General features: G+C 48.3%; 6 protein-coding genes and 1 long non-coding RNA gene across 9 annotated transcripts; 2 read left to right on the top strand and 5 right to left on the bottom strand.

The window, feature by feature from the left end:
- The first annotated feature begins 12,178 nt into the window (after positions 1 to 12,178).
- ZBTB46 (zinc finger and BTB domain containing 46) lies at positions 12,179 to 60,542 on the top strand. Of its 3 annotated transcripts, none has more exons than XM_066561581.1 (11): positions 12,179 to 12,257; positions 12,705 to 12,885; positions 19,201 to 19,328; positions 21,051 to 21,189; positions 27,757 to 28,726; positions 43,923 to 44,204; positions 50,054 to 50,226; positions 51,382 to 51,433; positions 51,525 to 51,815; positions 56,536 to 56,711; positions 60,149 to 60,542. In XM_066561581.1, the coding sequence occupies exons 4-11, from the start codon at positions 21,136 to 21,138 to the stop codon at positions 60,533 to 60,535; spliced, it is 2,385 nt and encodes a 794-aa protein (XP_066417678.1). In that variant the 5' UTR covers positions 12,179 to 12,257; positions 12,705 to 12,885; positions 19,201 to 19,328; positions 21,051 to 21,135; the 3' UTR covers positions 60,536 to 60,542. The 3 variants fall into 3 exon arrangements, with proteins under 3 accessions (XP_066417678.1, XP_066417677.1, XP_066417679.1); XM_066561580.1 differs by lacking the exon at positions 12,179 to 12,257 and adding an exon at positions 12,333 to 12,573 and having other exon boundaries at positions 12,676 to 12,885; XM_066561582.1 differs by lacking the exons at positions 12,179 to 12,257; positions 50,054 to 50,226; positions 51,382 to 51,433; positions 51,525 to 51,815 and adding an exon at positions 12,333 to 12,573 and having other exon boundaries at positions 12,676 to 12,885.
- A 5,810-nt stretch (positions 60,543 to 66,352) lies between these two features.
- SLC2A4RG (SLC2A4 regulator) lies at positions 66,353 to 70,546 on the bottom strand. Its single transcript, XM_066561870.1, has 9 exons — positions 70,189 to 70,546; positions 69,637 to 69,866; positions 69,124 to 69,266; positions 68,202 to 68,311; positions 67,875 to 68,119; positions 67,414 to 67,514; positions 67,048 to 67,306; positions 66,656 to 66,735; positions 66,353 to 66,574 (listed from the first exon to the last, which is right to left on the bottom strand). Exons 1-9 carry the CDS (start codon positions 70,544 to 70,546, stop codon positions 66,463 to 66,465), a joined length of 1,638 nt encoding a protein of 545 aa, XP_066417967.1. The 3' UTR covers positions 66,353 to 66,462.
- A 4,891-nt stretch (positions 70,547 to 75,437) lies between these two features.
- On the bottom strand, positions 75,438 to 77,446 carry LIME1 (Lck interacting transmembrane adaptor 1). Its single transcript, XM_066561888.1, has 5 exons — positions 77,331 to 77,446; positions 76,800 to 76,848; positions 76,627 to 76,711; positions 76,056 to 76,468; positions 75,438 to 75,824 (listed from the first exon to the last, which is right to left on the bottom strand). The coding sequence occupies exons 1-5, from the start codon at positions 77,444 to 77,446 to the stop codon at positions 75,438 to 75,440; spliced, it is 1,050 nt and encodes a 349-aa protein (XP_066417985.1).
- A 4,328-nt stretch (positions 77,447 to 81,774) lies between these two features.
- On the bottom strand, positions 81,775 to 89,421 carry ZGPAT (zinc finger CCCH-type and G-patch domain containing). Its single transcript, XM_066561349.1, has 6 exons — positions 88,401 to 89,421; positions 87,568 to 87,701; positions 86,701 to 86,859; positions 85,564 to 85,695; positions 84,392 to 84,803; positions 81,775 to 83,950 (listed from the first exon to the last, which is right to left on the bottom strand). The coding sequence occupies exons 1-6, from the start codon at positions 89,039 to 89,041 to the stop codon at positions 83,812 to 83,814; spliced, it is 1,617 nt and encodes a 538-aa protein (XP_066417446.1). The 5' UTR covers positions 89,042 to 89,421; the 3' UTR covers positions 81,775 to 83,811.
- A 195-nt stretch (positions 89,422 to 89,616) lies between these two features.
- ARFRP1 (ADP ribosylation factor related protein 1) lies at positions 89,617 to 101,570 on the top strand. Its single transcript, XM_066561762.1, has 8 exons — positions 89,617 to 89,692; positions 90,658 to 90,757; positions 91,139 to 91,226; positions 91,698 to 91,780; positions 92,462 to 92,543; positions 92,706 to 92,776; positions 99,145 to 99,245; positions 100,641 to 101,570. Exons 2-8 carry the CDS (start codon positions 90,665 to 90,667, stop codon positions 100,726 to 100,728), a joined length of 606 nt encoding a protein of 201 aa, XP_066417859.1. The 5' UTR covers positions 89,617 to 89,692; positions 90,658 to 90,664; the 3' UTR covers positions 100,729 to 101,570.
- Positions 101,571 to 108,103: 6,533 nt separating this feature from the next.
- On the bottom strand, positions 108,104 to 110,772 carry LOC136563968 (uncharacterized). The gene is made up of 3 exons (XR_010784669.1): positions 109,284 to 110,772; positions 108,705 to 108,811; positions 108,104 to 108,295 (listed from the first exon to the last, which is right to left on the bottom strand). It is a non-coding gene; the product is annotated as an uncharacterized lncRNA (long non-coding RNA).
- Positions 110,773 to 113,476: 2,704 nt separating this feature from the next.
- TNFRSF6B (TNF receptor superfamily member 6b) lies at positions 113,477 to 119,882 on the bottom strand. Its single transcript, XM_066561703.1, has 5 exons — positions 119,772 to 119,882; positions 118,940 to 119,016; positions 118,067 to 118,445; positions 115,759 to 115,953; positions 113,477 to 113,851 (listed from the first exon to the last, which is right to left on the bottom strand). The coding sequence occupies exons 2-5, from the start codon at positions 118,979 to 118,981 to the stop codon at positions 113,574 to 113,576; spliced, it is 894 nt and encodes a 297-aa protein (XP_066417800.1). The 5' UTR covers positions 118,982 to 119,016; positions 119,772 to 119,882; the 3' UTR covers positions 113,477 to 113,573.
- Positions 119,883 to 122,060: the final 2,178 nt, after the last annotated feature.

The raw sequence follows: 122,060 nt of genomic DNA, 5'->3' as shown, positions 1-122,060 counted from the left end.
TCAGTGCGGCAGGGGCTTGGTCCCTCCAGGGACGGGATGGGGAGGGAACCGACTGCAGGGAGGAGGGATAGGGAAGTGGAGAGGTACAGGACATCCCTCCCCTCCCCGTTCCCAGCACAGCCATCCCCTGGGCATGGGTGTGTATGACCTATTCCAAAGACAGGACCTCAAGGACCTCGGGGACCAGGTCAGGGTGTTCCCGTCCTCCCTCCTGCAGCACCTCCCCGGGAGAAAACCAGAAATAGAATCTGTGGTTCCCCACCCTGCCCTGGGCAAGAGGCCATGGCCACGGGTGGGAGCGTGCCCCGAGTCCCACGGGATGCCCTGGATGGAGTCTCTCCCCACACACCTCCTGTCAGGGTGGGATGGGCTGAGCAGGCAGAGCAGTGGGTGCAGGGGTCCCTGGGGGTCCCAACCCAAGGAGGTGGGGTGGGGTGAGAGACATGTGGGTACTGTCCCAGCAGGGACATGCTGGCCAGACTGGGAGCCTGCCTGGGCTGCCAGTGACTCAAAAAAAGCCACTTTGGAAGTATTCCAGGGGGTCACTCTGGCCCTCCAACCCCTGCTGTGCCCCAGGCCAGTACAGCAGCTCTGAGTCATTCAGCACAGACAGACACTGAAACCCCCCCTCACCTCCCCACCTTCCCCCTGCCCAACCCATCCCTGCAGTCCAACCAGGATGAACATCCCCAGTTTTCCATTAATCCTGGCTTGGCTTGTGTTAAACAAGTCTTTCAGGGTAGGCAGCCAGGGCTGGAGGAGACTGGGATGCTCCACCAGGAATGGCACAAAGGGGCTCAGCAGGGGTGGGATGCTCCCAAAGGGAGCAGAGATGAGGCCAGACTCATTTCCCCTTGCATTGGGAAGCCCGGGGGGGGCTGTGGGGAGCACAGGACACCCACTCCCTGAGCCTGGCCCACTGGCTGTGTGAGGAGGGGAAGCAGCTCCTCTGCCAGGATGCTGCCAGCCCGCCCTGGGCACTGTTTCCATCTCAGCCCTCCCTTCTCCATCTGCTCCTGCCGGCTCCTCAGGGCCTCCTACACGGGGCCACCGACAGCAGCGATTTCTTATTACAAATATGTTCCGGTCCATCGCCCCCCGGATCTGCATCCCTGGGACCTGTGTGAGGAGGAATTCGATTCCTCGCCGTTAATGAGTTTATGCCAGCAAAGGGCTTTGAAGACGTAATGCTCTGTACAGGAGCTGAGCATCATTTTTATTATTGATTTCACTTCCAGCCCCTGAGATCCTGCTGGAGGACACGGACCTCTGGGTGAAGCCTCTCGAATCCTTGGGGAGGTAGTGGGGAAGGATATGCAGAGAAGGAGAAATCCCTCCCCTGTGGGCAAACATCTCTGCAATGCTTCCAGGTTTGTGCCCTTCCAAGAACAAACCTCCCACACACAGCAGGACAGCAAACCTCTCCTTGGGATGGAGAAGGGGTTGTATGGCAAAGCCCCACTTCAGGGCTGGGGCAAGTGATCTGGGTCAGCCACTAACAAAATGTCATCCTGCCACCCTGCCCCAGCCTCAGCCGAGCTCCGGGGCCCTGGCGCCACAGGGGACCCTGAGTCATGAAGGACCTGGAGCAGCAGAGGTCAGGGTCAGGGTGGGGCCATGGGTTTGGAGGCAGCAGGAAGAATGTCCAGAGCCTTTTATCAGCCTTGGATGGTGGCAGCCACACAAAGGTCCTTGACAGGCTCTACACGGCCCTGTCCCCACATGCCCTCCCCAGGGACCGGCTGTGCTGGCAGCTGCCCTCCTTTCAGAGCAAACGTGGGGTGGGTGTGCAGCCTCCCCCGACTGCTGATCCCACTGGAGCAGGATGTGGCAGAGGATTCCCTGCCTGCACCACCCTTGCTGCCCTGGGCTGAGCCTGGAGCTGCTGAGATGCTCCACAGACCCCTTGGGCTTTAAACACTGGGGAGGATTTCCTGCCAGCAAAGGGCACCGCTGTCCCTTGGCCTGGACTGTTCCTGGCCATGGGATTTTCGGGAAACGCCTCCCTAGTTCCCCACTCCTGGGGCCACCCATGGTCATTTCCCGTGGTGGGAACCAGAGTGGGTGTGGGGCTCATATCTCCCTCCCAGCACCCAAATGGGGAAACGCCACGCTGGGAGAAATCACCGGGAACCGCAAAGCTGAGGGCTAATTATCGGCAGGGGAAGGAAGTGGGGAGGGAGATGCTGTGCTGGGGCCGAGGGTGGGGAGAGGAACCGGGCTGCTCCCGGCTCCGCCACTGACTCACCGGCAGCCCTGGGAAAGGCACCTCGCTCCATGGTTACCAAACACTGACATTGATAATGCCCTTTGGCCATCACACCCGAACAATGTGATCCCGGGATCAGCATCCCTCCCTCCTGGGTACCACTTCAGGGATGCTCTGCTGGCCTCAGGGCTGCCAAATGGGACTGGCAGAGATGTCACCATGGTGGTGAGCGTGGTGAGGCGACAGCTGTGATCTGGCATCAGGAAACGTCTAAAAAACTCAGGTTAAGAAAAAGTACAGAAACCAAGCAGAGCCCCACTTTTGCTTCCTGTTTTGGGGTCTCCATCTCTGCCACCAGGCACTGCCCTGGGGCTCCAGTTTGGTGCAAGAGGCTGATGTCACCTCAGTGCTGGGGACACGGCTCTGGGCATGCACCGTTCTCAGAAGGGGGGTGCCCAGAGCTCACTTGCTGTTTGGGGGATTTTCGGTGGAGTTCCCGTGGGTCCTTTCTCACGGGTTGCTCCTGCTGTGGGCCGAGCCAGCACTGCAGGCAGCACAGGCATCCTGCCCATAGCAGGAGCACCCTTGGGCACATCAAAGCTGAGTTTTGGGGTCTGAGGAGGGAGCCCAACCTCCCCCCATGCAGCAAACACCCCCCAGGCATGCAGAGGGGGTCGGGCACTGACCCATTTATCAAGGTCACGGCTGTGGGCAGCGCAAAGCAGAGGCGATGTGACTATTTCGGTGAGCTGAGGGAACTTCACTGGCCTGATTCCCATAAATAAAACATGCAGGGAACAGCCCCTGCTCTGTCCTATTAATTCTGGACCCCAGGGGCCTGGCTCTGTGTGCATTCAGCAGCTCAGCATTGCCTGCTCCGCTCCCCTCTCCGGAGCCTGGCTGCGCTCAGGAAGGCTCAAAACCCCCGGTTTCCACAAAATGCCGAGTGTGACGGCTCTGAGGGCACTTCATGGAAAATCCATTTGTTTTCTCAGGCACAGAGGCAGCTGGGAAGGATGCTGGTGTGTGGGTGGGTCGGGGAGCAGAGCACAGCTCCGGCTTGCTGCAGGCCCCAGCCCAGCTCCCCGGTTTTAAGGAGCTGGAGCTGTTTCCACCCACTCTGCTCCCCCATCTCCCAGCACTTCCCCAGCACACCTTTGCCTCCCAGCTCTCCAGCAGCAGCCACGGCTCTCCCATGGCTGATTCCTCCAGCCCCTCACAGAAGGCATTAACAGAACAAGGGAGTTTAATTATCTGGGTTTTCTTCCAGGAGGGCATGAACCTGTCTCTCCCTTGAATTTATCAATTGCTGCCAGATTTTATCTCTTGCTTTCAATTTGCTTGTGATGGTGTTTTCTGCACCAGGGGCACCATGTCAGCAGCTCCCTCCTCTCTCACCACAGACACAGTAAATGATCTCGCTCTTTCCTCGGTGGCATTGGGTCCTGGGTGCTTTCTCTGACACCCATGGCTGCTCACACTGGATTTACACCCATTACTGACCATGGCATTGCCCACCCAGCAGAGCCACAGAGCAAACCTGGAGCAACGCCAGCACTGGGAGCACATCTTGCCCTGGGGCTCTGCTGAGATCCACGGCCCCACCAGTCATACCCAGAGATGAAGGGCCCCCATTTTCAAGTGACTCAGACTCACCCTTCCTTCCTCAGGAAAACCTGTGATCAGATAAAGCCATCAAACTATCTGGTGAGAATAAACACGCTGCATCTGCACGGATGCAGGCTGTACCCCTGCTAACCCCGCAGAGCCCAGGCAGCTGCCCCAACCCCGTCCTTTGGAGGGACACCTCCAGCCCCAGGCAGCACAGCAGGGGTTGCACATGCCTGTGCAAGGCTGGGACCTGCTCTTGCTGTGACCTGCACTCACTGCAGGTCAGGAGGGGTCAATTCCCAGCTGGCACCGGGCACAGCATCTCCCCATCCTCCCTCATCCCACTGAGCTGTATCCATGCTGCACCAGCAAGAAACACATGGAGAAAGCAAAGGGTGAGAAGAGGAGGAGCAGAGGATGGAGGAAGGAGAGGGAGGGAGGGAAAACATTTAAAAAACCTGCAGTTGCCAGCAGATGGGCACTGCCCCCGCCAAGGTGCTGCACTGGCAGGCGGAGGGGCTGGCGAGGAAAAGAGCAAAGGAAGGTGTGAAGATCTCCCTGCAGATTAAACCAAACCCACACTGCTCCGGTGCTCACTGAGCCAAGCCTGGGCTAGGAAAAGAGCAGAGTTGGGGTTTGGGGTTCCAGTGTGACACAGAAAGGACCCCTTTAGGTGCCCCAGCTCCCCACAGCCCTCAGCCCTGTCTGTGAGGTGTCAGGGGCTTTCAGGATCACACTGTTCCCACACTACCTGGGGTTTGTGTGATACTGATGGGGCCAAGAACCCATCTCTGGGGGCAGCTCTGCTCCCCTCACCCCTTGGAGGTTGGAAGTGAAGGAGTGTGGTGCTAAGATGTGGCTACAAGTGCTAGGGGAGGTTACACAGGCAGCTCCAGCACTGCTTTCTCTGGGAAAAGCAAGGATGGAGTGGGATGTGAGCACGGCAGAGGGGAAGCACAACAGGGCTGCTCAAAGTGATGCTGGGTCCAGCAGGATGTGGAGCTCAGGGCTGGTGTGACAATGAGGGAGCAGATAATGTATTACAGGGAAAAAACTCCTGGAGGGATAATAAAAATGAGTGGGTTGGGTTTAGAAAAGAGCTGAGAAGAGAGCACAGACATTTTTTGGAGGGGGTTGGAACTACTAAATCCAGGGGGAGAGAAAATAAAGAAAGCATCTGTCTTCTTTCTCCTTGCCCACATCCCCGTGCTACTTCCCAGAGATCAGGGGCTCTCCTGGGCTTTGGGGCCAGCAGTGGTTCTGCCTCTGCTTGGGAGCACCCCTGAACCTTCTGTGCTTCTGAACAGCTCCAGCTGTGGGCTCCAGGGCTCACCAGACACTGGATGCCAGGGGGCCCTGCCTGCCCCGGACCCCCACACCCTCCGGGCCGATCCCCCCGGGCGATGCTGAGCTCTGCCCTGCCTGACCGGAGAAGAGGAAACATCTTCCCGAGGGCAGCTGGCTCCGGGAGGGATTTTCCGCTGCCTGTTGGCCACGTGCTGCTGGAGCCAGCTCAGGTGCTGGATCTCCCTGGCTGTAATTCCATCCCTGGGCTCCTGTAACAGCTCTGCCTGGGCGGCACGAGGGAAGTGACCGGGGCGCAGGTCCGAGCCCCAGCCCGGAGCTGCATCCGCCCAGCGTTTCCAGCCCAGCCTTATCTGGCGGCTCCCCCTGTGACTCCCCATTTTCCTCCTCTCCCCTCCTTTCCCCCACTCCACCCCGTGCTCCCGGCAGAGTTTCCTGCAGCAGGGCGAGGGCTGGGGGCTGCGGGGTGCTTGGCCGGACCCCTCCCTGCTGACCCCGGCTCTGCCCAGATAGGAAATCCTGCGGGAACTGGAGCCTGGGAACAGCGGCCGAGCTCTCCCCAGGGTTTGGCAGCACTGGGATTTCGCCTACGGGTCACAGCAGCCAGCCAGGCTTCTCTGGGAAAAGCTGGGATGAGCCAGGAGAAACCCAGGGAAGGGCATGGAGACAGTCATCAAGTGCCCAGGGTGGACACCCATCATGGAAATGTGCCATTTACAACAGGAGGGTTTAGGCACTTAAATGAGCCACTGTCCCATTGGGAACGGTGGGAGGAGAGGGCATCACAGCAGGGAGATGATGACCAGTGTGATGCATGGCCACTGGCATGACTCAGGTGAGCAGGAACCAGGTGGGTGTTCACAGAAGGGTGCAAAATGCCATGGACAGCCTTTGAACAGCTCCAAATATAAACTAATTATTGACAGCCTCATTGCTCCTCCTGACAGGCAATTTAATATAAATTCAAATATCTTGCAAAACCCTTCTTATTTACTTAAGAGCATTTTGTGAATGCTTTGCCAGAGTCCTCCTGATTTTTCTTATTATTATTTTAGAATGGGAAGCAAGCAGAGATGTGCTGCTCCCCACACCCTGCAGTTCAGCTCCAGCACAGCCCTGCAGGGAACCCTGAAATTGGAGCTGTCTGAGCAAATTCAGGACACTGGAGGTAAAACCAAATGGAAGCATCAGGGCAGGAGCAAAAGGAAAACAAGCTCTCCACACCCTCTCAGCTGAGGAGGCTGGGAATGGAGGTGGGTTAATGCTCCCAGAGTAGAGTGTCATCCCAAGCTCCACATTAACAGGAGCAAAACTTGACTCAGTGTTTAACCCAGCTAAACCCTGGCTGTGGCCTGAGTCGATAGGAGAACCAGCAATTGCCTGCTGAAACCCCAAACCACACTTCCCAAACTCCAGGAGTTATGTATATTTATATATATATGTATTTTTTAACTGTTGCCTCTGCCTGTTGCCAGCACAGCTCCATGGCACGCACGGCTTTCATGGATCACACTGAGCCAAGGACTTACATGCAGCCCTGCAATTTCCTTGGGTTCTGAGTAAAATGAAATCTTTGCAAACAGAGGGATCTATTTCAGTGAAATCTCTCTTATACACTGGGTTTGTAGGTGTTGTGGTAAAGAGGATTGCGCTTGACTGAGAGACAAATCAGACTTTGAAGGATCTGGGACTATGGGGATGTCCCTGCTTCTGTCTCCTGAAAACGGGTTTGTCTGTTTCTAAATGAATGCTGTGAGCTCCTGATAATGACCAGGAGAGGCTGCAGGAGCAAGGGAGGGTGATAGTGGAGGAGGAAGAATCAAAATTTATTCTGAATGTACTGACATTTTGCTGTTGGCATCAGGACAAAGCCTGGCCCAAGCACCGACATTTCCCAGATGTGCAGAGGTGACAGTCTGCAAAAAGCTGCAGAAGGAGAAGATCTGGTTAAAGAGCACTGTCCAAAGTGCACAGCAGTGAGCTGCTCCTCATCCATACCTGGGACAGGAGGAAACCTGGGAAGGGGTGAAGTACCAGAGCACTGTGATGCAAAATACAGGAGGAAACAACTCTGAGGAGAACCCAGGCTGAGAGAAAGGAAAGTGGAGATCCTTTATTGCAGGAGGAGGGTGGTGTCAGCAGGGCACAGAGATCTCTTGAGCTCCAACCAACACACAAATGGCCTGTGGCTTCTGGGTGGGACTTTGAGGGGCCCAGGTTGGTTCCAGGCTCCCAGTGAGGACCACAAGAATCAGTGTTTGGCTGCTGCTGGGCCACTCCAGGGAGGGGAACAGAGAAGGATGATACAGAGCCAGAGCACAGTGGAGATGGAGCAGGAGAAGGTGGTGACAGAGCTTGTTGCACCCCCCTGCCATGGCCCCAGCATCCTTCATCCTTATGGTCACCTGCAGCCTTGGGGGAACCTAGATGGACACCCCAGAGCTGAGCTCACCCAGGCCACAAGAAGTTGGGAGTGAGGGACTGAATTTGACAGCCTGGATGTTTCTCCACTTGAGAAGCTTTGAAAGGGAATGTATTTTTGGAGCATTAAAGATCAACTGTTTGACTCTGGCCAATCCTTTTCAAGAGCAGCACCAAAGGAGGTCAGTGGGATGTGTTTGGTCAAATATTTTGTACATGACCATCATCTCTCACCCCCTCAAGTATTTACAGACCTGAGAGCATTTCCTGCTGTTCCCCCCTGTTGAGTATCTGGTGTCTCTGCTCCAGCAGGACGGTCCTGTGTGTCTCAGTGCATGGTGAAGCCATGAAGGACCACCCCAGCGCTGCCCTCGGGTGCAGAAATCAAAACTAAATCAGCACAATGTGTTTAGTCCCACAAATGGCAGCAGGTTTACCCAGCCAGCAGTGAGACACAGCACAGGATAATGAGAACAAATCTGCGGGGGTGGTGGTGGTGGGGAGATGGGGTGGAAAGAGGGAGGTTTACTCTCCAGGGTTTTTTGTAATCTTCACTCACCATATTTAGTAGGCTTGTGACTTGCCCTTGCTAGCTCATGGAGAATTCCCCCAAGTGTTTACTCCCACAACCTAGCAAATGCCTCAATACACATCATGGAAAAAATACAATCAACATCTTCACTCCCACTAGAGAAGGAATTCCGACTTGCCCGGCACAGACCGGGAGTATGAGCCTGTGAGAGAGACAAATGCTGCTTCATTAGCTCCCCTCAGATGTGGTTTACTCCTCAAGTGACCTGGTCAGGGCTGCACCACCTCCCTCCTTTCCTTCACCTAAGGAACCCCTGACCTTTGGTCAGGGCAGTGGGGACAGGAATGTGGGTCCTTTAACCCTTTCCTCTGACATCTGCCAGCTGCTCTCCATGCCGTGCACAAAGCTGATGGTCCTGGGATTTCCAGGGATTCAGAGATACTGTGAAGGGCAGAAGAGGAGCTCTGCAAAATTGTTTTCTTCCTGCTATACCTAGGGAAGAGCAGGGTTTGGTGATGGAGAGCCAAGTCTACCTTGTACAGAACATGGAAACAAAATGGGGATCACTGAGAGCAGAGACCACAGATTGCCCAGGATTGCTTTGGACTTTGGAACATCTATTTCTACAATACTTTAGTAGAGGAAAAAACAGTAGTTAGGCCATTTAGATTTTGTCAACCTGTTCCCAAACTGCCTGCATGACAAGGACACTCAGGAAATCATTTCAGTTTATCAAATGTAGAATCTCCTACAACTGCAATGAACATAAACTAGAATAGAGCTGGAAAGAGGAGCTGAAATGAGAATGTTCAGTGCTTCTGATGATTTGGAATTTCTGGCCAGGAATTTCTTTGCCCATATTGGCAAATTTGGGGAATTTCTGCCCAGGGAAGTGGTGGAATCACCATCCCTGGAAGTGTTCAAAAATTTGCAGATGTGGCACTTGGGGACATAGTTTAGTGCTGGGTTTGGTAGTGCTGCTTTAGCATTTGGGCTTGATGATCTTGGAGATCTTTTCCAACCTCACCAATCCCATGGGTTTTGCAAATGGGACATGGTATGAATGCAGCACCCAGCCAGCTCTCCTCTGCTGCTGTCCCCTGATCTGGTCCTACCATACCCCAGCACAGGAGACAGTGGGAGGATGGTGCTGACTTATTTGCACTGGAGAGGTCCTGGAGATTGTGCAGGGAGCAATCACAGGGGTGATTGTGCAGGGAGCAATCACAGAGGTGAATTTCACTGCCTTTTCACTGAAAAGGCAGTGAAATTCAGCAGCACACAGGCCATGGTGCTTAATTTGCCCACTCAGGGGGGGAGCACTGGCACGTGGAGGCCTGTGGCTGTGCTGGGGGTCCAAGTGCTTTGGCAGAGCAAAAGGAACATATCAGGGCAACCCCAAGCACTCTTGTACTACAGGAATATGGTCTTTACCTGTTGTGCCAGTGGCTAAAACCCATCAGTAGTGTGATACCACCAGTCTCTGGCAGGGTAGAACTCTGTGGTATAGTGGGTACCAAGGGATGTGGACTCGGGCTAGAAACACGTGGTCTCTAACCTCTGGCATGATATTACACTCCTAATCACGCCTTTGCACGCCAAAAATCACAGGAACTGCCCCAATTACTCCAATTTTTCCTCCAAGCTCTTATTTTTTCCATGCACATCCTTTCCTTTTTCATGAGGAGAAAACACCTCTCAGGGCATGCTGAGCTATTGCAGTATTTACCTAAAATACAATACAAACTTCTAATTGAAGGAGAGGGGGTTTGGCAAAAGAATATTAAAGCTTTTCAAGTCTCCTGAAATCCTTTGTGTGGAACAGCTTTGGGAAACGGGGCCTGCTGCCACCCTCCCCCTCTTGGGAACATTCCCCAGGGCAGTGCCCGGGCAGCAGCTGCTGCTGCTCCGGGGGAGTCAGCCCAGCCTGACACACAAACAAATACCACAGGAAGAAATGCTTTCTTCCAACAAAGACCTGGGGAAGAAACCCTGGGCAGGAGGAGAGGAGGGGAGAGTACATCCTGCACCTGAGGAGCTTTGGGGTAGCAGGGGAAGCTTGGCCTCAAACGGAGGAGTGAGGAAAGGCAGGGATGGTTACAGCCACAACCAGGTATGATGCAGATGTCATGCAAAACGAGGCATAATGGCATAAAGACAAAGCTCTGCTTTCAACAGCCCCTTGAACCTTCGTGTTTCAGCTTAAAAAAAGCACTGACTCAAAGCACAGAAGGATTTAATACCTGCAGGTGTAGGGGGGACAGATACATGTGAAAACCAGTGCAAGCATTTAGGGTGGAAAAGGAATTTTGCTTGTTTAGCTCTGGTGCTCCTCACCCACAGATGACAGAGGCTGGAAAACATGTTCTACACAGAACTGTGTGTGCAGAAAGAGCAGGTGGCAGCAGGAACCCCTGCCCAGCATCAATTCTGTGTTGCTCAAGTCTAAGAAATTGTGTCCTTGGTCACATTAACAACTTCTGCAAAGTCTTCATTTGCATTTTAATGAAACTCTTTCTAGGAAGGTGGTGCTTGGTCTCTGTTGCAATATAAAATGAAGAGGTAATTAAAAACATGCTGGAGTGAAAAGGCATTTTGTTTTCATTAATCAGGTTTATTCAGAGTCTTTTTAAAATTAAAGGTATTTAGGGTATGTGGGAGGAAACGGGGGCAGGAAAACACACTATGGAACATCCGTTTATTTAAATTACAGATTTAAAAGTGGAAAGTACACTTTTTGTAAGGGAACATCCTATGGATTAAAAGCACCTTATAGACATGGATTTGAATGAAGAGCAGGCATAAAAGTCAAATCTAAGATTTCGACAGCAGGTCTGCCTACTTGAAAGCCAGAGATGAAGGAAATACATAGGATGAGGGAAAGGAAACCACGGAGGAAATTTTTAAACCTTCGGCACGCGATTAGCCAGGCAATTACTGTGATTACACACCTAAGTCAGTTAACTGTGCAAACGGCCATCCCCGTTGGTCAGACATGTATTTCCCCAATTTCGGGCGCAATCACAGCACGCAGATGTTGATTAAACAGTTTGCAAGCGTTTTATCTGCTGGACCAGCTCCTGCTTTCACAATCCAGGGACCGCACACAGCCCCGAGAGCGATCCCCGCTCGCCGCAGCCATCGTGCGACCGCGCCGATTCCCCCACGCTCCAGACCTATCCTGCCCTGTTAAGCTCCGTCCTTTGAAATATAGGGCAGTTTCTGTCAGATCCTTCAGCGCGACAGTCAAAAGGGCAAAGCCCTGCCCTTTGTTGCAGCGGGAGGTTTTCCATTGCGGAGCTGGCTCTGATCTCCATCGCTCTGATCTCCATCCGTCCCCGACCACCGGCCTCGCTCTCTGGCCATTACGGGTCAGGGGGCTCGAACTGCGCTTATTTTACATTATTTCGTTTCAGGGCATTGTGCGAAATACAGCTCAGTGTGTACAACAGGGGGAAAGTGATTTTTGTTTCTCTCTGAAAGGTCCGGACGAGGCTGCGGCGCTGCCCCCCGCTCCAGCACCCGCCGCCCTCCATCCCGCGGCAGGGCTTAAGGGACGCGGCACAGCCGCCCCTCCCGGGGCCAGGCGCACCTGCCGGGGGCAGGAGACAGCCGGGGACGCCCGGGGAGGTCCAGAGCAGGACCGGGGTTAGGATCGGGACCAGGACCGGCACCGGGAGCGATCCGCAGCTCCCTCCGCCGCCCCCGCCTCAGCGCAGCCCCCGCGCTGTCCCGGCGTGCCCCGCGCGCCGCGCGCCCCCGCCCTCCCTCACTTCCGGTGTCCGGCAGTGGCAGCGCCGCCGGCGGCGCCCCCGCTCCCCCGGCGCAAGGGGAGGGGGGCGTGCCGAGGGGGCGTGGCGGACGGAGGGGCCGACGCCCAATCACCGCCCGCCGCTGGGGGAGAGTGGGCGGGGATAGCGCCGGCACGCGCCGCGCAGCCCCGCCCCCCCGCGGCCCCCCCACCCGCCGCGGGCTCGCGCCCCGCGCGCCCGAGGGAGCGTCGGGAGCGCGCCCGGGCGCCCCCCCTTCCCCCCCCTCCGCCGGGTTCTCCCCCCCCCCTCCTCCGCCCTCCGCCCCCCCTTCCCCTTCCCCTCCCCACCCGGGAGGAGAGGCACGGAGTGACCGACGGAGCCACCGCTCCGGCCGCTCCGACACCCCGCTCTCCTCCATGGGGCACAGGTAAGCGCGCCGCCCCCCGCCCCCCGGGGCGAGCGGGGGTCGCCATGGCCGCCCCCCCACCCCTCGAGGGGCGGCGGGGAGCCCCCCCCGCCGCTCCCGCACCGCCGCCCCGGTGTTATCCCCGTTATTATCTCCCTTATTATGCCCGTTTTGATCCCTATGCCCGCTTTTATCCCCGTTTTTATCCCCGTTATTCCCCCCACTGGCCGCCCGCCGCGGGGGGAGCGCGGCCGGTCGCGCCCTGCCCGCCGAGGGGGGCACGGAGCCTTCTTTGGGACGCGATGTCCTATTTGGTGTGGGTGGATGGCTTAACTTGGTAAGTGCCGGGTTTAACCCCCCTCCCCCGGCCCTCCCCTCCCCTCGCTCCTCCGCCCGCCCCCCCCTCCTCCCCGTAACCTCCAAAAGGGGAATTTTCCAGCTGGTAATTTCTGCTGCGTCAACACCCAGCTCAAGGGAGAGGAGAAGAGACAAGGGGGCATTTTAACAGCAGCTCCACTTGCGGATAGCCAGCCTCAATCCCGGCTCCAGCATTAAAGCCCTTTCCGCCCCCTAAAAACCAGCATCCGTGCAAGTTGGACCAAGAGTTTGTCAGGAGTGTGGTTCAAAACTGCTTGGAAAAAGGGATGAGGTAATAATACTGGTGAAGCATGTTGTATTTCTCTCTTTCTGCGTGTCTCTCTTTCTCTTTCTCCCTCTCCTCTCTCCTTTTTTTTTTTTTTTTTTTTTTTTTTTTTTTTTTTTTTTTTAAAGCCAGGCCTGTTTTGGGTTATTGTCTCCCCCTAAAGCCAGACATAGATCGCCTGGCCTTGCCTCCATTTTAATTGCAGGCTGAAATGGGGGAAGTGACCCTCTTTTAAAAAAAGAAATACAAAAAACCCCAACAAGCAAACAAACAAAAAAAGCCTTGAAAGAATAATGCTGTTCCTTTGGGGGCGATATAGGTGATTTTTCATAAGGCTGTAACAAGTGCAAAAGTGGCTGGAAATGTTCTCTGTCATGCTGGGAAACTAGTGAGGTGTCCTCCCCCCTCCCCAGAAAAAAGTGCTGGTAGAATTTGGCGGAGGGGAGAAGGAGAGGTGCTGGGAGAAGCAGGGGTTGTGCTGCTGGATTGCCTTTGTGTCTCTGTAAATAGACATGTCAGTTCCCAAAGTAATACAAGTAGTGTCTGATAACTCAATCCCAGATGACAAATAGAGAATGGAGCAGATTTTCAGGACTGTAATAGTGGGAGGATTTCTCTTTTGAAACGGAGAGGAAAAAAAAAATGTTGGTACCTCCTGAGGAGGTTCTTCCCCGGCACGTTATTGTGGAGCGGAGCGTTCGGACGGAATCCGGAGACATAAACCCATATTTATTTATTTTTACACCTGACCGGGGAAAGATAAACAAAGGAGAGTTTAACAGCTCTTTAATGAATTCCTCATGCTTTTTATTTTGCAATCCCAATGATTCATTTGGCAAGCCTTACAGAACGGGATTATTATCAGCATTGTTTAAAGCCATGCTAATTAGGAGATGTGTTTAGCAAACAGTGGCGTTGTAGACACCTGGACCAAAGTTCGTGCATGCATTTTAATTGCATCACTGGTATCATTTTTAGCATTTAGTTGCTGTCATTGAGATGTAGGTCTCAGTTTGTGGACTCAATCAAGTATTTATTGAGTGTGGGTTCCCTGTATGCACAGATCAGCCCTGCTACTAATGCATTAAATGTGTTTTCTCAAAAAAGACAGGGAGTATTTTTTCTCTTTTTATTTCCCTGTGGGGATTATAAGAAAAGACAGTGATACCCAAGAATAGTGAGAAAAACATAATATTTGAAGAAGAAGCTTTCTGTGACTGGATAGCTCTTTTCACTTTAATCAATACCTCACTTTTATGCTTTTATAGCCTCTTTTAATTGGAAATAAAATTTGACTTTCCCCTTCTAAACTCTCTCACTGTTTGTCAAGTTTTATATTTTGAAATCCTTAGTGATGGAAAAAAATGGGTGGAGTGTATTATTAGTCACAATATTTTCAACATGTGGTGAGGAATTACAGCTTTGAGGTATTTTTTGGGAGCTGACAGGGAGCAAGCAGAGGAGAATGAGCTACAGGACAGAATTCAGGGGGCTCCCAAATTGCTGGAAAAATATCCCGTGGTTTGGTGCGTTCATGGGATAACTGAAATAGAAAACGAATCTTTTGGTTTTGATGCAGCGTGTCCAGGAGGGGGAAACTCACTCACAGTGAAACTTCTCTCGTGGTTGTTTTCATAGGCTGTGTGCTCGCCTGGGTGCAATTGAGTCAATTTCAGGCTGGTACAAAAAACGGGGCATTCTAGTAACTCTCACCTGAGGTGTTTATTTCTGTGTTTTAAATGCTGCTCTGATCTGGGGTGTGTAGGACTGAGCCTTTGAAAACATGACCTGTACTTGGGGTTCTTGGAGGCTGGAGAAAATGGGCCACTTTCTCCCCGTGGTCTTTGTTTTCTGGGACAGTTGTACAACAGTGGATATGTTCTTTGCGAGAGGATTTTTTTCATTTTTTAATATCTGGTTGTGCTTAGGGGAAAACCAGTTTAGCAGCTCCCCCCTCCCCAGCACCCCTCTGTCAAAAGGAAAAATGCCTCATGTTTGGAAGATCTGTTAATTGCCTGCTTTTCCTCTGGTGGTGATGTGCTGTGTTTCTGTGAGGTTCAGCATATTCTTTTTGTGTTTGCTATCCACTTGGGTGGATTTTTTTTTTTTTTTTTTTTTTTTTTTTTTTTAGATCCGTGTTTTTGAAGTTTCTAAGCAAAGTTTCCTCTCCTCCCAGCAGCAGCAGCGCAGAGCAGGCTGACACCCAATCCAAACTGCCACTGCCTGCTTTCAGGGCAGAATTATTTCATAAACAGCTCAACCTTTCCCAGGACATTTTTCCCTTCGTGTTGCTGGTTTTACTGGCTGCTCCAGAGCGCTCTGTAACGCTTTCCAGGCTCCCCCTGAATTGGTAAAAAGCATTCACAGGGGTTTTCCATGCTCCTATGTGCTTAGTTTAATGGGCAAACAGAAGGGCAGGGAGAGAGGGTTTAGTTGAAGTCTTTGAAGAGCTACCTGCAGTTGTAATGGTTATCCCACATGTCTGTTATAATTCCCAGGAGGCAGCAATCTGTGTCCATTCCTGCTGGGAGCACTACCCTGGAAAATTCAGACACTTTACACAGAGAGATTAATTCCATTTTTCTATTTCGCTCCTGGCTTGTGCTAGGCTGGAACATTTTGAAGTGTGGAGCTCACCTGTGTTTTCTGTGTGTGATATTTGAAACTGGGAGTGTGTTCATAGTGAAAGCAAGCAGGCTGTGTGCACAGAGCAGGGGTCATGTTAGGACCTGGCTGTGAGGCAGAGGCAGGAATTTGGTCTGTAGGAAATCCTGCCATCCTACTGCATCCCCAAAGCATCTCCGTGGGAGTTTTGATGATATTTGGGCAAGCACAATAATAGTCAGGGCTCCAGTGTTAAAATTTGTTGCTTCAAAACTTCACTTTATTCTCTTCCCGAGGACTTTTTGTATATTTGTGTTTGCAGCCCCCTTAAACACATCCTTCAGTTGGGTTTCTCAGTTCCCTCTGGATCTGCACTCCTTTAGGCAGGATGAGAAAAAAGCCTGTATCACTTCATGTGGGGCTTCTTTCCTTGAGATGCAAGAGGGAAGAATCTCAACTTCCCTAAACAGATCAACAGTTTTCTGGTTTGTGCTGCCTTGGTGTGTTTGGATGCACAAGGGTGTCCATCCCTTTTAGAGGGAAAGCTGCTCTTTGGGACTCACTTCCCATCCTCCAGCTGTTGATTGAATGTGCTGCTGTGTAACTTCTTGTTACCCATCTCCCCTTCTGTGAAACAGGGGTTTACTCAGCTCTCCCAAACATTTTCATTTATACTGATGAAAAATTGTACTAAAAGTGCTTATTCTTCATAAAGGCAAACCAGTGTGAAGTCCTGGGTGAATTCCCTCTGGGATGTGGTGGAGTCCAGAGGCTGTGGGTGGGGTTTGCTGTCCCTTACCAAGTCAGCTGTGGTGCAGTTATTTTCTGAACAGTTGCTTTAACTTTCTTTCATACCCATGTATTTAAGAAACATCAGGCTGCTGCTGAGATGCTGGTTTGGAATAGTTTCTGAGCACAGGGTGAGATCCTTGACAGCCATTCTAATGAGATGGAAATTTGTTCCCACTTGGCAGACTTCAGTTGTGCATAGGTAAGGATGTCCCTGGCACAGGAGGGGAGAGGTGGCTTTGCTGAAATGTGACAGATAGATACTGAATTAGAGCTGAAATTCACCTTTTTGCCTTGATTTTTGGGAATGTGGCTGGCTTTTATTCCAGCCCAGACAGTGATGATCTTGTCCTGTTGCTCACTTGACTCATGTGTGCCCTTGGGAAGAAAAACACCCTGCAAATGTTGGAAGTTGTCCTGTGTTTGCTTTATAGTAGCTCTGAGTTGGCATCTCCTGTACTGGAAAGAGGCACCAAGGTGTCAAAAAAATTCTACAAACACATCTATGAGCTTGTGTGTGGACTAAAATACACTTGTTAAGGAGAATGTCAGTGTGTACCAGGACCTTACCTGCCCAAGAACCCTACTTAGGAAATGAGCAAGTTTTTGTATATTAAAGAATATATTTATACCTCTGTATATTGAAATACCTAGTTATCTTTCCAAATTATTTCCTTGCCATGTATTGAACAAAGTGCTTATTCCATCCATGTGAGTTTGCTTCCTGGTATTTCTCACCTCATGGAGAAGGGCTCTGCAGAAAGCTGATATTTCAGGGCTTTGGCTCGCTCTCTTAGAGGAAAGGGTTAAACAAAATTTGCACCTTTTGCACTGATACAGCATCAGAGGAAATGCCTTCCTGACTGGTGCTCAGATCATGCCATGAAACAGAAGAATCAATGGTCTGTATAGGACATTAGGTGCTTAAAATATCCAAACCCAGCTAATTTAAGTGCCAATAAATGAAGTAGTCAGGGCCCAGTTGCTCTTAACAGTCCTGCTACTATAAGGTTGGAGAATGAGGTGGTGGCTAAATATAAAATGAGCTTTTTGACTTACTTCTTGTTACCAATGTCTCCTTCTTGGCTTCACTCCCCCCCCCCTTTTTTTTTTTTTTAGTAGTAGTAGTTGATCAAATCTGGATTATGAGATTTGTGCTAAAAAATGAACCAGAATCCTTACCCAAGGCACAGAGGGCTTGTCCCATGAATTACACAAACAGAATTAGGTTGTTCTCAGAGCCCTTCATGTGTTATCTTTAGTTTTGCATTGATTGATTCTTTTACTCTTAGATTATTCATGACTCCTTGTGTTTCTTTTCTGTGTTTTAGGTGATCTTTCTCTTGGTTTTTACCCCTGATTTTCTTCTTTTTAAAAATCACCTCATGATTCTTCCTCCTTTGGCTCCCTCCTTTTTTATGTATTGAGTTTGGGAACTTCGGCAAAGATCCCCTAATTGAAAAGCCAAAAACCAATGAGAAATTTTGGGGGAAACCATTCTTCAGGGCAATTCCCAGTGTGATAAGTTTACAGTTCTCTAATCCTCTTTTTTTTTTTTAAGGTACTTTTTATGTTGTTTTTTTGACTAATAGATGCACAGGGGCAGAGGTTTTTTGCTTAGATTTCTGTTGTGACTTTTTAAAGTAAAAGCTTAAGATCTTGTAGGAGATCTTAAGGAGATCTAATGGCACTTGGACAGGTAAGTGTCATATGAGCCACAGGCATTTGAATTTTTCAGGTTGTTTTTTAATCTTTGCTGCTAGATTAGCAGATATATCTGTAGCTAAATTCTTATATTTTTTTGATGTCACCAGACTTCTCAAGCCTGGTACCCTGTGCCAGTTCTGCCAAGTTCTTGCTGTGTTCTACAGGGTCCATGACATGAGTAGGGTTGGGTCTGTTCTTCTCCTGGTGCAACCAGATGAGAGAGGGAGCAGAGATCAAAAATAGGGGAATGATTTGAGCAACTGTTCCTGTACCAGGATGGGAGACAGGCAGATGGACAGAGTTGGAAGTTCTGGGGAAATGAATAATGGAAATGCAGAGGAAATCCAAGTGCAGTGGAAATATTTCTGCAGGCGAGCAGCTGGAACTGGGTGCACACACCTGTGCCCTGGTGCAAAGGTGCATCCTGTGGGATTAGCAACTTGTTACCCACTGGAATATTGTATTTCAGGTGCATAGCTTTTACAGAATGGAAAGTAAAGCTTCTGTTAGTTATTTACATATTTACATCTTCGTTTTTGTGTTTGGGTTGTTTGTTTTTTGTTTTATTTTTTAAGTTTTTATAATGTTTGCAAGAGAAGCAAAGTGCTTTCCTCAGTACCTTTGTGGGTGCTGCTTGGTGGTTAAAATCTGGGGATCATGCTGGCTTTTGAAGGCTGTGATGCACTTGAGGTGGATGGGAATAAAATTCAAATCTGTTCCTTTCACACAACATGGACACATGATTTTTCTGTAACCTTAGGCAAATATTTTGGTTTGGAGGGGAATCACTATAACCGTGAGGTGAGATTAATTCCAGCCCCATTTAAAGCGTGTGGCTGGCAGAGGTCACAGAAACATTAACTGAAACTTACATGTCAACTGAAACAATGTTGTTAATTTTTTCTTAAAATCCTTTTATAAACTGCTGGTTTTTTAGAGTGACATTTTCAAAGCACTTCTGGAAGCATAGTCAGGAGTTGTTAACAGTCTTAATACCAGTATGTAAAACTCCTTTACATTAACACAAGGGCTAAATCATTTTTCCTGCGTGATTAATTATAGGAATATATCAGAATGTTTCTTGTTAAAATGGCAAACAGTGTTGTAAACGTGCAGTTATTTTAAACATTGCTTGTAATTCTGTGGCACTGAAGGGCTTTGTAGTGAGTTAAAATTTGGATTTTAATTTTTGCTTCCTATTCTTTCCATTCCCAAACACAGGACATCTTATGAACCTTCTGGAGCTTCTCAGCAGAGACCATTCTCCTCTCTTCATTGAAACATGCACTGTCCAGCTGTGAAACATTGCAAGGTTTATTTTTGCTGACAGGAAACACTTTCAAGTATCGGTAAGCTCTCAGCATTTCAAAGATATTTTTGTCATGTGGTATAGGAAAGAGAAAGGGGACCTGGAGAGAACATGGTTATGAGAGCTGAAACTTCCTCATAAAACCTGACTTAACAATTATAACAAAGGCTCACTTAGAAATCTTGGTTATCTGCAAAAGTTGGAGAAATACCTGTGGCTGTTCTGCTCCCTCCTTGTGGCAGAGGTGCCTCCATCCATCACGGTCCCTCAGTTCTCATCTCTTTGATCACAAGAGGGAAACAGGTGCAGAGCTCCAAGCAAAGAAGAAAAAGTGCAGGGCTCAGCTTTGCCGTTTTTACCAATCGGTTCTGGCTCTTTTTGTGCTCTGGGACCGGTGTAAATGAGAGTTTTAACAGTAATGGCCCCATGTCTAAGTAGAAATACATACACCTTGTTAACTTTGCTAAGAAAGTAGTTTCCCTTTTGTCTGGCTTGGTCTGGCTCCCTCACTTCACCACTTTATTTTTTCTTAACTGTCCAAATAACAGCACTAAAAGGAGCTGGCCAAAACAATTGCTGTGGAGAAGCAATCAGAAATAGAGAAAGGCAAGACTTGGCAGTCCAGAATAGAAACAGAGAACAAAGTCACTGGTGTTCGCTTCAATTGGGTCATATTTGTTTTCAAGATTTTCAGTTCTGCTGTTTGCCATAAGACTGCTTGGATTTTCCTAATTACCTTGTTTGTTTATTAGATATTTTATTTCACCTTCTATAATGGCATTAATTTGTGTTGGAAAAGCTTTCTTAACTTTTATCTTCTGATGTTTTCTTTCACAATCTGTTACTACAAAAGGTCAGTCTTGAAGTCACCAGTATTGATTTATAGCTTATTTTCATTAAGAGAGCTAATCTGTATATTGAAAGGGTTTGAAATGCAGAGACTAAAAAGGACTTTATTATGGCTAACAATATGAAGTTTTGAATAAAGTAGACTCAGAAGTGTTAGATTTTAAGTTAAATGTTGCCAGTGTGATGTATATGCTATTCTTAAAAAAAAAATAAAGTCTGTTTTATATAAGAAAAGTAGGTGTCTAAGATGATAGTTGTAGTGAATGTATCCTCACAGACAAAAGCCTTGGTGTAGTTGAACTATTCTTACTCCTTGTGCCTTGTAACCATAAATACTCAGGTTTTCTCTGAGAAGCCTGTCTGTAAATGTGTCTTACTATACCTAAATATCTGTATTTTACACAAAACTTTACAAATCTTGAGATTGTTTGGTCTCTTAACCCAGAATGATATCAGCCACTAGAAATTGGCAGCTAAACATTTTGAGAGCAAATTCTCCTGAGTGTTCCACTGCAAATTTCTTTCAGGAGCTGTACTGGTAGCTTTTAAAACTCAGTATTTTATAGGTCAGATAAGGTGAGTCTCTTCAAAGAGTCATTAAAGTGAGAATGTTTTGAAAAGCTCCCAAACAGGAAACCCTGTTGTTCAAGGGTCTGATTGAAGTTTTAGTAGCTAAAATTAGACCTTTTTGTTCCCATACCTTTAAGAAGTAAGTCTTGTTTACATTATTACAAAGTGGTAGCCAGGCTTTTATTAATTTCAATGTATCGATATGCTTGGAGTTGACTTTTTTGGAATTCAGTAAGTCACAAGTAAAGATGTCGTAAATGTGAGTTTGGAGGGAAAGGACTTTAAAACATTTCACTGTTAGTTTATTGCTAATAATTTGTTCTGGTTTTGTTTTTTGTCATAGTTCTGTCTTTCTCCTACAAGAGTTCACACCAGCGCTGTCAGAAGGTCACAAACAGGGCACTACCTGTGCTGCCCTGGGGCTGTTGATGTCCTCAGCTGTTGTAGGAGAAACACTAGACCTGGAACCCAGTTTGTTACTGGTAAGAAGTAATTGTCTTGGATTTCATTTGTTTATTTATTCAATATTGCAGTTTACATGTGTTTATTAACTAAATCTGCAAAAATTGCTTGTTACTTACAATATAGCAAAATATGCATATCTGGTATTTTCTTTTTTTTCCCCCTAAAATTTTTAAATTTAGTTTCTAAATTTTGAATTCTAATTACCCCCTTCCTGAAATGTGGAGCACAGCAGTTTTCACTTACCTATCATTTTCAGTCCTGGTTTTCTCTTGAAATTCTTCATGTGCTGTCAGAGCTAATGAAGGTTAATAAATGGATTTTTCTATGAAATCCTGTGTTTTGATTGCCCTTTTTTGCTGTCCAGCTCCTGCACATTGGCTGACCCATAATTTCAGGTGGATAGTTTGACAAGTGAAAGGCCACAGCCAAGTCTCTGGTTTAAAGTTTTGGAGTAGAGTGAAATGCTTAATAATGACTCCCTGCTATTTTAAGTTGTGCTGCTGGAGTTAGATTTTCCTTGTTCTTGTCTGGACTTTGGAAACAAAGCTTTAATGGATGGTGAAATGCTGGAAGTGTGCAGTGTTCTACTCTGCTGTTTGAACTTTACTCATGGACTTTTCTGGATTGTGTCTGCTACAGATTCTAAACAGATGTTGTTTTAATGTTCTCTATGATGGGGCAATGTTGGCTTGAAGTTGGAGAAATTTTGGAGAATCAGACCAATGTTAATAAATTTTTGTAGGGACTTGGGGCTCTTTTTGCCCTGCAATCACAGACAATTCAGTGGGGCTATCAAATTTGGTCATGAAAATGGAATTAGTATTTCTCTTTAAGTTTACTAAAAATCATGTGCCTCCCAAATCCCCGCCCTTTCTGTAGTTCTATAGTTTTTCCCAAGGTGAATGGTGAAACTTTTATTTTCTTCCTGTGAGTCCCAGCCCATGAGCCCCTGCACTGCTGGGCTGCAGTTAAATGTTCCCATCCCTGCTCATCAGGGAGAGGTGCTGCTCCTTGTTTGCATGAAACCCTGAGCCCTGAGTGACCCCTCTGGCCCAAGGGTCTGGTTTGAGCTATTTACAAACATCTGCCTCTTTCTCCTCCAGTTCAGAGTTGTGGTTGGGATGACCAGCTTAAAGCAAGGGATGATTGGTTTCAGGAATCAGAATGGGGTAAAGGAGTTTCTTTTTTGGCAGCTGTTCATTTTTGTAAGCTGTTACTTATATTTATTTTGGACAAAGATGATCATATGAATATAATTTGGTGTTATATAGTATCAAGAAATTGAAACTCTTTCAGAATTGTGTGCTGCTGTTCCTCAAACACAGGTGTGAGACAACACTGCTGTTGTGGAAATTTGTGCTTGTGAAGCTCCTGAGCAGTGCCTTTGCAGAGAGTTACCATCCATGAAGATTCTGAGTCTTCTTTTTCTCTCCTTTTCTGTTCTTTTCAGTTCCGAAGGGGTTTTGTTCTCCATTCTTTTCAGCACAGGGCAGATGGGGAGTAGGAATCCTGTGCATTTCTGTTGTCTTTAACTGGATAAGAGTGAAACTTGCATGCACACAGTGTCTTGTTGTGCAAGGAAGCATTTCAAACCCAATCTCACCTTACAGAGCTCCTTTGCAGAGGAATTTTAAAAATGTTGGAATGTCTTGGGAGTGGAAACATGGACAGGACACAGGGGAAGCAGAGAAGTGGGGTGTGTTTGTTGGATTTTTGTGTAATAAAGCATTGGAGTGAATTGGAGTTCTTCCTTAATCTGTTTTTACTTTTCTCTGAAGGGAGAGGGGGGAGGAAACAACACATTTTTGGTTAAATTCCAGTTGGCATGTTTTCTCTAGGGAGCAGAGTGGTGGAGGAGTGCACTAGTGAGCATTTTGGTGCTCTTTACCTTTGGTCCTTGGTTTTAAGTGTAGAAACCTGCTGAGAAAGTTGATGTAGATGAAATGCCATGCAATTTAAATCTACAGTTCACTTACAGTCTCAGAAAAGAAAAAGTAACTAACCAAACAAATCCTAACAGCAATCCCCCCCCCAAAAAAAAAAAACAACCAAAAAAACAAACCTCCAGGCCTTTTTTTCCCCTGTTTTCTTTCTGAGGGAAGGAAGTTTATTTTTGTCCCCACTATTTCCCAGGGGACTGCTCTGTAGAGGATTTTGTGTGCAATTCATTTGTCATCTGTGACTTTTTGTCAAAATGTAAGTAATGTACTGAGATTTAGCTGCAACAAATTTGTGCTCCCTAATTTTAGTGATGTTAAGTTAGGAGACTCATTCGTGGGCTGAGAAATTTGCCGATAAATAAATATTTACTCTTCTTAAAACCTTTCCAATGGGAAGTGAAGTGTGATTTAGAATCCTACTGTGCCATCAGGTGCTATTTTCATGTTTAAATAACTGTACTGGCAGTGCAAAATAAACCACTTTCATAGGTTCACTCTAGCTAGGGTTAAAGATTGTATAAATTATTTATGCTTACTTCAAGACCGGGGTTTTCTGATACGAGAAATAAAAGCAATCCTGTATCTTTACAGAAGTTTGCATGAAAGTGACTCTTAAATCTGCTCACTTTGTGTTCTTGCTGTTAAGTGCCATGGTTTAGTTTGGGACATTTTTTTTAGTTCTTTTTGGAGGAGTAATAGACTTGAATTACTGCCTGTGAACTGGCTTATGAAGAAAGCCTGATCTGCTACAGTTTTATTTTGTGGAAAATCTTCAACTGAGCTTTTCTAGTTCATTGGCTTCCTGGAAAGTTTTCTTGTGGCCATGTGGCCTAAAGAATTCTGGTGGATGCTCAAATTTTAAAGCCTTCATGTACTAAAAAGACCTGAGATAAACAAAAAAATACATCATTAATCTTTGAGGTCTGTTTCTAAGAAATCTCCAATTTATTCCATCTTCACTGTGCTTCTACAGAAGTTTGAAGGGTACAGCTTTTCTGAAGAAATCTTTCCACAACATTTTTAAGTGGAAATAAATATCCTTACCAGGGAAAGGGAAAAAAAAAAAGAAAAACAAACCATCAACAAGCCACAAAACAGCATGTGAAATTGGAACACAAGAACAGGGTTTTAAAGCTTCCTGAATTTTTAACTACTAGCAAATTGCCTTAAATTTAACTTGGATTAATTCCCTGGTGATCCTTGACATTAAACGGATGTTCTGGTTTGACATGGGTAGACAGAAAACTAATTAATTCCTCTGAATTTGAGGCATATTTAATTTTCTTCCCTAAAGACCTCTTGTTTAAAAGGTACAATGCTGTGACAGATGTTGGGTGTGAGGGAGCAGACCTTGTGACAGAGGAAGATCAAGACATCTACAGTAATAATTCCTGATTTGGAAACTGTTACATTTTATTGATTACACTGAACATGGGAGTGTCCACCTCACTGCTTGCTTGGAGGAGTTGTAATGTGCCCACCTCAGTGGTCAGAAAGGAGTCTTGCAGAGATTTTTGTGTCCTTATGTTTAGTAAAAATTCCCTGGTATCTTTTCTCTGACCTTATCTTCTATTTCCTAAAGAGATGAGCAAGACATCCATCCATCCATCCATCCATCCATCCATCCATCCATCCATCCATCCATCCATCCATCCATCCATCCATCCATCCATGTCAATGCCTGAACCTCAAACTGCTCCAGTCTAAACCAAAAGTAGCAAGAGACATATTTGAAATTCTGTATTTCTGCCACAGGCAGCTTAAAAAAGGACAAGATGTATCTGAAGTGGATTGTTATCAGTGGGGGGGAGACCTGACCCAATGAACTAAACTGAATAAATGTATGAGATAGCAAAGAAATAAAATCTCAAGGAATTGATACAATTTCCAGTTGAAGACTATTTCCAGTTGAAGAAGGAAAAATGTGCAATAAATTCACAAGAGCAAGTGGACACATTGACAAATACTGTGATGCTAATCTGTATGAAATTGAGGAAGAGAAAATTATCCTTGCAGGAGATTTCCTGCCCCTCCTCCTCATAGTTCCAGGGAGTTTGTGTTTTGGAATATGGATTTTAATATCCATGAAGGAACAGTGAAAGGAAATGCCATATCCAGAACATTCTGACCCTTTCCTCACTGTGGGCTCTGAGGTTTTCTTCCATCTTCCCCTGAATTGTGTGGATATGGCAGCTGTTGGAGACACGACTGGTGATGGACAGCTCACTTTATCCTATGTGGCAATTCTTATTTCCTGAGGGGACTAAGCTGACTCTTCAGCTCCTAAAAGTAGATGCAGTAGTGGTTTCTGGAATAAAGACAAAACTGAGCTGTCACTCTGCCTTAAGAGGTGGTTCTTTCCAACGTGGAGATGTTGGGAAGTGCTGGCAGCCACCTCCAGAGCCTGGCTTAGAGAGATGCTGTCCTGGCTGGTGCCAGCACAACCTTTTGAGGCCAAACACCTGAAAATTAATTTATTTTTCTTTCCATACTCCCCAACCTTGATTCTTGGTTTGATTCTTACCGATTTATTTTGTTTATTTGAGACAGAGATGGTGTCTGGGTGAGGATTTGGTTTGAGGTCTCTGGGCAGATTTCTGTGGTAAATAGGTGTGTGCAGCTGCACTGGTATTGACCTCTTTCAATTCAATAAAAAAAAAAAAAAGAAAATATTGGCTTCTCTGTGCATTCTGTGCTTAATTCTGCAGAAAAGCTGCATGGTTTGAAGTGGATGAACACAGTTCAGCCTGCCTGTGTTGCAGGAAGAAGGTCCTTCCTCTCTAGAGGGAAGCAAACATTTCTCAATGATCAAGGACCAGCTGGCCTTGCAAATTAGGATCTTTGGGGCTGCAGAGAGGCAGCTCCATCCTTGCAGAACTGGAGGAGCTTGGAGCAGTCTTGCATAACTTGAACTTTTGAATCATCAGGTGTCTCTCTAGGAGAAGGTCCCACCTCACGGATGTTCTGTGGGCTGGGAGGTTCTTTTCCAGCCCACAGTGACTAAACTGCAGCTATTTTGCTCCTGCCAATGATAATAATAGCACAGGGTAGGGGAAGGGGGCAGGGTACTTGTGGATCTGTGTTCCACAGCCCAGGAAACACACTTGAATGTGCCAAGGAAACTTCCTGAATCACGGCTGCGCTGCCCACTGCTGCGAGCCAGTGGGAGCAGATGGTGCTGAGTTTGTGTGTGAGCTCTGTGCATGTTGGAAAGGGGCTCCAGGCTGGAAACATCCTCCTTAAAGTCAATGCTAACCCTGAAGCATGTGTGCTTTAAGGCTGTACAACCTCAGAGGTTTTGTTTTTATAAGTAACAACCAGCAGCCTAAACCCAGGCTTCTGATGAGCGTGCCTGCGCATAACAACATTTGGAACTGGGTCCAGTTTTACAGTTGTGTGTGGACATGTGGACACTCATATCAGTTCTACAGTTGGGACTTTTTATGTTGGAACAAATTTTAAGCTTCTGAGAGAAAGAAGCTTCACCTTGTTTCTCTTAAATAGTTGGACTACTAAACCACTGTTCCGTGGTAGATAAATCTGGATAGTAAGTTCCAAAAAAAGTGGTATAAGTTAGAGAAAATGGCAGAATTGAATGTCAAAGGATTTGTAAAGCTGTGGAATTAAAGGCAAGTATGGAGTTGCAAAGATTGTAACTGGAAAAAATTCAATCTGAAAATCCTCACACTGCTGACTGCTGTCAACATTTAGGACCTTTTTTCTGTTTAGGGGTGTAACAGGAGGATAATCTGGAGCATAACTTAGAAGATACCTTGCTGCTGGCACCAGCTAGTCTGTTATTTTGGATAATACTGCCAAATTTTATGAAAGGTGATCAAATGCGCTGTGAATTTTTCTCAGCTTCATGTTGGTCATAAGGATCCTTTCTTTAGGTGATCATGAGAAGTTCTCTACTCAGCATCTGGGGGTGGCTGCAGGGTAAACTTGGAGATGTAAAGCAAGGAAATAACAGATTTATTGCAAAGTATTGCTTGTAAGTAGTTCAGCTTCAAATAACATTAATTTCATAGTTGTGATCTATTGCCAGTTTAGTTTGGGTGGGGACTTAAAACTTTTCTTGGATTTGCTTGTTGCTCTTGTGACTTTTAAACTATTTTTATAGCCCCTCCACGGGAGTATAACAAGGGAAATGCTGGGTTCAATTGGCTCTTGCTGTTTGAGGATTTCAGCTCCTCTGTGTGCTGCACACAATGCTTGTTCCCTCGAGGAAAATGTGTTACAGTGTGCCCCTCAGTAGGCTATGGGCATCTGAGCATGGTTTCAAGTGCAATATCTCTTTCAAAACCAGATTTCCACAAATTCACAGTAAAAACTGACAGCTGTTCTTCTCTGCTTACTTCAGATGGTTTTTTTTACAAGTTTGTAGTAATTTAAAGAAACATTTGCTCTGGGATATTACGAGCCACTGGAGGATTGGCTTCAAATCTAGTCCTTTTTAATGTAAATTATTTGAAGTCTGGCCAAAGTAAGGTGCATTTTGTAATGAATGTGGAGGCATTGCAGGCAGTAGCTGTATTTGTGGCACTCTTCCCAGATGAACCCGTTGCTTCTTTTGGTACAACCCGGGGTTTGTCTCAGCCTTGTCTTGGATTTTGTAATCCTATCATTTCCTTCCCTCTGCAGGACTTGTGGAAGAGGAAACATAAAGATCTCCAAATGAATAACCGAAAGGAAGATATGGAAATTGCTTCCCACTACCGTCACCTGCTGCGGGAGCTGAACGAGCAGAGGCAGCATGGGATCCTCTGCGACGTCTGCATCATCGTGGAGGGCAAGATCTTCAAGGCTCACAAAAACGTCCTCCTGGGCAGCAGCCGCTACTTCAAAACCCTCTACTGCCAGGTCCAGAAAACCTCAGATCAAGCCACAGTCACCCACCTGGACATTGTCACCGCCCAGGGCTTTAAGGCAATCATTGACTTCATGTACTCGGCGCACCTGGCGCTGACCAGCAGGAACGTCATCGAGGTGATGTCGGCCGCCAGCTACCTGCAGATGACAGACATCGTGCAGGCCTGTCACAACTTCATCAAAGCAGCTCTGGACATAAGCATCAAGTCTGATGCCTCGGAGGACCTCGTTGATTATGAGCTGGGAGCCCCTTCCAGCAGCAGCACGGACGCTCTGATCTCAGCGGTGGTGGCTGGCAGGAGTATATCCCCCTGGCTGGCTCGGAGAACCAGCCCAGCAAACTCCTCTGGGGACTCAGCCATTGCCAGCTGCCACGAGGGAGGGAGCAGTTATGGGAAAGAGGATCAAGAACCAAAACCAGACAGCCACGAAGACATTTCATCCCAGTCTCTCTGGGCTAGTGACATGGGCTATGGGTCTTTGCGTATCAAAGAGGAGCAGGTGTCCCCGTCCCACTACGGAGGGGGTGAGCTGCACTCTGCCAAGGATAGTGCAATACAGAGTGGGTTCTCAGAGCAAGGAGGGGGGGATGGCTGGCAGCCCACGGGCCGCAGGAAGAACAGGAAAAACAAAGAAACTGTCAGACATATAACACAGCAAGTGGAGGATGACAGCAGGGCAAATTCTCCTGTGCTGCCCCTTTTACCTGCCTCAGGATGGCCGTACAGCAGTCGAGACCCAAGTAAGTAATTCTTCCAGTTTTTGGGGATGAAAACGTTGAGTTAATTAGATCTGTTTATGGGATTATCTTATCAGCCTCTGAAATAGGAGCTTGCCAGAAATACAAAATGTAGAAACTTGTGTTGCCAGCAATTTAGAAGCACCAAGCACTGTGTGGTTCAGTCAGAAGCCTCAATGGAGGTTGGTTCTCCTGTAAAAATGGTGGTTATGTTTTGGCTTTGAACGACATGAATCACCCCAAAACCACCACTAAGTGTTGGAATTAATGAGAGAAAAGGTTAAAAGAATTTATTTTAGCAGGTGTGGACATTGATGTCAAGGTTGAAGAATTTTCCTTTCACTGTATATTGATGAGGTAATTACACCACACACGCAGGTGTAATTTAGTCTTACCGATAGCATCTTCAGAATTTCCTGGTATTCAGGTGTCACTTTCTCTTGGGTAAGAAAACCACCATAGCTTCTTGCTGGTAATGGCAGGATAAGTGTTTAGTAACTCTCAAGAACAACATGTTTTTCTGAGGCATCACTATGGCTTCAAGTGTATTTTGATGTGTGACTGCTTGTGGTCTGAGACGAGTGGCTGTGTTTAAAGTGTGTAGCCAGCAAGAAAATTGTTTTCTTGACTTCCTTTGAATCTTCAGTAGTTATTTTTTTTGACTCAAGATAGCTGGCCCGTTTGATTCATTAATCTGTGGCAGTAAATAGATTCAGGAATGCTTCTGGACTAGGAGTTTGGTGGGTTTTTCTAAGGACTTATGGGAGTGTGTTAGTAAACTCTCTCAAGCTGACTTCAAGAACTTAGTCTGTGCTGTGAGTTAGCCTGTGTTTCATTGCATACCAAGTCAACCAGGAGAAGGGTGTGTGAGATTATAGACTTTTATGTTGCCAAATTTGGATTAAAAAAACAATACAAAGAGTACTGAAAGTCTTAAAAGTCTTTATGGGTTGAAAAAGGAGGTTGAAGTTGCTCACATATTGGAGTTTAAATGTGGTTTTCATTGAACAGTAATTCTGCAAATGTCTTTAAATTTATTATGTTTTATGGTTATCTGCTGCAGCAAGATAATTGCATGTAATTATTCTAATTAGCTGATGATAAAATCTAAACAACGTCAGAAGAAAAATACAAGATAATTTAAGGCAACAGTGATTTATGAAGAATCTCAATTTTTGCAATGCATGTATTTTATCCTTGTTTTGAGTGAAGACTCAGCATGGATTGCTTGGTCTCTGTTCTCATGCAACTAGTTTTCATTTTCCACGGCATCCCATAAAAACAGCTCCATCACTTGTGCTGTCTGAGGGATGTGGGTTTGGACAGGTACCTGCAGTGAACCAGACATGTTGGAGTGGCTGCAGAAACAGAGCTGTAGCTCTGATCCTCTTGGAAAGCTGGGTGCAGACAGAATATCTTTATGGAAAATAGTGCACAACAGCAGAGGTTGTATCACTGGAAGCTGAATGAAACTTAGATTATTTAATTCCTAATTGTCAAGGAATTAAATTGGAGTGGCTGCTCTCAGATGAGAGGAAGATGGCTCAGGGGGTTGACTCAGCACAGTGCTGAGACAGCATGTCAGCAGGCACATCAAATTATTTGTTCCAAATCCTGCCTTAAGTGCAGTTTCCAATAAAGGAGGTGGTTTCAGTGGTGGGAAAAGGGCAACTGGATGGTGGTGGTTGGGGGAAGAGTTTCAATATTCCAGCAATAGTGCTGGTAAAAGACAAGAAAAAAATGAGTGGCAAGACTTCTTGCTGTCCAAAATGAAAAATGAACAGGTGTGGGGGCTGCCTGTGCTGGCAGTGGCAACTGGCAGAGAGCAGTGTGTCCATGAGGAACAAGGGGGGGTGTGGAGACTGAGCTGCTCCTGGGCTCCCCAGATTGGCCATCTGGAGAGGTGAATGCAGGTGAAATTCTCCTTTCTGCCCTGCTGGACTGGGAGGTTCCTCTGCATTGTGGGGCCTGAAATTGTGGAATGGGTGCATGTGGGCTTAGCAGCAGGGAGTGTCTCTGCAAGCCCTGCCTGTGTTGTAGGTCAGGTTGTGGTGTCTTTGGGGATTTTTTCAGTATGATTTCAAAGAATTTGAGATCCATACATGTTCAGTTTTGATTAACCTTGGCCACCTTGTCCACAGGCAGCCTCTTGTGTGGTAAAACTTGGTTTGGGGAAAATCAAATGAGCACTCAGGTGAGGCTGCTGCTCTTTCACTGTGAGGTAGAAGCAACCCTGCTACCCCAAAAACATCCCTGTCTGGGGACCTGCAAGCAATAGGGTCTTCTGGTCTTGCATGAGTATTTCCCATATCCAGCAGATGGGAGATTTTTTCCAGCAAACTTCATATCCTGAGCTACAGGGTAGTGTTTGAGCTGGATTTTGGTACCCCAGATTCTTCCCTCTCCTGTTAGAATTCAGCTGTGCTATAGGGATGTTGCAGACTTGAATCCTAAGTGTGAAGAATAATTGATTTTTTTGGTGTGCAAATGGGTAATGACAGTGCAGACACTTGTAACAAGTATTTGGGCTGTGCTTAAATTTCAGCTTGAAGTTGTCTTTGATTTAGTCATGTCAGGTTTCATTTTTTAAAACAGACTTCATAGTCTGGGGCTCTCTTTTACCTCATTTATTTAAAAGTATCCCTATCAGCAATGTTCACAGCTAAGATGGAAAGCTACTCACTCACTGAGGAAATGGGTGTTGAATGTTCTTTCAGAAGTAACTGGGAGGAAAGAAAGTTACCTAGAACTCTCTGTTCTTTGAGGCTCGTTCACTTTTCTGATCCTATCAGTTATTTTAAGATGCTGCTTGCTAAGGCTGAAAGTTCTTGCTGGGTTCACTGGGGTGGTTTGCAAATGCCTCTCTGCTGCTGGGCTGACACAGACATTGCATTCTGGAAATGCAAAAGCTGATTAAGGAGAATATTTCTTCAAAGCTCAGTCTTCCTCCTAAAATGGTGTCAGGTACTCTTTTGGTCTTGTTGCAGACAGCACTGCATTTCAGCAGCATTTTGGAAGGGGAAACTTACAAGTAACCGTTGCATCACCCTTTAAATTCAGTGATTATTTGGGGCAGGATATTCACAGATGAAAAATTTGTGAATTACTTCCTACTTTTCTATTATATATAGGATTATTTAATTCCTGTTACATTACAAAGAAGAACATTGCAGTCACTGAAACTTTGGTTTTGAAACAACTCAGCTCATTCACACTCAGCAATGGTGCTGCTATCAGTGGGAAAAACATTCTTATCAGTACAGGCAGGTGCAAATCAATGATATCTCAAAAAAAGACACAGATTTTATTTAAATTGAAAGGCTAAGAAAATTCTGTGTGAATCCATTGATTTCCCTTATGCTGGTGGGGTGCTGTTGAGAGTTTTGGAATCTGACAACTTTTGAGATTAAAATAAAAAGGAGTGTCTGGAGTAATCTTATTAATGTTAATCTAACATAATGGAAATAGCAAGAGATTGCTAATGTCTGCCATGAAGATTGTCTTTTTCATCCAAGAAGGAATGATCAAATGGGATTTGCAGAAGAATGCAAATGGAAAACTGAGGTGCAGGACTGGGGCTGTGATTCAGCTCTCAGTTTCTCAGGGTGGCGTCAGTCAAGCACAAAGCTTGATGAGCACCATCTTTTCATGCTAGTCTCTATTTATTAATTTGGACTGTCTGTTTAGCATCAAACACATTAGATTTTGTCTTTCTCATCCTGTTTGGGCTGTTCAGGATGTCAGTCTTTCATTCCTTGTAGGAAACATTCATATATATGTTTTCCTCATCAAGACACATTAACTTGAAGCAGCAGTTCTCCAAAGTAAACTGAAGGATGGGCTTTTATAAATAATAATTTTCTTCATATTTGAGCCAAGAAGAATTTCCTCCATGGACTTGCCAGAAGAACAGGTCTGCCTTTTATTTTATGCCTTTTTCTTAAATTTTAGAGATTTTCTAAAGAAACATATGTTTTAGTTTTTGTTAGTTTTCATATCAAAGATTCTTATGAAATTCAGAAGTAGTCTTGTGCCTTCAGCATCTTTATTTGCCTTAGGTTCCTGTTCCTTTAACCTTGCTGGTTAAAAGTTTTTCAGGATTACACATCTTGAGGACTACAGGATCAGATGGTGTTTGGAAAAGAGACTGGGTATCTTCACTGTTAAGCCAGCAAAGTGTTGCTGGTTTTGTCTCTTCATGTAATGGAAAACTGTCACTTGAAGGGTGTCTTCTGAAGAATTTATTGACGACTTTATTAATGTGTTAGTTCAAGCATGGTAGTTATGATTCAGGAATTTATTTCCAAGGAAATACTCCCACACATCTTCTGAGTGTTTGCACCCAAAAGCTGCAAGTGAATTTCTGTGTGCCAATTGACTGTGAAATGAAGCTAATTATTTTAAAAACAGAGCAGCCCTTTCTAAAGGCACCACGGTTTGGGAACTCTTTTCTTTCCTTTAACACATGCATTGGAATTGCTGTGCTCTGTTCAGAAGAGCTTCAGGACTTGGGTAAGCCCAGACTGGTGACCTCCATGGGAAGGACAAGCAGGACTTTACTGTATCCTCCTGACTTTGCAGAGCTCACAGTTTCTTTAACGTTTTCCCCATCAAAATCTTTAATTATGCACAAGTTTCCTCCCTCCTGGTGAGGAGCTGTTGGAGTTGCTGCTTTTCCAATGCCACACGTGTGGCTGCAGTGCTGCTGCAGGAGCTCTGCTCCCCAGGAAACCTGGAGACAGCTGCTCTCCTCAACATTCCCCATCCCTTTTTCTGTCCTGGTTTCCAGAGAGCAAATTATGATTACAGGAGCTGTTGGGGAGCACAGATGCTGAACAGTTGGATCACATAGGGAGCTTACATTGCAAAAGGCTTCAGAGGCAGGCAAGGAAGAGCTTGTTCCAGATGAGCTCAATGAAGTTTCTGCAGGTGACGTCTCTGGACCTGAGTACAGGAAGGTGAATGTGTGGATTGCCTTAGCACAGGATGATTTTATTCTTGAAACAAAATCATTGTTGTTTTTTTCTCAGCAAGCTGCTGGGCTTCCTGTGACTCTGTCCCTTTGTCAGTGCAAATCTTCAGATCTTCCCTTGATTCATATTTGCAAGTCATTATTAAATAAGTAATTCCCCTGAAAATTCCCCTGTTCCTGTTGTGGTATTTGGCAAACATATTGGTCCAACTAGAGGAATCCACATTTTGCAAAATGAGAAAGGGGGGGGGAAAGATGAGTGTGGTGTTGGTACTCAAGACTCAGGTGTTTAAGGAACTCCCAAAGATTTTTGTTTTGTTCTACAAGACAAAAATGAATGTATTGAAGGAGGTGCTAAGAGAAGTTTTGGAAGTGGGCAGAGTTGAAATTATCCAGCCAGAAAAGTCACTGGGACAGAATACAGTCAGTTCCTCTTCCTTTGAATGGATTTTTGCTTTGAAGAGAGGGAGTCTCCAGTCCACCTGCCATGGTCTGAGTCCTGGTTGCAGTGGGAAAACTTCAGGTGTTTTAATGGTTTAAATGTTTGTTACAGCCATGACTGAAAGGTGGGCTGAAATTTCTTTCTTTCTTTTTATCCTAAAATTTCAGTTGTCAGATCAATGTCTGATATCCTAAAAACCAACACAGGCTCAAATTTTAATAATTTCCTACTTTTAGTTTGTTACTTAGACCTTTTTTATGCCTCGTTTTGGAAAGATCACTTTTTAAGCAGGATAGATGTTTTGGATTAAAACAGCTTATTGGAAAGGTGTTGGAGTATTTTTGAGGGTAGGTAAACTACAAATTGCCTGCCACTTGGAAAATTAAGTTAATTACTGCATTTCCCCACCTTCTTTTACAGCCATGACATTGCAGTTATGGTGCAGGGTGTTAAAATCTTTGCTACAATTGAGGGGGTTTGCTGGGGAGATATTTTGATAGCCCTGTGACCAGCCATGCAACCAGGCATGGAGGGGTTACAGCTCTGTGCTCTTGTGCCACCCCCTGAATTCTTTCTTAGCCCAAAATCGGCTTAGCCTGCATTCCTTGGGCTTAGGAGCTGCCCAGGTTTCTGGACCCTCTCTGGAACTCTTGGTGTGCCTGAAGCTGTGTGGAGATGGCTGAGAATTGCCTCAAAATGCAAAACCAAAGGAAAAAAAAAATCCCTGACCCCCAAGACCACTGATCTGTGTCCATATTGAGAATTTAGCAGAGGGTGCTCAGTGAATAATTCAGGGTCTCTGTATCACCACAGCTACAGGCTAATGGAGCTATTAGGATACAATCTTTGCAGGAGTAACTTCGGAGTTTCTGTTATTGAAGGGTTAGGTCAGGTTATTTTCAAGTTTGGAAACTAAAATCATTGCTTTAAACCCAGACACACTTACTCCCTGGCTACACCCTGGCTTTAAAATGGTTCCACCCTAAACCAGCTTTAGCTCAATGCTCAGTGTCTGTTTCCTTTCCCCACCCTGCATTCCATTTTCCCCAGGCTCCCAAGCCCTCCTCCTCTTCCTCCTCCCCCTGGTAGCAGTTCTGATTCTGTTAATCTGCTTGAACTCCAGAGATCAGAGGCATTTCCCCTCTCTCGAGTGCCCTTCTCACTATTTTATTTATTCCTTGTGCTCTTCTTTAGGGAGATCTTAACTTTTCAAAAACCTTTTACCCCCTTTTTGGTTCTTTACTTTGAAATTATGAGTGAGAAATCAAGAAGCTTTTAGTACTTTAACATCAATTCTATTCCTGCTTTGCAATTAGCCCTGTTCAGGACTTTAATTTCCTTATTTGCAGTACTGCTTTTGCATTAAAATGTAATAGGAATTAATTCTTAAGATGCAGTGCCTGGGAATCAAACCCAAGCTTTTCTGTACTGGTCTCTGATTAATTTTTTATTCTCTCTTTTTTTTTTTTTTTCCAAGGCACTTGTTTCTAAAGGTAAATATTTGTTCTGAGGATTTTCAGAGTTTATAACTCAGCATTCTGTCATATCATGAGTGCTAATATTCATATTTAATGTGGTACTTGAATGTTTTATTTCTGTCCCTTCGTGTTTGTGTCTGCCTCTGTCCTGAGGAGCAGCAGGGAATAGTGTCACTCCTTTTATTGCCTGAATTAAGAGACTTGGAAAAAGAGGTTAAGCTTGCACTACTGTTAAAGTGATAGTCTCAAATTACTCTACAATTCTCTGCATATTTTGGAGAAACAAGAGTGGCTTAAGGTATTTCTGCACTGCCCAGTCATTCCTGCTCCTGCAAGGATACTTTATTATCCCACTTTAGAATAGTTTCTAAAACAATTAACTCACCCAGTTTAACCATTTCTCTCTTTTTTGGATTTGTTCTATTCTGTCCTTTTTAGGAAGATCAGCAGTTGGCCAGGTTTGCTCTGTAGCCTGAGGAACAGTTGAGTTGAGGTCACTGACAGGAGGTGGGGGAGCAGCAACAAGCAGCAGGGTTTGGGCCAGGAGCTCCTTTTGCTGACCACAGGAAAGTGTCTGCAGAACTTGCAGAACTTGATTCAATGGTAGAAAAACAAATATTACGGGAAAGAGATGAAAATTGATTTTTTTTTCCAGGTACCTGGAGCAGTAGAGGGAATTTTCCAGTTACTTGTTCACTGATTACTGTTTTGAGGAAGAGAAAGATGGGGATACACTCGTGCTTGGAACATGCTGCTGGAATAGCAACATAAAACCAGGTCATATTTGTGTAGAACAAGGCTGGTTTATTTTAGCAGTAGTGTTCTAGAGCTGGTGAGGAGAATGTTTCTGTTGGTAAAACACAGAGAGTGAACATCCTATGACTGTAGGCTGGAAAGTTATATTGGAGCCTCAGCTGGCATGGGCTCCTCCTGAGCCCTCCAGAAACAGGAGCAGCACTGGAAATTGGCACTTTGCTGCAGGACAGTGTTTTTGAGAACTCAAATCTGGACAGTCCCAGGTCACCCTGCTTTAAATGGTGGAGAAGCCGTGGTAGGGCTCAAACCTGAAAGAAGAGGGTTGGGAAAGCACAGCCTGAAGGAAACCAAGTTTTTGATTCCATAAGGATTCACTTAAGATATCTTACAGCCTTCAACATAAAGAGAGTTTTTAATGATCATATGTGTTGTGGTTAAATATCTATGTTTTCTTGATTGTTTCCTGCTTGAGGAAATTGGAGCTGATTCTGAATGCTGTGCACATTTATTGTATCCACATGTCTGCTGTTATGGTTGTAAAATAGTGCAAATCAACCCAAATATAGCTCATGGCATCACTTCCCCATGTAAATATTGCAGTGGGTGAGAATGCTGGGGTTTGCTTAACAAATAGTGAGTTGTGAAACACTTTTGGAAGATTTCTGTTAGAAAGGAGGAGGGAACTGAAATACAAGCTTCAAGGATATTTTTAGCAGCTGGTAAAAGATTGTAAAAGATTGTCATTTTGCTGCCAGCCTGTGTGCTCTTTTTTTTTTTTTTTAATTCCCAATCAAAAACCACACTATGAAATGAAAGGTTTTTTTTTCTTTTTTTTTTCCCTGAGAGTTTAAAAATTAATTGCCTTTTGTACAGAAGGAGATCAAGCCAAACCTTCCTAAACTTACAGAAGAAACATCATCCCTGGAATTCTAGATAAAATCAACTGTCAGGCAGATACTTGACCCAGATAGGTTGAAGAACCTCAGAAAATTAAGTCTTTTATTTCACCTAAGTTTTTTTGGGTCACATTCTGCCAGTGCACCTGAAACAAAAGCTGAGTTTAAGTGGCTCCCACTTTCCTTTGGTACTGAATTGCATCCCCACGCTCTCCTGCAGTTGTTCCGGTGAAAATCTCTGTGTGACCATGTAGAGAACCAGACTGGAGAGCTGATCTGCATTTAAATATAACTTTTTTTAAATAAATCAATTTATTTTTAACATATTGGTTCCTGTCTCAAGTTCAATCATGACTATATGTGTAGTCTTGGTGCCACTGAGGGAGTAGCAGGGGAGGGTGCAGGAATTTGGCATGGGAGAAGTTGCTGATGCTGGGATCTCTTCCCTTTCTGCTTGTAAACAGAAAAAAAATTGTGTTTTCCATCACACTAAAAATTACCCAGCTGTGTGCAGGAGATCCAAAACATCTGCCCCACATCCATCCCAGGCTGCTTCCAGGCCTGATGCTGTTGACTTTGTTCATTAACAACTTGTGTGGTGGGATGTTGGGTGGCACCAGGCTGGGAGGGGTGATTGGCTGGAAGGCAGCGGTGCCAGGCACAGCAGCAATTCCACCAAGACAAGTGTGAAGTCCTGCATGTGGCACAGCGTAGCCCTGTGCAGCAGGCTGGGTTGGCAGCCAAGGAGAGAAAAGCAGCTTTGCAGAAAATGTCTCCTGGTGAGCAAGGAGCTGAAGAGGAGCCTGTGTGCCCTCACAGCCAGCAGAGGCTGGCTGCCTGCCTTAGGAACAGCAGTTGGAGTTCAGGATCCACTTTGGGGATCTCCAGGCCAAAAAAGACTTTGACAAGCTTGAGCAAGAGCAGCTGAGGCCATCAAGATGATGTGTGAGGAGAGGCTGAGACAGCTTGGTTTAAAATCTTGGAGAAGAGAAGGGGGGTAGGTGGATTATCCAGGGCCAGACCCTTCTCAGATGTGGGCTGAGAAAGGATGAGAGGTAATGGATGAGTTACAGGAAGGGAGATTCTCACAGGGTGAAAGGAGGAGATTCTTCACAAAGTGGTCAAAAGGTGGAGAAAGGACCTGGGGAAGTTGTACTCTGTCTTCCCTGCTGATATTCACAACTGGGCTGTACAAGCCACTGGAATCTTACTCTAAAATAGCTCTGAAGTCGCTTTCAACCTAATTTATTCTGCAGTTCTTAAAGATGACTCCAGGTGACAGAGCAGTAATGCTGCCCTAGGTCAGGATGACTTCTCACTCCCCTGTCTGCTGGTGATGCTGCTTCAGATTAGGTCCAGCTGCTCCTCTCTCCAGACTGGATTTTCCTGGGTTCTTGCCTTGCTGACAGCAGGACTCCTGTCCCCAGAGGTGTCTGCCCTTCAGTTCACCTTTCCACCCTCACTCTGCCAAATTGGGTCCTGCAGGTGGGGTGAGCTACAGAAAAGGCTCAGGAGCTTTTTGTGGCAGCTACCTTGAATTGCCAGTGTCTTTGTGGCAGCTACCTTGAATTGCCAATTGTGGGACTTGCAGGGAGTTTACTGCAGATGCTGAGGGGTGAGACTCCAGCTGAGGAAGGTGTGCTCATGAACCACCCCTGCACTCCAGTGCAGCTTGGGAGGGCTCCTCAGAGATTCCTGAAATTTGCCAGGCAGGTGGAGAAACACACAGGAGCTGCTTTAAAGCTCTGTAAATGGTAGGTGAGGTGCTGTTCCTCTCCTTTGAAGTATTCCTGTGCCTGTGGCTGGCTCCCCCTCACTGCTGGGGGTCACCTCTGTCACACAGCCCCAGAGACTGGGGCCACCACGTCCCTGCTTTGTGCTCCTGCCACCCTGATCGGGGCTGTGAGGAGGAGATGACAGATTTCTGATCCCCTCTTACCTCCAGACTGTGATGAAAAGAGCAATATTGAGAGAGAGAGACACCTTGCAAAACGTTGCATTTAGTTCTTGGGAATAAAGCTTGTTTCTGCTTTGAGTTTTCCAGCAGCAGATGCAACCTTGTATGGCTTTTATTCACTCCTTTCTCCCTTCTCATGGGTTTAGTTCTCCAGCTACTGATTTCTAGGTGTTCAACTGTCTACATGAGAGAGCAGGAATAAAGGATGAAAAGAGGAGAAATAATTTTAAAAAAAGAACTATGAAAGAGAATAATAGCATTGGGAGTCTGGGAAACCCCACTGGGGGTTTACTGAGAAGGTTAAAACACAGTACAAACAAGAAATAAGTGGTGTGAGAGAAGCAGACGCTGAGGAGGTACTTTGGTAACAGCTGAGTTTAAGCTGTAATGAGAAAAAATGACAAAAGCAGGGAGAAGAAATACAAGAGCGAAAATTGGTTTGTGTATTAAAGTAATTAATTAAAGTAGTAAATGGAGTCTTTAAAATGGAGCCTTTCCTTGCTGTTTCTGGGATGGCATGTGTGTTTTGTTCAGTTGTTGGACTGGGTTTAATGCTTTTTACTGTCAGCTTCTTCCTAGATCTTTGAAAATAAATTATCACATTAACATTTGGATACTTTCAGTACATTGCATTACTTTGATTTGTGCCATAGCCCTTTCCAAGGGGCTGACAACTGTCTGTAGTGCTTGATTTTTTGTGATTGGTGCAACTTGCTTTTCCCATTCCTGGGTTTGTGACAGGAGCTCAGTTTATAGGACTTCCAGAGCTCACACAGTAGCCACCCTGAGTGTGCTGGGAATATTTTACTGCTCCTGTTGTCTTGGTGTGAGGTCTGTTCCTCTTCATGGATCTGTTAAAGCCTGCCTGGTCTGTGTGGCTGGGAATGAAGTGTGTTTTGAGCTCAGTTGGGATGGGTGACCTCTGTGAAAAGGTGCTTGCAGTCCTTGCATCCCTGTTATGTGATGCTTCATGTGTAGTTAAGAACTTTACTGTTGTTTTCAGAATTGTATAGAAGTACTGTGACCAAAATTGTCAAAAAATAGGCTCTGTGTTTTATTTGACAATAAAAGCTAACAAGAAAATATTCACCCAAGTCAACAAATTTAAGAAAGCTTTTCTAAAGCTTCTGTGTTTTGGAAAGTAGGCTGGTGTAATAGAATAACTGCAAAATAATGATTTGCTAAAGAGACTAATGAGCTCAGTTTTCAAGCAGCATTAATGCCGTGTTTAGCTCGGGATTTCCTGTGTGTGCAGCCCTGCAGTCACAGGGCTGTCCCAGCAGGGTGAAAAACGAGCTCTGGAGGGCTGGGATGGAGCTCTGGGCCCGTGGCAGTGAATAATTGCAGAATAGAAGCTCATTGACTAAAGCCTGGTTTACATGGGGCTGAGGCACTGTAGTAAACAGTTTGGATTACTGGGAAGTGATGGATGCTTTTGATTCATATAATTCTTTGGCTAAATCTTGTCAAAAGGAGCTGCATTCTAGAGAAAAGAGAAGTGGTTTTGGAGGCACTGTGGAGAGGAACTTGGTGCATTTTTTTGGGTTTTGGTGTGCTGAGAGTATTTTAGTACTTATGTGACTAAGTGGATATTTATTTTGCCATAATGTGTGTTTGATTAGATTACATCAGCTATAAATACTGGAAGCTCTGAAGCATCTATTTCACTGTCTGTCTCTAATCTTGGCTTTTGAGGAACATTTAATGTCTTGTTGTGGTTACAATTAATCTGCGTGTGTTTTAGCAATTAGTGTTTATGTGCAGCGGGCAGCAGCCAATGCTGGCAACTGTCAATCAGCAGCTGTAGCAGGCTCTGAAAAGGAGTGCAGAAAGCACAAGGTGATTCCCTGCCTGCCTGGTTATCTGGGAATGCAGTTTTGTGGGCAAACACCCTTTGTGGCCTGAGTTATGTGCTGTGATTCCCCATGCAGGCGGTGGGACAGTGGTATTATTGTGGCTGTGATGTGATGAAGCTCTGTTACCTTACCAGTTTAATGGGCTAAAGTTTCATTTGCTTCCTTAACCACTTTTTGTAACAGCTGCTGGTTTTTACTGTCTTGTAGTTTTTCTTTATGTAGGCATGCTGGCTTGTTTTTAAAAAACCTTCATTATCATCTAGAAAAGTGGATATCCTGTGAGCCCCTAACGGAGGGATGACAAAATACATAAAAATTCAAAGCATTTCAATTCTTCTGCTTGGCTAAGATTTAATAAAACTGATAATATGAAATTATACAAGCAAAACACAGATGGAGGAGGGAAAATGGCTTGTTTTAAACAGAGAGCATCTCTGGTAGTACACAGTTATGAACTTCCTACTGTGTTTGTAGCCCCCAGCCTTGGGCATTCCCTACCTCTCCAGGGTGTGGGAGCACTCTGCCTATGATTGCTTTTTCCTTCTTCTTTGCTTTGAGGTTGTTTGTTTTTTTAAGGAACAACTTTCAGCAGTAGGATGTACTGGCAGAACAGTGCAGCTTAGTTAAACCAATCTGAACATGTTCTGGAATCTGATATGCCCTGAGCTGGGACTGGGAAATTTGCTGGCTGCTCCTGGCTCTGCAGGCTGGGCACCTTGAGCGAGTCCCCACGTCTTTCTCAGGCAGCCACCACCTGTGAAATGGAGATAAAAATAATGATCTTCCTTCAGCTGTTTTCCAGGTTACAGGAGGTGGGCACGGTACCAGTGTCCTCATTGGCATTTTTTAATAAGGCTCTGCAGATTAATGCCTTGCCCTGGTTTGAAGTTGTGGAAACCAAGGGCTGGTTTGTCCCCCTCTGCCTCCTCCCTTCTCCTGAGCTTCTGTGCAGGAGTGAGTTTATTGCAGTGCTGTGTGTGGACAACACCTGAATTCCTTGCCCTGAAGAGTGCAAAGTGAATTTATGGAAGCAGTAGGTATTAATTTTGTAAGTGTTCTACCACTGGTTTGAGCTCTAATAGTTCCCTCTTGCATTAAGTAGATTTAAATCTCTTTTAAACTAGGAGGCAATAAAATATTCAGGATCTGTAAAACAGCTTCTTTCTCCACCTGATAGCTCATTATCTGTGCTTTCTCTTTGGATATGGATTTTTTTTCCTTCTCCCTGATAGGAGAAATGCCACAAAGGCATAAGTTTGTTGGGAAGCTTCAGCTCCGTTTGCCAGGTGCTCAGCTGGGCTTTGAGTGTGTCAGCTGTGTTTGCTGCTGCAGATTGTGGAGTAGGTAATTGCAATTTGTTTTATGCACTTTTAAATGGGCTAACAGCCCTTTTTGTGTGTAATTTTTTGTTGTTTCATGTGAAGAATAGAGAGGAGTCTGAGAGTCATTTTTCTTTACACAAAAATACATAAATTATTTAAGCTGATAAGAGAGTCAAAGTTCAAACAACAGAGGCTCTTCAATTAGACCTCCCCAAATATACAACAATAAACTGTGTTTTTGCAGGAAGAAGTTTACTTTATCATAACTTTTGTTTGGTTTTGGTTGGGTTCAGTAATTGATATATTTGTTACTAATATGTTATATTTTTATACAGTTTCTTTGTAGTTACATGTTGTAAAGTGGCTGATCAGTTTGGGTTTTTTTAACTGTAACATTTCTGTATAAAAGCCACTTTGTGAAATATGCTGGTAACCAGTGGTTGCTGTGTATTTTTCAGAAAGTGACCCTAAGGGGTTTATACCCATCACCCCACTATTAGAAGCTGTTTATTACTGGGCTTCTCAAAACCTTCATAATGGGGAAGAAACAAAGAGTGAAAATTTGGGCTAAGTGGAGTGTAAAATTAGGGAGAAAACACAACTTAAACCTTTGAATGTAATTTCACTACTAGCAAACTATCCTGAAATCTTAGTTTAAGATAAATAATCTTATCCAGGCTGTGGATAAAATACACATCCTCTGCCCTGTCTTCATAATGTGTGGTACTGAACTGAAGCCCAGGTGGTGAGGCAGGAGGGAAGGGGCTGGAAAAACAGAACCCCAGGGTGTGGGGCAGGAAAAGGGTTCAGTAATTGATATATTTGTTACTAATGTGTTATATTTTTATACCGTTTCTTTATAGTTATATAGTTTGTTATATGTTGTAAAGTGGCTGATCAGTTTGGGGTTTTTTTACTGTAACGTTTCTGTATAAAACCCATCCTGTGATATATGCTGGAAACCAATGGTTGCTATGTATTTTTCAGAATCCCAAGGGATTTATACTCAGTACTCCACTTTTAGAGGCTGTTTATTACTGAGTTTCTCAAAACCTTCATCATGGGGAAGAAGCAAAGAGTAAAAATTTGGGCTAAGTGGAGAGAAGTGTTTTTTCTCCCTAAAATTAGGGAGAAAACACAATTTAAACCTCTGAATGTAATTTCAGCACTAGCAAACTATCCTGAAATCTTAATTTAAGATAAATAAGTAGTCTTATCCAGGCTGTGGATAAAATACACATCCTCTGCCCTGTCTTCAATGGTGTGTGGTACTGAACTGAAGCCCGGGTGGTGAGGCAGGAGGGAAAGGGCTGGAAAAACAGAACCCCCGGGTGTGGGGCAGGAAAAGGGGGATGAGGCAGGAAAAGGGGGGTGAGGGCAGGAAAAGGGGGCTGAGGGCAGCACTCCCGTGCAAAGCAAAGCCAGCAGAAGCGTTGCTGCCTTCCTGGCTGTGCTCGTGCCCCGCGGTGGGGCCGCTCCCGCAGTTCCCCCCGTCTCTGACCGCGTCTCCCCCGCTGCAGGCGCCGATGCGGCCGGGACGGAGCCCAGCAGCTCGGACAGCCGGGTGGAGCGGCCGGAGCCCTACAGCAACGTGGAGGAGGCGCTGCTGGCGGGGGAGTCCAGCTACATCCAGCAGCCCCTGACTCCGGACAAGGAGGATGCGCTGCAGGCAGCCACTGTCGCCAACCTGCGTGCGGCTCTGATGAGCAAGAACAGTTTGCTGTCGCTGAAAGCCGACATGCTGAGCGAGGACAGCTCGCTGCTCTTCGAGTACCTCCCCAAAGGCACCCACTCGCTCTCCCGTAAGTTGGCCTTCTTCTGGTTTTTTTTTTCCTATATTTTTTATTTTTTAGTGTTGCTTTAAGGGAAATCTTTAGCGAGAAGAAAATAGAGGTCACCGCCTTGTTTGTTAATGCTGGTGTGTTTATATCCAGGTTTAAGTCCTGCTTAATCCCACTTTCCATAAAATATGGAAACTTTAGTCTGATATTGATCCAGCTTTGTTGTTAACTGCTGGTCATAGAAGAAAATACTCAGCCTGTAGTGCTTGCCCTGAGATTTCTGTTTGGCTCGTTTGCACAGTGGTACTTACAAACAAAACACAAAGTATTTGAGTCGTTATGGGAAAGGTTTTGAATCCAAACTTGATTGATGTTGAACAGCTTGAAGCTTGCACCTGTGTCTGTGGGAACAATTGGGATGTTGTAGATTGCATGATCTTTACTTCTTGCAGTTTAATTTTAGACCTGCAAGTAGTGAGCAGCTATTGATTTTGTTGTACTTGCACCTGGAAATGAATGTTTTTCTACTGGTGTTCTGTTGGAGACAGCCGATGTGAACCATTAGGTGTGGACAGCTGATTTTTCAGCATATTTTTGTGTTTTCTTCATTGTAGCCTGATTCTCTAGTGCATAAAGGAAGAAATTATTAATGCTGTATTTTAGTAATGCTCTGAGAAGGTCCATAATTTGTGAAATGGAATAGAGCAAGCAACAGTTTTCTGAATATTACATGTTAATTTCCAGAAGAAAAAGTTTATCTATGCTGAGAAAACTGACCAAGTAAATAGAATGAAAGGTCACTTAGGATACCTATTATTCTATTTTCTTTTGGTTTCCTCAATGGGAAAAGATAGATAACTTTAATGGTCATAGAAGTAGAGAATGAATCACAGAATTGCAGAATGCTTTGGGTTGGAAGGGACTTTGAAGATCATATTTTTCCAGCCCCTTGTCATGGGCAGGGACACTTTCCACTAGACCAGGGTGCTCCCAACCCCATCCAAGTGGCCAGCTGACCCCTGGAGTTGTGTGACAAAGGGAAATAATTGCACAATGCAGTGTCAAACTTAGTGTCTCTTTTCACTTCTTGTGTCTGAACAGTGGGATTGGTTTTTTAAAAAAATCCAAGAACCTTCAAGTTTCTGTGCCTTATTCTGTAGCTTAAATATTTGTGGGGAATGGCTGGTGCAGGGTTCTGGTTTCTTTCACAGTAACTCACTTCCCGAAGGATCTCCAGTTAAATCAGATTTAGATGGTTCAGATTGGGCTGCAGGGTTGAAAATCCCTCAGTTGCAGTGGAGCAGCACAGATGTGGCTCAGTTCAGTGGCAGGGTGCCCTGAGCTGGCCCAGGGAGGGGTGGGAGCCTGGGTCAGTGTGTGACTGTGGGTGATGGATGCACCACAGCTTCGGGTCTGTGGCTCCTGACAGGTGAAATCAGTAATTTCATCTTCTGTCTTGATAAATTGGAATAATGGCAGGGCTGCCCTCTATCCATCATCCTTCTCCTTGTTGGAGGATTTTAGGTTGTACTTAAAAACTGCAGCACCACTTGACATAAGATAAATGTGTACAAAGCAGTCATAAATCCAGGTTAAAAATTAGAGATTGCCCAACCACCTGAGAAGCAGAGCTTGAGGAGGGGCATGGTACAGCAGGAGACAGCTGGGTTTAAAATAAAGCTTGATACAGGTAGAAAAGGGGGTAGTTGATATCTCACCGAGGGGTGCCATGGCCCAGAGGTCCTGTCCAGCCTGTATTTAAGGTCCTTATTTTCCAGTCTTCTCACTGTTACTTGAATTTCATTCAGCTGAGCTTCAATTATCTCATCTTCATGGAAGCAAAGTGAAATGCCCAAGTCAAAAGGAAGGCTGCCTGCTTGGTCTGTAGCTCTCACAGCAGTCAGGGATGTGGCTGTGGCCTGGTAAGAGGATTTTTATAGAAGCCAGGAGTTAAGAGACATATTTTTCTTTCATCTTATTCAGATTCACAGGTATCAATTTATTTTAGTCCCTTGAAAAAGATCTTGTGATATAAGATTCCCTTTTAAGTGGTCATTACTGAATACAACAGAACATCAAGTTTGATGAGAATTTTCAGTGTATAAAATGACAGTGAAGCAAGTGGTAGGAAGATGGTGGAGATGTAAAAGCACAGTCTAGGTTGGTGCTGGCTTTGTAGGTGTTTTTGACATTTTTCTTCAAAAACAATTTGAGGATGTTGAGTCATTTTAAGTCCTGTGTTATATTTAAAAAAAAAAAGGAGGAGTAAGTAGGTAGGAGCACACTGAAAAAGCCTGAATTTAACAAGACAACCAAACCCAGCAGTTTTCATCTGTCTTGGTTTGAAAAGAAATGCACTAATTTCAGGGATTATAAGTGATCAGTCTCTCTGACTGTAAAGAAGTGAAGTGTTTTTTAATCTTGGCTGCTATCACTGGATTATCTTCTCTTAGAAAGCACTGCAGTACATAAGTGCCTGAAGGAGCAGTATTCAGGTTTTGTTTTGATTTTTTTCTTCCTGAAGGATAAAGGACTTAATGGAGGTGGACAGATGCAAAGAGGGTGTTAAACATGTTTAAAATTTGGATGAGCCATTTCTAAAGGGGATATTATTCTCCAAGTTACTGCACACATTAAAAGTTTTCACTTGATCTTCCACATAATTCTTCCTGTTTTAAAAATTAGAGGATATCCCAAGGTTTTCATTTTACCACGTGTTCTTTTTAACTAATTTATTATCTGATCATATGAGGTATGAACTTGTCATTCTGCTGGTGGAAAATGAAGCCCAGAATGTGTGTGTGGGGGTGTTGTATCACTATGGTGAATTTCTGAAGTTAGCCAGTTCAAACTCATTTAAAATCAGAAGGGAAAATTTAAATACCTTGCCATTTGGGTAGCACAGTTGCCAGATAACCTGCAGCTGAAGGGCTCTGAGAGTTTGATGTTCATGATGTGTGATCAAGATTGACGTTGTTCATATGCTGCTCAGAAACCTGGAACACTCAGATTTTGCAGAAAAAAAATGTGTGAGTTACTCATGGGTAACACCGAGGCTGTCTGGGGAACTCTTGGTTACTGAACCTGCCTGGGTTATTGCTGGGGATGCCTTTCAGATAAGATATCATGAGAGTTTTCCTGCTCTTGCCATGTTTTCCTGGTTTGTCTCCAAAAGCAGGTGGTTGTTGTGTGATTTCCACTCTGCTCTGCAGAGCTCCTTGGTTTAATAACGTGTTTTATTTCATTTATGAGCCTGAACTTTGGTAGCATTGTTCCACATGGTTACATCACGCAGCCAGAAGTCTCAAAGGCTTCAGTCGAATGTTTTGAGATGGTTTTGCCAAGTATAATCGAGAGAAGGAGAATTTTAATTTTCATCAGAAAATGAGGTGGTTAGTTTGCATCCTTGTTTTCTCATTAAAAAAAAAAGAAAACTTTCAGATCGTTGTGGGGGGACGACTCCCTTAAAGGGTGACTTCCACATTTCAGAATAGCATATTTGAAGGCTTTTTTATATGTCTAAGTTTGGCTTTTCCTGTTTACCCTGTGGCATCTGAAACTGTTTATAGAAGCAATTCCTATGAAGCTTCCAGTCCAAGTGATTACGTGGTACACAGAGCCCTTTTCTTTTGGGCAAACCAGCTAATAGGTTATTTTTAGTTAGTGGTTCATTGGAGCCAATAATTTATCCTTGCACTGAATGTTAAGAAATACATTTTACACAGTGGTCAACTTTCCCAGGAAGAAGTTAAAGGTATTCAGTTTGGTGTGGAATTTTCATACATGGTAAAAGAAGATTTAGGGGAGAATGGATGCAATTTTAAATGAGATACAATAACTTTGCCTCTTTTCCACAATATTTTACTGTCCAGCGGTCACAAGAATTCTGTATTCACACAAATATTGCTAAACCCTTACTTCATTTTCTGTGTGCAGAGCTGACTGAAGGAAAGTTGGTTTGATTCCTGATTTAGAAGTTAAAATACTTTTGCTTAAAATTCATTCTAGTACAAGTTTAGGAGGGAAAAAGGTTTCTCACAGTACAAGTCAGAACTGACATAAATCTATGTTCTTGTGTACAAAATGTGGGTCATTGATGTGGGTTTCTCTCTTCTTGTGTTACTTGCAGTTGTTGAAACCAAATAAATACTGATTATTGTTTGAAAACTCACCTTTGTTGTGTTGTACATCTTTGTATGTTTGTATACCTTGGATGATAGTTTATTGCTTCTCTGTGCTATATTTCATTGCTTGTTCATTAGCCTTAGTTTTTGCTTTAAGTGCAGAGGTTTTTTGGAACCTGTGAAACTCTGGGAAGGTGCTAATAAAGAATTCATCAAGCCAGGCCCCACTGGTTTATCTTTACTGTGTGCTAAAATACCATTAGTTCAAAGAATTGTAACCCAGAGATGCCTTTGGGGCAGTTTGAATCGGTTTGGGATGTTCAGGGGTAAAAAAAAAGAATCTGTGTCTGTGTAGGCAGGAATTCTGCCATGGACCTGTAGAGCTGGATTCCTGGTAATAGTTTCTAACAGGAAATACTGATGAATTCCTTTTTCCCCCTGAATTCTTTTCCTATCTTGAATTTCTGGTATTTTGTTGTCCTACATTAAAATGATGACAGCAGCAGATGAGCAGCACCTGAAGGAAACCATGGAGCTTTGTTATCCCAGCTGAACAGCGTTAACTCAGCTGGGAAAGATATTGATCTGCCATCAAAGCAGAGGAAAGCAAATCAAACATCCAGCTTGTGGCACAAGAGCAGAATTTCCTTTGATGGCTGATAAAAAAGTAAGGTTTGGGATTGTTCACATTTTGAAACTTGGTGTGGTTTCACTCGAGTGCTTTGTTGTCACCGAGATCACAGCACATTGTATTCGGACACAGTGTAAACTGTGACTTGTTGTTTGTAGCTGCATTAAAAACTGGGAGTTTTATATCCCTGAAGGTTTCCATCAGACTCTTTTTTGCTGGAAATGAAAAAGCCTTTAGGGCATTGAGTGCTTTAAATATGAATTTGTTTATTTTATGCCATATTTGCTTCTGGTTTTGCCACCTTGCATTTCAAAAAGAACAAACTACTCAGTATGTCAATCCAATATTCAGTCAAGGCATGTGCTAAAGTTTGTACAATAATTTATAGTGTACAGTGATATTGATGACATCGTCTTTATTTGTATTTAGCTTTGCCATTGATCCTCAGGGCAGTTTCTGGAATATTGTTTTCCATTTGGCTGTTGCTACAGTGTAGGCGAGGGCTGGACACAGCAAGTTTTCCTTTTGAATGATGGGAGATTTTTAGACTGTAATGACTGTCAGGTATAATCGAACAGTTTTGTACAAATATTTGAACCTCCATCCTTGCTAAATAGAGAGTGACAGGAATCCTTTTTTCCATCTTTTGTAAAGCACTTTGAGATCAAGTACTGACAGTCCAATATTAAATAAACCACCACGGACAGATCTTGAGATCTGAACCTGTGACATAAACTTTCAAGAAAGTTAGTGGAATGAAGCTTGATGTTTCCTTAAAGGTGGAAGTGTATGTGTTCAGAATGATGCTTCTCCAAGAGAAATGTGGATATTTGTGCTGCACTGTGCTCCTTTCTCCCGACGGACTCTGTAGTGACCGAGCCCTGCGACGTCACTCCAGTACACACAGACATTTGGGTGGGGAGGCTGGTTTAAAAAAAAACAACCAACCCATCAACCAGAAAGACCAAAAGCCTGGCATCCCTGTCCTGCTGCATTCCCTCCCACTGACAGAAGATGAGCTGCGAGTGCTGGGGCGCTGCCTTTGCGAGGCCGTTTTTAAAGCCACCAGCTGGTGCTCGTTCACGTGGGTGAGATTCGTTTCCTGTGTTCCCCAGGGCCTGGCACCAGCTCGAATCCCTCAAGGGGTGAAAGTGATGGCAAAGTGGAAGCACCATCTCCCCCGCTGCCTTCAGCACACCTTGCCACTCAGAGCCCCACCAGGATCTGCTCTTCTGGTGAAATGTCACCAGAAACTGGGATAAAAGGAGAGGTGCCTTCCTCAACCCAGGTAAGATTGGGGGGGGTGGAAAGGGGGAAATACAAAGAATTTGAAATGCAAAGGTGTCTGTTTGATCAAATCCTTCCCAGTTAGGAGTATTTTGAAAGATCTGATACCTTATACTTTAATCTGTGAGCTTTTTTTAAAAAAAATACAGGTTGTTTTAAAACTAGAAGTCTGTTGAGGGTCAGGACTGGTGCTGTCCCAATTTTAGTCTTTCCATCTTACCTCAACAGAACTTCTGTTCAAAAACCTCTGAGTTTTTTAAACATGAATGCCCTTTTTATTGTGAATCTCTTCATTTGCACAACATTGCACACTAGCATGTAATAATGGCATGAGACCTCATCTACCCATTGCTCACTTCTGGTGTTGGGCATTTGGGTTTCTTGTAACTGTCTAAATTCAGACAGAAGTGGGCTGGCTCTCTATTACAGAAGTTTTGACCTAAAATCCATAGCTTTCTGCAGCATTTCTTGTTCTTAATATTTTTGAACGATACTCGATTAAACAAATGGGTGGAAAACAGATTTTGCTTTGCCATCCCTGTAGAGCAAAGTGAGCTGGTCTGCATAGACCTGCCGGGGCTGCAGCACGCCTCTGCCTCATACAGGGCTGCCATCTGCCACACGCTGGCATATCGCAAAGGATTTATAAGAAAAAAAAAGATAAAATCAGCTTCTAGTTAGAATTTGGATCAGCAGTGCCAGAGGGCATTGCAGAAGAGGAGCTATGCAGAAGGTGTTTGTGTTCTACTGACTCTTCTGTGTGGAAAGGAAAAGTACCTGTGAAGGGCTAAGGGAGAATTTTCCAGTTCTGTTGTATCAGCTAAAAATATCCTGTCCAGCATTTCCCACTGGCCTGAGTGGGAGCTACAGATGTTTAGTGAGACTGGAAATTGAGTAGTTATCCAAGTCTTAAACAGGGATGTTGATTACTGTCTTCAAAACACCGAATGATAAGGTGTTTTGAGGCAAGATAAAGGCCCAGTTCACTGCTCCAGCAGTGAAAGCTTTGTAAAGGCACTTTGAGGTGTCAGGCCAAACGACTGAGCCTCCCTTGGAGAAGGGACGAAGGCAATGATGGGAGTCAGAGCTCTGCCTATGGGAAAGCTTCTTGTCAATGCCTGCCCTAACTTCCCTGTGCTTTTCCTTTCCTTTCCAGGCAGCCTTTGATAGATTGCTGGCACTTTGGCAGTTTGATAACTCTGACTCAGGTAAGCAGAGAGAAAAATACACCTTTAAACTGTCATTATTTTATACCAGAAGAGGCTGATCCGTGCGTGTGTACCCGTGGTCCTGTTTCAGATTCCAGTTTCCCAAGATCTGAAGACACAGACGTCACCTCAGATGGGACCTTGCTGGACTCAGCCCTGGCCACGAGGCTGACCTGTGGCTTCTGCAGGAGGGTGTTCCAGCGTGCTGAGGAGCTGCAGGAGCACATCCACAAGCACACCCTCTCCATGCTGCTCCCGCTCGACTGCTCCCAGCCCGGCCTCACCACCGGCCAGCTCGGCCGCTTCCAGTGCTCCAAGTGCCCCGCCAGCTTCACCCTGAAATCCAACATGGAGCGGCACGAGAAGACCATCCACTGCCACTGTAAGAAGATGCAGTGTCCTCACTGTGCCAAGCTGTTTCGGGACAAGACAGACTTAAAGCGGCACCTTCTGTCCGTGCACTCGAGCGAGCGCGCCTTGGTCTGTCTCTGCTGTGGGAAGGGCTTCGGAACCCAGAAGAGCCTCAGTAGCCACCTGAAAATGTGTTCCCTGGGCTCTGCCCACCTGGCTGGGCTGGAGCTTATGGACAGTGTAGGGCCAAGCCAGGATCCTGAGGATGCATAGCTGCTGTTGTTGTTGTATACAAGATGCTTCCTCGAACTAGGAAAAGCAAATTGTGCCATAGTTCTTGTGCTGCAAATAAATGTTCACAGGTGTAATTTCATAGAGTGATTCCCCAAAGGTGATCAGTTGGGGCTGTGCTGGTTCCAGGTGCTGGTTCCAGATGCTGTGTCACTGCAGCCTTGTGGCAATTTTTGTGCAAAGATAACTTTTTTTGGGTCCATAAAACGGGCATTTCGACTGTTTTATTGGAGTGCTCATTCTGTGTTCTGACACTTCCTTGAACTGCTTTATCAGTTGATCTCAAAGTGCTTTATAAAAGAAATAGGGATGTTTTCCTCCAATTCCTCTGGAAAATAACATCCCTCAGGTTGTTGAAAGTGCTAGCAATAGAATTAATAATAGAATTCAATTCTGAGTTCTGCTCTAGTGCTCTGTCCATTAGACCATTTGGGCATTCCAGGGATTTTCACTGTGAACCTAGGAGCTGTGGAAGCACAGGGTTGCTGTTTGTAAAGTGGTTTTCTATATCTTTCAAAGGAGTAAAATACACTGCTTGTTCATATGTCCAGTAGGGTATGTTACTTGGGCTTGAAAGTTGTTGCAAGGCTTGCATCTTTTATTGATATTGTATTTCAGTACTTTCAGGGCTTTTTTAAAATAACATGCTGGAGTTTGGCTGTGGTTTGCAGGGATTCTGTACATTTTTGTGACTCTTTTGGTTTATACACTGTAATTAAGTTAGCCAGGCTGAGTGTGGAGGTGTTGAAACAGAGGAAGGAGGCTTTACATAAATTTAATTGTAACTTGGGGTGTGCATACAGAATCAGTAATGGCTGCTCCTGGTGGGTAGAAATCTGTAATTCCTGTTTCATTCTATGAAATTCACTTATTTTTTTAAAAAATTAAATACTTGTGTGTCTATTGCTATATATTTACATACAAAACCAGATTATGCTAACTGTGAAATGAAAGTAGCATAATTAAGAGCAGTGCTTCCCAGCTGCTCTGTGTGCAGCACAGCTTGTCAGCATGTGGGGTTTCTTTCCTCAGTGTGAGACAGCTGAGGAGAAAAAAAAAACCAACTTCCACAAATGTTCTCTGGAGTTCTTCAGGGAAGTTCTTTCTCATTATGCTGTTGCATCTCAGGGGGACAAAAATGAGCAATACTTAGTTGTGCACAATGTGGACTTAGTGAGGAGCTTCTTCCCAGCCCTTTCCTATGGAAAGGTGAATGAGAGCCCACCAGGACCTGCTGCCCTTGGGCTTGTGGAGGAGGAACAGGAGCTCTGCTCCACCTGATCCTGCTGGGAGCTGCAGCTTCAGGGACACAGCTCCGTGCCACGCCAGGGCTGGGAAGCTGGAGTTTCCCTGCTTGGCTTAGCTCTTACCCTTTATTTGATCATTCTGCAGTCAGAACTGAGGATAAGTTCCCATGTAATCACTGTAGTACTCTTTAATCATTTAGGTTTAGATGCTATGCTTTTTGCAAAGTCAGGTTCATTTTTTCCGCTCTCGTTCCTGTTGACATCTTTGGCATGGGAGATCTCGGCTGTCTGGGAGTGTGTGTAGCTTTTACTGTCAGCTTCCCTTTTGACAGATGTCAGAGTAATTGCCTCATGATTTATTTTGCTCTTAAATAATCAGCTAGTGAGAAAGGAGGAAGCTGAGCCAGAAAACAAAGTTGTAACCCGATGAATCTTATCTGGAAATTTGGGAGCAGCAGGGAAGGATTTGTCTGACTTGGGAAAGTAAGATGCCAGCAAAAGCAATTTCAGCAAACTTTAAAAAGTTTCATTACATAATAATAGTTAATGAGGTTTCATGTTTGCTGATTTTTCTTGTATTTTAGAATTTAATTAAACAGAGAATTCTTTTTCTGCTGTCTCTGATAGAGGTTTTAGTAGTATTTTCCTTGGCCTGTGCATCAGAGTGCTTCCTGACTTCAGCACTGGGAATTTCCAGTGCTTCCCTTCAGGATCAGGACTAGGTTTTTTAAATTGTTAGAACTGAAGGGTATAACAGGGCAGAGCTTTATTGGGTTTTTGTAGGACAGGTGCTAGAAGCAGGATTTTACTGTTAGGAAATAGCATGGGAAGCTGATGGGAGGTGTGAGTCTGACAGTTAAATTGAACCTTCCTATTTATAACCTTAAATATAAAGGGGATTTAGCGGACAAGAATTCTCCTGAAGTTTGTGAGTTCTTTCTAATAACCCAAAGAATGGAGTATGTTAGTGATTATTAACTAGGTGACAGTTTACAGAGTTACTCCAGAGCAGCTCCATCAGGCATCATAATGCATTTCCTTCACTCTCAGGGATGTAGGAACCTGTGTCCTTTAGCAGCCTCAGTGAAACAGGTTACTTGAGATGACAATACCAAAGATTTTTTCCCAAGCATTATTGTGTTGGTTTTAAAAACACACATTTCCATAAATATTTTAGTGGCATTAAGGACACAGATTTTTACTGTGTCACTGTTTCTATTTCCTTCTCCATTTCTTGGTGCTGTGTCCAGGAGCTCTTTACCCATGGTGCTGCTGTTTATCACCTCGATGATCATGTTAAAGATGATTTCTTAGGACCTTAATGCTGCTGCACTTAATGCTGCTATAAAATATTGTTGTTTAGACAAAGGATGATTCTCATACCAAAGCTGGTATTTATGCATTAAATAGATTTACTGTGGGGGCATATATTTTACAGGACTGTGAAAATGTTAATGCTGCAATATGCAATTATTTTTCTGACCATGCTGCTGTTTTTGAGGTGTTTCCTTCTGTAGATACCAGAACTAAATATGTGGCTATTTGGTGCAAAAATAGTTTTCAATAAAACTATAGCTGCAAAGAGTGCTCTGTGAGTATTTTTAAATACAGAAGCTGAAAATATTGTTTTTGTGTGATTTAAGCTGAATGCAGGCATGAGGGATCTTGGACAGAATCAGGAATAGGCTGTTGGGAATCCATGGATGTGTTGGAAGCAGGTGGCTGGGGAGGAGCCTGCTGGGGGTGCAGCTCATGCTCCCAGCCTTGGGTGTTGCCTTTTCAGCTTTGCAGCAGCTCAGCCCTGAAGGGAAGGGAGAGGTGAGCAGGAAACAGGAGCAGGCACTGAGGGAACAGCAGGATCAGCCCAGTGATGTAGGAATAGGGGATTTCTGGGTTTCTCTCCTTTTTCTTCATGCTCCCAGGATCTGGTTGCTGTCAGGGTGTCCAGTCAGTGTTTCCCAGTGGCTCTGTGTCTCTGCATGTGTGTGGTGTGGAGCAGGACTGGAGGAAGGAGGGTTTGTGTCCCCTCTTGACTCCCCGTGCTCAGTTTCCAGCTTGCTCACCTTTCTACTCTCCATAGTGACAAGGTTGTTACAAATGTGTGGCCTGTCACCAACATCAAGTGGTTAAAAAATCAGACTGGAAATGAATTTATAATAAATAGCTTTGTATGATAAAATTGCTGCCTGCTGTAGGAAAACGTGGGCTCCTTGCCTCTGAATGTATAGATGAGGGAGTGTCAAACCCTAGGAGAAAATTTTAAAAAATTAATTTCCTGTAATAAAAGACAAAGAATTTTCATATTCTAGTTGTTAAAAAAATTGTAGGAAAGTCTCCTCTATAGACTGTTTCCTTTACCAGGAGCCATTTACAAATGCATAAGTTATAGTGATTAACCAGAACTTGCTTTCTTTTTTCCCCCCTCTTTGTTATGTAAATGTAAATATTGCTTTGAGAAATTACAATAATTAGGAGACAAGTGGGTGAAAATTAACACACCAACAGGAAGGAATAGAATGGAGGAGAAACAGGAGAAATCATCTCCTCGTGGTCAGTCACTTCCAAACTTGTAGTGGGTGGGTGGTGCCCTCAGGGAACAGCAACACTCAGGTTTTTTCACCTGCTGTACTTTGTGTGTGGCACTGTCACTGGATAATGTAGAGAATGGTGGTTGGAACTGTTCTGTTTCCTCTGGGCCATCCTCTGCCTCTGCTTCTTCACCAAAGTGCTCCTGGGGTGTGTGATGATGTTCTGGCATCACCCAATAAATAACACTGGCACTGTTTGGGTGCCACCTTTGTGGACTTCTGTTCCTGGCTCCCTGCTTCCTCCAGAAGTAATACTCTTAGGGTTTTAGATCTTGATATTTAGGATAATCCTTCATAATAAATCAGAACTCTAGCAGGTTGACAGTCCTCTTCATTTTCCCTTTAGCAAGCAATGTCTGTAACAGGCTGTTGCTAAATGTTTGTGTGTCAACTTGTGCAAAAGCTGCTGTGATGAAGGGACTCAATTTCTTAGTAGTATTTTCTTTGGCCTGTGCATTTAATAACATATGGGTTCTAATACAGTATAAGGATTAAAAATATGTAGATGGTTAAGGGGTAAGAGTGTGATTTCACAGTGAAATCATTTAATAGTGAAATAGTCAACGAGAAGATTGTTTTGAGACATTCTGAGATTAATCTGTGCGTTCTGCTTTCTCTCTTGCAGTCAACGAATTCACAGTCATCAGGAAGAAGTTCAAGTGCCCATACTGCAGCTTTTCTGCCATGCACCAGTGCATCCTGAAGAGACACATGAGGTCCCACACGGGGGAGAGGCCCTATCCCTGCGAGATCTGTGGGAAGAAGTTCACCCGCCGCGAGCACATGAAGCGCCACACCTTGGTAAGGGCAGTGCTGGCCATCAGCCCTTCTCTTCAGGGCAAAGAGAGCAGGAACTCACCTCTTCTAATCTGGATTTTGTTTGCCACTCAGGGCTCATCTGAAGGCTTCTCCTGTATCTTCTTCCCCTGCTTTTCCAAGGCCTCATGGCTGGCTGCCTGTTCCTCCTCTCGTTCTCCAAGCTCAGCTAGAAGCTTTCCAAGGTTTTGGGTGGATATTAGCAAAAATTCTTCACTGAAAGGGTTGTTCAGCCCTGGCACAGGCTGCCCAGGACAGTAGGGGAGTCACCCTCCCTGAAAGAGTTTAACAAACATGTAAATGTGGCTTCTGGGGACATGATTTAGTGGTGGACTTGGCAGTGCTGGGGGAACAATTGGACTTGATCTTACAGGCCTTTCCCAATTTAGCAATTCTGTAATTCTATGACTTGGTGCAGAAAGCTTTAAAACACATTGCTCAGCAAGAACTTGAGGCAAAGCTACTCTGTTCTGGCCATGCTTAGTTATCAAAAATGCTGTTACACCTTGTTAAAGAGGCTCCTCAGCTCTGACTGCAATGCTGGTGCTGGTGTCTGGCTCTTCACAGCTTCTTCAGAAACAGAATTTTAAGCTGAACTTTGATTATTTTTCTTTTCAGGGTAGAAATGATTTGCCATCCTAAAGAGGTTCTCAAAGCTTGATGTAGAGGTGGTGTTGTGGCAGAGCAGGTACTTTCTAGGCAGTAATTCCAGCAGCAGATCTGGCTCACCTCAGATGATGCCCCAGGGCCCACACTGGGATCCTGGAGCCCTGTGTGACAATTTTCCACAGTGCCCCATCATCTCCTTCCCTCCTTTGCTGCTCCCATGTCTGTTTGGGTGAGTGCCCTGCCCTCTGCTTGGGCACTGCCTGCTCCCTGACGTGTCCCTTCCTTCTTCCCTTGGGGTGCTGGAGTTTGGGAGCAGATCCCAGCATGAGCTCAGTCCTGCTGCAAGCACACAGCAGGATTTGAGATCTGGTCTGGTTTTGCAGCAGGGAACACCTTGTCATGCCAGCTGGTTGCCTCCAGCATTTTATTTCTGAGAACTTTCCCTTTTTAATTTTTTTTTTCATAAGTTTAGGATGTTGTCAGCATATTTCCCCTTCTCTTCCTTGAAATATTGGCATTTAAATCAGTTGCACTATCATCTTTCTAATGGCACTGTCTGATACTGAGGGCCAAATCCTGTTTCTGTGTTTAATACTAATTTGGCTGTAAAGGGAATGAGATTAATTTCTGTTCAGTTGCATCCAGGAATATGGCTCACTTTGAATCTGCTGACTGAACTGTCAGCATTGGAAAAGAGGCAGAGAGGTGATTTTAGTTTTTTAGAGTTTTTTAGGAGAAATGCAGCCTGCTCTAGTGGAAGATGTCCCTGCCCATGGCAGGAGGTCAGATCTAGATCAGCTTTAAGGTCCCTTCCAACCCAAACCATTCTGTGATAACTACAAATTGGTTTAGTACCTGTTTTATAATTTCTTTTCTATATGGCTCTTTTAGTCCTTATTCTGCACCCCTGACCACCTTCTGTTCTCCTATTCAGCTTTTGATGCCTGAAAATCATTCTTGTACGAGTTGAAAGTGAGTGATACCTATAGATCCTGCTGGATGACTCTGAGCAGCCCTGTCCAACTGCTTTAAAAAAAAGTAATAAAATTTAATGCCTTTTCTTGATGCAGTAGAAGAATGTCATGGGGACTGGCTCGGGGCAGGGGAACCTGCAGCCAGAGCATATCAGAGACACTCACAGGCTTTGAACACGGCTGGGACTGATGAACACAGAACCTGAGCCAGTGTCCTGCAGCAGTGAGGGCTGAGGGGCTGCAGTGGGTCAATTTGTCCTCTTCCCAAAGAGCTTTAGCTCAGCTGAGTATTCCAGAGCACAGGGTTGAGGAGATTCAGGTGGTGAGAGCTGGTGATCCCCTGCTGAGGCAGGAGCAGGGAGCAGGCATCCAGGCAGCTGCTTTAAAATAAAAGGAAGGACTTTAATCAGCAAAAGCTTTCCCACAGGCTTTTGTGAGCATGAAAGGAAGAAATGAGTTAAAAAGGATTAGGAACTGGTGATATGTACCCAAGGCTCTGGTGGCTGCTGGGCTGCTCAGAACAACCCCAAACCACTGGCACTGGATCCTTGTGTGCTTCTACACCACTTCCTGAAGTCTCTCCTGAGGATCAGTGCATTGAGTGCCTGTGCTGTCCCCGTGTGGTGTTAATCTATAAAAGAATAAAGAAAAAAATATAGAAAAGAAAAATCCATATTTATAATACATTCTGGGCAGCCCTAAAGCAGTCAGGCAGTTGGACATGAAGATTGTCATGGGTCCCTTCCAACTAAATTTTTCTATATATAAATAAAGTCAGTATGTATTTTACATGTAGATATATATGTGTAATTGAAAGTACCTGATGAGGCTCCTTGTGGTGAAGTTTGGGAATTCTCACTGCCCTGGTTTATTTGGCAGAGGAGCAGGTGGATTGTTTGACAAGCTCCTTGCTTTGCATGCAGGGCAAAAGTGACTAGGGACAGATTTCACCTTTAAACAGGTGTTTTGTGCTTCTCAAAGTATGCAATTTTTCTCATTGAATTGTGCAGTTTGACTCTGGAAGTGAATTCTTTTATCCTGCAGAGCATTTTCCTTGCTTACTTTACTGGCCATGTATTCTGTGATAGCTTCATATGCCCAGGATTCTTGCAGCGTGAGTTATGGAAGAAAAATATTTTTGTCAAACCAAAGTAGTCAGAAATAAGGTGAGAAGAGCATTCAGATGCATTTTATGGGGGATACAGGAGAAATTCCAAGTGCTTCTGTTCTTTGGTTCTGGACAGCAGTGGGATCAGGAGGGAGACTGCTAAATCACCATGACATTAACACTGGTTTGATCAGGGTTGTTCTTCTCTGAACAGAACTGGTGCTTGTGGATTGTTTCTTTATTTGTTTTTAACATTTTCCTCTTGTACGAGTTGAAAGTGAGTGATACCTATAGATCCTGCTGGATGACTCTGAGCAGCCCTGTCCAACTGCTTTAAAAAAAAGTAATAAAATTTAATGCCTTTTCTTGATGCAGTAGAAGAATGTCATGGGGACTGGCTCGGGGCAGGGGAACCTGCAGCCAGAGCATAGATGGTGGGTGTGACACAACTATGTCACCCCAGAAAAACAGAAGGAAAAAGGAAGGAAAAAAAAATTAAGATAAAAGTTTGTCTCAGACTTATGAGTGTGATGATGAGCAGGCAGGCCCAAAGGATTTTCCATTGTGTGTCATCTCTGCAGGGTTGAATTAATCCTGGTGGGTTTGAGCTCATGGTGAAAGCCAGTTGTGACCTCAGGCAGAAATTGTGGATTTGCCTTTGCAAGGACACGGGAGCAGCCGTCATTCCATCTCCATTGGCACTCACCTCTGTGGTCTTTCTTCTTCTCCAGGTCCACAGCAAAGATAAAAAATATGTCTGCAAGGTTTGCAACCGGGTGTTCATGTCAGCAGCCAGCGTGGGGATCAAGCACGGCTCGCGCCGCCACGGCGTCTGCGCCGACTGCTCCGGCCGCGGCATCGCCGGGCACCTGGACCACAACGGGGCAGAGGGCTCCCCTGAGGAGTGCTACCCCGGGGAGGGGCCGTACATGGAGGATCCAGATGACATCAAAGTGGAAGGAGACGAGGAGATGGGAGACGACGACGACATCAAGTGGAAGGATGACGTGGGGATGTCACAGGATGATGTGATTTTAGATGATGACAAAGATGTCGACTCCCCGCAGGAGCAGGACAACTCTGGGGAGAACGACAAGGATTTTACCTGGATTTCTTAGGGATTGTTTTTTGTTGGTTTTTTTTTTTTTTTTGTTTCGCTCTGTTGTTTGTAGGGGGAGGGAGGGTGGGGAGGAAGGAGTATGTTGGAAAAACTAAGTAGCCTTGTTGTCGTCCATGTGTGCAAAATAACTCTTGTGTTTTCTAAACAAGTCCTTCTCTGTTCCACTCAGACACTGTCTTAGCAGGGTCGCTTCCAGCGGCACGACTGACTTCGCCTTCCCCCTTTTCCCTTTCCCTTTTCCCCCTGTGACCCCCTGCCCATGGCCACCCCTTCAGCCAAGCCAGCCAGGCTGCCCAGGAGGGAGGTGGAGTCTCTGCAGGTGTGGGGGGGCTGGTGAAGCATGAATCCTCCTCCCCTTCCCACTCCAAACCGAGCACCGGCGAGGTCTTTGTGTCCAAAGCAGGTTTGTTGGTTGGTTGGGGTTTTTTTACACCTTGTCTGTGGTAAAATCCCAGCAGCAGTGGAATTTCAAGCTAAGGTTGTGAAAGCAGATGGATGGATGTGTTGGAGGGCTTCCCCTGATGATACAGGCCTTTTGCTAAGTTATTTAAAGAGTTTTACTTATATTTTATGGAGCCAAATAGATCAAAAGGCAAGTCAGACTACAGCCTTACGAATACTTCTCTTGGATTCTTAGCTTCCAAAAGAATCACCATCAAAAACAGATTGTGACTTTTCTTGGACCTACTGGCATCTTACCCACATCCTGTCTTCCAGCCTCCGTCATCCACAGGCACTGAAACACATTTGTGCTTCTGGAAGCACCTTTTGCTCTAGAGGACACAATTCTGTACCTGTCATTCTTCTCCACGAAGATCTTCACTTTTCTCCCTTTGCTCAGCTGCCTTTTTCACAAATATATGCAAACTGTAGCAAAATGAAGGCATTCAGCCAAGTGCAGGATGAGCTGGGGAAGGCGAGAAGCCGAGGTGAGGAGATCCCAGCAGGGTGAAATCCTGCTGCTCCCATCCCATGGACTTTTGTGGGGCCAGGATTTCACCTGGCTACTTTGTTCTTCCTTGCCAATCTCAACATTCTTGTTGATCATGGGTAGGTCTAACACCTACTTAATTCATGACAAAAAACATCAGCTTTAGTTGCACTGGTTCCACGTAAATTTTCCAATAAACCATTTTTTCTTTAAATAAGAACCAGTTTCTCTCCCAGCATCTCCTCAGACTCTGTTGGGCTGTTCCAGACAGTTGGATTCTCCCTGTTCATATCGGCCACTGTTGCCTTCTTTCAGCGACACCTAAATAACAACAGCAACAGCATGTGTTGGAATTGTCTTATTCCTGAGAAACAGCTTGTTCTACCTTCACCTCTTTGCTTCTGGTGCTTTTTAAAATAAATTTTTAAAAAAAGCTGAAGACCTCACTCCATCCTTGCCATCAAGCAATTTTTTATGATGTCTGTGACTGTGGTACCTTGAAACGTGCCACAAAAGACACCCCATTGCCAGAAGCCACATGACTCAAGGTGCTATTTTCCTTCCTGCAGGCCTGGTGGTCCGTGAGGAAAAGCGTGGTCCCACCCAGCAAAGGAATTAAAAGCAAATTGTACAATAAACCCCCATAAAGCAAATAACCTGAAAGGATTTAAGCCACTTGGTGCCAGGATTTCATGGAGCGTGGTGGGAGCCTCGATCCTGGCACCTGCAGGAGCTGGGATCTCCCTCCCTTCCCTCCTTCCAGCTGCATCCTGGGTTTATGGCATTCACTCTCTTTCTCTGCTCCTCAGCTCCTTGCAGACATTCACCACCTTCTCTCTACATCCAGTTCACCCATGCTTCCATTGGGAGCCTCCAGGCTCCTGCCCCGTGGATTTGGGGATGTTCAGTGCTGTGGGAACACGGATCTTTCCTAAAATCCTCGCTGTGGCTCAGTGGGGCCACACCAGCCCTGCTGCTGCTGCCCCTTTGACTGGACGAGTTAGTGGCACTTGTTGCTTTAGGCAGTGAGCACGGATAACCCTCTTCTTTAAATATGGGAAGAGCAGAGCAGGTCATGGAAGAACATTTTTCTTAACTTGTAAAAATCTCATTTTGCGTTTTAACTTCTTTCCTTCTCTTCCCCTATTTAAAAGCTGTAAAAACCCACCCAGTATGTCACAATTGGACCTTTATATACCCTTTTCCAATGGCTTTGGGGAATCCCAGAGAGTGAGGAGGCTGTTCCCTTATCCTGATTTTGGCCCCCCCCAGAGTGTGGGCTCTGTATTTATTGTCATTTACCCTGTAAATAGGGAGGGGTTAGGGGGTGCCTGAAATCCTGAATGTGCAGCCTCACCTGTTGCATGTAGACAAATACATACAGTACTTAAAAGATTTATCTTTAGCTTTGCTTTTTATATGTAAAAATCTATTTTAAAGAGAATTTTAAAGCCTAAACAGTTCAAACCCCTGGGTTTGTGTCACATTCCAATGGCCCATCCCCTCCAATGCTGGTGTGTGCATCCACCTTCTGGGGAGGAGCAGGTGTGGGCCAAGCCCTCCTCTTCCTCCCTGCCCTTGGGTGATTCAATTTTGCCATCAGAATTACCAAGTGCTGAGCTTTCTTCACAATCCCCTTGGAAATATTTTATTATTTTCTTTCCTTATTTTTATTAAAGGTGGGCAGAGAGCCAGGTAGCGCTCAGGAGTGTTTCCAAATTGTGTCACTTTGAGGCTCTTTGAACTGAGGATGCAAAAAATAAAGCAAAAAAAAAAAAGGGAGAGAAAAATAGAAAATCCACATAAAAACTAACTTTTCCCATGTCATAACCTCCCACATGCTTCTGTCCCACTAACACACACCGTGTACCAAATAAAACCCTTCTAACACCTGATGTCTACTGAAGTGCTTTGTTCTGATGGAGCTGTGCAGAGTTGGAAACACAGGGATTCATCTTTAACCTTCCATGCTCTGACTTGGGTTTGAAAAACAGGAATTTGGGCGTGTTTTTTATGCTGAAACTTTATAAACTTCATCAGTCACTCCAGGTGATCGCATCCCTCCAGCTTCTCTCCGGGGTCTCTCGGTTATACTGCCTATGCAAACTTCTGCTCTTGGAGATTTAAACAAAACCCCACTAATTCTGCCTGTTCTGCATCTTGTCTTTGTATTTCCCTTCAGGGCTTTCTATACTTCACTGAGGTTCCCTTTTTTTAATTTTTTCTAAATATATATATATGTGTGTGTATATATATACAGACTTAGTTCCACAACAATAACTCCCTTAGAGGTAAAACATGGATATACTCCATCTTGAGAACTTGCAATTCATTTTTTTAAAGCATTTGTACATGTAAATGTTCCTCCTTGAATTCCTTGATTACCCTCATTTTTAATTTTAAATCTGAGTGCCAGGAGTAGAGAGTGGAATGGGGCAGAGGGCATCGTCCTGTCTGAGCCCTCTGGAGAACATCCCAGGGATCCATGGACTTGGAGAACATCTTAAAGGATGGAGATAAACAAGGTCCTTGTGTCAATTTGGGATTTCCAGAAATATTCTTGAAACCGTGAATTCCCCAGTTTATGGTTTTTAAGGTCACCCCAAAGCCTCACAGCTGCAGAGCGGCTTTGTGGGGAAGCAGAGGGGGATTCCCTAATGAAGGTTTGCGAAGTGATTGTCCTTTCCCTTTTCTTTCTTTTTTTTTTTTTTTTTTCCTTCTTTAATCAAAAACCAGGTTTTTGGACAACAAAATGAGTAATTTTTGTCCAGAAGGAAACCCACTCCAGCATTACTTCCCATTTTGTTTCCTCTCCCCACTCCTGCCTTTAAACACTCCATTTCCCCCAAGCAAAGCTGTGGCTTTGGGGTGGGTGGCTGCGTTTGGGGGCTGATCCTGAGCACCTCCCCTCAAAGCTCCCCCTTTTGCACATCACCCTTGAGGAAAGAAACTCCATGAAAACAATGCAAAAACTGGAATTTTTTGCAATATTCTGAAAGATAATCTAATTTTTGCTCATTCTGTGACACATGTGACTCCTACAAAAGCCATAATTAATGGTTCCTTTGATTTTGTAGATCCTGAGTCGTGTTTTGAATTTCAACCTTTTTTTTTTTAGTCCCCCTAGTCAGAGTGCTGTGTGTATGCTTTCATATATATTTATTTTTCAACGTGCTTTAAACCTGTCTACAAAAATAAAGCTGAACAAACACAAAAAGGATGGTGTTTGAAGATTGTTGATTTTTTTTTTTTGCTGGGAATATTCTATATTATACTGACTTTATATTAATTATTATAAACCTGTGTTTGTATTGAAGATGTGTTTAATATTTTGGGGAGGTTGAGGAGATTTCGTAACCAGAAGTCAGTGGGAGAACATGCTGTGTTGTACTGATTTTCTGTCAATGTAGTTTCAGGTAAATCTGATTTTATTTTCTAGTTGCTGCCCAGTTCCTCACCTGCCGGGGGCTGCCCCTCGGATAGAACCTTTGTGATGGGATTTAGCTTAGACATACCTGCAAAAATCAATCAGTTCAATAAATTGGGAAATTGCTGCTACAATTTTGTCTGCTTTTTCTTTTCTTTTTTTTTTTTTTTTTAATATGTAATTATTATTACTTTCTTCCTTGCCCTGTGTGGAAGGATGGGGCAACATGGGGACCAGCAGGGATCCCTGCTCACCCCCAGGCTGGGGGTGCTGCTCCCTCCACCTTCCCCATCCCAAACAGGCACCTGTGGCTCATTCCCTTCCTCCCTGCTGCCTGATGGTGGCAATTTCCTGATTTTTTTTGGGCATTATCTGAAATTAAAGTAACTCCCAGGAGGATGCACAGGGTGATGCCATCCCTGGGGGATGTGGGATGCAGGAGGGGGGTGACAGCAGTAGGCCCGGGGTGCCCACCCTGCCTGTCTTAACAGTAACTAAAGAACAGGAATCATTAAAAAAAAATCCAAGTATTTATTTTTTTTTTCTTTTGGATCTGATACATCACATCCCTGGAGGGGACAAGTGGGGGCACAGCACCAGCCTGACCCATGGGGCCCAAGCAGTGTCCAACCCTGCAAGGGGGGACCCTGCAAGGGGGGTCCCTGATGCAAAGGGAACCTTCCCACAGGGCAGGAGGGTGGCAGGGCCACCACCCCCCCATCCCCTCCCTGCATGGGGAGAGGAGCAGGGTGGCATGGCCTGGCCAACCCGAGCTGCTGCCTGGGCTGGAGAATGACAGGACCAGAGGGGAGAAAGGGTTTTGAGGGGAAAATGGGGTTTTTTGGGGGTAAAAAAGGGGTTTAAAGTGAATTAAACCCCTTGAAACCCGCCCAGGGCTGGAGGCACCCCGCGGCCCGCGCGCTCTCGTGCTGTGGGAGGGAGTAGGTAAAAATACGAATTTTCATATATTTTATTTAAAAAATAAAAACCACACGAAGGAAAAAAAAAAAAAAGTAAAGGAAAACAAAAAGACCCCTCTTTGTGCAGTTTGGCTTAGTGCAAATGGGCGCATTCCTGCAGGCACTTCCCGGGGCATGGCCCCGGCGGGGGCTCCCCAAAACGAGAGAGAGAAATGACATTACAAAGAGTAAAAACCCCCCTGGGGGGGTGAGGGGGGGCAGGCGCCCACCTCTGCCCTGGGCACTGGGGCTGCCCCCCGGGAGCAGGCGGGGGGCAGGAACAGACACCCCCTTTTCCAAACCCCTGCCGGCCACAGGCACAGCTTATTCAGCCATGGGGGGGTCCCCAAACCAGAGTGGGGAGGGGGCCGGGAGCAGCCAGACACCCCCTGCCAGCCCCCCCCCGGCAAGGAGCGGGGTCGGATCGATGGATTTAGCTTATTTTCAAAGGGAAAACAAGGCAGGGGGGACAAGCTCCGTGGCAGGGGGGGCTGTGTGTGTGCATAAAGCTTTCGGGGGGCCGTTCCCTGAGTCCGGGGCGCGGCCGGGGGGGCGCGAAGGCACCTCGAGTGCAAAATGTGCAAGAAGGAGGGAGCGGCGGGGCTCCGTCAGTCGAGGAAGCGCTGGCACGCCTTCTTCCAGCGGCACGCCGTGCACCACATCTCCCGGTGCTCCATGCCGTACACCTTGCGGCACTTCTTGGCCTCGCCCCGCGGCCGCCTGCGGGCACAGGGACAAGTCACAACCGGGGACACACGCGGGGGAGAGGGGACGGCGTGGGGCATGATAGCAATGGCTCACCTGGGCACGGCCGGTGGCTTGGGTGGTGGCGGGGTGGGGACAGTGGGGGACACGGGTGGCCGCGGGGGGGTCCGGCAGCCCTGGAGAGAGAGGACACAAATCTCATCAGACAAGGTGATGAGGGAGTGCAGCAGCCCCACCTCCATCCCCTCCCTACCTCCATTCTTGTGCTCACTTCATTGCTGTCCCTACCTCCATCCCTGTGCCCCATCCCTGTCCCCCTCCATCCCTGTCTCCCATCCCTGTCCCCCTCCATCCCTGTCCCCAGTCCATCCCTCTCCCCCATCCCTGTCCCCACTCCACCCCTCTCCCCCATCCCTGTCCCCAGTCCATCCCTGTCCCCCATCCCTGTCCCCCTCCATCCCTGTCCCCCTCCATCCCTGTCCCCCCACCTGGTACGCGTGGTCGGTGTGGACATGGCAGCGGCCAGGGGGCCCTGGGGGGCTGCAGGGGGAGGCCAGGGCCAGCTCGAGGATGGGCAGGGCCGGCGGCAGAGGAGCCTCGGGGCCGGGGAAGGCGGGAGGCACCGAGGAGGTGGGAGACACCGGGGTGAGGCTGGAGAGCCCGTCAGTCAGCGCCTCCACGTCCACGTCCAGCTCCGTGTAGTAGAAATCCTCCTCGCCATCGCTCTGCTCCAGGTCGGCTTTCCGGCTGCGGGGAGAGCAGAGGCTGGCTGGGACACTGTCCCCCAGCACTGCAGGACCCTGCAGGGGGTACCAGAGGGTCTGGGGGTGACTGGGGGTACCCCATGTGCTTACCCAAGGTGCATGGTTCGGATGTGCTTCTGCATCCCTGAGGAGCTGCTGAGGACTTTGCCGCAGCTCTTCCACAAGCACTTGAACATCACCTTGGTGGAGTTCTGCAGGAGAGAGGTGTCAGGCTGGCAGCCCCATCCCCGTCCTCATCCTCATGCCCAGCCTCATCTCCAGCCCCACTGTCATCCCAGCACAAATACCATCCTCATTTTCATCCCCAACCTTACCCCCATCATCACCCACATCCCCAAACTCATCTCAGCTCTCATCCCTATCTCCAACCTCATCCTCTTCATTCCCACCCCAAATGTCATCCTCATTCTCATCTCCATCCTCACTCTCCCCATTCCCAAACTCATCCCAACTGTCATGCCCATCCTTAACCTCATCCTCTTCTTCATCTCCATCCTTACTATTCCCAAAACCCAGCTTCACCCCCATCATCATCCCCAGCTTCATCCCACCTTCCTCTTCCGTGGGGTGGGCTCTCCAAAGACGAAGTGGGTGCCGTCGGGCTCATCAGGGCCCTCATCTGGGAGTGGGCCAGGCAGGAAGGTGCTGGGGACGTGGCTGGAGAGGGGGGGTGAGGGGGTGGAGGGGGTGGATCGGTCGCTGGAGGGGTCCCAGCTCCAGTCCCCGCTGGTGTTGCTGCTGCTGCTGCAGCTGGAGGACATGGCAGGAGCCTCCTTCCAGACCTCACTGCCAGGCTCTGGTGAGGAGGAGGAAGAGGAAGGTCAGGTCCTGCTGTGGGACACACGTCCAGGGATGGGGGGACAGGGACATGTTCTTACCTGTGGCATGAGTGGCCGGTGGGTGCCCAAGCACCAGGGGGCTGGCGGAGAGGCTGGTGAGCACCGCAGCTGCCATCACCTCATCAATGCCTGCCTTGCCCGAGAGCTTCCTGCCAGCAAGAGCACAGGGGGCTGTGTCAGGATGGACAGGCCCCCTGGGACCCTCTGTTACTTTCCCTCCCCCACTGAGGTGCCAGGACCTCCCACCCACAGTGGCCTGCACCCACCCCAGGGTGGTTTGTGTGGGGGTACAGGGGTGGCACAAGGTCTCAGTGGCCCCACCGTGTTGGTGGCATCACCAGGTGGAAAGGCACCCACAGGTGCCCCACACCCTGCAGCATCCCGAGATGATGCTGATCCCTCCAGGGATCATCCAGCAGCTGGCTGGAACTCCCCCAGGCATGGCACAGGCAGCAGTGCAGGCAAGCTGCCAAAATGCCACTGCCTGTGGCATGCAGGGGCAACCCTCCATGACTGTGGGCAGCACTGTGCCAGAGGGTACTGGCAGCTGCATCCTGCCTAGAGACACAGGGATGGCTTGCCTAAGGCCAAACAGCTCCTTGAGGTGGGAAAAAACTATAAAAAAATTTAGATTAAAAAAAAAAACAAGAGGTCAAGAGCACCCAAAAGCATTTTGCAAACGGATAACCTGGTGATGCTCCCAGCTGGGAGTCCCCGGAGCTGCCACAGCGGGACAGCCTCTCACCACGGGGATCCTGGCATGGCCAACAGCGGCCAAAGTCCTCCTGCAGAAAGAATCCCGGCGCCGGCGGGCGGGTGTCAGCCGTGCCGGTGTCCCTGCCTGTGCCGGGGCACGGGGATGCACTGCACGGTGTCCCTGCCTGTGCCGGGGCACGGGGATGCACTGCACGGTGTCCCTACCTGTGCCGGGGCACGGGGATGCACTGCACGGTGTCCCTACCTGTGCCGGGGCACGGGGATGCACTGCACGGCCGAGTGCAGCGCCAGGCAGCGCTCCAGCCCCGCGTCCAGCGCCCGCAGCACGGCCTCCTCCTCCTGGCTCGACGGCGGCTCCCCCAGCCAGCCCTCGGGTCCCAGCGGAGCCTGCGGGAGACACGGCAGCGGGCAGCAGGGATCCCCCCGAGCACTGGGGTCCGCAAGGATCCCCACGGCCTCGGTGGGATGGGGAGTTGGGTTTTGGGGAGCTGGGTTTGAGGAGCTGGATCAGCGCCTCCGGGCAGGGCTGTGGTGGGACCCTGACAGCCACTCCCCCTGGGGTAAATCCCAAGTGGATCCCGCCAGGTCGCAGTGGGATCCAGCTAGGAGTTCCTGAGCACTCTCCAGATGCCCCTGTGATGCCGCTGCCAGCACCATCACCCACTGGCTGAGCATCAGCAGGGATCCAGCAGGGATCTCCACAGGGCCAGGACCTGACACCCTCCTGGCAACGCAGCTCTAAGGTGGCAGCACCTACATCCCACATGCCGGTGTAGATCTGCACCTTGTGGATCCACACCCCAAGTTTTTCCCGCTCTGAGCGGATCACCCGGGATCCAGCGGCTATCCCAGCGCTGGGAGCGCACTCGTGCCCGCCAGGCCAGCCCGACACCGGCACCCGCTGCCCGGGCTCCGGCACCGAGCGGATCCCGCTCCGGGGAGACCCCACGGGATCCAGCACCAATCGGATCCCGCTCCAAGCGGATCCTGCACCAAGCGGATCCCGGCCGCTCTCCCTGGGGCGGGGCCGGGCGGGTCCCCGCGGCGGGAGATTCCGGGAAGATCCCAAAGCGCTGCGATCCAGGCGAGACGATCCCGCCGGGGGCGCGGCTGCTGTGACCCACCCCCCCCCCCCCCCTCCGCGCTCCGCCGCCACAGCCCCCCCACTTCCCGCCCCCCAAAGTTTATCCCATCGCGGCGCCATTTTACCGGCGGGGAAAGTTTCGGGCGGGCCGCTGTCAGCTGTCACCGCCCCCCCGCCGCCTCCCCCGGATCCCACCCCGGTCTCCGCCGCCGCCCCCCCCGGTACCTTGGCGGGGTCGGCGCGGGCGGCGGGCGGCGCGGTCGGCGGCGGCGGGCGGCGGCGGCGGCGGCCGGGCATTAGGACCGCGGGCGGGCGCGGGGGGTCCATGCGCGGAGCGGCCGCGGCCCGGCGGGGGGAGCGCGCTCCGCCGCGCGCGGCCCCGGTGTCGGCGCCGGCAGGGCCACGCCCCCCGAGCGCCGCGCCATTGGCCGGAGCGCGCGGGCTGGAACGCGGCCGCCGCTCTCCGCGCCGCTGATTGGCCGAGGTCCGCTGCCACTTCGCTCGCGGCGGCCACGCCCCCGCCCTCGCGAGCCGGTCGCGCCCCCCCGGCCGGCCGCGCCACGCCCCCGCCGGCAGCGGCCATCTTCGCGCGCCCCGCCCTCCTGCCGCGCGCGCTGCCCGCGGGACCCCCCCAAAAAACAAAACACCCCCCCCCCCAAAACAACCCCACCCCACCTCCGCCAGGCCGCCCGGCTCACCCTCGCTCACCAATGAGTCCACGCCGGCACCCCCGGGGCCGCCCTCAAGTCACCCCCTCCTTTTCCCGCCAAACTCGCGGGGCTCCCCAAAAGTCGCAGAGGACCCCCGAAAGTTGCGGTTTTGTTGTTACGGCTCGGGATTCTGGGTGCTGCCCAAATAAACGCGGGGATGCCGTCACCGCCGAGCATCCCGCAAAACTCCCAACGGCTCCTGCGGACTTACCCGGGTGAAACACGCAGCGTTAAAATTTGGGGGATTCGCTCCAAAGTGACGACCCCCGCCAAATTATAGGGCTGCCGATAAGTTACAGGGGTTCTTCAAACGTTGCAGAGCTCCTCACAAAGTTATACTCCCCTAAACTTGTAGGTTTCCCCCAAAGTTCTCTCCGAAGTTTTAAATCCCCTATAACTCGCCTGTAGGGCTCCCCCACCAGCTCTAGGGCTTCCCCAAAAGTTATAGTCACCTTCTGCTAGAAAGGGGGTGTGGTCTGGACTTTTGGGGTGTGTGCGCCGTTCCCAGTAGGAAAGAAGTTGGAAAGAAGTCCCTAATTCCACCGTCAGTCCTGCCCACCACGAGAAATCACTGCCAAACCCCCCAGAATGGCGGGGCTGGGTGTGAGTGGGCTGCGAGGGGTGCAGGAGGTTCTTGGGGTGCTGAGAGGCGTGGGGGGTACACTTGGGGTGCGTGGGCTCCATGGGGAGTGTGGGCTGCCCTGGGCATGTGGGATGCATGGAATGCCCTGGGTGCACGGAAGCTTGGGGTGCGTCGGGTGCAGGGGTTCTGGGGTGCACTGGGGTGCCCTGGGTGCCTGGGCTGGCTTGGGGGACCTGTAGGGCAGGGGGTCTGTGGGATCCATGTGACACATGGGGTGCGGAGGGTTTTGGGGTGCACGGGTGTTTGGGGGGCTCGGCTGGTGCCCACCCGCGTTCTGCCCCTCACCTGCCCCAAAACCCGCGGGGCGGCTCCGAGGCGCCGCCGGGTCCTGCCCCTGCTGGACCGAGCAGCCCTGAAGGCCGGGACAGAGTCCGTGCGGCTGTCCCGGATGACGGCCCCCGCCTGTCCCCCCCCGCCTGTCCCCCAGCAGCCCCGGGCCGCCTGGCACGGCCGATTCCCGCGGCTCGGGGGCTGCGGGGTTGCTGGGGTGGCACCCCGGGATCCCCTGCCTGGGGAGGGGACGTTCCCAGCCTGGATCCTGGGGCGCTCGGCCACCCCCCGTTCCCCGTTCTGCTGGAGGTGGGGCTGGAGGCGCCAACCCCGAGTGTTTTCCTAGGAGTGAAAAAAGCAACAAACCGGGAAAACCCCCCCGAACCCGGCCAAGCGCCCGGTGCCACCCCGGCACGGCCGCCCGCGGGGTGTCCCTGTCACGGGAACGGGGGATCAACCGGGAACCGGGACACCCCCGGGGCCCCTAAACCAGCACGGGAGGGGGAGCACAGCCGCAACAACCTTTATTCCCCATCTGCCCCGTCCCTGGGGTGTCCGATCCCGCAGCCCCCGCTAGCGCAGCCCCGCAGGAGCCGGTGGGGCCCGGGGGAGGCTCCGCGGCCGCCCCCGCTCTGGTTTAATGGTTAACGGCGGCCGAAGCGCAGAGCTGGAGGCTCCGGCAGCTCCGCTCGGTGTTGTGCAACTCCACGAGCATCGCCCACCCTCGCACAGGGTGCCACCAGCCCCACCCCCGGCCCGGGCAGGGGGGCTCGGCACGGGGGCATCCCAAATTTAAAACGTGGTCATGGCACCTCCTGAGTTGGAAAGGCCGTGCAAGGATCATTCAGTCCAATTGCTGGCCCTGCACAGGACTCCCTCAGGAATCACCATCCCTGGGAGATGCCCCCGTGGTACCCGGGTGCCCTTGCCGGGGTTTGGCTGCAGACTGCACGGATGCCCCTCGCACAGGGGGTCGTGCAGAGGGATCGCGGCCGTGCCCGCCCTGCCCGTGTCCCCCTGGCTGCCCGCTGGGGCTGCGGGGCTGCCGGGGGACGGGGCCACACGGGGGTGAGCTGCAGGGATGGGGGGAGCTAGGCGGGGTGCGGAGCTGCTCGGCCGGGGGGCGGGTTTGGTGGACAGCCCTGGGCTGCCGGACAGACACAGAACTGCGCGGGCTGTGGAGCCCTGCGGGGTGCAGAGACATGGAGGTGTGGGTCCTTATGGCAGAGAGCGCCCTGCAGCGCCGTGCAGGTGTCACACGGTGCGGGTGTCACACCGTGCGGGTGTCACAAAGTGTGGGTGTCACACAGTGCAGGTGTCACACAGTGCGGGTGTCACAAAGTGTGGGTGTCACACAATGCGGGTGTCACACAGTGCGGGTGTCACACAGTGCAGGTGTCACACCGTGCAGGAGTCACACAGTGCGGGTGTCACACAGTGCGGGTGTCACATGGTGCGGGTGTCACACAGTACAGGTGTCACACCGTGCAGGAGTCACACCGTGCACGTGTCACACAGTGCGGGTGTCACAAAGTGTGGGTGTCACACCGTGCAGGTGTCACACAGTGCGGGTGTCACACAGTGCGGGTGTCACACAGTGCGGGTGTCACACGGTGCGGGTGTCACACCGTGCAGGTGTCACACAGTGCGGGTGTCACACAGTGCAGGTGTCACACCGTGCAGGTGTCACACAGTGCGGGTGTCACACCGTGCAGGTGTCACACAGTGCGGGTGTCACACAGTGCGGGTGTCACACAGTGCACGTGTCACACAGTGCGGGTGTCACACAGTGCGGGTGTCACACGGTGCGGGTGTCACACAGTGCACGTGTCACATCGTGCAGTGTGTGATGCATGGAGGATTAAGGACCTGCAGCCCCGTTCAGCGTCTTGGGCGCTCTCTGGGCTCCTGCTCGCTCCCTTTTGTGGGAACGGCACCGCTCAGCGCACCCGCGCACACTCACTCACACTCTTGCACACCCGCGCACACTCACTCACACTCTTGCACACCTGCTCACTGTCTCGCACACCTTCTGCTGCTGCTGGGGGAAATTGGAGACCAAATTTGGCCGCCTCAGCCCCTCCGTAGCAGGATCTGTCCCTTCCCTGGTGCCATTCCGAGCCTGCCCTTCCCAAGGGAGGTGGCACCGTGGTCCCCACACCCCCACGGGCAGCGCGGGGACCGGAGTGAAGCCCCACTGATCCCGCACGGAAATGATGCTCCTGTGCCTGGCAGCACAGCCCAAAACAGCTCCCAGGGATTCAGGAGGTGCAGGAGGGACCCAGCCGCGTGTGCTGCGATGGTGGGGAAGGGGAGCAGGGGCAGGATGCGGCCGGGGCAGCGTGGGGGAGCCCACGCGTGCTTGAGGCAGCCTGGCAGCAGGAAGAGCGCGGCAGCAGCGGCACCAGCCGCGCTCTATCAGCGCCCTCATCTCGCAGGGGGATGGGAGAAGCTCTCGAGGGCGGCTGTGGTTTGGCGTCGAGAGCAGGGCTGACGACGAGCTGGGGTGCCTCCAGCTCTGACACCTCCAGCGGGGTTTGCTGAGCGCTGCGTTTTCGGTTTTAATCTCTTCACCTGCCGCGGTGCAGGGGCACAGATGCTGAGGGGAGGCGCGGCGCTTCCTGCCGCACAGCCTGGCACGGCACGGCACGGCACGGGGGCTGGGGCTCCACCCCGCTCCAGCCACACCAGGCCATCGTGCCACGAGGTCAGGCAGCCGCTGGCCATGTGACAGGGACACCGTCACTGCCACCGCGTCCCTTGGGGCACGGATGTGCAGCTGCACCGGGGAGGAGAGGAGGGAAGGTTAAGCTCTGGTACACATCCAGCTCAGGCAGGCTTTTTTGGCACACGGAGGCTGCAGGACCCACAGCAGTGATGGGGAGGTGAGCAAGGAAGCAAATGCTGAGCAAACACAGCCTGGTTTGTACCGCAGCCCTGTGCGAGGCTCTGCTCTGGCACAGATCACCCCATACAGCAGCTTCTTGGTGGCTGTGTGTCCCCATTTCAGAGGTGCCAAACCACCCATCCAGGGCGGGTGCACTCACTGTCACATCGTGCTCAAAGCTGCTCTCTCAGCACCAGTTGCACCAGCAGCAGCAGCAAGAGAGCCCAGAACCAGAGATTTAGACTCAGTTTAAGAGTGTAAACCTTCTCTCAGGCTTTTAATGGTGACCCATGGAGACACCCTTGCGTGGGTCTGAAAGGGTGGGAATGGAGGATGGAGCAGAGCCCATAGCCCACACCAGGGAAATTTCTGTGTAATCCTGTGCAGGGTGAGGAGATGGACTCAATGATCCCTTGTGGGTCCTTTCCAACTCAGGATATTCTGTGATTCCTTGAAGGCACAGGGCTGACCCCATCTCCCCATAACAAGGGACGTTCTGTGTGTGAGGGGGGCAAAGCTTCTCAGGCCTTCCTGGGGGCTGGAGGGGGCCCTGGTCTCCCCCAGGCAGTGTGAGGAGGACAGAGACCCTCAGGCATGGCAGAAACCTCTTGATGGGGTCTGATCCTGCAGCCCAAGGCATGGGGCTGGCTGCAGCCCCGTCACCCCCCTGCCCCAAAACGTGACTGATCCCCACCCTGTTCCCATCTTGGTGCCAGTGCCAGCCCTGACTCACTGGGTCCCACCCAGCACCCCCAAAATGCCCATCCTTGGACATCCCACCATCACCAGCTGGGCTGAGATGGGACAACAACACTCATAGAAAAGTAACAGAAAATATATACAGAGAGTGAGTGCAGGGCACAGGGCTCTGGTGGGCACAGGGCTGCTGGCACCTGTCCCTTTGGCACCCAGTGGTGTCCAGCCAGGTGGGTCCCCCCTGTGGCACTGCCCCTGCTCCTGGGGGCTATAGGTTGGTGATGTAAACCTGCAGCCCATTGGCCGCTGTCCGGGCAGAGCCTTTCTGGGACCCCCCTGCCCAGACATCCACCACACTCTCATAGAGGTTCTCAGGGACACAGGGCTTCCCTGGCTTGTCCCGTTTCGCTGCCTTCTTCCAGTTCATGTCCACAGCCTCATAGTCAGGCTCGGGGCCACGGGCCTGAGCAGTCCATGCTCTGTCATTGATGGATTCATAACAGGGGTCAGGGGGACCTGGGGCTGCTGGGGCCCCCTCCTGCTGGCAGGGGGGCAGCCACCCAGACTCCCCCTCCTTCACAGCCCTCGGGGTTGATGCAGGGACCTGGGATTTCTTCTTGGTGGCTTTGCACACTGTCGAGTACATCTCCTCCAGCTGCAAAAAGAAATTTTTTTTTTGGGTGGAGGTTTGAGGGCAATCCCTGCCCACTGCAGGGTACCCTCATGATTTTGTCCCCCCCCATCTTCTGACAGCCCCCCCAGGAGGATCCTGGCAGTGGATCCTAACTTATACCCTGCTCCACACATGGGCACAGCCAGGAGAGAGGGAATTGAATGACCCCCCACCCCCCATGTGCCCCATCCCTGCTGTCCCCCAGAGCTGTACCTTGGCATGAGGGGCACTGCCTATGCCATCCCAGCCGTGCTGTGCTCCAGAGGGTCCTGCCACAGCCCCATCCTGCACCTCCACCGACACCACCTTCTTCACTTTATGGACACAGGCGTAATCAGCTGCCCCGTGCACAGCCCGTGGAGGGGACAGCTGGGTGCCAGCTGGCATGGGGGGCGCCGGGGTGCCCTCCTCCCCCACTGCCAGGCACTCATAGACAGCGTCTGGCGCTGGTTTGCGCAGCGGGGTGAAGAGCAGGTTGGAGTAGGTCTGGTCGGGGGCTGGGGAGGTGGCTGGGGGCTCAGGGACGGGGATCTGGGGCAGCTCACGGTGCAGGAGGCCAGAGCTGTGCAGGGATTCACCCCCAGAGGCCGTGGGACTTGGGAGATCCAGGCTGGCTGGACGCTGGACTGTGGGAGAGAAGAGGAAATGAGGGCATGCAACAGGCACCAAGCCCTGTGCCAGCACTGTGACATGTCTCTCTGTGACACGATGGGCAGCTTGGGGACTGCAGGCAGCTGCCAAGGGCCACCAGCCCCTCGGGCTCCCCCTGCTCCAGGGCACTCACCATCTCTGACCTTCACCCGGTACAGCTCGTGCAGCTTCGTGTCCGACTTGCTGAGTGACCGCAGCTGTGTCTGGCAGAGCAGGGCCTGCCCGGGGGGGGACAGACACCCTCAGGCTGGGCTGGGAGCCCAGAGCACCCCCAGGGCTGATCCTGCCCCCAAGATGTGCTCTTACCTCATCCACGAGCTTCACCCCGTCCGGAGCCACCTTCTTCCTGCCCTTCCTGCAGGGAGAAGCGGGGCTGAGCCCAAGGCAGATGGCAAAGCCAGGGGTGAGGAGCAGGTGTCCCAGTGTGGCACTCCCAGACCCCACATCCTTCCCCTGCCCCACAGCAGGCTCTGTGCTGGCTGGGGACACCACAATTGCATCCTGCACCCCACTGAGCTGTGCAGGGCACCACTGGCACCACCCTTGGCATTGCCCCTCCTGCTCTCAGCTCAGCCCTCTCTGGGCTGCTCCTCTGAGGTTTTTTGGGAGTAGAGGCTGTTCCAGGGGGCTGTGACACACAGGGATGCAAGATCAAGCCAGGTGGAGCTGCACTGGGGCGCAGGTGGGGGTTTGGGGTGAGCAGAGCAGCAGCCCCGTGGTCCCAGCTCAGGATGGCTGCACACAGAGTCCCCACGGGCAGCCACCAAATGCCACCGAGGGGTCCCCAGCCCCACCCAGCCCCAGGAGGGAAAGGGAGGAGCTGTGGGCAGCACGTACCGTTTGCAGGCAGCACACAGGGTGCCCAGGTAGACCAGGCCACCGAGCAGGGCCAGGGCAGTGCCAGCTGGCAGCAGCTGGGTCCCTGCTGTCCCCTCGCCGCTGGCTGCAGCCATGGAGGAGCTGTTGGCAGCACCACTGAGCTCTGAGGAGAGAGAACACAAGCTGGAGTTCAGTCTGGAGCTGCTGGGCTCACCATGGCATGAAATGGTGACCCCCAGGGCTTAGGGGACCCCTGCAGCCGGGGGTCTCTCTGGATGGGGACATTTCACCAGGTGTCCCATTTTCTGGCCAGCAATTGCTGTCCCCAGGGTCACTGTAACACCTCCAGTGCCCAGCCCCATGTGGACTCTTGGCAGGGGGTGCTCTGTCACCACCAGGGAAAACTTCAGATTTTGGTTCCTTTTGAAGAAAAAGCAATCCAACAAAACCAGTGGGATTCAAGCTCACAATTTGCCACTGAAATGATGAAAAGGAAATGCCCAGGAGCCCTGAAAACCCTCTGGAGGCACCCTAGGAATGACAGAGTGCTTTCTGGGGATCCTGGGACACCAACCCAGGCTGTGGGATGGGGGTGACACCGATCCTGAGCAAGGGGGAGACCAGAAAGGACAGGCAGTATGACTCAACTTCCTGGAAACAAGGGGACCTTCAGCATCTCCTTCCTCTGCCTCCTCATACCCTGGCCTCAGCAGAACACACCACAACACCCTCCTTCTGCAATGGATTCACACATTCCCTGTGCCACCACAACCCCAGGTCTGCAGTCACTCTCTGCTGTGACACCAGAGCAGAAAACTCCCCATCTTCCCACCCCTTTCCTCTGCCTAAAGCTGTGCCTTGCCCAAACCCAGCCCTTGTCCCTGTGCTTTCCTCAGGGCAAGAATCATCCCCTGCAAACCGTGGCAGGGGCAGGAGAGTGTCCTGACACAAAGCACGGGTGCTCCCCAGCCTGTCAGGATCACCTCCTTCCCCAGGAGGCTTTTGGTGACCTCTGTCCCATCATTCCCATGCCGCCATCCCCATCCCTGCTCTGCTGCCAGCACGCTGCAAACCCAAGGCAAAAGCTGACACCCCTTCAGCGGTGGCTGTGGCTCCCAGCTCTGCACAGCTCAGCTCTGTGCACCCTGCTCTACAGAAAAAGGCTGGCCTGTCAGCAGCACCCAAGGAATGCCTGATCTGAAAGGAGATGGAGGCAGTTCCTGGAGTAAAACACAGCTTCAAGAAGCCATGGTAGCTGATCCAGATGGGGCCAGCAGTGGGGTCCCTGGGCAGAGCTGAGCAGGATCAGCTTCCACCAGCACAGATGGGAACCCAGAGATCCTGAGGGATGTGCTGAGCACCTCTTACTCACCCTCTTGCATATCTTCATCCGGATGACAAAGCCCAGATGAGCTCTGGTGAGAAGCCACCCTGCCTTGTGTAAATCTCAAAAGCAACTGCAGGCCCACAGGAGCTCCCCTCTCCCCTGCACCTTGGGTCACACAGCATCTCTGGCACATTTTTACCCCAATAACCAGAAGGTCTCTGCCCATTTGCAGCACCCTTTTATCTGTGAGCATCCTTTTATCTAAGAACTTCCCATGCCTTTGGAAACTGCCCTGACTGAAGCATGAACCCTGGAGAGCAATTATTTCAAGGCAGAAAGTGAGACAGAGAGGTTTTAAGGACTAACCAGGCTGGACAGACTGGCTTAGATCAGAGCTGGGAAGGGGAGGCTGTTCCCTTTCCAACGTTTTAATTAGACAACACAGCTTTTCTGTCTGAGCATACTTTAATTATTGGGATTACCTGCAACAGGGCCGGTGCGTTAGACAGAGCCTGGAGCTCCTCGCTGGGCTCGTTCAGCTCATTAGAGGGATGGAACCATGGGCTGCAGGAGCAGGGCAGAGCTGAGCAGGCTCTGGAGTTGAGCAGACAAAGTTCTAGCGAGGTTTGATGGCCAGGAGCTGGTGTAGTGCTGGAATCGAGGTGGGAGCTTTCAGCATGCTGAGGCAGGCACACACGGGGCAGCTTATCCCACAGCAGGGGGATTTTCCATCCCTGAATTTTGAAGATTGAAAGGAGAGACTTCCTTGAGTAGGAATGAACGCAGAGAAATTCTTCTGGCCTATTTTCTGTAGAGCAGGTCAGTGGTTGCTCCAGGATTTCTGAGCAGTGAAACTGTGCTGTGCATCCTGCTCAGTGCTCAGGCTCAGCAGCCACTGGGAGAAGCCACTTCTTGGGACAACACCTTGGGTCTCCCAGAACCACAGATTTGCGAGCAGAACCCCTGACTAAAGACACCCAGGTAGGACTGAGCAGGTTTGCAAGGCAAACTCTCAGCCAGACCTTCTGCAACCTACACCTGGATTTCGTGCCGATAAAGTTATCGATCTCCCTGCCCTGGGGCTGCTCCCCGGGGCTCAGCAGAGGCGTTTCAAAGGCGCCGGCTCTGCCAGCCCAGCCCAGCCCAGCCCAGCCCAGCCCCGGTGGCTTTGAAGGCGAGGGCGGTCACGGCCGTTGTGTACGTGTGACAGCACCCACAGCCCTCCGAGCAGGGATCTCTCCCCTCTGTGTGTGACACCCCAGCACAGGCACCCTCGAGGCAGATGGGTTGTTACTCCAGGATGTGGGAGTTTTTTGTGAGTCCTATGAAAGGTGCAAGTTTCTCATCTGGGCTTCCTGAAGGCAAGATTAAATTCACTGCAAAACCAAGTGCTGCTGGTGATGATTCTGCCTGGCCTCTGATTCATCTCCCCAGATAAAACCACACAGTCTTCAGTGCAGGGTGGCAAGAAAAAAGTCTGCAAAGCTACTCAAAGCCTATTTGCACAAAACCAAGAGGAACATTTTGAGCTGATTTCCATCAACAACTGTGCACACAGCTGCAGCAAACTCTGCTCAGGTACCCCAGGGAGTTGTGCTTCAAAAAAGGCCCAAGAAGCAGAAGTAGACAGATTTCTTTCTTTTCAATTACAAAAAGTGAAAGCTCTGTTTACAGTCAGTCACAACACTGAATCTGCCCTGGACCATGGGGTGCAATTAGTGAATTTTAAGACTATTTCAAAAAAGCAGGCATGAGATCTTACCCACTTTGCTTATCTCCGTAATGAGATTTCATGGTCAAATACCTCTGGGGGCTTTTCATTTAGAAAGTGCCAACCATACTTCTAAATGCCAGACCCAAATGCCTGAAAACTTGGATGCAGACTTCTAGCTGCAGTTCTGATCGCTGCTCACATGCTGGAGTGGCTTTTGAGAAAATACAACTTTAAAACTTTCAGGTGAGTGACTGTCAGCCCACACCACAGGGCTCTGCTCGAGGCTGACCCCATTTCAGCACTTTTCTTTCTTCCTGCCCTTTCCTGGTTGCTGAACACTCACTTGGGCAAAAAAATGCTCTTTTAAGGCAAGAATAATCTCAAGAGGTTTTCTGCAGAGCTGAGCCACAGCAGGAGACCAGCAGAGAGCTTGGAGCTGCTGTTTTGGGAAGCCAGATTCCAAACTGCAGCATGGCTGTACGAAGGAGATGTGTCTTCTCCAGAACCATCTGCCTGCCACAGTGGTTTCCTTTGCCACACATGCACTACTTCTACATCATCTTAGGTTTTCAGAAGACAGCATTTCTCATTGCACACACCAGCAACACTCCTGTCCCCCTCCCCACAAAACAACTGGAAATTTCCACAATGCCATGCACCTCTGAATTGAATTCATTCACCCAAAAGCAATTGGCTCCCACTCAGCCTCCAGACTCCAGCCATGGGATCCCAGCAGCATTGCCAAGCTCCATCACCTTTTCTTCCCTCTCAAGCCCAGCTACAGAGCACAAAGTATGAAATGACACAGCTTGGAGCCCAACTCACAAAGCTGAGCCCAGCTGAGGCTTCCCAGAGCAGAGCAGGGCAGAGCAGGAATCCTACCTGTCCAGTCTGTCCAGCCCCAAGAGCATCTCTGACAATGCTGTATACTTTGGGGGTTTTAAGGTATTTCCCCCCCAGTTTAGCTGCAGATTCCTCATTTCCCAGGCAGGAAAGCCACCACCACTTACTTGCAGGAACTCAAAATCTGGTGAGTGTGGAGTGCAGGGATCCAATAGTGCTCTCTTCCCCGCCGGCCAGCCTGGAGAATTTCATTTCTTACCCCACAGCAAGTCCCAGTCAGGGCTTCCCGCACATTTCCAACATCCCAATCTGAGCTCTCCTGCTCCCTGAGGAGCAGCCGGCTGTGAGCACACACAGAGCACACCCACCACAGCTTCCTGGCCCCGGAGGTGGTGGCTGCACCCCGGGGTAGGCTGGGTCTGTGCTCGCAGCCGGGGCGGGAAGCTCAGCACACCCGAGCAGCCTCTGCCGCGCCCGCTCCCCGCCCGGCTCCTCCCGGAGCTCAGGGCAATGTAAGGAAAGAATGGGGAGCCCCAGATCATCATTACCTTGCAAATGAACAACGCCTTACAAGGAGAGAGGAGGAAAAAAGAAACACCAAATTTATTCATCAGGGATGTGAACTGCACTGGGTGGGTGGGAGGTGGCAGCCAATGGAATAGGAGTCTGACAAGTCAGGCTGTAGAGATCCCATGGAAGGGTCAAAACAGGACTGAGCAAAGACCACAGGGCTCATATACCCAGTTCCTAAAGAGATGATGATGATGTTAAACAGTCTCAGAGCACAAAATAAACTCCCAAGTTTTCTCTGCCCAGCTCAGCTCTCCAGTCATGGGCCACTTCAGTGAGCATCCATGCTAAGCTGGGCACATTAATCCTTGTCACCACTTAGCACTCAAGTGTGAGAAACAAACAGTCATTTGTGAGGGAAGGGCCATTGTTAAACCCTTGAGTTGAGCCTGGTGTGTGAAGAACACGAATTCAGAACAATGAGGACAGTACAGCCAATTCCAATAGGAACTGATGGATGTTGAAGTGCCTGAGGCAGCCCATGACACATCCCACATCCACCAGGATCACAGCATGATCCAGGTGCTCTTCAGGAGCACAGACTCACTCCCACAGGTTTCCTGAAGACCTTCATCATGTTTGGTTTTGCTGTCTCGCTGTGTTTCTGAGGTGTGTCTGCAGCAATGTGAAATCCCACACAACCTGAACAGCTCTGATCGTATCTTCTTCAGTCTCAGATTTTCTTGTTTGTTTGGCAGCCTGACCCTGCAAATCAGGCACTGCCCTGCCCAGGCTGACAGCTTGTTTTTTAATCTGTTCTTACGGATAGATAAAAAAGAGAGTACTAAAGGAACCTTTTCATTAGAAAAATTACTCACAGAATCAAAGGAAATTGGTTCCTTAAGTTAAAAAAAAATTGGTGTCCATAAGATACTGGCATGAATTGCAAACTATTTTTGTTTTTAAAAAAAACCTTTACAATGCAGAAATCCCACCAGATGATGAAGCCAGCATCTCTGAGGCAAGGACTGGCCACCACCAACACAGAATGTAACCAAGGGGATAGGACATCCTTCCTGTCCAAACACTTTCCACATGGCAGGGAAGAGCACTTGGATTGCCTGGCCTGCTTCCAGCCCAGCCCCAAGCTCTGCCACTGCAGGGCTGCACACTGGGCTCACACAGATCCTGCTCCTTGTGCTCAGCCAGGGCCCAGTCCAACCTGGATCTGGGTCCTGAGGTTTTTTAGTAAAAGGACCCGTGCTCAGTGAGCCACCTTGGACAGAAAAACCCCAGCTAATGGTGGCAAAAATCACAAGGTTCCCTGTGGAGGTGTTCCTGGATAGGTTTGGGAATTCTGTTATGCTGCTGGCTGCCATTCCCCCAGCTATGGCACTCTACTTGTGGAACCAGGCAGCTTTCCATGCCAAGCCAGTGAGTTTGGCTACAGCATGGCCTGGGATACTCCAACAGTCAAACTGCTGAAATCTGATGCTCCAGGCTGCTGGTTCCACCTCTGAGCTGTCAGTTTTCTGTCTCTTCCTTACACTAGGGCTACAAAGAACTTGCTCCCCCCAAAACTGGAGTTCTCAGATAAATCCCATAGTAAAAACCAGAAGGCAGAGAGCAGCTAAAGCACTTGACCTTTGATGTTTTCACCCAGCCATGGTTGGGACCCTGCCTGCACCTGTGCTTGGCAGGTGGCCACAGACAGAAGCCACAGTTACTGGCAGGATGTGGGGCTGTCCAAGCCCCCTCAGCTGGTTTGTAGCCAGCAGTGTTATCACCTGAGCACCCACAGACTCTGGATGGAGCTGCTGCTGCTGCAGGGAAAATGAAGGAAAGAAGTGTGCAAGAGAGCAGAGAATTGTATCCCTTGTAGCTAGGCCTCATCCAAGGCCCAACTCACTGAATGCTTTCGGGGCTGGATGGATGTGCACTACTCCCCCTCCCAGAAGAGCTCAGAAGCATCCAGAAACTGCTGCTTTTTTGCCCAGTTTTAGGCTGAGCAGCCTGAGGCCCAGCAGAGCAGGACAGCTCATCGAGACTCTGAGGCCAGGAGCACCAGAAGGACAACTCCTGCAGTCCAACACCTTCCTCAGCACCTAGAACTCAGTCATCTTCTTGTGGGTGTCTGCTTTCTTCTGCTCCCGCTGTAGCCTGGCTTCCTGGGCCTGCAGCTGCCCCAGCTGCTTGTGGGCATTAGCCAGCTTCTCCTCCAGCTGAGCTGCAGCAATGCTGTGCCTGAAAGCAAAAAACACAGTGACAATGTCATCCTGCATGGTAAGAGCAAAGGAGGCTTCCATCCCAGGAGGGTTTGCCCTTTCCTGTAGGATTAGCCCAAGAGACCTGCTGAAAGCCAGCAATAACCTGATGCTCAGCACAATCTGGGCTAGAGAATGTCCTCCTGGGATCCTCAACAGCAATGCTGCAGGGGTGGGCACGAGAAGGACTCCAGCACCTTTCCTCAGAGAGCTCCTCTCTTTGCCACAGCCTGAATTCCAGCCAAGGACCCCAGATACATCTGCCAGTGTCCACACTGGTCTGAAGCACACACTGAACTCTCTCCTCCACTTCCCCTTAAGTCCCATCCAGACACATTTCACTTGTTCCTCCCATATCTCATTTCAAGCCCACTCCTCCCCAGAAGCACCACAAACTCAATCCCAAAGAACATCCTCCTACCGCCCGATGTTGCGCGCCAGGGCCTGCTGGATTCCCCTGATATCCCTCTGCGTTTGCTCAATCTTCTCCGTGGTCTGGAAGAGGCTGACACTCAGGGCCTTCTTGGTGCTCTTGCTGGCATGGTAGATCTCTTTGCTGTTCCTCTGGGGCAGGGCCATCCCCCCAGCCCTGTCCCCAGCGCTCTTCCCGCGCAGTTTCTCGTTCAGGAAGTCAAACACGTTGCGCGGGGCCTTGCGGCCGCCCGGCTGGCCAGAGCTGCTTCCCTTTGCCCGGCATTTCCTCGATTTCCCTGGCTCCAGCTTCCCCTGCTTCTTCTTCTGCAGCACCTCAGCACACTGGTCCAGGGACTTCCCTCGAGGGAGCACCACAGCCTGCACTGGCTCCACTCTGCCCTCGCCATTCTTCCCTAGGCCTGAGGAGAGACTCCGAGTGATTACAGCATCCCCCCTCTGAGCCACCTCCCACCACAAGCTCACGTTGACAGCCACAAGCTTAAAACAAGCTAAGAGGCTTTTGAGGTACCAAAAGTTAGAACTTCTGTCCAAGCCAAGGGGATCAGGAAAGGCCAGGCCAGGAGCCTTTTACAGCAGGAGATTTGTGATTCCAAGCCCGAGGCCATCCGTCAGGCCGGTTTCTGTGAAACCAGGTTCAGGCTCACATCCTCAGCTTCTCAAGCCAGGTTCTACTTAAAACTGGTTTGGTTCCTCTGGAGAACCCAAGCCAGGTTCTACTTAAAACTGGTTTGGTTCCTCTGGGAGGACCCGAGACACAGAGGCCCTCCCAGAGCCCCCAAGGCTTGATGTAATTTGGGTGGGAGCAGCGAGTTCAGCAGGCTTTGAAGTCTGTGTCCAGGCCAGGAGATGCATTAGCACAGACATCAGAAGCTTTGCAGATCAGCTCCCCTCCACCTCCAGCCTTTGAACATTCCACAAGGTTCTCACGGCTTTGATCATCAACCTGACCGTGCTTCCAGGTGCCTCCACTGTTTGCCATTTCCATACAGGGGTTGGTGCCCCACATGCCTGTACTTCCATGAAATAACTCATCCCTCTTCCCTCCAACTCTGCTGGGATCTACCACATTGCTTGAGCCCCAGCCAAGTGGCCTTCAGCACAGCAAAGTTCTGGTTTCAACCAAAACCTCGGCTTTTTCTTACCAGCCTCTCCCCTTACCTTTTCCAAACTCATATCCCATCTGAACAAGCAGTTTGGAGCCAATGCCACGAGTATGGGCCTCCCAGCCACCAAAAGAGGAGCTGCAGGCAGGGGTCCATTCCCCATTCTCTGGAACCCCTGAGTCTATCACTGTGGAACACAAGAGGAGAATCAGTGAAATAGGAATTTTGAGTAAAGCTGCTGTGTGCAGCATCCCTCACAGGACAGTGCAATTCACTTCTCCAACCCCAAAAGCATTTGGTCATGCCTCCAGCTTTACTCAGTTCTACTGAATTGTCACCTTCCATGAACACTGCACAGGGAGTGGCTGAAATGTGAGGTTTCACTTGATTTAATGCACATACCATCTCCCAGATCCAGGCAGAATCACCCAGGAGTTTTATGATTCTTTTCCTTCCTTCCAGGATGATAATACAGACTAATGTACACATCTGAGTAGAATTTAACACAGTGGCACTAATACTTATCCTGTGCCTCCAGCTCCTGTCTCTGGTATGAGGCTCCTCCAGGCCACCCCATTAATTTTGTGTTATTAGATTCGAATAACCTCTGTCAGGTTAAATGCAAAGAGCTCTAGGACATGACTTTGTCCCTGTGATGCAGCTGTGGCACCATCAGAGGGACAGTGCTGCCTGTGCAACTTCCAAGAAGTCACTCTGTGTCACCTTTCAGCAGTAAAACAGGGCATGGCTGCTCCTGCAGCCTCCTCGAGGCACCAGAAGGACCCAACACCCCCATTTCCTTGGGTCTCACATTCCTGGGTCATGGAGCTCCCAGGGATGAGAAATTCTGATTCACTTTATTAACTCAGCTCAGCCAGACATGTAAAAATGAGGCTCAGAGCCTGGAACTCTAAAATATCACACCCTCTTCTTCCATGTGTGGGGAGTTCCCATGGAAACCTCCAGCCTTCATTAGCCCAGGGATTTGCACAAAACAAAGATTTTAGTTTGCAGTTGTAGCAGAACAGCCAGTTACTGTTCTCAGTCTTTCAGGAACACATAAAGAGATCAACTGCTCTTTCATCAGAGGTGAGACACTCAGAGTGAGAGCTCTAGGGCAGTCAGCCAGTCCCAGAGAAAAGCAGAACAAAATCCCAAATCCCTTTTGCTCACTTTTATCCCACTCCCTTACCTTTGGCATAACCAGAATCATCCACACTGTCCTCATCAGACTCGCCAGATTCAGCAGCATCTTCACTTCTCAGGGGTGGAATGACACTGTCCCCTTCCACCACGGCCTCCTTGAGGAGCAGGGAGTCAAATTTCACCGTGTAGTAACCACTGTCCACATCTACAGAGGGAACAGCAACGACAGGAGCTGCAGCACACAGGGAGCTAAACCAGAGTCAGCTCCAGCAGAACGACACAGGACAGGGGGGAGGCCCAAGGAACAGCTCTAAAAAATCCTGGGTTTAATCTGTGGTTTTTATTTCTGTCTGGGAGGGGGAAGCACCCACTGCAATGAAAAGCTATTTCCACAATGCCCGTGTTGATACCCAGAAGTTTATCTCTACAAATCAAGAAAGATGGGCTGCTGACAAATGGAATTAAAGAGAAATTAGACTTGCTCCCTTCTGACTTAATAACAGTTAAAAGAAAGATGGAAAGAGGGAATAAACCCTCCCTCTTCCCAGGACAGAGGGAAGCCTGTATCAGCAGCTGCTGGGCAGGGCCAGCTCCCCCGGCTTTTGTTTAAACAAGACCAGATTATTGCCATTCTCACCTACTAGACATGTAAATTCCTGCAGCCCCTCCCTCTTCCCTGGAGCAATTAATGACCCCGTAGTCATTTCCTTTCCACATTCTTGCTCTTTATCTCCTTCCCAGTCAATTCTCTCCTCTAGCCTGACAAAACTCAGACTGTTTCCTCAGCTAGGCCAAGATTTTGAGTTCAGGGCAGCAGCCACAGTTTATGTTTTTAACCACAACAGCCAAGTTTTAGATCCACATAAACCTCAGCCTCCCCCCTGGGCCCCGGGAAAGCCCCTGCCCCCCTCACCGGTGATTTTGGCCGTGTACCAGATGCCATCACTGTGCTTGGCCAGGCAGGCTGAGCCCACCCCCAGACTGCTCAGGTCGGGCTCCTGGAAGGGCTGGAGCTCCTCCACGGACACCACCTGACCATGGGAAAACCTGCAGGGAAGGAGGAACAGGAGCTCTCAAATGAAAATCCCTCCCTTCCTTCCTCAAAAGAAATGCACACAAGTGTCAGGGGTGAGGAACCTTCACCAGAATTATAATTACAACAGCACAGGGTCAAACTTCCCTAAAGTCGTTCACGTTGCACCTTAAACATGTTATTTATGTCATGGGACAAAGAATGCATCTCACCCCAGATAATTAAACTTCCTTGCTGGTGACACATCCAATTGAAAAGTTCATGGCTTTGGGGATAAATAGGATCAGAGACAGGCAGGGCTCCAGCCCAGCACCTTCAGAGAGGTGAGGCTCACAGCCCAGCACCTTCACAGACCACTGAGGTTGATCCTGGTGGAGATCCCCAAAAAGAGATCCCAAAATAGATCCCCAAAAATATCCACCCCCCCTGTGCAACTGGAATGTGTGCATTACCCACAGACCTGGGTGGTTTTTTTTTAAATACTCCATCAGTTGTTAATTCATCCACTCAGTTATGTAACATCTCTGCATCTTTCCCACAGGATTTTCCACTTCACCTGTGCATCAACTACAGAGAGCAGCCAAACTGATGCCACTGCTCACCACAGCACATTTCAAAAACACCAAGGCACAATTTCTCTGGGTGAGAAAGCCACACAGAGCACTTGAGGAGGAGGTTTGCCCCTCTGAACCCTCCCACCCCTCTCTCTTTACCGACAGTTGTCCTTAAATCTGCACTTGTCATCCAGGAAGAATGGGCACGGCTTCAGGGACTTGTGGGTGGGGTACAGGTAGAGCACCCTGACCCCTGCACTGCCATCCTCCAGCTCCTCTGTCCCCACAATCATGGCATTGTGGTACTCCAGGGTCCCCCAGGAGCTGTAGTAGGGGGCTTTAACCTTCATCCCACTCAACTCCTCCTCCTCCTCTCTCTCAGATTCCTCCTCCTCCTCACTGCACTTTGATTTGGATTTATTCTCCGTTTCTCCCTCTCTCTCTGAGGAGATCTCATTGTCATCAGCTGGAGGCTCCTCATCTGTTCCAAGCCCAGCAATGGCTTCCTTAAAAGCAGCATATTCCTCATCTTGGGCAGAGCTCTCCAGGTGGGAATCCTGCCCTGGGAGACCTGCTGGGGAGGAGGAGGAGGCATCTGTGTCCAAAGTGGCCAGAAGTTTGCTCTTTTTCACAGCCACCAGGCTCGACTCGGTCAGTTCTATGAGCTGCTTCAAATCCTCCTGCAGCTGGATCAGGTCCGAGTGCTGCGATGGGTCCTGGCCCGCCCCCAGCGCCAGCTCCACCTGCTCCAGCTGGGCGTTGTAGGTCTGGATCGCTGCTTCCAGACTCTCTTCATCCATTCTCAGCACAGGAAAGGCGCTTCTGACCGCGTCCTCTCCACGAACTCAAAACACATTCAGAGTTCACTCAAGCACTTCTGGATAACAAGTCCTCGCCCGCAGAAGCGACATCTACCCGCCGTCCCGCTCTTTCCCTCGGGAATGACCAGGGCGATGCTCCTGCTGGAAACAGGCGGCAAGAGGCCACGGGAGAGTCTGAGGAGAGGCCGGGCCTGGCCCTGCCCTCCCCCGCCACGGAGTCCACTCTCGCCCACCGGGCCCCTGCACGGCACCGCTCCTCCCGCAGCCTGGGCGCTCCCTCAGCCCCAGGGCAGCAGCACCTCCCAGAGCCGCCACCGCGCCCTCAGCCGCCTCAGTCCCCGCGAGCTGCCTCCATGACAGCCGCCATGACACCCCCACTTCCGGCATCAGCGCCTCCACTTCCGGCTGCGCTAGCCAGCGCGTCACCCGCTCCGCACTCGGAGTACCCGGGAGGCCGGCGGCGCTGGGCATTCGGGAGTTGTAGTCCACAGGCCCCCCCCGCACCGCCATCGCAGCGGCGACAGGACTACATTTCCCGGAGTCCCAGGCGCGGAATGGCGGCGGCTGGTGGCGCTGGGGAGTCGTGAGAGGCGACTCCGGTTCCAGCGCTGACACCGGCGCCAGCACCAGGTGAGGGGCCGCGGGCCTCGGGCTCGGGATCTTTTCCTCGCTCGCTGCCCTCGGGAGCTTGGGCCGGGACCTGTCGCTGGCCCGGGACGTGGCGCGGGGCCATTAGGGGGAAATGGCGGTAGGGCCGGTGTTCCCCTTCAGCCGTCACTGGCCGTGGCAGGGCAGGAAAGGGCCGGGCCGGATCTCCCGGATCTTGTGGGGCTGGAGGGATCTGCCGGGTCCGGGAGGATCTCCGGGGCTGGGGAGGAGCAGGCCGGCGCTCGGGCTCGCCCGGGATCAGTCGCTGTCCCGAGGGGGTGCAAGCCGGGGTTCCCCCCTGCCGGTGGCTGCTCCCCGTGGGGGCGGCAGGAGCGCCCTGGTCTCAGCTGGGAGCGAACGGTGGCCCCGGTACCTGTGGGATTGAAGTCCCGTGAATCCCCCGATCCGATTCCTGCTTTGGAACACTTTTATTTCCCTTTAGGTAATGGTGTTTGACTTCAAAGTGGTTGTTTAACCACTCTCTTGCTTAGAGGCAGCTGCCTCTCAAAGGCTCTGCCTTGGGGTTCCCTTTATCTGAGTTTGAACAGAAGGGTTGTTGCAATGGCTGTGAGTCAGCTGCAGCACTTGGTGCCAGTACTCCCTGCATCCCAGCAAAGCTGCTGGGCCTGTGTGTGCACACCCAGCTGTGAGCTTCTGCAGATTCTAGCTCAAAATACCTGTTCTCTGTATTTGTATGAAGTTCACTTCATTTTCTGTGGGTCTTAGATTTACTGCAAGAGATGTTCGAGTCCTTCCTCAGTTCCCTTTTAAACCCCAGATTTGATCTCGAGCTATTTTCATTATCTCTCTTAGATCTCTGATTTTTCCTGGAATTGCCTATATATGAGATTTACTGATAAAAGAGTGACTTAATTGTTTGGCATTGTGGCACGAGAGGCTTTTGGGAATTAGCTGTTTGCTAATTGATTTCCTGGCATTTGTTGCAGGAGCAGGATGTATACACTGCTGTCAGGGCTCTATAAATACATGTTCCAGAGGGATGAGTACTGTGTCCTGATCCTGGGTTTGGACAATGCTGGTAAAACTGTAAGTGCTGTTTATCACCCCGTGGAGGGGCACACACAATCCTAAACATCCTCCAGGGATAAATCTTCCAACAAGGGTCAGTCTCTCTTCAGCTGTGTCCTGAGTTACTTTAGTGATGTCACACCAAGCAATCAACTTTTCCTCATTACTTAAATTTAGTACAAGCTCTCAGGGATGTGGCTGAGGCTTGGGTAATCCCATAATCACATGTGATCCCTTCTTTCCTTGCTAAAATAGGGAGCAAGAAGAGTGGTTTGTCCAAAATTAGGTAGGGCAGTATCTGCTCTAGCAGGATTGTGCAGAAATGAAAAGGGTTTGGGGTAGGATTACTCCAGCCAGTAAAATGTTTGACAGTAAATATTTTGTCTTATTCTTTTTCAGACCTTCCTTGAACAAACTAAAACCCGATTTAACAAGAACTACAAAGGGATGAGTTTGTCCAAAATCACAACCACTGTAGGCTTAAACAGTGAGTAAATCCACATGGATTTTTTTCAGCTTTCTTGCACAGATAGAAAACAGCTGTTTTTTTGTTTGAAATGTTTAAGAATTCAGAAGGGCAGAATAGTTCCTGGGTGCAGAGATTGTATCTCCCAACTGTCCAGGTCTTTTTGTAGAGAATGAAATAGACTTTATTAGCTAGGAGGAGAAACTCTTCAAGTATTAAAACTCCAGGTATTCTATTCCAGGTATCCTCAAACTGTATTTCCCTGGAGTTCATTGCTTGGCCCAATTCTGGAATTATTTGCACTGATACTGCTCTATATTTGTGATCACTCCATGCAGGTTTTGCTGTGTTGTTGCAAGCAGCTGCTGCCTGTGATTTGTTCCCCTGCAAGCCTGTCCCACCCCAGATTTCTGAGTGGGGTGTGCAGCTGTCTGTGCTTTACAGCACCCATGGTTTTCATTGGATTGCCCTTTCTTCCTTCCTTCCTTCTAGTTGGAACTATTGATGTTGGCAAAACTCGGCTCATGTTCTGGGACCTTGGTGGGCAGGAGGAGCTGCAGTCACTTTGGGACAAGGTTAGAGATGTGGTTTTGTTTTGTTTGATTTATGCTTTAATTTATTTATAAATATTTGATGTTTATTTGAATCAATGTTTGATTGATTTTTTTTGCCCAGAGAAGCCGTGGCTGCCCCATCCCTGGAAATGTTCAAAGCCAGGGTGGATGGAGCTCTGATCAGCCTGATCTAGTGGGAGATGTCCCTGCTCCTGGCAGGGGTTTGGAATGAGGTGGTTGGCCCTTTCCAACACAAACCATCCTGTGATTCTGTGATTTCTTTTAGAAGTGGTTTTGTCTCTTTTAGAGCTGAACCACTGTAATCACCTGGTAATCACACAGGCTTATTGTTAACCCCAGTATTTAGCATTAACACCTTTTCAGAGATTCCACTATTTCTGTGATTAATATTTGCATTATTGGTTGCAGACAGCAATTCCCAACCCAGATCAGGGGTTGTGCCATAGAGATAAGCTTTGGGGGGACACAGGTGAGTTTTTCTACCTGGTGTGTTGATCAGGCCTGCAAACAGAACAGGCAGCACAGGCTGTGTGCCTCCATTCTGTCCAAGCACACTGTGGATACAGCTGCCTCTAACTGGTTGATCTTCTCCACATGCACCAAAACTGTACCAAAATCAAGTCAGGAAGAGGAACAAGTGATCCTAGTGGATTGACACCAATATCTGTGTTCTCCTTCCAGTACTATGCTGAATCTCATGGGGTGATCTATGTTATTGACTCCACTGATGAGGAGAGGCTCTCTGAGTCCAAAAGAGCTTTTGGTAAGTACAGTGTGAACAAAATAGACCTGGAAGGTTGTATCAAATGAAACTGTAATGCAGGAGGGAGCTTCTGGCTTCATCCCTCTGTCCAGAGAACCTGTGCCAGGCATTTGTACAACTTCCAGAACTGGCTAAACCTGCTTTTGTTTCTGTCCTTTGTAGAGAAGATGATTACCAGTGAAGCTCTGGAAGGGGTTCCCATTCTGGTGTTGGCCAACAAGCAGGATGTAGAGGTAAAATATGAAGGATTTACATAAATGATCAAGTAAGCCATGGAAAGGTGAACTCTGCATTCATTTTAAATTTGTTCCACAGTCCTGAACTGATCCTGTGGTACTTTCCCACCACTGAAAATAATTACTTTGAGTTTAGTTGTATTTTTTTCCTTTATCCTCCAGCTCTTTTTCAGTGCCATGAATGAGCTTCCTACAGGCACATAGTTTTGAATTCTTTATGTAAACAGAACAAACTGCACAGCTATGGTGGGTCTTTCTTGTACCGTGACTGGCTATACTGATGCTGTTTTTTCCTGTTTATTCAGAAAAAAAAAAAGTTTAGTGCACTTTGTTTATGCTAGTCTTTGAAAACTCAGGAATAGCACAACAGATGTATGTGAAGCAAATCATCCTTTCCCCATAATTGGATAAGATCTGTTCAATAAAACACTTGTTTGTTGTAGAGCATTCCATCGGTGACAGCAGTCAATGGCAAGGAATGCTCTTTTCTGATAATTTGAATTCTTTCCAGTGTATTCAGAGCTGTAAAGCTCTTGGTTTGGGTTTGGCAGTTCGTGGGTGGTGCAGCGTTTAGGTGACACATCCTGGGCCATCCTTACCTCCCCCAGCATGGAAAAAAAGAGAAGAGAGTGCCCAAGGTGTTCGTGGTGGGTTTCGTGTTTTCCGCCTGGGAATTGTACCTGGAATTGCAGGACTGCAGCTCCAGGGACTGGTCTGTAGATGGAGCCAGAGGCTTGCAGTAGGGTTTGGAGCACCCGGCCTGGCAGCTGGGCTCAGTCTCTGTTCCAAAGGATGTGAATGCTTCTCAGGTTCCTCCTCTGCACTTTGCACTTGTCCGAGCGATTGCACTTGTGGAAACACGTGAGGCTTCCATAGAAATCACTTGGCTCTAAAGCAGGGTTTCATGAGTACAACACAGATTGGTTTTTGGATGATCTAATTTATCCAGATTATTTAGTCTTAGAAATCAGAGAAATATAATTCCATGTAAAAGCATGAGATCAGGACTGAACTCCTGATTTATGACCCTGACTTTGCTGTAGTCTCTGGAATATGGGGAAATTTTCTGTCTTTTTTTCTGTGGAAACCAGAATATTGACTCTCATTTCTGTACAACCCCATAGCTTTTCTGCAGGGAACAGCCTACACTCTTGCCTTGACCTGTTGAGGATAAGATCCAAGCAGTGGCCTGGAAATTTGTTCTAGTTTCTCTTTTGGTTGTATATACATATTTTCTTACAGGCTGAAGATGCTGGCTTTTCTGACACTCTGACCAGACTAAAGACAAATAATTGAACAATTTTGTTTCTTTAAATTGCTAGAAAGAGGTATTTGGAACAACCTTTCAAAAGAAAATTTGGCTTCTTTCCCCCTCTGGAGGGTCCAAGGCCAGCCCACAGACTTAGTGCCTTCATGCAGTTGTAGAGCTACAACAAGAGATTAGCAAAGCTAAACCCACTGGAGGTTTGCCTTTTGTAAGAAATACCTACATTGGATATTTAGAGGTCCACTCCTACAGAATGATCTTGGATATGGAGCCAGCAAAGAGCTATCAATGCTTTTAACAAATCATTAAGGGGATTATAGCTTATTTTTCAGTAGGTTCACTTAAACAAGGTTGAGAAAACTCAGTAGCCTGTTTCTCTTCCTCTGATTTAGCAGAATGGAAGACCTCTGGAATAAAACTGATAATTAGCATTGATAAAGATTTTTCTGCTCCTCATCTCCAGACATAAAACTGTAGGAAATTCTCACCAGCATCCCTCTGTCCTGAGCCATGATAAGGGAGGATAAGGGGTGTCTTAACCTTGCTGGTATTTGGAGATTAAGGGTAATTCTTGATGATGATATCTATAGAGGTCAGCAGAAGGCTTGTGGTCAAGTACATCAGAAATAGAACATCTGACATAGTTTGTTTTTTAAGTGTACATTCTGTTATCAAGATAACAAAAGTGTTGATGCAACCTGAAATTGCATAAAGTGTTAAGAATTCTGCTGTGAACCCCAGGGTACATTGTGTCCTCTCAGCATTGCCAAGCATGAGTGGTATTTGGTCATTCCAGCAGATAAAATATGGTAATGGGCTGCAAAACACCAATTCTAATTCTCACAATACTGAATGTCATATTTTATGATATCAGGAGAATGCTCTGTGTTCAGGAGGGGCTTCAAAATTTGATTATTTTATGAATAATTTTAAAGCTGAGTCAGATGTGTGTTGGAGGAAGGAATTTGCTTAGATTTTTAAAGGAACTATTACTTTGTAGGAGAAATAAATTATCTAATATCTGCTAATTCCTGTGAACTCCCTTTCAACTCAGAATGCCACTTTTGAAAATATGGCTTATTGCAGAAAAAGCAGCAGTAATAATTACTGTTTTGATGTGAATGCAGCTGTTGAAGGGTTTATACAAGGTATATATTTCTATGCTTTACAATGAACTGTTACAATTTGAGGATAGAATAGCTCATTATGCAACACTGTTCAAATACTGGAAAAGCATGACCTGTCAAAAACAGCATCTGAAATTTAACAATCAGAAAATTACTGGGTGCTGTATGATGACCCATGTCTGGGAGGAAGTTTTGCCATCCTCATCTAATGATAAATTTTGGAAATTTCATTTGAAATCTCCAGAGTGTTGAAAAGCCTCCTCATGTCTCTGGAAAATGTGAGGAGTCATGGTGAGTAGCAGAGTACTCACTTCCACACAGCTGTTAGAAAACAGACCTGCATGAAAGTCATTCTAGTTTCCAACTGAAGACCTCCCACAGCTTCCCTGTAAAATTAGTTTCCATTTAAATAAGGTGGTTTCAATTGAGGCTCTACTATTCCTTCTTTAAATTTAATGAAGCTTAAATTTTAATTTAAAACAAACTCATAAAAACGTAGTCCCAGACCATAGGTCAGGTGAGTCATGCTTTTTGTGAAATAATATTTTATTTAGGCAATCCACCTTGCTCTTGTTTCTTTTATATCCATTCTGATGGTTGATTACTCTAGAGATGATTGAAGAGCCTCTACTTGAGATTTGATGCATGCTTCTGGATTTATCCTGACAGGAGAGCAGGCAGCAGCATTGTCTTTGCTCCAGTGGATTTGGAAAATGGGCAAAGGCTCTACAATGCCACCTTTTTTTGGCTAAAACTTGCCTTGCTGCTTGATAGATTTTTAGGTGTGCCATTGCTGAGTCTTCCTTTGGGTAATGCTATTCTGAACCCTTCATAGGAGGAATTTGGTTCAGTCCTGGCTAAATTATGCCTGGAGGAGCCTTCATCAAAATCTGTTTTCCAGTGTGTTATTTTGGGGAAGCTGAAATGGAAATCTGGTTTGTCATGTCTTGTGTGTGAGGTTCCTGTGAACTGCCTGAGAGATACCATCATTCCTGAAAGGTCACTGTGGACTGTGGTATTGTAATGGAGCCCTCCTGATGTGATCACTGATCCAGCTTCCCTTCTTTGCCCTTGGCTTATGGGTTTGCAGCTGAGAAACAAAGCACATCTGTAAACAAATATTTTGTAATATGCCTGGGGAGAAGGGGAACTTGGAAGCCACAGCTGACATTTTCCCTTGAGCATGAGAAGCTCAGATGCCCCTTGCTGAAGTGGTGGACAATCAGCCTCTGCTGTCACATGAGATTCCAGTTCGTGGCTTTCCCTGGAACACTAAAACAAGGCATTGATAGTTTGGTGTCACCTGTCTGCTGTGCTGCTCTGCTTCATCCAAGGGGAAAATGATAAAATGATGTTCCTCAACATAGGATTGGTGATGCAGTGGCATCCTGCTGTGACAATGTGAGTGGTGCAAAGTCTCCTCAGAAGCAAAACTCCTTCTGATGCAGATTTCTGTTGTGGTTTGTGTTTGGTTTGTTCCGTTCTCCCCTCTCCCAGCTTGGCAAGTTGGTCTGGCTCAAACCCCCAGTTATGTCAGTCACGGTTTTCCGCTCCCTGTTTTCCCTCATTATCCCTCATTTGTCTCTGTATCCCCTCCCCAGGCCTTCTGTCAGTCACCGGCACCCCTCCCCAAGTTCCAGAATCTTCCAGCTCGGGTGTCGAGTGATTGGCTGGTAGGCCTGGGCCCCTCCCTTGACCTATCCCCATTGGTCCACACCACCCATCAGTTTTCAATGTATCCAAATTTTCGTTCCATGATTGGTTTCTTATGTACCCACCCCTTCCCTTTAGATTTCCATGGAAAGCCATGGCTGGGCAGCTCTTTGGACGGTGGGGCAGGCCACAGCTCTACCAGAAGGTGGGAAAGGGAAGGGATAACAATGGTTTATACCGGGAGATAAAAAAGGCTGTCATTGTTTGCTGCACTGGGAAAAGTGGACTCTTAAAGGCTTCAAGGTTGTGTCCTGGTCTACTGGTGGTGTTGGGAAGTTCATTGCTTGATTGCTTTGCTACCTGTGCAAGTAGAAGTTGAATCAAGGAGAGCATGATTGTGCTCTCTGTTGTTACTTTGTATCGTTAACATTTTATCTGATTTATTTTAAAATATTTTAAAATGTATCATTGTTCAGAAAAGGAGAAGGAAAGGTAGACTCAAGAAGAAGAAAAGGATATACTCAAAGGTATATCATTATACAATGATATTAAACTCTGAGAAGCTTCAAGTATATTTCAAGAAACATTGCTCAATTTCAGCTGCCAAGTCTCATTGAAAAAAACAAAGATGTGGAAAATAGCTCAAATTACTGACATGCTTCTCCTTCCCAGTTGTTGGGTAATTGACTTGTCCAGGGCTTTGGGTTAAACCAGGAGCATTTGGACCTGCTTTTCTTACTGGGCAGTGGACACCATACCAGGCTTTTACAAACCATTAGAAATACTTGGTTGGTTGGTTGGTTGTAATCTCTTGCCCATCTTGCATACCTACTGGTTTGAATTCCAGCTCCCAAGCCCAGTCTGACTCCCTCTAAAGTTAGTAATTGTTGTTGTTGGTTTTTTTTTTTTTAATTAACTGTGTATCCTGTGGCTGACAGCTCATCTGTATGAACTGCACATTTTTCTCTTGTCAAAAATCCTCATCTAAATTGTTGAGGGTTCTGCAGACTGATGTCAGTAACGTTTTTGGATACAGTTGCCAGGTCACTGATTGAAAGGGCAAGTTTAAAATGCAGCTGAGGTCATAAGAAAGTACAGTCATCAAAAGCTGCACAGTTAATGGAGCCAAGGGCACTGGGTGAATTGGTGTTCCTAAACTCCTTGCAAGCCATTTCTTAAGATCCCTTCCTACGTATAAGCAATGAAATCTACTTCTGTTGTCCACAAAAATTTCCTGTATTTAATTTCTCCAGAATCAGTATTTTGCAAATGGATGGCTGGTAACAATTTTCTTATTTCTGTTCTCAGAGTTTTTGTTCACTTGGCCAATCCTCGGGACTCACAAAGGGTCCAGTTTGGCATTTGTGTAAACATTTGTCCAAAACATGTATGTGGGCCTGACTGAAGGTTCCAAACACATATTTGAGACTTGTGGAAGGTCCAGAATGTCTTTGCAGAGAGGAGGGAAGGTGGGCTTGTGAGTTGAAGTGCTTAAATGGCTTGTCCAAGGCTTCTGAGGGAAAAATGAGCACTGAGTGCTCAGGGAAGTGCAAGTCCAGACTTTTAGTTGGGCAGGTTTGCTTTTGTTGTAGCCTCAAGATTTTTGTGGTGACACTGTGATTTATGTGGGGAAGGTAATCCACTGATCTACTGGGGGGGGTTATGATTTGTGTTGTTGTTCCCAGCAGCCTCCTGTCAGACTCCCAGAAATTCAGGACCTGCTGGGGGTCAAGAGCATAGTTCCAGGCATCAGAAAATCTGCTGCATTCAGTGCTGCCAGCGTTTTCTCTGAGTGCAAACCAGAGAAGTGCTGGTGGGACATGGCTGTAATGCCAAGGAATGTGCTGAGAACTGAGGAAGAATCACAGCTAATTTTGTGAGAGTCCCCAGGATGCTGGCAAAGAGTCAGCTGAGCTTGTGGCAGGGACACTGTTTCAAAAGGCTTTGTAAATATTAAAGCTCTTGTAGTGTCCTGGTAAATATAAACTGTTGAGCAGCTTGGAAGGGGTATTGTTAGAGGATGCAGGTTGTGCTCATTTTCAGGACTATTTGCTTAGAACTGTACAGATTAAGGATCAGGGAGGTGAGGCAGTGTGTGTGCTGTCAGCAAACAGCACTCTCTTTGTTGAAAAAAGAATATGCTCATTTTTTTGGAATGTAAACAGGCGAATTTACTGTGTTGGTGGGCGAGTGGGTTTCATCTGATAGCATTGTCATCCTGACTGATACAAGACTGCAGTCATGGTAGGATTCATTGTGGAAGAAGGTCACCATATGTCTTGTAACACAAACAAGCTCTACTTTGGTTCCCTTTGCAGAGTTGTCTGTCAATACCCGATATCAAGACAGCATTTAGTGACTGCATTAACAAAATTGGGAAGAGAGACTGCCTGACACAAGCCTGCTCAGCCCTTACTGGGTGAGTATGAGAAGGGGTGGACTGAGAGTTGGTTGACTGAGCAGCTGTGGGGTATCACACACAGAGCAGCACTACATGAGTTATTAAGCCTTGAAAGGGAGCTGTGCTTCCTTCCAGCACTGACACACACTTGTTCAAGATCCTTGGACTTGCACCAGCTCGGTATTCCTGGCTGAGAGCAGTGGGACTTGGAGGCATATTTGTTGTCCTGTATCATTCCTTCTCCTTTCACAATAATCCTTCAGGTTTTGGTTTGCTGCAGCTCCTGGTTTTTAGGTTAGAAGTCAGTTGAAAAATGCCATTATTGATGCCTGTGCCAGAGAAATGGGGTGTTTCACTGCTGCTGCCATAATTTTGTTTGTGCTTTCATATTCTTTGGCACACAGATGAGCTTCGTGATGTGGATGATATCACAGTTTCCGGGAGTCCTCTTACATGGGGATGCCTGTGGTTTAAGATTTAATGACTAAAACAGACCCTAATTTGGGCTTACTCAGCTGCATGCCACGACCTTGACCAACCCACTGGATTCTTGAGATCTCAGCATCATTGTTGCGTATCAAGTCTCACAGTACATTTGTTCTTTGTACTTTCAGTTCTTTAAGTGAAAAGTGCTGCTTGGCAAAAGTCAAAAGTTTTGTTCCAGGTGGTGGAAACACTTCTGGCTGAATTGCTGCCTGGGCTGAATAGAGCTTTGAATTTTTTTCTGTTATCATACAAGCTACTGCAAAGGATAACAAAAACTTCTTGAACCATGAAAAAAATCTGTCGTCTGCATTGCTACAAATCACATGCCATTAAGCAGGTGAATGACCACAAGAACAGTGTTCAAGCACTGACTGGAAGAGAAGTATTAGATAATAACCTTATTTGTGCAACCATTTCTAATTTTGATCTCTGTGGAATTTCCTTTCAAAATTCCAGTTTGAGCTTGCACTAAAAGAATAACTCATGGAAGTCATGGCTGGGGAGCTGTGCAGACCAGCAAGGTATTGACTTGCTTGGCAGCCCCAGCACAGATGATTACACAAAGCTGGAACCAAGATTGCAAGATCTTGTACAACTAGTGTGAGGTTTGTGGCAAAATGACCTCAAACCAACAGTCAGGTGGGTTTGATGCTTGTTCATCTCAAGATTTCCACAGAGTTGGTGACTAAGTTGGGTGTAGACTTGCACAGACACCAGAAAAATAAAGGATGGAGGTATATATTCCTGAGTTAAAAGAAATCAGATCCCTATTCTTTGCCTACGTGAAAAATAGCACAGAAATGCCAACAAATAACTGTGTAGAGCCCCTCCCTTCCACATGTAAGGGCTCAGTTAGGACCTCTATGATCCATGTTTCTGTTCTTGTTGTTGCTTTATTTTAAATCCTTGTCTGCTTGCCTTTCTTAGCAAAGGGGTGAACGAAGGGATTGAGTGGATGGTGAAGTGTGTGGTGAGGAACATCCACCGCCCCCCAAGGAAGAAGGACATCACGTAGGAGCTCCGAGCCAGCCTAGCAATGGACAGTCTCTTTCCACACACTTTTGTGTTCCCTTTAAAGAAGGTGATCCACTGGATTCCTATTACACCTGATTCTTTCCTAAATTTGGAGACAAATATTCTCTTTCTGTGTCTAAAAAAAACTTGAGCCAAGGATTCCAGCTGGGTGGGGGGTGGGAATCTCTTACATTAAGTATTGTCATTGGCCTCTGAGCATCCTATGTAGCAACCTACACATTGCCAATGCAAAAGACTTAATTTTTCTACTATCTTATTTTGTGATTCCTGATTTATGAGTCTTAACAGGCTGGAGGCTGGTGACATGAAGGAACTCCTGAAGCAAATGCAGAGGTGAATGTTGAAGGGGAGGAACAGCCTGGGGAATGGCTGTTCCTCCTAACTGCCAAGATCCTTGCTGCTCCAGCCCCATGTTCCTGCAGGGTGTTACTGGCCCTGTTATGCTGCTGTTTGTGTAGTGGGGAGAGAGAGCATTGATTGATTAGAACTTGATTTTTCACTCGGGGTGTTGATTCATAACTTTGACCTGTGGTAAAAGCAGATGTGGAAATCAGCAATTGGATCATTGAATTGTTAATGTTGGAAAAGACCTCATCAAATCCAGCTGTGCTGGCTGAAATGGATTTTCCTACCAGGACCCCGATTCCAGAAGCACTGCCTTGCTCTGACTGCCAGTCTCTTTGTGCACTCTATAATCCTAAGAGTAATTGAGATCTTCTGTAACTGGAGTGAATCAAGGCCCTCTCTGTGATCTTTCTAAGCTGAAAACAACCTCTAGGCAGGAAGAAATCAGTATGCAATAAAGCTTCCTACTTATTTGAACTTCCCTGGCTGAAAAAGTGGTATTTGGGAATAGCAGTACTTAGCCCTTAGGTGTTTGTTTTTTTTAATTGTAAGAAAAAACAGAAAGGCAGCACTCAAAAGAAAAACAGTGCTCAGTGCTTACATCATCTACTCAGCTAGATCTGCTGATATATCATTATCTGTTCCCTGAATATGAGTTTTTACATGAATTTCATGGTGGTTTGGCAATGGGTGTTGCTCCTCTGCTGTTTTATTTACTCCTGGCTCTGGTGAACATTCTGTGCTGTTTGCTGACATAATGAAGGGGCCATCATTCAAGCTGTACTTGAGCCAGTCCATAGTATTTGTTTAGTCTCTTAGTTGGCTTCTCTCAAAGAACTTTCTGCTGCATTTCCCGCATGGAACTCATAGATGTTTTTTGAGAGACAGCATCATTCATTTGCTCACATTTGGGTCAAAGCACAAAGGTAGCTGGGCTGTATCATAAAGTTCATGAAGTCAGCAGAAAAAATTGCAAACTGAAGAGCAGAAGAGCAGAATCTTTGCTTCTCAGCAGAGGTAAGGCTCCTTCAGACCTAGTGAGTCAGTCATTTTTCTTGTGTGTTCTGTGAATGTGGAGGATCCCTTGGAAATCACTCACCCACTGTAGGAAGTGGCACTTTTTTGGGTGCTGCATGTGATGCAGGCTTGAGATTTTCAAGAGTACTAAAGTTTTGGAGAACCAATGGCCTTTGATTATTAGGAGCATCTCTCTCACTGGGCTCTTTTAAAACACTTGGAAAGCCTGAGTGTTTTCAAGGTGGCTTTGTGGCCCTGGCTGCTTTGGTTGGCAGAGTTGGTACTGAAAATGAAACTGAAGATGTAAAACAGTAACTAATGAACAAAAGAGTCAACAACAACAACAAAAGAGCTGAGAGTCAAAACACTTTAGTCAAGTAGCTTGAAATGTCTATTCTTTAGGACACGAGGAATTTTCCAAGATTTCCACATACTGTTTTCAGATCTCTTGCTCTCTTTTTTCCCTGGGAAACCAGAAAGAACAAAACAGTTTCTAGACACAGTCTGCTTTGTGGTCCATATCAGCAGAGTGTCTTAAAGCCAATGTTTTGACCTCAGGATTCCAAGTTCTCAGGCGTGGGAGAGTCATTTTCCCAGAGACATGCCCAAGCTGGGATAGGTATGTATGAGTGTGCTCTGGCCACAACAAATCAGGGAGGATTTCTCTGAAACCACCAGTGTAAAGTTCATTCTAATTCAAAGTGACCTTCCACAGCAGCATCCCAGCAGACAGGGCAATTTTTTATATTTTGATCGGAAATTTAATGATTTTTCACATTTTATACTTACAGGAAGCACAGACTTATTTGAAATGTTTTTGTTTCAAGTGACCCTTCTACCAGACCTCAAAGCAAGAATGTTTCTGAATTCAAAGTTCAAATTTAGTCAGTTGTCCAGATTTTTGATACATTTGCATTGGACTTGTTTTGCCCATGCCTGTTCACAGCAATGAAATTGCCTGAAGAGCTGGTTTATCTTCCCAAGGGGATACAGATTGATCATCTGCACTTTGCAATCCCTCTTCCCCTTTGGCATGCTGTCCACGAGATAAAGGTAAGAGTTCAGTAACTTCAGCAGAGAATCCCACTTGCCTTATTTGAGCATGGACAGATGGTTACATTTCTCTCACCCATCTGGAATTTCCTATGCTAACATTCAATAACTGGTAGCAGCAGGAGACAAGAGCTGAAAAACCACTTCTAAAGCATTTCTTTGAGTCCCGGTGCTGTCTGTGTGCTGGCAATTCCATCTTCATTTGGAGTTCTGGAAGGATGCAGAGTGACTGTTTTGGCTGGTCTGACCCAGTCCCGTCCCGCAGTGACATGTGTGTCGCAGGGGTGCTGAGGTCACAGCTCATCCTGCTTGCTACAACATTCTGTTCCACAGAACCAGGGAAAATGCCAAGACAAATCAGACCCAGCTTCAGAGTAAGTCCAGCATCTTAGTCCAGTCCCTGGCTGCTAACATCTGTCTCAGAAAGTGGAGCAAACAGAGACTCTTTAGGGTCTGTGCCCCTGGCCATCCTTCCTACTCTGACAAACTGAAATCAAGCCATCATCATGAAGTGGACTTAATATCCAGTGCTGTAGGATGGTTTTATTGCTAACTAACTGAGCTATTTTTAGTCTCTTCTTCCTTACCATTCTGCTTGTGTACTGCTGACACAGCCAGCAAATCCAGCAGTTTTTTTAGGGAAAGGATCTGCTGATACAATACAGATCATAATCTTGATGAATGTCTTCAGCAGTGATGTTTTAGCTGTATATGAATTTGTTGGGTTAGTCATGATTTCCAGAAGTGTTCTTGATTAACTAACTCTGATGTGGTAGTACGGATCTGGAAATGTAAGGCTCAGCTAGAAGCCTGCCTTAAAGTACTTTTGGAGAGTTCTGAATTGATCTAGTATTTCACTGGATTTTTAACACTATCCTGGGATCTCTCTCCTGGCAGATGGTGTCAAGGAGAGAACTTACAGAGAAAGACTGAGTGGTGTTGTCACCACACTTGACAAATATCCCTTTAAATCAAAAAATCTGATTAATGTGGATGGTAATTCCTGGCACACAACCAGCAGTGTTCACACATGAAGAACAGTGAATCCTGCTTCCATGTCCAGCTCTGCTGCTGCTCCTCAGCTTTTGCCCAAAGCAGCACCACAGGCTCAGTTTGCCTTCACCTTTGGGCCTGTTTTCAGACTCTTGAGTATTTGTCTATAGATTTCCCAAAACTAATTTGAACAATTAATGAAGACAGGCTGAATTTCCCCTGCCATGCAGACAGGTTCTGGGCTGGGTGACCTCTCACAATTTCCTCCTGGCACAGTTTTCTACTCAAATTGCCTCAAATTTCTCTCCTGAGAGATAAGGGGGAGTGGTGAGGTGGCAAGAGCCTTTCCCCTGTGCTGAGTTCTTACAATGGATGCTAAAAACTGGAGCAGGTGCTTTTTACACTGGAATTTTAGAGCACCTGGAAATCCCATGTGAAACATTCCTGGTGCATAACACGTTTCTGTTTACTTGACCTTGGGCATTTCCTGAAACTTTATCCTTGAGTTTTGTTCTTTGTGCTTCTGCAATCCCTAAGGGAGTTGTTTCTCTCCTCCGCTGGTAAAACCTGCTTCCATGACAACTCCTGGGGGCTTTCCATTCATTTCTTTACACACATTCAAGCTTTTTTTTATTCCCAAACTGCCTTCATGATGATCTAGTCCCAGCTCTCAGCAGTGTCTGCTCTCAAATCACTTCATCTGCACAAATTACTTCCGATCACAAGCCATTACATCAGAAGGGAGTGATGCCTAAAATTCCTGGTAAAGCAACAAACTAGTACTAAAAATAATCAGACCTCATGGAAAATGACACACATCAGGTGCAGAAGACATGGATAGCACAGTGTGCACTAGCACTGGGGGAAAAAATTACCTAAAGGTTTTTCATAAATGAGATGCTCGTCAGCTGGAAGAGAGGAGGAACATTGGCAGTTAACTACACAGTGCTGGAATTCTGCCTGACCTTTTTTTAAACACAAAATCAGGGGGCAGGAATCTTCATTCCCTCTTGGTTGTACTTTTTCCTTAAAGCTGCTGATGACAAATGAACTTTAAAAATTCCTGTGTTGTTATAAGAGTCCTCTTGAGTATCACATTCCTCACACCTCTCTTGAGGCTGTCTGTGCAGTCTCACCTTTGCCATGTGTTACCCAAGGTAGCTGTGAAGATGAGGCAGTGGATACATTCACTTCAGAACACACAGGATCCTTTTGAAACAAAACCCTTCTGCACCAATATGTAGTATTCTCACTAACACTGTTAATTCATGACTAGTAACTTCTTTTTGTGCTTGGCCCATCTTGTCTAGGCTATGCTTTTGCCAAGAAAGGTTGGATTGGATGATCCTTGAGGTCACTCCCAAGCTGGAATTCTGAGATTCTATGATTCATCATTTAGAATATATCCTTCAGATGAATGCATTTCGTGCTAAACATTTGGAGGAACTATGCAGCCTTAAGCCATCTGTATTCAGCACATACCAGAAGCACTTCTCTGAGGGCAAACTAAATTGACTTGAAAATTAAGTGTATTTTTAAGTGTTTTCCTGAAACAGGAACCTCTGGAGTTGTTTCTGTTGCATTGCAGTTCAGTTCATAGCCAGGAACTCCTCTGCCAATTCTCAGAAGTCAGAGAACCTGATGCTATTTCATTAGAGATTTTCATTAGAATTTTTTTTCTTCTTGAGTCAGACTCCCACATAGAATAAAAACATTCTGTAAGGCAGTCATAAGGAGGAATAAGCAATTTGCTGTTCCCAGAAGCTGGTGTTAGGCACAGCACCTCCTCACTGCCTGTAACAGTAACAGGCACAGGAATATATGGGCAACTCAGTGTTCCAGAGAATCATTAAATCTCCTGAGTTGGGAGCGGCCAGCAGGGATCATCAAGTTCATGCTGAGCTTTTGCTGGGTTTGGTGACCAGGGGCTTTCAGATGGGCTCTTCTGCCAGGGGAACAAGAGGACCTGGGGCATACTGAGGTGTATCTTGCCCTGTTGAAAGATTTTGCTCCTCTGACAAAACCAAGACTGTTTTTTAACCAAGATATTGACAGCTGCATATGAAACCCCCAGTCCTGACCACCAGCAGGGCTTTGCCCTGCAGAGACAACAGTGGGGGCAAAGGCAGCTGTAGCCTCCTGGAAAGGACAAAAACAAAAAACAACCAATGCCACATGGCAAGGATTAATCTTTCCCAGGGCTGTACCCACACCCTCAGCATGGTGGAAATTTTGACAGCTCGTTTCCATGCCATGAGAAGAGGCAGGATTATGGGATAGCCCACACCACAAGCTGTGAAAGACTAGTAAGTACCCTGTGAGTACTTGGGGTGTGCCAAAGGGCAGGGGATCTCTGCAGACGAGAGGTGCTGAATCACAGGCAAGACTGTTCCTCCATGACATATGACAGCACACAACACATGAAACTGTGTGAAAGGAGAATTGGGGTTGATATTCTCAGAGCTGATTTTTCCTTTCAGGTTCAGAGTCATGAGGTGGGAAATGTACACTCCTATTCTTATCTCCCAAGTTTCCCAGCTAAAGGGCTCTCAGCTTCTGGGAAGATCAAAAGAAGTTCAATAAATCACCTGCCAGGCTGCAGTATCACAGAAGGAAGTGAGAGAGACAGGAATAGAAACCAGCAGTAAGGAACCTGTGTGATTTGACCAAAGCTGAGCAAGCACGCTGGATCAAGTCCCTGAAGCCAATCTGAACTCCTTACATTTCCCTCTCAAAACCAGCCTGAAATCCACATGCCTGAGGCTCAGCAGCACTGACCACCCAACACACATCCTTGCTGAGCTCGTGTCCCCACAGCAATAGCTGGGAAGTTGTCATTCCTTGTGTTTCCAAAGGAAAATCATCAAGTCTCCCAGCTCCACTCCCATGTTACAGCTAAGTCACCACACTGCTGGAGCTCCTTCATCTTCAGACCAAGCACAGGATCCTGGGGCACTGGGTGGCCCAGGATGATGCTTGGGTGAACAATGACAAAGGACACCACACAACAGAGACCCCAATTCTCCCCACACCCACATGGCACTGTGAGGTCTGGGATCTGCTTAGTCCCTTAGACACAGCGGGTTTCCTGCCCTTTTTCCCTAAACATTGTGTAATTATAATTGTTTTTCAAGTAAACAAGGAGTTGCTGAGGGAAGACTCCTGTTGAGTCAGACAATAACACGCCAAAGCTTCATGGTTCTAAACAGGGAGAGTGTTGTGCATGGATATTGTAGCTGTAGCCGTGGCGTTGTTACTGAGAAAACTCTTAGGTTAAAGGGCACCTTTACTAATAAATTCAAATTTTATTGAGCTAAGAGAAGGCAGTGCCCAGACCTGATCACTAGAGCTCAAGTACCTTGTGAGCAAGGTCAGGGAAGCCAAACAATGTCTGACCAAACAGAATCACAGAACATCCTGAGCTGGGAGGGACCCGCAAAGGTCATTGGTCCAACTCCCAGCCCCACACGGGACATACTAAAATCCCACCCTGTGCCTGAGAGCATTGTCCAAATGGTCTTTGAGCTCTGGTTCAGGCTTTGGGCTGTGACCACTGCCCTGGGGAGCCTGTTCTAATGCCTAACCATCCTCTGGGAGAATAATCTTTTCCTAAAATCCAACCTAAACCTCCCTTGACACAGCTCCAGCCATTCCCTCAGCTCCTGTCACTGTCACCAGAGAGCAAAGGCCAGTGCTGCCCCTGTAAGTGACCCTATAAACCTCCCAGGGCAAAACCAAACTGTCCCATGATGGGCAAGTGGTGTCCCAACACTTGCTTGGAAGCAAACTAGGAAGAAGTGAAAACTCCAGCATTGTGCTCTGTAACTACCACAAGAAACCAAGTTTTTCTTTAAAAAGACAATTTCATGTTAGTACTTCTTTAGCTGCCTTTTAAATGGTTGATTCAGCACTACAGTATTGTATGAACAAGTCTGTTGAGCACTAAATATTCTTGAATAATTTAATTTACTCTGGGAGATGGTGATAAAAGGTACTGTCATCTGTTCACAGCTTAATCAGCAGCAGGCGGCAATCATTTGCTTTTTTGGAAGGTGATTACTCCAAAGACATCCCAACACCTTCGGAATGTGGAACCTGGGAAGATCATCCCATTTCACAGAATCACAGAACAGTTTGAGCTGGAAGGGACCCAGGTCTGAAGGTTAGGTTAGGTCTGAGCAGTAACTTCTGTTTGAGTTGTACTTGATTGCAGGTTTGTGAAGCTCACAATGTCAATTGTTCATCTTCAATCTGGTTTTGGGTCTAACCCTCAAGAAACTTTGCAAACATCATCAAAATCCTATTAATTCCATATAAACCCCCACCCAGGGACTGCTTTACCAGCATTGCTGTCACCTGCCTAGGAGATTTCAACTTTCTCCTCAGCAGACTCCAAACCATCTCCCATTCTCACTCTCCTCCTAAAAACAGCCAACAACTGAATTTTCACCCCACGATCACCCTCCCCACCATCCCTGGCCACAGTTTCCATGGTTCCCATTTCCAGTGCTGGCTTCCAGCTGTCCCAGACGGGTTTGGTGCCATTACCTGGGTTTCACAGGATTTTCTCCACCATCAGCAGAGTCAGGGACTGGATACTGAGTCTGGGAATGGATCCTGAGTCAGGGGCTGGATCCTGAATCAGGGACTGGATCCTGGGTCAGGGAGAGAACCATAAATCTGGACTTAGCCACAGTTCCAACTCTTCCATTTACAAAGGGGACAAAAAGGCCCTTTGGGGACCAACACAGGCAGCTGGACAGTGAGGTGAGGGTGGGGAGTGACCCCCCAGCCCTTCCTGCACCCCAAGGCCAGACACAGCTCTAAACTGGTGACCCTCCAGCAACACTTGTAGGGTCATCAGGCCACCAAAATGTGTTTGAGCTTCTTCAATAGGACTATACTGACAAACCAAACTCTTTATTGATGTTTTTCATGGAGGTTTTCGTAGTTTCATTGTAAGGGTTTATCAGTCAGATTCTGGTTTTGCTCAATGTGAGGCAAAAATTCTCTTTCCATTAAAAAATACATGGTATGTGCTCAGCAGGCAGAGTTTCACCCAGCTCTGCATGCAGATCCATGGTGTGAGCCCCACTCAGCCCAAGAGCACCTGACCCATCTCCTCACCTGGCCAAAGTGACACCAACTCGTCATGGGGCTCCTCAGTTCCCTTGTGTCCCCCTGGCTCCATCTGGGATAGGTCACCTGCTGTGCCTTCTCTTGCTTGCTTTTGTAGACTTTCCACTCTTAGGAAGCTCCTTGAACACAGAAAAGAATAAAAATTATAAATTGAGGAGGGGTAGAAATGAGGGCAGGGAATCAGGTGAGACCCTGTGGGAAAAGATGTCCCGACATCCCTGTTCTCTGCCCCACAGGCTGGGCTGCCCTGCACATCTCAGCCCCCTCTGTTCCTGCTCCAGGACAGGATTGACTCCCTCAGGCTCACCTCTGCTTCTCCAACAGGGCTGGCACTGTCCCCCTCCGGCCCTGGCACCAGGAAATTTGGTCCCACTGTTGGGTGACTGCTGTGAGGGATGAGTCCCAGCAGGGACAGCCTGGACACATCACACAGATTTACAGCCAGAAAGGAAAGTGTTACCATCAGGAGGAAAATAGAAGTGTGCTTCAAAATAAGATAAAATTTGTGGAATAGTGATGGGAGAATGCAAATAAGTTTAATGTGCATTAGCACTCCCTGAGCACACTCCCACAGACCCTGGAGGGCTCAGCCCATTGTCAGCTGCTGAGCAACATGGGAGGATGCAGAATCTGCAGGCAGAAGATTGAATTTACCTGCCTTGTGCATGACAAGTTGGCAGCCTCAGGCGAAATGGGCTGTAGGCTGTTTCAACAAGATGAATTGTGCATTTGCCCTGGTTTCATCCCCTCACAGCTCTCTGCACACCTCAGAAATTCCCCCGCTTTGTTTCTTCTATCAGCCCTGGCTCTCCACCCCTGGCATGAGCCAGCTATGTGTAACCTCACTAGAAAAACTCCCTCTGACTCCTTCCATTCACTTAGTAATTCCCTGACCTCATTCCAAGCTTTACAGCTGGGCCAGATCTCCTGGGATGAGGAGAGACGTGTCCCAACTGCTCCTGCACCGAGCAGGTTGGGAGCATGTCAGCTCCTGCTGCCAATCCTCCAGGGTTTGAGGCATCACCACCACCAGCCTGAGTCATTGGCACACCTGGCTGTGGTTACAGGTGGCCAAGGAGCCCATGGCACTGACCTAACCCACCTCAGCACTTTAAACCAACCAGTGGTTTTGTGGGATTTTATCTGGGTTTAAGCATTTAACAGCAGGGGGAAGCCTGACATGGAGAGCAGCGTGGGCTTGGCTTTTTATATAGTGCTTGTAGCATTTGGAAAATTATCTTCTGAGTACTAAATATATGAGTCATCCTGGGATATCACTGCATCTACTTTTAGATCCAACCATGTGCTCTTGCTCTCCTCTGCCACAGTTTATAAGGAAAGAGTCTTTTAAACCATCAGGAAAAAGCTCATGCTGCCAACTCTTCCATTTCTCTCCCTGGGCTTTGGAAACTTCAGGGGAAACCAAAAGGGATTTTCATCCTCTTAATGTTAATTAGCTGAAAAGGTGAAATACCTTGTGATGAAGCCACAGGTGGTTTGAGAGTGCTCTCTGTGCAGAGCCCATCCTGGCTTTTCCAGCAAAGCCCAGTTCCTGGCAGCCCAGCAGGACTCACGTGCCAGGGTGTTTGGCCACACTTATAAAGGTTAATATTTATCAGAAAGATCTTCCTCAGTCACCCTGCCTACAAGCCCACATGAGAAGAAAATTCCCTGTGCAGAAATTCCAGCTAACTTGACAATGAGGGGAATAGGGTTGGGAGGAGACTGAGGAGAGGCTCCAAATCCCCTGAACAGAGCATGATAACAACGTGTGGGTGCTCAGGAGATACCCTGGTAGAGCAAGTCAGGCTTGTGGCACTGAGCTGGTGGCACAGGGCATCATCCCCTGCCAGCTCCTCGGTGCTGCAGTTGCTGGTGGCAGGGGAAGCTGGCAGAGGGTGCAGAGCTCTCTCACTCAGGCTGGGCCATCTTGTTATTTAATCCCCCTCTCCTGCTTCACTGAGCTGAGCTCTGTGATCCCCATTGCAACCTGCCAAGGCACAAGGGAGCCAGACATGGTGCCCCAAGGAGGGCTGGACATGGTGGACCCTCATTCAGTGTGGGAGGCAGTTCCTGCACTAACAGCTCTCCATTCCTGCTCTCCGTCAGACCAAGGGCTCCAAACGCTTTGTGCTGAGTCAGGATAACTGCAATGCAGCAGGCTGGGAATCCCTCAAGGAGCTGCAGCCAACGCCAGAGGCTCCAGCTGCTCCAGCCTTCAACCCATCAGCACCAGCTGTCCTGCCTTGCACTCTGCCTTGGAGCAAAGTGCTGCAGCTGAGCTTCAGTTCTCACTGTGCTGTGATGGAAACCCTCCTCATGTCCTGCCCCAGCTGCTCTCAGACCCTGCAGAGGCACTTGGCTCCTGCCAAGGGACTAGGAGAAAGTGATGCTCAGAGACTGAGCTGCATCCCACTGGGATAAAGCAGCTTGGGAGGGCAGAGATCAGAAATGGTAAAAACTGAGCATTGGGAAGGGGAGTTCTGGTCCCCTGTGAATCTCCTTAGCAGGATTTCAAGGCCAGGCTTGGTGAAGCTTCAAGGAGATTGCCAGGACTGAAGGGATTCCCAGGATCAGCCCAGGCTCAACACAGAGGGGTGAGGGCTCCCCTCAGCTGCTTTTCAGCCATTTGCTTCTCTTCTTCCCTGGCTGAACCGACCCAGGACAATGCCAGGGTCACTGAGCTGCTTCATCCTCAGAGCCTAAAAATGGGGTGAGACATTGCAAGTTTGGGATCCCAGTTCAAGCCTGGGATCCTCAGTTCAAGCCTGTGGTGCCAGGCAGGTGTGAGCACACATCCAGGGACTCCCAAGCTCTGGAACAGTGAAGAGGCAAGCGCTGCCCCTTGGGATCATCCCCTGTCATCCAGACTGCATGGATTAACTTGTCACTGCAGCAGGAAGAGCCTGGGATGTGTCTGTGGGCAGTGAGAAGAGGGTAAAATTCCCTTCTTCCCCCCTCAGCTTCCTTGCACAGAGGAAGTGTGGGGGCACTTTCAGGTAGCATTTGCTTCAGAGAGCTTTAAACAGCTCCAAGCTGGGGGGAAACATCATCTTCTGAACCACAAACTATTCCTGGTATCTGCCCCACTAAAAAAGAACTATAAAAAGTCAAACTCATTCACAGCATAAAATGTAGCTCTGCGTCATCATTGCTACAGGCTGGAAAATGCCAGAGGGGGTCAGTCTTGTTGACTTCCCTAAGCAACATCTGTTTATATAAAACCTCCTGCAGTCAGCAGAACTGTCCCAAGCCCAGCCCACTGAGCACACAGCCAGGTTTGGGGCCAGAGCTGGGGCTCAGGGAGACACAGCTGGGCTGGCCCAAGAGACATGAATCCCAGTGCAAGCTGTCTGCATCCTGCTGGCACACAGCCTCACTGTGGCTCAGGGGGCAGGGGTTGGCTGGGGCTGTGTGATCACAGAACCCCAGAATGGTTTGTGTTGGAAGGGATCTTCAAGATCACCTTGTTCCAATGCCCTGCCATGGGCAGAGATGCCAACATGTGGGAAAAACAGACAATATCCAGGGTCAGATATGATGGTCTGGGTCTCCCAGCACCACCTCCAAGTGAGACTAGGAAAGGACTCGGGTGACAGAGAGGTATATGATAAAATAACTTCTTTGGTTTCTTTCTTTAGAAAACATCTTTCACACATGGTATAAAAACAGGTAGTTAAGAAATAAATTTCAAACTAGCTGTACAGTGAGTTTGGGGCATCCTCCCCCTTCCTGTGCCTCAGCAGCAAACTCTTTTCTCAAACAAAAGCATGATAAAAATCACAAGCAAATCCTCTGTGGGAAATACTGTTAAATGACTAAAACCCCCAACAAGCCCAAACTTACACAGTTTAAAACAAAGCCAAACCATTTTCTATAAAGGGAACCATGTTCTTCCCCAGAAATAATGACCCTGGATGCAGGTTTTTCTTATGATACAATATTGACTCTTGCTGAGGGCTGGAAAATCTGGGGCCAACACCTGCTGAACTCCCAGGAGCTGCCCCAGCAGCTGGCAAGAGGATGTTGCTGCTCACACATTCTATCCTATCCCATCCCATCCCATCCCATCCCATCCCATCCCATCCCATCCCATCCCATCCCATCCCATCCCACCCCATCCCATCAGCAGCGACACAGCTGCCATAGCACAATGCCCCTCCATCACTCATCTCTCATGCTGCTTTTCAAGTTATGTTTGGAAAGATGAATAAATTAATGAAGCCTCAGAAGATAAAAACCAAAACAAAGAGCACCCAAAAAGTCCAGTTCACGCTCTCAGCGCAGCAGGAAGCGCTCACGGACTTTCTCCTCAATGGAGTGGAGCTTGACCATGCGCAGCGCGTCCAGCAGCTCCTTGGTGACTTCAGAGTCCTCCTCCTTCCTGTGGGTGAGGAAAGCCCGGATTTTCTCCTGGATGGCTGCCCTGGTCCATGCTGCCTGCTTCTTTGGTGAGCGCTCCAGGATCTGCTGCAGGCGCTTCAGCTTCTTGACAGGGATGTTCTGGTACACCACAAAGTCTATCATGGCCTGGTCGCAGTCAGCATCATCTGCAGCTGGTGGGGGAGAACAGCCCGGGGTTAAAGGGACACGGGACAGCAGGGCACAGCCCTGCCAAGGCTCTCTGTGGGACATCTGCCCACAGGGCTGGTGAGTGCCCCAGGCCTGGAAGCGTTCAAGGCCAGGTTGGATGGGTGCTGGAACGACCTGGTCTAGTGGAAGGCTGAACTCCTATCAGTGATGCACCCTACCCAGGGCAGTTGGAAAACAAGGTGTAGAAGTTCTGTAGAAAGTCAATGTACTTATTCCATGCTCCTCCCCATCAGGGAATAGAGGAAAAGCCCAGACAAATCTGATGCAATTGCAGTAAGTGTTTACACATTCTTTTTTTCTGAAAGTTTCCGTTTTCCCCTGCAGATCTGTAACCTTTTGTAACAGATTTGTAACAGGACCAGCCCTAAGCACAGCCCCAGTCAGGGCACTGGGATGGGACAGATCCGGCCCTGGCTTGTGGAAGCTGCTGGAGTGCATCCAGCATCAGGAATGAAAACAGAAAGAATTTTCAAGACGTCAAGGCCAAAGGATTACTCAATCAGGGAGAGATTAGCCCAGTTTCATGCCATTGCAGACTGGGAACAGTTTCACTGGTTATAGTGGGGTGGGTTGAGCTCCACTGCTCCAGCTCTGCCTCCCTGGCAGGCTCGGCTTGATAATCAGATCCCTGTGAGGCTCCTGAAGGAATCATAACAAACTGGAGTTGAAAAAAAACCTCCAGCTCCCATTGCTGGGGCCTCCTCCCTCTATAAATATCTGCAAAGGGCTGGTGTGGCTGCGGGGGCCGGTGCCTGACGCACGTGCTGCTGACCCTGCTCTGACCTGGCCATGCCCACCCCGGGACTGCATCCCGCTGGTGACGGAGCTTCCCAGTCTCTGTGTCAGGATCACACTCCTGGCAGGGAGCTCATGGTGTGAGTCAGGCTTTGTAAGGAGAAATCTCTGTGCTGGTGATGCCAGGAGAGTGTGGAAAAGTGAGAGCTGCCTGGAGGGGAAGCCTCCACGTTCCCTCACCACACAGGAAAATCTTTTAGAGCCATGGGATGTCCTGAGTTGGAAGGGACCCACAAGGTTCATTGAGTCCAAGTCCTGGCTCTGCACAGACCACCCAAAACCCCTACAACATGCCTGACAGCTTTGGCCATGACCACTTCCCTGGGGAGCCTGTTCCAGTGCCTGGCCACCCTGTGGGTGGGTTTCATTAAAGCTTTTCTACCAAGCTTCATCCTGGTGAAAGAATGACATTTTTTCACTCCAGAAAAACCTCCCCTGGATGTGATGAGGTCCCCACTGCTTTTCAGATTTTCAGGGCATGGCAGTAGATAATCTCATCTAGGCTCACTTTCCCATTAAAGGTTGGACCAGATAAATTTTCTAAGTCCCTCCCACCTGAGCTCTTCTATGGCTTTATGACTGACACCACGTCTCCACTTTTACACCTGACAGGTCAAAATCCACCCCACACCAGCTCCAATGAACCTTGGGATCTGCTCCACTCAACCACTCAAGCACAAGACCAGGCTGCCATAAAAGCTGCTAGGAAACAGGTGCAGCCAGGAAAAGGGAGTGCAGGAGCTGTGCCAAGCTGGGTGTCTCAGCTGCCAAAATCCCCCCTTCCAGCACTCCCAGTTGTCCCTGGTAACATCCAACAGGATCTCACTGCCAGCTTTGTTCTCACTGTGCAGTGACTGTTGCTTAAGCCCAGAGCCCTGACCTTGCTCTATGGGACTCATACTGGAAGGAGATGAAGGGAGACAGACAATTTCATCCATAATTATTATTAATTATGGATCACTCCATGCTTTTACAAGCCATTTCACCTCATTTGCATCTAACTAGGAGAAAGTCATGAGGAGGTTTGCTCTCATCCTGGCAGCATCAGTCCTGGCACGCTGTGCCCGTGGCTCACCTGCTCCCTGTGTGCTGTTGCCTCCCCCACGTCTGCAGGACGTGCACAGGGTGTCGTGGTACTTGTTGCCCTGCACGTTGGTCACCTTCCCCTGCTGCTCACAGTCCTGGTGGGGCTGGCATGGGCTGGTGCTGGAGTTGGAGGAGAAGAAGCCGTGGGGGCAGTCATGGCACTGGGTGTCCTCAAAGGGGGTACCTGAGCATGGGGACACAACGGGACTGTCAGGTGACAGGCTGGCACAGGAGCAGAGGCAGCAGCTGGGGATGATGCCAGACACCATCTGAGCATGAGGATGATGTTTTGGAGATGATCACCGCCAGCATTTCCCCTGGGAACTGCATGTCCTCGCACAGGGCAAACAGCAGTGCTGATAAATTGTCAGCAGCCTGCAGACATGAGAGGACAACAAGAGGACATCTCAGTACGAAAGGGCCACCTCCCAGCAGGAGCCTGCAGCCAGGCTGGTGGCTGAGCTGCCAGACCAGCCCCTCGGTTCCCAGAGCCGCAGGCTCCCGAACAAGTGAAAGTAAAAGTCTCAGTGGAGGTGAAAGCTGAGCTGGCCTTGGCCGTGCTGTCACTGCTGCCCTGGCTCTGGGCCAGCGCTTCCCGTGTGTCACAGGGCTGATGCCACACGGGCAGGGCTGCACCGAGCAACATTCCCGCTCCCTGTGAGCAGAGGGAAAGGCCCTGGGGCAGGAGATTTCCCACCCCTTTCACCTCCTCTTCATGAATCAAGTTACAAGCAGTTTCTATGCTGTTGCTGCCTTTAGGCTTTCCCAGAAGTCTGATCTTTCAGGTCCCTCCCAACCCAGACCATTCATAAAGCCCAGTCATAACCCCCAACATCTGAGCCACTATTTACAAATGGGAATTCTCAAAAAAGTTTGTTTGCCCAGGAGGATTGCACAAGGATCAAAGCCCTCATCCAACCCAAACAGCAGCAAACTCTGCCTACAGTCCCCAGGGCACTCCTTCCCCATCCAGACACCAGCACTGGCAGGGCCAGGGCTCTGCCCCCACACTGGACACTCAGTCCTTGCTGTGGTGTTCAGGTGCCTGGGCTGGGGGGCAATTCTCCCCACACAAGAAGCCATTTGCAAAAAATAAATAATAATAATAAAAAAAAAACAAACAAAAACAAAAAAAAAAAAAAAAAAAAAAAAAAAAAACCAGCTTCTCCTCAAATACCCAGCTTGCTTGCATGGCTCCCCAGTCCTAAAGCCAATCCTCCAGACAAATTTCATGTTTAATTTCAAAGTGCTTCCTTGTAATGCCTGAAGATCTTCTTCCCCCTTTGCTGTGTTACTGCATTTTGTCATGTCCTATAGAAAATTAAACCCCAAATCTCAATCATAAACATCAGCTAAAGACAACAGATATTTTCCCTGTGGCTGTTGAGCCTGGAGCTCTTCCATGCCACACATGGAAGGACTTCAAAAGACTCCTGCTACACTACTTCAAAGTGTGAAGCAAGATGCTGCTGGGTTTGCTGGTGCTGCTCACACTGGTTTGCCATCCCCTGCTGTGTTTTCCAGGCAGAGCCTGGTCCTCACTGGTGAGTTTACACACATTTGGAGCAATTAAAGGACCAGAGAAATCTGTACAGGGAAAACAACAGGAGAATAAATCCCCTAAAAATACCTTGGGGCTTAGATCACCCAAGGAGATGGAATCTCAGACTCAGGAGTAAAAACAAAGCTGGTTTTGTGGATTTGAAACCTGGCTGTGTGTCCACTGTGTGTTTTCAACACAGCCTCTCCCAAGTGCTCATTGAAAAACCACAAAACTGGCCCCAGAGCTACACACATTCCTCAGCCCTGCCTTTACATCATCAGCCACCTTCTTCAGCCCACATAACCAGCATTCCCAGCTCCCGGGCTGCCTATGCAAGGAGAAGGGAGCTGATGAATGGCTGGGAGCAGCTGGGACTGTCCCACCTGCCTGTGGCACAGGGCCAGGGGCTGCTCCAGGGATGGCCAAGTCACAGCCTGGCTCTGCCTGCTGTGGCAGGTGAGGCAGGTGGCTGGCACTGACACATCCCATCGGAGTGCACTGCTGGGGATTTCAAAAGCGTTCAAACTGATAGCTGTGGAAAAACCCAACCAAATTCCTCCTTGGAAAAGAGGCAGGAACAGCTGGCAGGGACGGCACTGTGCCAGCACCAGAGCTAAAAGGGAACCGGTCAGGCTATGGGCAAGCACCGGGTGCTGCATTTGGCCGCTGTATTTGCCTTTGATTTTTATCTCCCGCGGAGATTTTGGGTCGTGACAGGAGCCGTGTGAGGACGCGCGGTGCCCGAATCACTTACCCGGCTTCAGAGCCCCGGCGCCGGGCGGGCACTCGGAGTGCCGGATGCACAGCTCCATGTTGGAGTAGTAGCCCTGCTGGCACTGGCAGGCGCGGTTGTGCGTGGCATTGCACTGCCGCACCTCCACCTGCTTCTCCCCGCAGATGACATTGCAGTAGCGGCACTTCTCCAGGTAGTTCCAGTACTGAGTGTAGTGCAAATCCGGGCAGGGCTGGCACAGCGTGGCTCTGTCCCTGGAGCAGTGCTGTGCCACGAAGGTCCCCGGCGGGCACTGCTGGCATGTGATCCTCTCGCCCGTCACAGCGTCCTTCCACTGGTACGTGGGCTGGGCATCGCAGGCGAGCTCAGCCAGCAAAAGGAGGAGAGAGGGGAGCATCCACTACGGCAAAGACAGCGCAAAGAGCCCTGAGCTCATCCTCGGGCAGAGGCGGGAGCAGCAAACGCGGCTGCTGCTGTTACAGAACTTGTTATTGTTGTAGAGACAAGAAATTGTTCTCCCTCCCTATGCTGTTCCCAGCCCAAGCACCAGGTGCTGCCCTCCTTTGCCATCCCAGGTGACAGAGCATCCTTCCCAAACCCATTTGTGATGTATTCAGAACCCGATTTCCCTCACTCAGAACTTGGAGCAGCTCCAGCACATTCCCCTCTTTCACCCCAGTCAGTTCCCCACCGTTGCAGTAAGAGACACCTTTGCAAACCAAGAAGCAGAAGGGAAGTTTTCCAGACTAGCAGATACAAAGCATGCTCCCTAGGACCTTTAACACCTTTCGGAAACGCAGACGCTCAGGATAGGACAGAATCCCAGAGCTTGTGGACCCTCCCTTTCCTTTCCAAAGACCACGTGCCCAGCCTGACAAGCAGAAGATCCCTTACCTTGGATGAATGCCTCCAGCTGGGCACATGGCAGGATGGCATCGCACCGAGGGCTTCCGAGAGCCGGGATCACAAACCTGGGGGGACAGAGAGGCTCCTCAGAGGCTGCTGCTGCCTGCGCCGGGGCTCCTCTCTGCAGCAGCAGGCTCAACCAGAAAAGCAGCAGGTTCAGCGTAAAAACAGAGAGATGGGGAAGGGCAGATAGGTAAGGGCTGATAGGGAAGGGCTGTCGGGAAAGGCTGGGTTTCCTCGCCTGCTTTCTTCCGAGTTAGCCCTTCCTCCGCGGGAGATGCCGGCTCTCCCCAGCGCAGGGACGGAGCAGAGCCTTATAGCGGCTGCGGGCGAGAGGCTCTGGGCACCCCCGCACCCACGCAGAGCCAGACACGTGGAATGGCCCGGGGGAGGGAAACCACCCCAGCCCACCGCAGCCGAGAGGGGAGCAGGAGCTGGTGGGGAAGCAGCCAAGCTCTCCCTTTCCTCCCCTTCCTTCCCATCCCCATCCCCATCCCCATCCCCATCCCCATCCCATCGGGACCGGCTCCGCTCACCGCAACTCCGCCTCGCCCCTCCGCACCGCGCCGCTCCCCGCGGCCGGCAGCGCCTTTATAGACCGGCCCATGGGAAAGACCCCTCTGGGACAAGGGGAGGTGACATCGCAGCTCCATCTCGGCCCCCCCCCGGCTCCATCCCGGCCCCGAACCCTTCCCGGTTCCCCGCCGCGGCGGCACCGCCTTCGCCTCCCGGCGCCCTCCCTCATCCGAGCGCCGCTTTCGCTCTCGTTTCTGCATTTGCCCCTAAAAGTGAGGCTTTCAGAGCAATGAAGTTCGTTTACCTCTGTGGAGGAAGGAGGCGAGTGGCATTCGCGCAGTTTTTCAAAGCTAAATTTTAAAGGGGGTTGGTGAGAAATCGTTTTCTGGCAAGGGGAAAGGCAGGGAAATTCCCCTGTGAACGCTCTGTTCCCCGGCTGGAAGCGCAAAGAACTTCCCAGTAAGAGCAGCTGCCTCCCGCTGGGAGTTTGCCCCGTCAAAGGCAGCCCCGAGGGGCCGGCTCTGGCCGTGGTTCCGGGCACTGAAACCGGCGCTGTGGGAAGCATCCCCCCGGCTCTGCCCAGGGCTCTGAGACCCCAGACCCCATCCCACTCCTCCTCCGAGGGCACTGACCCGGCCAACACAGCCCCGATCGCCTGTGCTTGGGCACTGCATTCCTGAAGGCGGCTCCGAGCTGCAACCCTCTCCTTTCAGGAGCACCGAGGATGACACCACCTCCAGCTGTAACACTAAACACGGGCACCTTTTGTGGCACAACATCCAGCAGCTATGGAGGTCAGCACTCATCCTCACAGGTGACAGTGCCCCCAGGATTCCAATGAAAACTGAACTCAGCCTTGCAGGTACAGCCTTGGCAGACCACGTGTCCCGGTGCCTGCTTCAAGACGTGGGACTCCTGCACTTTGTCCTGCTCTGTCTCGCCAGATTCCCTCTGAACAGACACTGGTGAACAGTCAAAACCACAGCAAATGCTCAAAAAGCAAATACAGGTCTCTGCAAGGATGAGGGAACCACAGTGAGGACCTGAGAGGATGTGGAGGTTTTTCTCCTCAGGAGTCAGCTCCTCTTGCAGATCACTGCAGAGAATTAACAATTCTGCATCTGCCTTCTGCCTCTCTCAGTCACTAGGGCTGCAGATGGAGAATCTCATGGGCTTTATTCTGAACACTCTTAAAGTTCAGACCTACAAGAGCTAAACACATGATTCACCAAGAAAATCAAACCCAGGTCTCCACTACCCAGAAAGAGAAGGAAACACCAATGGTCAGAAAAAATCCAAAGCTCCATCCAGTAATGTCAGTTTCTACCCACCTTGGTTAAAGAAAATCCTCTGACTCCAGCAGGAGCCAAGGCGGGGTCAGTGCTACAGTCCAGCAGCAGGGTCTGGGCTGTGTTTATTTGCACTTTACACAGAACAGACGATGGGCTGATTTACACAGGCCACTCTAAAGTGGTTTTTTGTCTTACTGCTTGTTTATCTGGATCCCCTGTAGCTGTCCAAAGTAATCCTGATGATTTGTAACTCATTTTGACATAATCCCTGAGCCAAGGACTGCCGGGGTTTCGCTTTGTCAGTGTGCAGCAGCTCAGTAATTAATCAGCTCATCTCCCAGCCCTGCCCCTGCACCGAGGCACAGCCCCTTGATGTTTTTTTGAGTGAAACTCACCACTGGACTGGATCCAATAGAAAGCCCTGCTCTGGGCTCACCCAGCTGGGGAGTTTCAGTGGGATCCCTCTGCCTGGGGCTTGACCACCCAGGAGCCGCAGAGCGTTTCCTCCTCCACAGGCAGAAACACAATTTCAGTTTTCTGTGGATTTCACATGGAGCTCACAAGGCGTATGAAACAATAGCAGGTGGTTACATCCTGAATGGCACCTAGTGGCAGTGCCTGTGTCCCAGCCATGCCCCTGCTGGGATGGACACAATGCACTGGGAAACTCTGAGCTCCTCGCTGCACTGCACTGCCTCATCAACAATTATTTTTGTTGTAAATTTGATAACGACTAAAATGTGTCAGATGGATGCTCCTGGAGAGCAAAACACCACGTTAATGGGACAGGAAGGGCTTCCCCAGACAACTTCCCCAGACTCCAACAATCTGGGTGGAGCAATGACCTTTGATTAATCTTTTTCTGTCTGTTCTTCTGTTGGTCCAACAAACCTTCCAGAATGGGTTTATGGGTCACTGCCTGATACCAGAAAGCAGCAACACAACTCACTACTGACTCTGACCAGTGGAGGTAGCACAGAAATGGAATTCAGCATCCTATTGCCATGGCTCTGCCTTCACTTCTCCATGGAGGGCATTGTTTCACACTCCAGGGTGTCCAGCAGCACCACCTTCTGAAACTCCTCTTGCAAAGCAAAGTTTCTTCTTATACTCAGAGAAAATTCTGTAAAGCAAAGAAATCCCTTGCCCCATCAGTAACCACTTTGCCAGCCAGAGACAGGGCTCATCTCATTCCTGATGAAGCATTTTGCTTTGCTGATTTTGATCTCTTTTCTGAGTCCTTTCAGTTTTTTGGCGGGAGAAAAAACCAGCAGGAAAGGTTTGTTCAATGACACACTACA

Source organism: Molothrus aeneus, chromosome 17, assembly GCF_037042795.1.
Source record: "Molothrus aeneus isolate 106 chromosome 17, BPBGC_Maene_1.0, whole genome shotgun sequence".
Lineage (NCBI taxonomy): Eukaryota > Metazoa > Chordata > Aves > Passeriformes > Icteridae > Molothrus > Molothrus aeneus.
Note: the sequence above shows the minus strand (reverse complement) of the source record. Positions and strands in the feature narration are given on the sequence as shown.

Bases quoted from the DNA above. Each gene is read 5' to 3' on its own strand.
- ZBTB46 (XM_066561581.1), top strand. From the start codon at position 21,136: ATGTCCTCAGCTGTTGTAGGAGAAACACTAGACCTGGAACCCAGTTTG. The intron at 50,227-51,381 runs GTAAGATTGGGG...TTTCCTTTCCAG, and splicing joins AGGTGCCTTCCTCAACCCAG to GCAGCCTTTGATAGATTGCT. The intron at 56,712-60,148 runs GTAAGGGCAGTG...CTTCTTCTCCAG, and splicing joins ACATGAAGCGCCACACCTTG to GTCCACAGCAAAGATAAAAA.
- SLC2A4RG (XM_066561870.1), bottom strand. From the start codon at position 70,546: ATGGCCGCTGCCGGCGGGGGCGTGGCGCGGCCGGCCGGGGGGGCGCGA. The intron at 68,120-68,201 runs GTAAGAACATGT...CCTCCTCACCAG, and splicing joins ACCGGCCACTCATGCCACAG to AGCCTGGCAGTGAGGTCTGG. The intron at 67,515-67,874 runs GTGGGATGAAGC...TCTCTCCTGCAG, and splicing joins CCACCCCACGGAAGAGGAAG to AACTCCACCAAGGTGATGTT.
- LIME1 (XM_066561888.1), bottom strand. From the start codon at position 77,446: ATGGCTGCAGCCAGCGGCGAGGGGACAGCAGGGACCCAGCTGCTGCCA. The intron at 76,849-77,330 runs GTACGTGCTGCC...TTCTCCCTGCAG, and splicing joins CTGTGTGCTGCCTGCAAACG to GAAGGGCAGGAAGAAGGTGG. The intron at 75,825-76,055 runs GTACAGCTCTGG...TTCTTTTTGCAG, and splicing joins GCAGTGCCCCTCATGCCAAG to CTGGAGGAGATGTACTCGAC.
- ZGPAT (XM_066561349.1), bottom strand. From the start codon at position 89,041: ATGGATGAAGAGAGTCTGGAAGCAGCGATCCAGACCTACAACGCCCAG. The intron at 85,696-86,700 runs GTAAGGGAGTGG...TGTGTTCCACAG, and splicing joins TGATTCTGGTTATGCCAAAG to TGATAGACTCAGGGGTTCCA. The intron at 83,951-84,391 runs GTAGGAGGATGT...TTTTGCTTTCAG, and splicing joins CTGGCGCGCAACATCGGGCG to GCACAGCATTGCTGCAGCTC.
- ARFRP1 (XM_066561762.1), top strand. From the start codon at position 90,665: ATGTATACACTGCTGTCAGGGCTCTATAAATACATGTTCCAGAGGGAT. The intron at 91,781-92,461 runs GTTAGAGATGTG...TTCTCCTTCCAG, and splicing joins TGCAGTCACTTTGGGACAAG to TACTATGCTGAATCTCATGG. The intron at 92,544-92,705 runs GTAAGTACAGTG...TGTCCTTTGTAG, and splicing joins TGAGTCCAAAAGAGCTTTTG to AGAAGATGATTACCAGTGAA.
- TNFRSF6B (XM_066561703.1), bottom strand. From the start codon at position 118,981: ATGCCATCCTGCCATGTGCCCAGCTGGAGGCATTCATCCAAG. The intron at 118,446-118,939 runs GTAAGGGATCTT...TCTTTGCCGTAG, and splicing joins GCTGGAGGCATTCATCCAAG to TGGATGCTCCCCTCTCTCCT. The intron at 113,852-115,758 runs GTGAGCCACGGG...CTCCCCCACCAG, and splicing joins CAACAGCACACAGGGAGCAG to CTGCAGATGATGCTGACTGC.